Here is a 144,179-nt window from a genome sequence, read left to right on the forward strand (position 1 = left end):
AACCCTAGTTGAAAAAGTCAATATTCATTATCTTTAACCAAGTTCAAGATTACCATTTTGTTAGTCAAAAAAAGTACATAATTACATTATCCTAGATGTCAATCTTCACATTATACATCCACCAAAATGCACATTAAATAATTATAAAAAGATCATTTAAATACATTATCCATTTGTATAATTACATCATTATGATCATCTAAAGATGATTGTACAATCTATCAAGATACCTTTCATAGAACCTCATCAAGTGTCCTTATGTGTGACCTGGTCTCCAAAGCCATCAACGATTGTCCATCTATGAACTGAGACCAGAATGTGGCCCAGGCACCTTTACCACACCAACCAAAGAGTTTTTACTCCCTTAGGGTTCTTCCCGACATGAAGAACACCCTGACCCTGGCAGGAGAAGCCTAGCTTCCTAAAACAAGATGGATTGGATGGATCTGGTGCAGCTGTGAAACATACTACATCCACACATGTACCTAGTAGCAATATCATAGAATGTGGCAGGGAAAGAAAATATCACTACATATCTACTCATATGCAGTAATAACATAACTGAAACATATTACTCATATGTAATCATCTAAGCATATCTGCTCATGTGCAAAATAAAGTAAGCATAACCACGCATACGCATTACAATATAAAGATCATAAATCATTTTCTTCTGAAGACCAAACACTTATTTAGCATAGCCGATACCCAACCACCATAACACGCAGAGTAATTTGGTACATGAATCAATTAATCTAGAAAAAGCCATTTGTTTTCATATGGAGTTTCATCCAGAGATATGAAGATGAAGAAACAACATCTATAAATTAGAAATGCAAGACTTTTTAAGGACATGCACACAATTTAGACAATTGGAGGCAAAGATATCTCTATACAAACACACAAGATCACCACTTACATTTCATTAAGCTACATTTAGCCAAATTCATATAGGCTCATTCTCAAATTGAAACTATACTATTTACACACAAGTCTTAATGCTACAAGAATGCAGATTAGGAACCTATAAGTCTAGCTACAAAGTTGTCTCCTTGTTGTGACATTTCCCCCAAAAGTTCCTCCTTGCTCCAGCTTTCTTTCTCTAGTCGTCAATGCCCCAACTTGAATAATTAAATTGTTATAAAATCAATGAAATAATAAATGACCCAATTTTTTTCCTCCCCCCGTTCCTCCTTTTCATATCACATACACTTATATACTTCTCCTAAGGTAAGGTTAAATACATATTTTTCATTACTAATATTTCTCGGACCTTTATTAAAGAAGAACTTCAATAGATCAAACACTCAATGCATATAGAATTCTAACATTATTATTTCCTATTCCATGACATTTTACCAGTAGAGATTAAGGTAGAAAAAAAAGCATAACCCAATTTAATCAACATCTTTATTCTATCTTGAATGTAACATCATATAGAGATTAGAGAGAAAAAAAATAAAACAAGATAACAATTCATAATTAATCATAAATAACATCGATGTGGTGTGTGGGTTGCTCAGATATCTAACCATCCCCTTCTGCGAGGCTAATCATCTCTACCTCGACCACACTCTCATCTTCTCAAATCATGCAACCACTCAGACACTCATTTCAAACATCGAGTTAGGATCCATATGATAATCCAATCAAATAAACCAAAACACTAACATTATCATGAATATCATATTTGAAAACATAGCATAATTATGAAAGAATGAAATGTTACATCTATGCATCAAATTATTTTTTTTTATCATCACAATTAAGATAATCTACGTAAGTTGTCCTTAACCAAGGTTCAAAACAAAAGTTGACTGGTCAAAGTTTACTCGATTGGCACATCATCAAATGACTAGGAATGTCGACAAATGAGACAAGACATCCCTCCCCACTAGGAAGAGGCATCATCCCTATGTCAAATCACAACAACTAAAAAGCACACTCACATCAAAACTGAAGTATAACTAAAACAAAATAGTCTATACCAAAAGATGAGGAAAGGAATTTTGTAAATCATAATTTGCATCCTCCCAAGTGGTGTTATTGAACACAAATTCATTTCATTGGATTTGAGAACATCCCTATCTCATACATGGATGGTACATTTCTCAATGAGGTGTGTGGGTTGAACTGCCAACACCCCCAGATCTTCTATCTGCATTGCATGCCACTCAAACACATGAGACATGTTTCGGTAATAAGGCTTAAGTAATGAAACATGAAAAACATTATGAATGTGGGCTAGCACGGGTGGTAGAGAAATCCAATAAGCAACAGGGTTGATAACCTCTAACACCTCAAAGGGGCAACTAAATCTTAGTGCAAGATTGGATCTCTTCTGAAATGAGATTTGAACTCGTCTATGGTCTAACCCGTAAAAAAACCTTATCACCAGTCTAGAAGTGTATGAAAGTGTGCTTCTTGTCAGGGTAACTCTTCTGAAAGTCTATTTCTTCCTTCAGCTAACTGCAAATGAAAAACATATGTTTCTCCATTTCTTTCAACATTTTAGGACCTATAATAATTCAGTCCAATACCTTATCTCAACTAATAGGGGTACGGCACTTATGTTCATAAAGGGCCTCAAAAAGGAGGCATGCCCAATGAAGAGTGATAGGAGTTGTTATAAGACAAAATCACTATTGGAAGGTATTCCACCCATTTGTAATGTTGATCCATGTAGTACATGAGCAAAAAATACTCAAGAACCTAGTTGAATCTCTCATTTTTCCCATCAGTCTTAGGGTGATATGTAGTGCTAATGTCCAGGCATGTACCCAAAGCAAAGTTCAAGGTTGTCCAAAACCTTGAAGTCATTTGAGTATCCCTATTGGAGATGATTGTTTCTGGTATACCATGCAGTCAAAATATCTTCTAGATAGATTTCCTTGCCAAGAATAGAGATCCTTCTTTCAGACTACTATGAATAAAGTGGGAAACTTTTCTTAATTTTGTTGACTATAAAAAAGATAACATCATGCTTGCATCGAGTCATGGGTAAACCCTAAACAAAGTCCATGTTGATAACCTTTCATTTGTACTACAAAATCTCATGTGGGTACAAAAGGCATGTCAGATGGACATGCTTAGCCTTGACATGCTGAAATGGTAAACCGTGCAATCAAAATATCTCCTAGATAAATTTCATTGCCAACACTGAAGATCCATCTTTCAAACTACCGGGAATGAAGTGGAAAACTTTTGTTAATTTTGTCGAGTACGACCAAGATAAGATCATGCTTGCGTTGAGTCATGGGTAAACCCTACACAAAGTCCATGTTGATAATCTGTCATTTATGCTACAAAATCTCATGTGGGTACAAAAGTCCTTCCAAAGTGAGATGCTCAGCCTTGACATATTGGCATTCTGAAAACTGAGCAACATACTTTGTCACATCCCATTTGAGTGCTAGCCAAAAGTATAGTGGTCTTAAATCAGCCATTATCTTGTTTACCCCAAGATGCCCTAAAAATGGAATGCAATGCATCTCCTTAAGAACTAATTTCCACAACCCTTCACAGTTGGGAACATATATCTTGTTCAAGTACTTCAGTAACCCATCATCATCAAGTGAATATCCATCAAAATGTCGATCAGCTGATTAAAAATGCAATGTCAACTTTACACATTCATAATGAGCGTCTCTAAGAAGATATTGTAGGATGTACTCTGTTAGGCAAGTCCTAGAAGTAGTTATAGTAGTGATGTGCCTTCTACGACTGAGAGAATTTTCTACCCTTTTCTCTTTTCCCTTACTATACTCAATGCCAAAATCGTATTCGCTGAGGAATTCAAGCCACCACCTCTACTTAGAATTCAGGTTAGGTTGAGTGAAAATATATCTCAACCCCATTTGATCAATTTTCAGCTCAAATTGCTTCCCTAACAAGTAATTGTGAGACATCTGCAAGCCATATACTATCGTAGGTAGTTCAAGATCATGTTCGGAGCGTAGTTCACCTCATGTTGTTTGAGATTTATGAACTCATAGGAAACTACTTTAGCATCTTGCATTGGGACACCTCTCAATCCATCCCTTGATGCATTTTTTATGACCATGAGTGTCCATTTGGGTCTAGAATAATCAAAATAGGAGTAGATGTAAGCCTTTGCTTTAGCAACTAGAATGCCTTCTCACAAGCTTCAGTCCATTCAAATCTCTTACCCTTACACTGGAGGGAAGTAATAGGTGCTGCAATTTTTTAAAATCCATCCACATACTTCCTGTAATACCTAATAAGCCCCATGAAACTCCATACTTCAGTAACATTTTGAGGTGTTGGTCATTCAAGGATGGCTTTGATCTTTGTTGGATCAACTATTATTCCATCTGCTAATAAGATATGTCCCAAATAGTGGATCTCTCTCTGATAGAATGAGCACTTAGAGAGTTTTCAATATAATTTTCTCTCTCTGTTTGAAAACTATTAGTAAGTGCTCCTTGTGTTCCTCCAAATTCTTAAAGTATATCAAAATTTCATCAATGAATATCTTTACGAACTTTTTGAGACAATCTCGAAAAATAATGTTCATTAAGTACATGAAAGAAGTAGAGGCATTCATGAGTTCAAAGGGTAAGTCTAAAAATTCATAGTGCCCATATCTTGTTTTGAACATTTTCTTAGGTATGTCTTCATCCTGAATCCAAAGTTGGTGATATCCAGATCTAAAATTAATTTTGGAAAATACAATCACTCCCTTCATTTGATCAAACAATTCATCAATTCATGGAAGGGGATATCAGTTCTTAATGGTCACCTTATTTAGCATGCCATAATTGATGTACAACCTTAAGGTACCATCTTTCTTTGTGATGAAGATTACAAGAGCTCCCCACAGTGTTTCACTAGGGTGGATGAAACCCTTGTCTAGGAGTTCCTCTAGCTGAGTGTTCAACTCATATATTTCAGTAGAAGTCATGCAGTAAGGGACCTTTGATTGAGGCTCTTCTCCTGGCAGAAGATCTATAGAGAAATTGAACTCACTCTTAGGAGGTAGTTTAGATGATTCATCTATTAACACATCTCTAAGTTCCTACAAGATAGCGTGATACTCTAGTCGAGGTGGGATCTCTTCCATGTTCTTGACATGGGAAACATATAACTAACATCCCTTTCTCCTTGCTTTCTTCAATTACATAGTTGATATTTTCCTCTGCTCAAGTGGACATTTGACCCCATTTAGTACCATTGAGTGGCCTTAACATCAAGACATTCGATTACCTTATCTTAAGAGCTAATTAAGGCTTTATGTTCACTTAGCCAAATTGATGCCCCGGACGAAATTATATGAGCCCAAAGGTGCTACATATAAGTTGACCTCTATTTGGAAGCTAGGGACTTCCAACTCATTGTAAAATAAGCATTCCTCAACCCTATGCTCAGCCCTATTACCATATTCTACAATCCATGGTTCAGCCATGTAACTAGCTCTAATAGGTATTTTAGCTACTATATTAGGGTCTAAAAAGGATTCAGTAGCACCAGTATCTATAACAAAAGGTGTACCAATCATCTAAATAGGAGTGACCTGATAATTTTTTGGTCTATGATCAACTGTAGCACAAATGTGATTCTGAGGTGGAAAATCCCTTTTGTTAGATTGTTGCCGGCATTTAGTGGAAAAGTGGTTACCGCCACATACAAAATAACCCATCCTAGGACCTCTCCTATCATCATTCTTGTTCAACCCTGTTGTTTCTATTTTTTCCATTCTCATTCATGTTGTTCTTGTTATTTTGGTTCATGTTGTTGTTCTCGTTTTCTTTGTTCTTGTTACATCTCCATACTGGTAATTCATGCCTGTACATCTTCCCCAGAAGCTCTATAATGAAACATAAGTGGAGTAACTTTCTTGAGATATTTCCTCTATTCAGTCACAATCTACATCCTATCAATGTCAATTAGAGCAATGTGGAAGTCAACTTTTGCCTTCTACTCTTCCTTTGACCTCATAAATGCCTCGGCCAACTAATCATCCTCATGCTTCTTCCTCCATTCCTCCTTCTTATGTAGGGCTTCTAAGCATTAATCTTCATCATGCTTCCTTGCCTCCTCTTCAACATGTCTACCTCGAGCCTCATGCTCTATGGTATCCATCCTTTGGCCTTGTTGCTATAACAAAGCCCCCTACTAAGTCAATAGTGCCAATATTTGATTCAACCTCTCATTAGGTTCATCATCTTGTGCACCACTCCTGGATCCACCCCTATGGTTAGCTCTTATGGCCATGGTGATAACTCAAACACCTACACACATTGTCTCTTGTTAGCATAGTAGCCCAAGGGCCTAGGTTTTAAGAACAACTCTAATACCATATATGAGAACCATGTCCTAATCAACAAATGTGTGAAATACAAAAATATTAAAAGAACCCTAGTTGAAAAAGTCAATATTCATTATCTTTAACCAAGTTCAAGACTAACATTTTATTAGTCAAAAAAGTACATAATTACATTATCCTAGATGTCAATCTTCATATCATACTTCCACCAAAATGCACATTAAATAATTATAAAAAGATCATTTAAATACATTATCCATTTGTATCACTACATCATTATGATCATTGTGCAATCCATCAAGTTAGCTTTCATAGAACCTCATCAAGTAGAACCTCATCAAGTGTCAAGTGTCCTTCTGTGTGACCTAGTCTCCAAAGATATTGAAAGGCAAGAATAAGGTTTTCAAGTACGTTAATAGAAAATTCTGATATTTCTTCAAGTCAACGGCTGAATGGAAGGATTTGGTGTTTCCAAATACGGTTACTTTCCTATTAAAAATTGCATCAAATTCTTTACACAGATTTTTCTTTGGCATGATATCAATTCATAAATCATTTTCCTCTAAATACTAAACTCTTGTTCAGCACATCCAATACCCAAAAATTGTAACACACAAAGTAATTGAGTACAAGAATCGGATAATCCAAAAAAAACCTATGTTTTCATATGGGTTTTCATGCACAGATATGAAGATTAAGAAACGACATCTCTAAATTAGGAATGCAATACTTTTTAAGGACATGTACACAATTTATACATTTGAAGGAAAAGCTATCTCTATACAAATACACGAGGTCACTACTTGCATTTCATTAAGCTACATTTAGGAAAGACTGTATAGACTCATTCTCAAATTGAAACTATACTATTTACACACAAGCCTTAATGATACAATAATGTAGATTAGGAACGTGTAAATCCAGCTGGGAAGTTGTCTCCCTGCTGTGAGGTTTCCCCCAAAAGTTCCTCCGTTCTCCAGTCGTCGATTGCAGAACTTGCATAACTAAATTGTTATTTAATCAATGAAATCATAACTGACCCAATTCTTTGGCTCCCCTCGTCCCTCCTTTTCATATCGCATACAACTATATACTTTTCCAAATGTAAGGTTAAATACATGTTTTTCATTACTTATATTTATATTTATTGAACCTTTATTAAATAAAGAACTTGATTAGATCAAGCACGCCATGTATATAGAATACTATCATTATTATTTCCTAAATCATGACATTTTACTACTAGAGATTAAGTTAGAAAAAAACACTACTCAATTTAATCAACACCTTTATTCTATCTTAAATGTAACATCATTTAGAGATTAGAGAGAAAAATAAAAAATAAGATAACAATTCCTAATTAATCATATATAACATCTACATGCCTTGACCACACTCTCGTCTTGTCGAGTCCTACAACCATTCAGACACTCATTTCAAACATCGAGTCAATATCCACATAATATTCCAATCAGATAAACTAAAACATTAGCATAATCATGAATATCATATCTTGAAACATAGCATAATCATGAAAGCATGAAATGTGACATATATGTATCAAATTACTCTTTTTTAATCATTACAATTAAGATATTCCACTTAAGTTATCCTTAACCAAGGTTCAAAACAAAAGTTGACCGGTCAAAGTTTACTCGATCGCCACATCATCAAATGACTAGGAATGTCAACAAACGAGATGTGACTGAAAAGAATTAGAGTAGGAAAATTACAACAAGCTTTGTCAAGTTCTTGAGAGAAGATTGTAGCCATGTACTCAATTAAACTTCAAATGCTCTTGTTCAATGGGGGCCCTTTTTGGCTAGTTGTTTAATATGTTAATGTTTAAAATTGTATAATTGTTAGTTACTTGAGGGGTCTACTACTAAGATATTTTTCAGTTTTGGTATTATACTAGATTGTGAATGAAGTTCTAAGACTTTATATGCTTTTGATATTATATTGGACAATCGGTCTAGATATAAGACTTTACCAGCTTATAGATTCTATTTTTGGACTTCATTATGATTTTTTATGTCACTTTGATCTTAATATTGGTCTTGTAATTATTTATCCACCTTTGGGATGTTTGTTTAAAAGGGGCAACACCTTGGTTTCTACTATCAATATATAAAAACATAATTTTAAAAAAAAGAAATGTACAATTATTTTAGTTTTTAATTCTATAATTTATATTAATATTTATAAAATATACACTAATTTTGTGTAATGCATATAAAATTTGTTTAAAATCAAATATGTTAAAGGTCAAAAACATGCATATATGTGATCTAGAAAATTAGCATAAGTAAAAGTATTTTGTAGTGTCTCTTGTGCTTGCATTATGTACCTTGATCTATTTTGGTTCGATGACACTTTATGATATTCATGTTTATGTGCATTTGAGATATTTTGATTATTTGAGATTATTTTGATTCCTAGTATCATAGATGTTAGATACTACCGTATTCAATTTGATCATATATGCATGATGATACTAATGATGTGACATGATGTCTTATGATGATATATGGGTTATTTTGTATTCGGATATAAACTTTACTTATGGATATATTATGGACCTTACTAGATTATGGTTGATGTGTTTGTGCTATGGATATTTTTTATCATTCTTGTAGTATACCTTTACTATGATGCAAATAAGTTATTTAAATGGGTAGCTACGTGATTTCGCACATTGTTTGTTTGTCTATATTATTATGTGCATCTACACTTTATTGTGCATGACTTATATCCTTGGCAATGGCACGTAGAGTTAGTGGTTTGGTCATTCATACCCAGTCAATGTCAGCCCTATATGGGTGACATATACTACTTAATTAGAATAATAATTCATCTAGTTAATTAGTATATCTAGATTTATTATGCATTTGTGACTAGACCAGTGAAGTGTCTGTGCATTTAGGAATCTGCAATGGTTGTGAAAGTTATTAACTATTATGATTTAATTATTTTTTAGGGGATTTTATACTGATTTAAATTTATTTTATTTTATCGGCAATTTTTGTAGCTATTGAATTCCATTTAATTGGAATTACTAGATTTAACTAGGGTAAAAAGGGATTTAATTTATCTATGTTATTTCTTTTCCTTTTTATATTACTTTGTCTAAAAAGTGCTTATATGGCCTAATACTTCACTTCTCACTTTTGAATTAGGAATTTTGGAGCAAAATCCTCCAAACCCTTTGTGAGAATTTTAGAGGCTTGTTCATTGGGGGAGCTACACTCATAGGGTCGATGCATGAGTAGGCTCATTAGATTTAGAGTGGAAAACTCATCATTAGTTTATCATTTTAGTGCTAGTGGCATCTCCATTATTTTGTGGCCCTTGTTATCGTTTTAGCGCTAGTGGCATCTCCATTATTTTGTGGCTCTTGTTATCATTTTATCCCATTTGGCTGTGAGGTAGGGTCTTCCCGATTTAATAGTTTTTACTTATTTTTGTTTCTATTTTTTATTGCTTTATAGTTTAAGGATGAGAATTAGTGTTCCCCTCTATTTTCTTAAGTTAATTTGGCCTAGCTGGGTGAGAATGAGTAATAAGGGACTTTTGGATATTTTAATTTTGAAGTTCATACTGCTATGCTAGCCATTTTTTCCTACAAACTTGGAATTTAGTTTTTATTGGATTTTTGGAGGTTTTACCCTCATTTGGGAAAAAGGTTCTAATTTTGTTGATTTTTGATAACTTTTGTTTTTAAACGATTTTTATATCACCTTGTTTTGTGTGCCACTCAACTTTCTCAAATATTAATTGGAGTTGACATTGGTCATGGATTCAAAATGGATGCCAGGTTTCCAATCTAGTCATGGTTTTACTTTGTTTGCATTGGGATTCATGTTGAATCTATACTCCCAATCATATGGTCGATTGAGTGTGCTTTTGTACTTGGTGTTTCTTGTTTTCTCATCCAATCCTTGTTTAGAATTGATTTAGTGTGGATGATTGTGCCCATAAATGAGCACATATGCATACATATGACAGGATCTTGCGAGACCCGATCTTCTAGATTTAGGCTAGTTGAGAGTTGTTCATTTAAGGTTAGGTTAGGAATTACATTGCCTACGGACACTCATCATTGGAGGAGCATGGGTATGTAGGGTAGACATGTGGAATGGCTTCTCTTATGTACCCTAGCTCGGAAGTGAATGATAAAGTAAAGTGAATAGGTTTTAACAAGTGAAAACCAAATTAACTAATGGGTAAGAAAACTTAAAGATAAGATAGATGAACACCTTTACATCTCTAATGCATTGGTGTGAGGGTGTGGTTTATCTGTATTTACCGTCTTCTACAAAATCCATTGTGAGGGCATGGTGTGATGGCCTCCTAAGGGAGTTGAGTGTCACACCAGTGTGATAGCCTCTCGAGGGGGTTGAGTTCTACACCATATATAGTTTGTCTTTATGATGCCAAGTGACTACGCTTTAGTAGAGTCCCTGCATAGTTATCTCATAGAGTTTCTGACCAAAACTTGTTATAGTACATTGTCTCATGATCTTGATTTCAGTCCCTTTTCCTTCTTTGCATGAGTGTCAGCCTTGGATGATTATACTTGTGTTTGGGGCCAGACCACTATCTCCATCATCACAGTAGGAGTGATCCTACAAGTTCCCCATGGCTCGGAGGTGTAGCTACCTATACCACTTTTGGGGACTGGTATAGATAGTTTGCCTTCTTCTAGTTAGTTTTGAAGCTTAATACTTCACATGGGTTCTTTGTGGCTTGCAGAGTATGTATCTTGTGATTTATGTTCTTTGATTTAATGTTTAGAGATAGCACTTATGGTTCTGTATTACTTATCATTGTGATGTTTCTTATATTTATTTCATCTATTAATGATGTTGATTAGATTGATATATGTTATTGTGATATGTATTTTATCTTTATCTATGTTATTGGATTTACTTTTATGCTCTACAGTGATCTCTCCTCGAATTATGTGGATCTAGTACTCCCCAGTGTGGAGGTTTCATGTTTTTATACATTTTTCCTTCCTTTCCTTTTGTGTTATCAGTTGTTATGTTGCCTAAGGAAGGGAATTCTCTCATGGGACTAAACAAAGTCTCACATGAGAATATATCATCTCACACGGCTAATGTATTCTCTCGTGTGGCAAAGCAAAGTCTCACGTGAGATTGATGGGGCAACTTGCATGGTGCATGAGGAAATATTGCATGATGTAGATAGATTTTTCTCACGTGGAAAATAGAAGACATTTACACTTTCCTTGAAAAAGTTTGAATGTTGGTTTTGAGTACCTTATTGGGTCCCGCATCCTCCTATTTTAAAAAAGATAAGTTACGGGGTGTATAAACTAAATTGTTCAAGTTTTTGGCATTATTTCTTTTTCATACATATTTCTTCTTTTTTTGTACTTAAGATATATTTTATATATATGTGACAATTCATTTGAGATAGGTTCCAGCCCTCTAGGAGTTAAGATAAAGACTCTAGAAAATTTCAGAGCTTTAGAAATTCAGACTTGGCCAATTTCAAGGTTTTAGGATTTCAAACTTAGCCAAATTTTAGGATTCAACATTTTTATTTCAACATGGTATCCAGTAGGTGATCAGTTCTAACCTTGAGCCCTTGTCTTATGCATGATAGTTTGAGGGTCTCTGTTTATTATTCTTGATTATGTTATGGTTAGTTGGAAATGGACATGTATGTTTAACCTGTAATAACCCCAATAGGTTATAACTTCTTCAAACACCAAAAATCTTTATACTTCAGTTGTTTGACATTTCGTCAAACACTTTGCAAGCAAGCTCCAATACCACTGTAATGACCCCCCTCAAATCTGCTCTCAAAAATACTGATGAAAGCTCAAGGAATTTCATCAAACAATTCACATGCAAGGGACGTATGACTGATATAGTATTTTAGCTGGCTTTAAATGACTCTTTCTTCAATTTGCATCAATGAGAATCTTGTGCTAGAAGACTCCAAAAGGACTACACAATGACCTAACATGAGTGTGCTACTAATTTTGACAATATTCAGTGCATATATATGATCTAAGCATGAGAAATGAATACCTACAACCAACTGGGATTTTTACAATCAGTTGGTATGCAAACTAACTAGCTGATAAATAATGATATTGAATTGCTTAAATGACACTAGCAACTATTATCTTCTTAATTGCAATGAAATTTCAAATACAATGCTCATGAAATATGGCCAAGACTTTGGCATTTACATGGATTACAAAATGATAATGCTAGTATAATGCACACTTACAGCTGAAACTTATAATTCCCTAAAAACAATACTAACAAGGGAACCTGGTTGTAGATGGCTGTAATAATTTCTTTCAATGCTGCCCCTTTTGCTTTGCTTTTTCGATTTGCTTTTTCGAACTGCTTTTTTGGATTTGCTTTTTGAACTACTTTTACGGACTGCTTTTTCAGCCTGCTTTTTCAATTTCGTTTTTTCGGACTACTTTTACAGATTGCTTTTTCAGCCTACTTTTTCAGTTTCGCTTTTTCGAACTACTTTTTCGTATCTTCTTTTTCGGACTGCTACCATGTTAAATCTCAAGACCATATCTTTCAATGGCGTCAAGATTTTCAACTTGAAAGGATTTCGTCCTTCAAACTATTGAGACATAATCTCTAGAAAATTTTCCAATTTATTTGATATTTACCAAGCCTCCTAAAAAGAAGCTCTTCTATTTCTTTTATAGTGTTCTCACAAGAGCTCAATCCTTCGTTTTCTCCATGTGGGATAAAACATAACTCCCTTTATGTAACTTATGTCTCCAATGTGTTATAAAATAAAGGGGACTCTTTTAATTTAAATATTTCTCACAAACTATAGTCTATGCATTAATAAAGTTAAATATTAAATTTAACTTTATAAAAATAGCTTTATCAATGCATAAAAAATCTTATCAATGGTAAACAAGTCTTCTTGTCGATTTTAAACAATCACCATTGACATACCGTTGCCCCTGGATGTCCGACCATGTCCAAGATGACTTACTATAAATAGTAAGTATGCCCAAAGTTGCCTCAAAACCCCTTAGAAAGACCTACAACTGAAACTATCTAGGCCAAATGGCCTCTAAGTCCCTTTAATGTCTTGGTTAGCCTATGGGACCATGGGGAAATAGGCTAACGACAACATCATGCTATGAATGCTAAAAAGGGGACATTATAGTCTGCCCTTCCCAAAATTGCTTGTCCTTAAGCAATGGTTGAACAACAACCTAATCAATCCACCTGGATCCCAAATGTAGTCATGATTTATATTGATGTCAGTCAGCATAGGCTCTGGCAACAACCTCTGAAAATTAACCAAGAGGAATCCATAATCAAACTGGTGAATACAACTCACCCAAACTCCAAAGTCAGGAACCCATGACAAACAAGCTCTCGAAGTATCAGAACCCAAGTAGAGTAGATAACCCAAACTGCCAACATAGTAAATACCATCAATGCATCCCACTGGCCTATGCAGAATGTACAATACAACTCTGTGACAATGGTAAATACTCTCGCATGAAACTACACTAAATACCAAGAATCCACACACTGCACACCTACTACAATCAACACAACTCAGTAAATCACCGGTCATTGTCTCATAACCATAACTCTCATGCATCGTTGATGGCGAATAGTCATCACATGATAAATAGCAAGAACTAGAACCCAAACCAAATCTGACGGCCATCAAGTCCTCAACACCTGGATCCGATGCAAACTGATGAATATACCTTGTAGTATAATGCTGGTAAAAAGAACGAATCCCAGTCAAGGACTCATCCTATAGTCGTGATACGACCAACTTTGACTGATCATCAACTGAGTCAGAGGATGATATAGCCAAGGGTGCAGAATCAACAACAACATCACTAGTCTCTGTACCCTCCAAGTCGAACATACCACAATGCTCAGGTGCAGCGCCCAACTCAATTGAACCTATCTCTAGTGGAAACGAACCAAATATGCCAATACTAGTGTCGTGGACAGATATATCCTCATCTCCACTACCTCTATCAACCTCGATCATGGACATCCTTGGATCACTAGACATCACGGTCTGTGATTGTACAAAATCTAGTAAAGATTGAAGTTGTTCTAACTCCATGGTCACCTTAGCTAAATGAAATTGTGACTCCTCGAAAGCCAACTGTGTACTCTCAAGAAACTCAGAAGTCACCTCAAGCTGCTGAGTAAGCTCACTCACCTCATCTTCCTTGACCAATAATGTGTCATATGTTGTACTGCCCCACTCCATAAGATAATCTCTGTCAGCTTCCAACTGCATATAATTCTATTTCAGAATCCGGATAACCTCCCATAAAGAGTGGATCTCTGTCAAGGAAAGATAACTACCTCCCTGCTCATCACTAGTAGGAGAACCCCATCCATAAACTATTAACAACTACCGAGCAGCACCGAAATGCTTGCAACCGATAGAAATGTCTCGCTCACCAACTCTCAGCTGACTAGACACATGATTGTGCCCACTAGTCGCACTCCTATACTCTATCCCTAGTACACTGTCCAAAGGAGTAACCTTAGATTAGCTATCATCTGTAATACTCAGATCTTGGGACTCTTCTGTAAACTCTGTCATATCTGAGAGATCATTAACCCATTCCAACAAGAATGGTCAACTGGATATATGAACAATGCCCAACACAAGTGTGTAAAAACTAAATCCAGCATCAAACAAGTTGCTGGCATGGATGAGAACAAAACCTGGCAAACTACTAATCAAGTCCATGATGGTGCAATAGATACTACTACCAAGGAATGATAGATATCTCTAGTCAAAATGATCCAAGGTACTAAGATAAGGATCCCAACATCTAATCCATGAACAAAAACTAGCTGGCAATTCAAGCAAACTTCTCACCTGAGTAATGTGAACAATACCAACTGACTTCACACACTTGTCTACAATCTCTGAATCTGGAGTGTGAATGCTAGACATACTCATATCATCATCAACATGTGACCCGACTGTAAAAGAAAATTGAGTCCTTGGTATATGCGCTAACTCCCGAACTGAACTCACCTCAAGACAAAGCTCCTCCACGTGTCTCTTAGAATCTTGGAGAGCCAATTGAGTACACACCAAGGAATTCTGAGTATCCTCCAGCTCATGAAAAAATCGGTCAACATCCTTCTCCTCCTTCTTCACTGCATCTAAATAGATCCTTGCAAGATTAAGGATATGATCGCGATCTGAAAGTAGGTGTATGTAACTTAACTTCATTACCTCCATGCCTTCCTTGATCTGTTGTAAGTCGTCACAAGAAGAACTTGTTGTGACTCCTTTTTGTCTCTCCTACAGTTGAATCATCTAAATGTGATTCTCAATCAATCCATGTATCCTGTCATGATGAGATAAAGTCGTGACAATATTCTTGTCCCTTGTCTTCAGCTGGCTTGCCAAACCAAGTAAAGAGCTACTAGCCTCTATCTCATGTGAAGAACCATCCAACTATGCCTGATACTCATTTTCTGCAAAGTCTTGAATGCTCACTTTCTAATCAACTGTACTATCCTCAAACATGACAGTATCCTCAACTGTTGTAACTTCATCCAGCCCAACTGTACTAGAATCATTATCTGTCTCAATCGCACAATCCGATGTCCCTGTGATATCACCTTCTGGCTCATCCTGCACAATGTCTATAAACCCTTCTACTTGTGAAGATGATGCAGATAAACCATTACCCAAAGATGTGTTAATGTCTCCCTATATCGAATCAGCATGTCTGTTAAACTCCTCATACAAGTTTTTGCCTGTCATAGGGAAGGTATGATCCTTAGGCCTATCAAAACATTCAATCAGTCTCTCCTTAAACTCCACATATGAGGTAATGTGTGCATGACCCATAGTGACCATACCATGATGCCACCACTCGTGTGCTAACCCATCCAAGTGAATTGTTGCATACTTAATAGCTTCTTCCTCAGGCATAGGGTTCATTTGAAAGTATGTGTGAATCCTTTGAACCCAAGCTCTTGCTGTAGACTTCCCTGAGCCATCATAATATGGTAACTAAAGTTTCCCTACTTTCTTCCGTAGCTCATAGTTCTGGTTCCTGTCACGTCCACATGGCATATGCTTCATCCACACATCTATATACTCCCTAAAGGTAATTACAATAGTAAAATCTAGACCTCCGGCTTCCCAATCTCTCCTCAGCTGGTCATGTATATCAGTGATCTGGGGCTCTGGTACGGGCTGCTCTGGAGCTCTAGGAGGAAATGTGGGAATAATCGGCCTCGAACTCACTATCCTAGATTGCTGGGGTGCATGACCGAAATTGTTCCCCACTTGTTCACCTCCATTATTTGTCCCATCCTGATTATTACCACTCTGGTTATTACCATTCTGATTATTTCCTCCACCCACATTAGCATTCAACCCCATTTGACGAGCCATCATCTGCATCATAAGCTCCAATCTCTGACTCTGTTCCTGTGCTCTCTGCTCTGTTGATCATTGTCCTTGTGCTAAGGTGTCTAATAACTGTAAGAATCTTTCCTTTCCCTGATCTGGACTGGCATTCATTTTGTCAAACATTTTTCTTCTCTCTATCTGGCTATTCCAAATTCCCAATAAGACCTCCACAGGATGGCAAGAAACCGCTCTGATACCACTGTAATAGCCCCAGTAGGTTATAACTTCTTCAAACACCAAAAAATTTTATACTTCAGTTGTTTGACATTTCATCAAACACTTTGCAAGAAAGCTCTGATACCACTGTAATGACCCTCCTCAAATCTACTCTCAAAAATGTTGATTAAAGCTCAAGGAATTTAATCAAACAGTTCACATGCAAGGGACGTATGACTGATATAGTATTTTAGCTGGCTTTAAATGACTCTTTCTTCAATTTGCATCAATGAGAATCTTGTGCTAGAAGACTCCAAAAGGACTACACAATGACCTAACATGAGTGTGCTACTAATTTTCACAATATTTAGTGCATATATATGATCTAAGCATGAGAACTGAATACCTACAACCAACTAGCATTTTTACAATCAGTTGGTATGCAAACTAACTAGCTGATAAATAATGATATTGAATTGCTTAAATGACACCAGCAACTATTATCTTCTTGATTGCAATAAAATTTCAAATACAATGCTCATGAAATATGGCCAAGACTTTGGCATTTACATGGATTACAAAATGATAATGCTGGTATAATGCACACTTACAGCTGAAACTTATAATACCCTAAAAACAATACTAACAAGGGAACTTGGTTGTAGATGGTTGTAATAATTTCCTTCAATGTTTCCCCTTCTGCTTTGCTTTTCCGATTTGCTTTTTCAAACTGCTTTTTCGGATCTGCTTTTATGAACTGCTTTTCCAGCCTGTTTTTTCGGTTTCGCTTTTTCGGACTGCTTTTTCGGTTTCGCTTTTTAGGACTACTTTTTTGTATCTTCTTTTTCGGACTGCTACCATGTTAAATCTCAAGACCATATCTTTCAATGGCGTCAAGATTTTCAACTTGAAGGGATTTCGTCCTTCAAACTATTGAGACATAATCTCCAGAAAATTTTCCAATTTTTTTGATATTTCCCAAGCCTCCTAAAAAGAAGCTCTTCTATTTCTTTTATAGTGTTCTCACAAGAGCTCAATCCTTCGTTTTCTCCATGTGGGATAAAACATAACTCCCTTTATGTAACTTATGTCTCCAATGTGTTATAAAATAAAGGGGACTCTTTTAATTTAAATATTTTTTACAAACTATAGTCTATGCATTAATAAAGTTAAATATTAAATTTAACTTTATAAAATGGCTTTATCAATGCATAACAAATCTTATCAATGATAAACAAGTCTTCTTGTCGATTTTAAACAATTACCATTGACATACCTGTGCCCCTGGATGTTCGACCATGTCCAAGATGACTTACTATAAATAGTAAGTATGCCCAAAGTTGCCTCAAAACCCCTCAGAAAGACCTACAATTGAAACTATCTAGGCCAAATGGCCTCTAAGTCCCTTTAATCTCTTGGTTAGCCTACGAGACCATGGGGAAATAGGCTAACGACAACATCATGCTATGAATGCTAAAAAGGGTACATTACATAACCATGCTAATAACTTTTACCTTGGGCTTAAAAAGAACATATGGCTTGGGTATTCTCAGGTTTCATGATATCTTTGATTTTATGTTGGTAAGTATAGGACTAGAAAATAGGTTAGAACCTAGCATACTATGAGAAACCACAAAAAATCAATAAACATATGCTAAAACCCCTCTAATCTACCATGAAATCCAAATAAAACAAAAAAACAACACAAATTAAAACTTTATCTTTAGTTGTAGCTCTCTGTCCTTCTTTCTTCCCATTCAATGTAGCTCCAATTGCCTATAATGCCTATACAATTGAAAGCAAAATGCTATGATGAGATGATGCTATTGAGACTACTAGAAGTGTGGTTTTGAGCCTAATGGATTCTAAGAGATAAAGTTGTTGAAGACCAAAAAAGGGAGTGAGAAGGCTCAATTTATAGCCAACATGCAAGAGGAGAGAATTGAATGAAAGGGTGGACGCTTGTCATTTGAAATGCGCAGCTTGGCATGATTTTCCTTAGAAAATATATGACAACCATGACACAATAAGCCAAATATGATATTCCATGACACATGAAAGTCAACATGGCTAAAAGTGAAGGAGAAACTATGACGAGCATATGACACGTCCAAGCCACTTGTAGGATTCTATGATGCATGAGAGTCAACATGGCTAAAAGTGGAGGATAATCTATGGCGTGTACATGACACCTCAAAGCCACTTATAGCCAAGAATCTATAACAATGGAGGCTTATTATAGACATGTGTAACGAATAAAACATATCAAATATGACACATTTTAGCCAAGTGTGGGGATAATATCTATGACACATCATGTCCATGCATCAAGAATAGGTGGAATGTTTGAATTAGAAATTCATATATCCACACAAATGTAAATTAGTAAAATGGAAATTAAAAGTGGAAAATAGGACTTAGGAAATTGAGAATTCTCATAGTTTGCGAAGATGAATCAATTAATTAATTAATATCAATTAATTAAGAATGTTTAGTTAGCAAGAATAATTAGTGATGTGTGATGAAAATGATTGAACCCATATAGGATTAGATTATGGTTATCTAATCCTATAGGATAAGTTAGTAAATTATTGGCCAATTTGATGAAATAAATGATGATAATATCCTTTGATGAAATGTGACAATTGTGTAGATCGACAAGGACGATTATGGGTAGATCAAAGCTATGATCAAATTGAATGATTGATTAGGATTGGTGTGCCAAGGACACATGACATTGATTAAGAACACGTGACATTTAATAGATCTTGTAAGTGCCACAAGATTGAAATTGATTGATAAGGTTGATCATAATAGCATCGATAGACATTGTCAATGTTATCAAATTGATTGGATAATGCCATTATTCGACACTAACGGACTCGACAATGTCAATGATCGGATGACAAAAATAATAGATTTGACCTAGTGTTGAGGGACATGACAATAATAAGGTCAGATTTGATAGGTTTGATAAGATTTGATAGGTTTCCAAGGCACTAAGGGACACGACAATGTCTAGGGTTTGACAAATGATGATTGATTTGAGATATTTGATATGTTTTGGGTTGATTAGGGCTGATTTGGGATGATTTGGGGTTGACTAGGGATGACTTTAGGTTGATTTGGAATGATTCAAGGTGGATTTGGATGATTCTAGGTTGACTTGGATGATTCTAGGTTGATTGGATGTGATTTTGGTGATGTTGAAATGGGTTCGAGTTGATTCTAAAAATTCTAGATAGAATAGGAATCGACCTTGAAACGATCTGCAATTGATTTGAATGGGGACATGAATGATGAAGGATATTTTTGAACTATGCTCGAATTATAATCAAGTTGACCAAAAGATCAAAAATTAGTGAAATGAGAAAATGGGACAAGTTAGTATGAAAAAGTGATTAAATAATAGACAAGAACCATTTTCTAGCATCTACATTTTGCCCCTCTTTGATACAATGTGATTTAGAGAATTGTGTTAAAGAACACTAATGAAAAAGCCATAAAAGCATGCCCTAGTAGGGGTGGTATATATGGGTACCCCATCAATAAATTGACGAAATAATGAAAATGTTAGGTCAATTTGTTGACAACAAAGAGATGAATCCAAGGCAACTGATGAATCAAAAATCAGAGCTCAATCACAACAGTTATGGGGTTTGGAGTGCAAAACAAGGGTCAATGGAGGCCCCAGGAGTAGTTTAATGGGTGATACCTTAAGAAATTGACTGAAAAAAATGAAAATGCAGGTCAATTTTTTTACAACATGAAGATGAATCCAACACAACTGACAAATTGAAAATTGGAGCTCAAATGCAAAAGTTATGGGGTTGAGACTGCAAAATAGGGGTCAATCAGGGCCCCGAGAGAAGTTCTAGGCATCCAACTACCCCAAGTGCACCCAAAATACACCCAAGTGTGCAAAGAGCACACTTGGGAAGCCCAACTATACTCTGATAGTGCAGACTGCACTCTAGAAGGCTACGAGGGCCAAAATCAGTCCGATTGGACTCAGAATGGCCTAAAACTTTGTGTGCATGCCCAAAATGATAGAAAGAGGTCAAAACATGGGTGAAATAATTCAAAATGGTCAAATTTGGTCAAATTTGGTCAAACTTAGGTCATATTTAGGGAAACTTGGTAAAATGTTGATAAGGAGCGATGCAAATGGTCAAAAAGAGTGCAAATGAACTTGGAATGACCCAAAATTTGGTTTTCATGCTCAAAACCCTAGAAAGAGTTCAAAACATAGGTCAAACTAGTCAAGAATAGTTAAATATAGTCAAACTTGGTCAAACCTAAGTCAAATCGAGGCCAAACTTGGTGGAAAGCCACGAAAGGTTGATAGATAGTGAATGATTATGCAGGAATGTAGGAATGCAAGATGAAGATGATTTTGGTGTATCAGAATACAAGACCATGGTGGTGATGAACGAGATGGATGTTAGAAGATAGATGAGATGAGGCGAGGATCAGTTAGCATGAGGTGAGGAATTTTTCTTTTATAAAGTGCACTATATGTCTAAGGAGCTTTATTTTAATATGGCAGATGGAATGCGACACATCAAGGCCTAAAGTACCATAGTGCAAATGCACACCTTTTGTGTAAACAAGCATGATGTAGACAGAAAATGACCTTATCCTTCTTTAGACTCTCAAAGGTATACTTAACAAACAGAAAACAAAAGATGACCATAAACCATCTCGGCCATTCCCATAGATTAGCTTATATCATCGAGTCGCATAGGAACATGATCGAAGAAAGAAAACCACACACTAAACAGTGTGAGCCAACATCTATTCTTGTCCATTATTACTTTTTTTTTAGTGGTTTACATCTTCAAAGAGTGTTTGATAGAAGAATAATGTGATAGGTCAGATTTTTGGTTTGGTTGATAGTGACAAGTTGGATTGATTGTTGGTTCACATTGCTCAAATAGGGTGATTGTCATTCAAGTGCAGTGTGGTTGAGTTTTAGTCTGTGAAAGTGCAAGTGTTTAAGCAAAAGGGGTGATTATCCACAGTTACTATTTACAAGGTTTATTTCAAGTTTGTGGTGGGTTTTGTAATTTTTAGGGCTTTTGATGATATTTGATGTTTTTGCATTACTCATATCTTCAGGACATTTGATGATTTTTAGGGTTTATTTTAGGACATTTTACGATGTTTAGGGATTTTTTCAAGACATTGTATAATTTTATCAATTTGTTCAGGATATTGTATGATTTTTTTGGATTTTTTTAGGACATTTTTTTATTTTAATGGGTTTGTTTAGGATGCTTTTACCATTTTTATGGATTTGTTCAGGACATTTTATGATTTTTAGGTCTTTTTTCAAGATCATATCTGAATTTGTTCCATTTTTCAGGCTTGTATTTAAACTTTTAGGATTTTTTCAAGATTGTAAAGATTCATAAGTGTTAGCTCCAATTCAATATGTGATAATTCCAATGGATAAAATGTGTTCAGGGACATGCCTCTAGTTCAAATTCAAGCTCGTGCATTGTGTAGGTAATATGCCCATAAACAAGACACAAACTATGTACAAAGGCCAAAGATAGAGTATGTATAAACTAGTAATGCTTGGGTAAGATAACAATGGATAGTAACCATTTTGTGGGTCATGATCAAGGACTAGGAATGTCTTACAATATGAAGGATGTGATCAGGGAATGACAAAGAAGGGGAAGAAACCAGATGGAATCTCGATAGATGGAAGAGCAACAATTGAACCACATGGCACCTATTTGTCAGGATTTCATCATGGTACTTGACCAAAGTACCTATTTGCCAGGTTTTCACTATTGGACAAAAAATTTCTCTTGACTCAAATTTTTGTGCCAAGATGCCTATTTACCAGTTTTTCATCAAGGCATCTTATTTTTCATGACTTTTTCCATTTTTTTATTTCATTTTTCCCAGGACCTTTTGCCATTTTTTTGGTATTTTTTTAGGACATTTAGATGGAATCATGGATGTTGTTGATGAATGCTAGTAATGAATCTGTTGTCGATGCTACTAGCTGATAACCTCTAAACCCATAAGTGACTATAACTACGCAGGATTAGTTCCAATCTTGTAGCTAAAATCAAACCACTAGAATGACCTCGAGATATACCATCGTGTACCATATGTAAGACAGTGTCTGCTTCTCATGAATTAAGGCATCTGAGAATAGTTGGGTTAAAGGATATTTTGTATAGGATGTCACCAATGATGATGTACTCAAAATTCTATTGGATAGAGGTTGTATTTTGGGTGTTGAATAAGTTAGGTAGTAGGATTTGGGTATAAGTAGCTAGATGCAAGGAAGAGCTAAGAGGATTGAGACCAACGACTTCCCACATGAAGGTTGATCAAGAGAGCTCAAAAAGACTCTGTGGCATGTTGAACACTAGAACACTTATATTCATGACATCAACTTGTATATCTTGTATCCTTGGGAGCTGTTGCTTAGCTTTTTATTTTTCATGGTCTAATGGTGCCTTTCAGTTTTCACCAACAGACCTATTCTTGTCTTTTTTTTGTTTGTTTTCAATTTTGCAACTACAAGACGGAGTTGACTCCCCAAAATTATGCCAATGTGTTCACTTCAGGAGAAATTGCTTCTTTATGATTGTCAATCACAATGCCTTCACAAATTTCAAAGTCTATTACAAGAGCATCATCATTATCAAATTGATCAAAAATTGATGGTCCACACTAGTCCCAATCCAATAGTTTGGGATAACTTCAAGGGATATCATCATCAATGTTGAATGGGATCTAGTCAAATGTGTGTGTGTGTGTGTGTGTGTGTGTGTGTGTGTGTGTGTGTGTGTGTGTGTGTGTGTGTGTGTGTGTGTGTGTGTGTCTAATTTAGTGGTATCATTGGGATCATGTTCAGAAATCAGAGGACTTGGATCCCATAATGTATCAATCCAAGGTGTGTGATTGGTTTGAGCGATGGGTGGAGTTATATTCAGATATTTATTCTCTATGGGTAGGCTATAAGGGTCAACAAGATATGGTCAAGTGCATAAGGACTATCAATATTATCGGTTTTAGGTTGGGTGTCCTCAGATGCCTTTTCATCATTCAAAACTTTCATAGTCTTACATGAGGGTACCTTAGTACTAAGAGGACCTATTCGTAATGGTTTGAATCCAAGCCCCAAACTAAGAGGTTGTCCTTTTGCAGTGATAGGTTCAATCATTCCTTGTTTTTGAGATCCAAGACCACTACATCCATCATAGCCTTGTTTCTGCATGATAGTAAACCCAAGTTCATACTTCTTAGGAAATGTCAAAGTGGGTGTTCTGCTTTTTCTTTCTCAATACAGACAAATGTATCCTCATAGATATGTTATTCATGTAGGCTGCCTCCACTAATGAAATTGATAGAAGTGGAATTTTGTGTATTGATCTTGGAATTTTGTGCTTGCAATAGTTGTGATTTACCACAAGATTGGGGAGAAAGTGGTGACTCCCTAATGTGAAATACTTAAGACATAAAGTATTCTCCACACCCTTTGTCTTTGATCTTCAGCTTGTCCTTGGTCTTACTAAGTATATTAGGGTCCACATATTTAGAGGAATCTGTGGGTTGTGCTTCATTGTTTGTTGGGACTTGGCATGCAATAGCATCTCTCATATTAGCACAAAATTGGAAAGGATCTGGATCACCAAGAATGGTAACCTCCACATTATTGTAGGTGAATTTTAGGCACTAATGATATGTAGAAGGCACTGCTTTCATAGCATGAATCCAAGGGCATCCTAGTATCATGTTGCAATTCATTTCAATATCTAGGACCTGGAATAATGTATTCTTAGTAGTCGGACCAACTCTTATAGGTAATATGATAACACCCTTAGAGAAGCGTTCACCATCATCATAGGCCTTTATTTTTATTCTACAAGAGGGATCCACATCTTCTTCAGAGTAACCCAAACCCTTGACAACTTTAAGGGTAGAGATGTTTAGTCCCGCTCCTCCGTCTATCAAGACACATCTAACTTTGGCATTATGGATAAAGACTTCAAGATGAAGAGGGTCATTGTGGTTGGGTCTATCCTTAGGAATATCTCAAGGGGAAAAGTTGATTTGTTGTGATGTAGATAGGTTCCCAACCATGACCTAGAACTAGGAAACATCAATGTCATCTGGTACTATGGACTCTTTTAAAGCTTGGTCAAGCATCTTCTAATCCTAGGGTGATACACGCAAAAAATCCAAGGTGGATATTTGCCTCGAGATTTTTTCAAGTTGGTTGAAAAGGTTGTAATCTGAAGAAGTAGGATCAAAAGGTATATTAGGGGTCATAGGTCTAGTAGAGGTGGTAGGTCTAACTAGGGTCATAGGTATAGCTGGGGCTCCAAGAAAGGTAATCCAAGTGCGACGGGTGGCAAGAGCACAACAAGGATCTTCAATTTTTAAGGTGAATGTGGATTTGCGAGAATCGGACTCATTGAAATAGTTGACAATGTAGTCATATCCTGTGTGTGTGTAGTTAGCTTGCGAGTTAGAGTTTGAAATGGAGGATTTCCCTTTGTCATGATTACCCAAATGATCTTTAAAAATAATATGATCAGAATTGGATGCTAATAGTGACAGATCAACTGTGATCACACTGTCATTGATAAGATCTTGTATTTCATGTTTCAACTAAAAACATGATGAGGTCTTGTGTCCTTTGGTGCAGTGGTAATCACAAGATTTGTTGTCATCCCACCAAGAGGCCTTAGTTAATGGTTCATCTTTGATCGGGGGTAACTACAAGAAGTTATTATTGAGTAATTGTTGAAGTGCAGTCTCAAGAGGTATCTCCAAGGGTATGATTTTTGTGTATTTTTTTCTAGGACGTTTGTGAGGTTTGTCCTACGTGGAAGTCTCAATTTTTTATTGTTAAGGTGGTGTTTGATTGGAGTTTGTGAATTTGTAGGGTTTGCACCTTTTAGAGTCAGTTGGGGTTGTATTGTGTTGATCATTCAAGCATCCACAATACCATCATTGGTTGCATTCTTGTTCTTGGACAAAACTTTTGCATTGTCATTGGACGAGTTTGTATTGGTGTTTTCCTTGTTTTTTTTTATGATGCCCTTACGGATGAGGGCATCTCTGATAGTAGCTCCCTTTTTCATTATCTTAGCAATGGTGCTCATACTTTTGATCTTGAGTTCGTACATTAAATCAGGGACTAGCTTTTCAATGCACAAATTAACTTGTTGTTCTTTAAGAATATTCAGTGAGCATTGACTAACTAGGTTTATCCAATGTAATAAGAATGTGATGAATGGCCCTCCAATCTTTTGTTTAGTTGAGCACAAATCAGAAAGTGTCACCTCATTTGTAATGTTGAAGGCAAAGTGGGAGATGAATTTGTCTTCTTATTATGACCAAGATTTTATGTTACCAGGAAGTTCGGAGTATCATTCGAGTGTGGGCCCACCTAGAGAACAAGGGGATAGTCTCATGAGGTATGTGGGTTCATCATTGAGTTCAATACAAGAGGCATAGAATTTTGTGATGTGATCAACTGGGTTTCCTTTTCCTCAATATTTTTCAAATCTTGGTGCCTCGAAATGTTTTGGGAATGGAGGCATATATAGACTTTTGTCAAAAGGATTAGGACATAAGTCCCTTTCTGTGTATAGAGCTTGTTTCTTTTGGACACCCAATGCCTCGACTTGTTTGGATAGTTATTTGAACTGATGTAATAAGTCCTCATTAGGTTTTTGAATGATGGTCCTTTCTTCGAATATTTTATGTCTACGAGTAGATCTCTTTCTATTTTTGACATTTTTGTATTTGAAGACTCGGGTGATGTGTCACTGGGAGGTGGAGGTATGTTTGCACCTCGAAGACAAAATGGTCGTTGTGGTACTTCGTGTGGTACTTGTGGTATTGATTGTGATTGTTGTACTATGGGTTGTTGTTGTATCACTTGTTGTGGTTTTTGTGGTGCCATTTTTTGTGGTAGTTGTTGAGATACCTCTGTTGGTTGAATGTGAGGCCATGTATGTGACTGTCGTTGTGGACGTATCTGTTGATTTTGTTGGGGCATATGTTTTAGTTGCAACAACTATTGTTGATAGGCAATGTGTTGCTCTATGTGTCTTTCATATTCCAAATGTTGTTTTAGTTGTTCTTGTTGTTTACCAAACATAACTTCTTCTTGTTGGAATTGTTGCTGGCACATTGCATGTAAGTTGAGTGAATTTATATTGGATTGTGTGTTAGGGAAGTTGAGTCCTTGTACCACTTGAGATTGTTGTTGTTTTTGTTGTTGATATGTTGTATGCATGTTAAGTGGATTTTGACTTGGTTGTGCATTAGGGATGTTAAGTCCTTGTACCACTATAGGTTTTTGTTGTCTTGGAAGTTGGTTATGTCCTTTAGAGGTGAACATCATGGTTGGGTCTTTGTTCTGATACTTTTGTGTATTAGATGTTTCACTGTGGGACATCATATTGATTTGGCAATGGGACATATTCCTTTGGTGAATGGGTGAAATGTAAATAAGGTTCTTCCTTTGTGTGTCAATAAAGGGTTTTGCAATTGATGTCTTACATGGTATACTCATAGGGGGCTCCATAACATTTGATGTCATAACAGTTGGTAGAGTTAGGAACAAGGGTGTGCTTTTTTTTATTTTCTTCCAAAGGAGGTATGTTTGGCATCCCTAGAGTGCAAGTCCCCTTAGGCACTTCTTCTTGTTGCATTATTTGATCAAGGTCAATTCTTAACATCCTTTTGGGATATTTTGGAAGTCTTGTTGCCATTGATTGATGGAGGTTCATCAAACAAGGGATTGATATTGATGTGTTTGAAATTACTTTGGAGAATTTCGATGGTTGATTCTTAGTGAGATCTTATAGGTGTTATCTATGTGTTTGAAAATTCCAAAGGTTGGTTTCCCTTGTCCAATTCCAAATTAATCATGGGTTGTATGTTTTCGATTCTTAAGTTATTTTGATATTTGGACTTAGGTCCCTCCAAATTTGGATTAAATTTGACAATTTCTTGGGGAGCCAAAAGTTTAAAGTTTTTTCGAAAAGTCTAGTCTTGGCAAGCCCTAGCCATTTCTTCATCAACGATTCCATAATCTATGTCAAAATCATCACTTAGGTGCAAAGTACCTTGTATGTTTGGAGGATTAAAGGTACTTGTGTTATGTTTACTGAATTTGAAGAGTGAGTTTCTTCATCCTCGAGTTGTAGGTACACTTCCACATCTAGGTGGTATAGGTGTGAATATGGGTTTGAAATTGGGACTCCATTGAACCATTCCATGTGTAAGGGAAGTCTTTAAAGAAAACTTCATAGTAGACGTGTTGTTTAGGGTTGGTTGTGTCATTTCTCGATGGTTGGGGTTTTGGAAATACATGCTTAATGGGTCCACGACTAAAGGTTGTGAGGCTTCGATTTGGTCCTTGTCAAATGTTTGTTGAGTACTCTTCTTTGGTCTTGGACGAGGTTTAGCTTGTGTTTGTACCTTGGAAAACAAGGGTTGATATAGTTCTTCTAATCTCTGGGCTAATTGTGTCCTTATAAGTGTTGGCATGATACCTAACGATGTAGATGCAATGGAGAAAACCCTAAATGGACACTCTGCCTCCCAAGTGCGCACTTAAACTACCAACTATGCTCTGACAGTACCAAGTGCGCCCTTGGTGTACTTGGGGCCCTGAAGGTAAGCAATTGGTGACCACCAGGTATGCAGTTGGTAAAAAGATGTGCGAGGGTGACAAATATGCAGAGTGTGCATGATCTAAGTGTTTTTAGGTGTTTTCTAGGGTTTAAGGATGCAATGAAAGCTATGAGAATGTAGTTTAGGGTTCTAGAACCTAGGATGGAATACCCAATTACCAAGTGCACTCTGAAACTACCAACTATGCACCTGAAGTGTGCAGTTGGTAAAATAGGAAAAAACTTGATAATCTGAAAGTGGTTATGCAAGATATGGATAATTTTTGGATTTTTAAGAGATTAGGTATGTTATGCAATCAATGGAAGTGCAAAATGACCTAGGGTTTTTTTATGCAAGATGCAAGTGTCCTAAGGAAATGATGCACAAATGGAAATGGAAATGACATTTTGGATTTTGACTAATGGGTATGAAAATGACTCTATGGTATGCAAAATGAAGATTAGGGTTGGACTTTAGATTTGGGAATGACGTTAGAGATTGATGTATGCGAGTTGGATTATGCAAGGGGAGGTATGTTAAGGTTGATAATGACGTTTAGGACATGCAACATGGGGATATGAGATCAAGAAGACAAGTTGATGGTGTTTGATATTAGAAGAGATGTTAGGGTTTTGAACTATGCAAAATGAAGTGGTTATGCAACTAGGATTAATCAAAATGACATTTAGGGAGACTAGGAATATAATGATGTGACGACAAGGGTGTATGCAAGGTTTCAAACTTAGGATAAAATCTTTGGAAAGTATTAGTCTAAGAGTTTAACCTTGTGAAGATGGACTTTGGACCTTGACCAAAAAGAGACAACAATCAAAAAATATCAAGTTGAAAAAAATTAGAAGGTGAAATCCATCAAGACATAGATAGAGTTTGACCCAAGAAAATTTTTTTTAAAAGATGAGAAAAGGACTAGTCAAGATCCATCATCCATCAACATTAGGAGATACTCTAAGACTCATACTTTGTTCTAATTTTTTACTAAGTTCAAAGGGTTTTGAGGTTCAAAATGAGGTTTAGGGACAATCAAAATGAGGATTATGTTGATTGGATATGCAATATGTAAAGGTCATAGGATGCAAAATGATCTTTGGGGTGCAAGATGATGTTCTAGGTCATGTTCAAAATGAAGGCCTACACAGGCTTCTAGAGGTAGTTCTAGGGTCCCAAAATGGTCATGTTGGTCACCAAGTGCACTATGACAGTACCAAATGTGCCTATGGTGCACTTGGGGCCAATTTGAGCACAGTTGGTAATTTCATAGCGCAATTGGGAGACTGGGTTGAAAGTTGATTCTGGATGGGTGACTATCAAACTGGTATACCAAAGAGCTAGGTTGTTGGGGATGATGTTAGGATCAGATTGGAGATGCAAAATGAGGGTTATGACTTGTGCAATCAAGCCTAAGGCATGCTCAATGAAGGTTAAGACATGTAGAATGAAGTTCAAGACATGATCCAAAGAGGGAGCTATCTAGGCACCTAGTGACAACTTAAGGATCTCAAAATGTTATCTCGAAGTCTAAACTGGGTGTTCTGGCAACCAAGCGTGCTCAAACAAAGAAAACTATGCCCATGGTGCAGTTGGGGCCAGTTAGAGCGTAGTTGGTAGTTTCAGAGCATGGTCAATAAAGTAGTTTGAAACTAAGGGGATTTTGGGCTTGGTGACTTCCAGAGTGTTGTTCTAGAGAGCGAAATGGCAAATGATCATGATATGATCAGACTGAGGATGAAAAATGAAGGTTAGGACACACAAAATGAGGGTTAAGATGTGCAAAATGAAGGTTGGGTATGCAAGAATGCAAGTTAGGAGAAGCAAGATGCAAATTTAGGGTTGGAATGTAAAGTCTAGGAGATGTACAATGAATCCTAAGGAATGCAATATGAAAGGTGATGGATGCAAAATGAGGACTAATGAAATGCAAAATGAGGCTTAGAAATTGCAAGCATGAAGCTCAAAGAATGACAAGTGTAATGGTATGTTATGCAAGGGCAGAATCTAAGTCATGCCAAGCACTCCAACGGTTACAAGTGTGTTTTCGTGAGAGTTTTGTAGATTTAGTTTTATCTTGATTAATGTTATTCACACACACAAGACACAATAAACAAGAATAGTTGTTGAACTTAACAAACACATCACAACCTAAGCTTTAATACTATATCCATTGAATTCCCACTTAAACCGAAGTTCAGCGGCGCTTATCCAGAGCGGACAACTTAGAATTTTAGCACCACAAGCTCCCCTTACAGTACACCCACTTCTCAGGGCTACCAAGATCTACTTCCCAAGGGATTATTGTCTCTACTAAGGACCACGAGAATGTGGGATGTCATCTCGAGCATGGGTGACCCCCTAAGCCAATGGATATAAAGGTTTTTGGTATCTAAGACAAGGTGTTTATTTCGAGCATTCCATTTGGCAAGTGAATGATAAACTTCTGCAGAAGGTCTCCCAGCCCTAAGAACTGAGGTTTGACACACCACAAGGGTACTAGAGGAGAGCTATCACATAGCAATATCGTTGACATGACATTAACCATATCAAGTTTGCTATAGCGGTTGGAATGTTGACCTGGCTTTGGCCCATTACCACTTCGAGGTCAACCCCTGGGACTCGCCAAGTGGTGAGTCTTGGGTCCAAGGAAGGCCTCTCTAAAGAAGTTACACATATTTCTCTTGCATCCAAGATCCACGAATGGCGAGGGGAGATGATACGTCCATGTAACTCCTAGGGTTATAAACAATGCATGGACACCAGACAAAAAAGAAAATTATTTTTAGAGCACCAAATGAAGTGTTATCTGATCTAGGAAAGCCACATACAAATTTCGCACAAGTACATAGGGTCTTCAACAACGTCCTACAAACAAGTATTAGTAGTTTTCAATGAATATGTCTTCTCCCAACAATTGCCACATGCTGCAAACAAATCATCAGTAACACAAAAACATCTACTATAGGTCCTAGAATGAAATTAAAACCCTAGATGCATAGTTTGATTAAAATAGGTGCTTTCTCTTAACCAATTGCGCTCTGACTATGTAGATTGCACCCTAAAAGGCCAAAAAGACTTATGAGGCCCCCAAGTGCACTCAGATAGTGTTAATTGTGCCCCTGGTGCAGTTGGGGCCAGTTTGAGTGCAGTTGGTAGATTCTAAGCATTGTTGGAAGAGTGGGTGCGGACTATGGGGAATGAGGTCAAAACAATACCCAAAACTTGAAAATTTGAAAGCTACTCAACCAAGTGCACTAAGATAGTGCAGAGTGCGCCCTTGGTGCACTTGGGGCCCAAAAGGGCGCAAATGGTGGTTTTGGAGAGTAGTTGGTCAGGTATGAGCAACAGATAGGGATTATGGTGACTCATAGGCCCCTAAAACAGCATCCTAAGGGTCCCAAGTGCACCTTGATAGAGCAGAGTGCACACCTGAGACAGCAAGCTACAGAAATGCATAAATGAAAGCTGAAAACATGTTACTGGGCGCCCTAATTAAACTAGGTGTGATAAGAAAGAGCAGATAGACATTATACTCCTTCAAGCGAGCTCCTTCCTTGTGCGTACAAGCAAAAAACCAAGAAACCCAAGTTAGTTTGCATGATATTCACATCAAGTTCACCAATTGTAGGATGGGTTAGAACCTAGTATACTATGAGTACCTAGTATACTATGAGTAACCACAAAAACTCAATAAACATATGCTAAAACCCCTCTAATCTACCATGAAAGCCAAATAAAACAAAGAAAGCAACACAAAGTAAAACTCCCTATTTAGTTGTAGCTCCCATGTCCTTCTTTCTTCTCCATTTGATGTAGCTCCAATTACCTATAGTGCCTATACAAATGAAAGCAAAAGCCTATGATGAGATGATGCTATTGAGACTACTAGAAGTGTGGTTTTGAACCTAATGGATTCTAAGAGATAAGATGTTGAAGATCGAAAAAGGGAGCAAGAAGGCTCAATTTGTAGCCAACATGCAAGGGAGAATTGAGTGAGAGGGTGGACACTTGTCATTTGAAATGCGCAACTTGGCATGATATTTCTTAAAATATCTTTGACAACCATGACACAATAAGCCAAATATGAGATTCTATGATACATGAAAGTCAACATGGCTAAAAGTGGAGGAGAATCTACGACGTGCATATGACACCTCCAAGCCACTTGTAGGATTCTATGAGGCATAAGAGTCAATATGGCTAAAAGTGGAGGAGAATCTATGACGTGCACATGACACCTCAAAGCCACTTATAGCCAAGAATCTATAACAATGGAGGCTTATTATAGACGTGTAAGGAATAAAATATATCAAATATGACATATTTTAGCCAAGTGTGGGGATAATATCTATGACGCGTCAGGTCCATGTATTAAGAATAGGTCAAATATTTGAATTAAAAAGTCATATATCAACACAAATGGAAATTAGAAGTGGAAAATGGGACTCAGGAAATTGAGAATTCTCATAGTTTGCAAAGATAAATCAATTAATTAATTAATATCAACTAAGAGAACAATTGGTTAGCAAGAATAATTAGTGATGCATGATGAAAATGATTGAACCAACATAGGATTAGATTATGGGTTATCTAATCCTATAGGATAAATTAGTAAATGATTGACCAATTTGATGAAATAAATTATGATAATATCCTTTGATGAAATGTGACGATTATGCAGATCAACTAGGACGATGATGCGTAGATCAAAGCCATGATCAAATTGAATAACTGACTAGGATTGAAGGCGTGACATGGATTAAGAACATGTGACATTTAAGAGACCTTGTAAGTGCCACAAGATTGAAATTGATTGATAATGATCATAATAACATCGACCGACATTGTCAATGTTATTAAATTGATCGGATAATGCCACGATCCGACACTGGGAGACTTAACAATGTCAATGATCGCATGATAAGAATGATAGATTTGACCTAGCGTTGACGAACATGACAGTGCTAAGGTGATATTTGATAGGTTGTCAAGGCACTAAGGGACAGGACAATGCGTAGGGTTTGACAGATGATGATTGATTTGAGATATTTGATATGATTTGGGTTGATTAGGGCTGATTTTGGATAATTTTGGGTTGATTAGGGATGATGTCGAGTTGATTGGATGATTTCATATTGATTTGGATGATTATGGATTGATTGGATGTGATTTCAATGATGTTGAAATGGATTTGAGTTGATTCTAGAAAGTTTGGATAAAATAGAAATCAACCTTGAAACAATCTGCAATTGATTTGAACAAGGATATAAATGATGAAGGATATTGTCAAACTATGCCCAAATGATAATCAAGTTGGCCAAAAGATCAAAAATAGTAAAATGAGAAAATGGGATGAGTTAGTATGAAAAAGTGATTAAACAGTGGATGCAAACCATTTTTTAGCTTTTATAGTAAGTACTGACGCTTGGGGGGATCTTTCGCATTTGGATTATGTTAGTCTTTCGTTGCTTTTTGGTGTAAGTTGTTGCATCTTACCTCCAAAAAAAAATTAGCCTTTATTTATCCTTGTTCCAAAGATCTTCAAGCAGGGCATTACATATTTTCTAAAATCTTTTTTATGAAAAATGTACACATGATGCTCAACATTGAATAGATTATTTTTGACAACTTTTTATTATATGTATTTTTATTTTTATTTTTGAATTTTTTGTTTTTTTTTATTGTTATAGCTTTAGGATTTTTTTAATTAAAACTAACTTAGCCTAAATGGTTTGAACTGAAATAATTTTATCAAATTTTTAATTACATATATAATGCTTTCTAAATTGATTAGACATTTTTGTGGTACTTTAAACTTAAAATATTAAAATAGTAATATACATGTTTTAAATTTATTTATTTTTGTTTAAAACTATTTACTAAATAGACAAATATTAAATATTTGAAACTCAGTATTTTCATTTAAATTGTGAGATTTGGATGTGGAGAACCCAAGATCTAGAGACCTAATGAAAAGCACAATAACCAAAGAGAATGAATATGAGAAGAATAAACTATATTCTCACCAAAAATGCAACAAAATCAATGATAATACAAAAGCCCCTTGGTTAAGTAGAGTAGGGTGAAAATATAGTAAGACATAAGATTATGTTAAATGTCATAATCTTATGAAATGGTCATCTAAGAGACAACGTATCACCTACCTAAGGTAGAAAAGTGAAAGTGACACATTTCCATTGAATGTGGATCACCCTCTAAAGTGAAATAAAGCATATATAAAATTTCCAGTATAAAGCTTGAAAAGTGAAAGTGTGCTAAAAGTGAAGTCACCACAAAAAATGAAATGTAATAATATCATAACACCAACTAAAGTTGAGATTCACCTAAAATCTCTTATGTGTAACCTAGGTAAACTTAACCAATATGTGTGCGTAGATGTTCTAAAAGAATGACATAGTAGGTATAAAACTTAAACATGTCAATATCCCCCTAAAATGCAACTTAGTCAGAATGTATGTGCACAAAGTAATATGGGTCTCAACTACTAGGTCATGTTATGTACCCATGTACAAATACAATAGAATCTTTCACAAAAAGAGAAAAGGAGAAAAAAATACTACCAAAAAGGGAGATGAGAATGCAAAGAAAAAATTCAAAGACTAATGAGAAGGAAAAAACCCCATGAGACGAAAGTACACCCATAAGATATAATAGCGAATTCAAGCTACCCCCCTAAAGAAATATTGTGACCCCAAGAGAGTTGAAACACAATGATACTTTTTCTCAGTTCAATGTTTGGTGGAGATATATAAAACCTTTATTATAGGACTACATTGTAAATAAATAACTTGCTCATAAAACTAACTCCCTAATGTAGTGCATATGGATCTCAAATTTTTTTGTCCTTTGATGGTGAACCACACTCTTCAATATCATGGATGGAATCTAATTATTACAATGAAGAGTTGTAGATCGGTGAATGGTGAATGGTGAGGCCAAACTTAGTAAGAGTATTTTGAAGCTAAATAGAAACAACCCCTTGGGAGTCAACTTTAGCTTAGGAGAGATAAATATAACACTTCTTACTCTACTAATAAATGGGAGAAAAAGACATGAACTGCACGCAAGCCGCTAAGTGGTTGTCATTTCCCACTATATAGAACAAGACTCAATTACCATAGGAATTGAATCATAAAAGAATGAAATTACGTGCATGGAAGAAATATGCAAAGTGTTGAGTAAGCATTTGAGATCTTGGTGAAAAATATGAATAGTAAAGAAGGCCGAAATATTAAATGGAACATAAGAGGCCACTAGGCTATATGAGATCATTTTCAATTTATGAATAATACCCATTTTATGTAAGTGTACTTGTACATGTTGCTTATACACATGTACATGTGTTACGTTAAAGTATATGTACACATGTATGTAGATACGCATTAAAAGTATATGTATGCACGTTACTTCAAGGTACACGTATGTGTCTGTGTGTGTATAGTTTCGAGAATCACAACAATTTGGTGATTCGATTCAAGCGAAACGATTTTTTGTGAATCGATGAATCGAATCAGCAATAAAGGGTTTATGAAATAAGTTATTATGAATAATACTCATTTTATCTAAGTGTACTTGTACATGTTGATAATACACGTATACATATCGTTAGTGTATGTACACATGTATGTAGATACATATTAAACGTATACGTATGCACGTGTGTTACTTCAAAATACATGTATATATTTATACGTTCCGAGAATCATGACGATTCGATGATTTGATTCAAGCCAAACGATTTTTTGTAAATTGATGAATCAAATCAGCAATAAAGGGTTTATAAAATAAGTTACTAAATTTCAAGGGTTTTTTTAATTTGCCAATTCGTGGCCGATTCAATTCCAATTCATGATTCGATTTAGCCTTGCCAATTCTGATCTGATTCCGATTCTTGTTACTTTGATATATATTCACACACCTAGGTACCATGGATATTATTTATAACATAACACTTCGACATCACATGGTGCAAAATTCCCCAAATTATATTTAAAGGTAACGATTGCATTTCTCTTCTTGTTCATATGAAGAGAAATATATATATATATATATATATATATATCTTTTAATTGGGTGACCTTATCTTATGGTGGACACTTGGCATTATCCAAACTGTCCCAGCCTACTTTTCCCTGACAAAAGTGCTTTAGAAGAATACCTGATAACTCAGTGGCAGGTTGGTGCTCGTGCCCTATTCCTTGTCTACCAATGCTCTGTGCCCCTCGCCGCGCTCCTGCAAGGAGGAATAACCTGGTGAAAGCATATTTCCAAATCATTCAAAAATTAAGTTACCATGACAATCACTGTATTAACTATCCATTTCCAGTTAATATAAAATCATCACAATTAACCAATATTTTCTAATTCACATGAAACCATAACGAATAACTAGTATTTCTAATTCACATGAAACCATAATGAATAACCAATTTAACCAGCTATTTCCAATTCGTTTGAAGTCTCAACAGCTCTAAAAATATTTAAAATTAAACAAAATAAGGGATGTAACAGACTAATTTGGTGACTTTATAAGTGCTATACCTTATCCCTCTCAACAATTTGGTGAATAACTGCTGTATATCATCCCTGAGAGTTAGCTTTCACAAACATATCTGCATATTACCATCCATCATCAAAGATTCAAATGTTCAATGTAGAAACTCATAAAAAGTTCCTAAATCACTCGCGAAGGCTGAAGCAAATTGTTTAATTAATCCAAATGTCATGCTTGTTACTTTTGGAGGATAAACTGGGCAGACCAACTATTAGGGCTACACAATACTATTTGCACTAGGGTGACCAGTGTCTTTGCTCCTTGACAATAGGGCAAGAGGCCAGTGTCTCCGACCTGACAAATTAGCCTTCCATATAATATCACAGCATATATTGTATTATCTTAAACTAGATGATGTTTCTAAGTATTGCGACCTTGAATACAGAAGGCTATAAGGAACTATTGGAGTAGTCTTCACGAGAAGATGTCTAGGTGAATTTTTTTAAGTATTACTACCTCCGATACAAAAGCTATGAGGAATTGTTTTCACAAAATTCAAAGATGCTCCATTTATCAAAGGACCGCAAAGACTATTAGAATAGGAATCACATAGTATTATGATCTTTTCACTGCTCTTTGCGTACTCAGAAATAAGATGAAAATTTTCATGTATATGGTACAGTGTGGTCAACAAATCTAGACTGCCAGTGACACACATGTACAGAACTTAACATCCCCCTTGGGACTTATTCCACTTATTTACAGCAGCAGGAAATCACATTAATATACAGCTACAGCTTCAAAGTTAAGTTATACAGTTTCTACTTAAGAGCCCAGTATAAAGATAGCAATAGGCAGTTTGAAATATCCAAGGTATGAGCATTTAAAACAATAGTTAACAATGGCAAAAATAGCTCTATTTGATACCAAGTCACTTATAAAAAATGGCAAAAATAGCAAATAGAGAAGTTATTCACGTCACACCTTAGCCAGGGTAAAGAAAGGAGAACAAAGATTATGCTGCACAGATTGGTTGTCCAGGTTAGTGAATATACAATAGCATTCCATGAAAGGGAAAGGAAAAGCTTTTCAAAAGGCAAACAACCCAACCGATATTCTCCTCCCTCCCAGCAATGCTACTCACATGTTTATGTTACACAAATGGTACAAACCAAATTTCAGTCTTCACATAGCCTCTATATATTCACAAACAGGATTTTTAACCAATAAATGGGGTCGAATCTTCACGTCCCAACATTGGAGATTTCTTATTAATAAATTACTAAGCTGAATTTCTATGTACATTTCATATGAAATTTCCCGTTCACAATCTACAACGACGTATGAATCTAGTAGGATTAATCGAGCCTGATTTGGCACGAGTATTGACAGATCGATTGAATATATGTAGTGATGAACTAGAAGGTTTAATCTCCCAATCTTCAATATATTTTGGCATATCTATATCAAATGGAAGCTTTCCTGGCATATCCTCGGCATTTGAACTAGAAAAATTCACGATATCAATTAATTCCTCCTTCTGCCCATCTGCATAAGATCCAATATGTTTACGAATCTGAACTTGTGGACAACTTGTTAAGGTCGAAAGATCCATTTGCCTGGTCACAAGGGAGTCAGCTGTAACCTCATCTGCATCACACGCAACATTGGACATTTTGCAGTGTGATTGTCCACCTGTGGTTCCCTGCTGCAATAATTTTCCCATTCTCGCAGAGAAATGAGAAGTTGCTGAAGTGAGATGCATCACAACAGCATCCCTGTACTCCTCAGGATGATCTCTGTAATGGCCTGCCATTGTGTACACAAAATTTAGATTCATTGTGAAGGTTTTAAACTGTTCCTTTTTTAGAATAGAATAAAGTTATGGTAAAATTAAGATTATATTACTATTTCAATCTAACAAAATCTAAGATCTGAACATGAAGGATTATTGTATTAGTTTAAATATTGAAAATGAAAATATCGTGCAGCTTACCAACATGAGGGGAACTTTTCCATGCAACTATATTCACTTCCCCACCAAGTTCACGCATATGAGAAGCAAAATTGCAGATAGTCTCAAAAGGAGCAAGATCATCATCTTCTGAGCACAATAAGAGAACTGGACCCATGTTCTACGCATGGTAATTGAGCCAGTTAGAAATATACAAGTTTCCTAACTTAATGCAAATGCACTCAGCACTAAGTATTTCACAAAAGTTAGGATGGGTTCACTTACCACTGACGAATACAAAGTCTGCCAGTGTTCAGCGCGTTGCGCTTCAAACCTACTAAGAAAGAGAGCATCCAAGGCCCAAGCTGTAGCCTGAGCTCCCCATCTCAGCACTCTCGGTGGATGATTTAACTTGAGGACAGTAGGATGGACCACAAAGTTAGCACCCAATTCGCTAATGAAATCTATTGGACTCGAATCATATATCTGTCCGGCAACACACTCTCTGACCAAATTGAAACTCCCCTACACAAAAATAAGAGAATCAAAACAAGGCATTATAATAAAACCACTTAAAGTAAATACTTAGTTACAAGAATGTGAGAAAATGCACTTCATTTTCATAAGCATAATCTGCCCATTTTACTATTTTTAAAGGTAGGACAAAATGGTTGAAAGAAAAACAAGATAATCAAGCTTACTGAATCAACATTTGGTTCTTCACACCTCTCTTGCAGTATCTGAAATAATATACAATACAGCCACGTCAGTATGCTTTTCATCCTAAACATAGGAAATGATATGGCCAACTTGCTTCTGCAAAGGAAATACACTAGTACACCTAGCAATTTACCCCAAACAACATTTATTTCTGACCTAAAATATTTATCACTGACACAAAACCAGAAATAAAGCTACATGTAATCAATGGTTCCAAGACAAATTGCATTGAGGAATATTTTTCCCTTCACATTGTTCTTTTACAATGAGCATAAGCAGTGCATACACTCATGCAATTTTCCCTGACATAAGCCCCCTTATCAAAGAACCAGAAATCAAGGCCTTATTTACATCTCTTAAAACAAAGTTGTATCTTAATATAGGTCATACATGGTCATCTTGTTTACAATTAAGTTAATACAGTTGTACCCTTTAACTAATTTTAGAAATTCTTCATAACCGTGCCAATATTTAGCTCAAAATATCAATCAGATTTAACAAATTATAAAAAATATACAATTAACTTCAATTTTAGTGCTCCATCATGTGACACATAAATCAGCCTTCATAAGCATGAACAAAATTATGATTTGTCAGATTCAGAAAGCCTGTGAATTTGAGACTAGTAGTCAAACCTCTCCTTATCACAAGCCTTACAAGAATCGAGTGCATACCATAACCTTATATGGTTTACAGCATGCTCCCATGGATCCACACAAGTACAATAAACTAGCATTACGATGGAAAGGAATAGTGGAAACTGGAAAAACATTAGTGATTCTGCACAAATTGCTAGAATAATGATTCTATACTGTTTGCCCTTTAAAAGAAAAAAATAAATCCTATGAAATTATTTTTTGTTAATTGATAGGCTACAATCTAGGTACCAGATGCGACAGACCCTGCCAAAATCAACTGAGCAATGGTCCAAATCTAGATCGAGCTTGGGTCCAGACAATTTATGTCCCCATCCCTGGCCATTCAGCCCAGGTACATCTCAGGCCACGTAGGCAGGGCCACCAGGGTTGGCTCCTGGGAGTACCTATGACAATTTCTTTTTTTCCTAAATTATGGCGAAGACATTGACTGAAAAGAGGATTCAACAAGATATATTCCCCCTTTATCCGTCTTTCTGAGGACTTGTAGGCATCCCTCTATGTGCCTCGAGGTCCCCTAGCCTCACATTAAATGCATAAATATTTAAAAAATAGAAAAATAAATTTAATTCATTTTTAAACAAATAAATTTAATAAGAGCTCCCCCCCAACCCAAAAAAAAAGTTTTTAAACCCATTGCCCATTGTTGTTTACATTCACCAAAAGAGGTGGAAAAGACAAAAGCTGAAAAAGAGGAAGAAGAAACAAATTGAATAGTAGTTACCGATATATCAATCCCATGATGAATGTGATTTTTGAGCTTCCTGTCCAATGTACCTATGTTCCAGGCATGATTGATATTACAATATATACTATTTTAGCATCAATGGTTATCAATCCGTTTGATGGAATTTGGAATCAATGAATTCTTAGTGTACTTACTCTGGAGTTTCGGCTTCCTTTGGTTTGTTTATGTTAGTTTTAACAGACCTGTTCTTGTCCAATGTACCTATGTTCTATGCATGATTGATGATACATTATTTACTATTTTACCATCAATGATTATCAATCTGTTGATGGAATTCGGAATCAGTGAATTGTAATTGTACTTACTCTAGAATTTCAGCTTCTTTTGGGTTGTTTATGTTATTTTTAAAAGACCTACTTGTCCTCTAAAATTTCAAATATAAACTTTATATATCATTTTGATAACCATCCCCCTGCCAACCCCAAAAAAAAAAAAAAAAAAAAAACTTGCCATACCCAAAACCTATCTTCCCATACCCACATTTTTTATCCATGAAACTTGGTTAAACACCAGTGTACCCCGGTGAGGCCCCCGCCTCCCCCTACCCCCCACCCACCCCCCAATCCCAAGCATTCCAGAACGGGTGGGGATGGCATTCCCTAGTCCCCGGTGGCGCCACCAATTTTGGCACTTGCAACTGGGAATGCAGGGACATCCCAGTGTTCCCAAGATGCTGAGCGGGACCCTTGTACGTCAAGTGCCCCCGCCCGGCAGCAAATTAAAACACATGTTTAAGAGAAAAGCACATTTTTCCATTACTTCTTTGGTTCTACTTGAACCCTAACAGTATGTGGAGCACATCTATGGTCTTCTATTCTTTCAAAGGGCCTCCAAGCTTCACTTGTATTCACATTTAGTATTTGGCATTTGCAGTTTGGCTAGTTTACTTCTTAATAGTCTTATACATCTTTTCATAACTAGCATTTTGTGTACAATATGTATAGCATATAGTATATGGTTGAAAATGATGTTCAATCTTATGTTGGTACACTGAGGACTGATAATAATGGTGAATTCACATCAAAGGTTTTTGAAGATTACCATGAAACTAAATGGGATCAAATGTCATTTCACAGTCCCTCGCACTCTATAACAAAATGGAGTAAATGAAAGCATTATCAAATCTGTGATGAATATGGTCTAGGCAACTTAGCATTTCAAACGAGTTAAACCACATCTTTAGGGTGAAACGGTTAAAAAATGCAATATATCTTTGCAACAAGACACCTTCAAAAGTTCTTCAAATGAAGACTCCATTTGAAGTTTGGTGCGGTCACCCCGTATAGTGTGACATCTCAAAATATTGGGATTAACATGTTATGCTTCAACTGCTAGGGAGCACAAACAAATTGGAGTGTTGTCACAAATGCATATTTTTCACGGTGTTTGGAATCCTCAATAGCTTGCTGGTAAAACTGACAAATGAGAATCAAATAAATGATGCGTTTACTTAAAGAAAGCATCACCGTGATTTTTTTAGAAAGGTGAAAATAGAAAGTAGCTGCGGACTAAAAATAGACATTGCTTATGGAAGAACTAAAGATACGGCTTACAATAGCAATAACTAATATCATTTTAATATCCCCTTAATGACTAAACCAGAAAAAAAAACTTGGCCCAAAATTTGATAGGATAAAGAGGCTTACTTATTAAACTAGTAGAGTACAGAAAGACGTACAAAAGTGGATGGGAACATCCACATGGGCAACTTTCACAGCAGATAGCACATGAAGAACCCACACAGAAGAAAAAAATGAGCATGCTTATCTACTAAAGCACCAATTTGTTTTGCTATCCTCTGAGGTGTGCATTTGATTGTGCAAGTTCATCCTCATGTATGCCTTTGAAAGTGGAATAATCTTAGGCAAATGCTATGAAGGTAAGCTCTCAACTTGAATGGATACACCATAACACTCAATTAGTAACTTCACTAACCTCCTATGAATCAATGGAAAAAAATGGCTCTAAGTCTTTGTCATCATCATCCTAACCAACAATGGCTTTAAATACCTTATAGAGTTGACTATAGATAACAAAGAAATGCCTCGTACTTTTCAAATCTAGCTTATACCTTTTCTACCCAAGAACTAATATGTATCCAGCTGAATCAAAAACATGAAAAATACTACCATAGGTTTGTCACTACACCAAGCTTCCCCAAATGTGACATTCTGTGAGGCTCTCAAAATACTCGTGTTAAGGAGATACGCCACTGTGTCCATAGCTTCTCTTGATACTGATAGGCCATGTTCTTGTTATGCATCATGCATTGTGGCATCTCACCAATAAACCCATTACGCCTTTCGACCACTCTATTACTGCAGAAAGTATCGGCATAGTCAACTAACATTGAATGCCTTCTTTCTTGCAAAATTCTCTTAGTACAGTGGAGGTGAATTCCCCACATTATCAGAACATATAATCTTTATCTTATACCTTTTGAAAGTTTTCAACGATGCCTGAGCTTCTGGAATGCATAAAAGAAATCAAACTGCTTCTAACATCTTCCTTGAGAAATCATCCACCAACACCAAAAAATATTTCAAAATGAGGGCAGTGGGAGATTTCAGTTCACATGAATGGCATCTAAAATCCGCTAAACATGACATGCACCTTCGGTAGGAAACCACTTCCTTTTCTACTTACCAAAAAAACACCAGGCACAAAGATTATGTTTTCCTAAAATGGAGGTGGTCATTGAGCCATATGGGCTATTTTGAGTTTGGTCAAATATTGAAAGTTAAAATAACCATACCCTTCATGTCAAAGAATGTTGGCATTCCCTTCGATGGCTAAGACATACAAATCATTTGTAAGGAAGTTCAACAAATCCATACACCTTGCCCAATGAATAGGATAGCCATTATATTCTATTTCGCATCAGAAACAATGTGTTTCTTCCAACTAATCTTAACATGAATGTAAGGAATTTCTGTAAGTTACCTAATAGACAATTAAGAAAAATTCACCTCAAAAACATACCTCAAATTAATCACTAAAAATTCAATAGCATCAATCAGTGCAATTCTTACATCCTATATCCCTTCCACCACATGTAAGCTACCATCACCAAGTGAAACTGAATCTGCAACTAGAATCAGCAAAAAACCTTACATATCAGTCCTTTTGACATGATGTTTCTAGATGTCCTTGAATCCAAGAACTGGCAATTGTTGTCAATGTTGTCAAAAAGAAATTAAAAAAGTGAAACGCCACTATCTAAACCATGTTCTTCAATGGTTGCCATATTAGCTTCATCACATGGCTTGTGGGATAACTCGTACAATCTTTTCTCGCATTCTGTCCATCCATATTTATCATTGTATAAACACTTCTTTGACCATGAAATATGAGAATTTTGGCCCTTAAACCATTCAGAAAATGCACTTTCTAAAGTCCCTAATGTAGGATCTCCTAGCTGTGTTTATCTATGTTCCTAATATGTTTATCAGAAGTTAGAATTCAAGTTTCAGCCAATAAGTATAGAGACTCCACAAATGTCTCAAATGAGGGAGACAAGATATTGATTATCAACGCCACCATATCATTCTTATCATCTAATTTGTTTATAGCAGATAGCTAATGCCTCTTGATGTGTGTTTTGTGACTGCACCAACAGTAAAATAAAATACCAAAGTATCTTATACTCTCTTGATCAAAATCATGTGTATGCTAAGATTGCGAAAGATCATACAACTGACTCCAACATTCTTTCATGTCAGTTCTTGACTGTGGATAAGCTCAATGGTTGATGTTATATACTGGTATAATGAGGAGACTTACACTATTTTCTCAAGTCAACTTCAAATAATACTAGTTTATGAAACTTTCAGATGATATGGCAATGCAAGTACTTTTTCTGTAATGTTCTGCAGATTCTGATAACAAAATCAGAATCCAAGATCAAAGTCAGGTAAGACTCAGAAATAACCTTGATGCAAATCTTATATTCAGGTCTGAATATGCTGAAATATAAGATGACTGTAAATTCTGGGATAATCACAAACTGGAGTGTTGAAATTGTTGCTAAGAACCCGTGAGGTTATGTATGCTTGAAGATCAGACTGTAAGTGTGCTGTGTGCTCTCCAAACTGCATACAAAACCCGCCTATATATCCTCTTTAGAGGGTATGTCCCTTAAGGGACATAACCCTTGACATATACCAATTAGTTAAATATCTCTAAATCAGCAACCATAAGAAATTGTTAGCAAGATCTAACTAAAGTTAGTTAAGGCCAAACTAAACCAATTACTTCCTGATCGCCGCCACCCATAGAGAAAGTATAAATAATAAAAAATGTCATTCTTAGAGAATATGAAACAAGGAGAGTCAGGCATGATCTGCACCCATAGACCTGTAGATTATCCAGGTTAATTTCTTAACATTTTCTGGGGGGACTTTCACGATATATGCTGAAAATAAATGAGAGTAGGGTTGATAGATCTATTCCAATCTTTAGAACTTAGAAGATGAGTATTGCTACGATGAACTCTACCAAACTTTGCTTTGCCAAATTCAAGAACTACGCAAAGCTAGTGCAATCTTCAAGAGTTGTGCAGGAATTTTTATATCCCAATGAACACCATCATAATGAACAATGTATATCGAAGATAGATGTAAATTAACCACGTGAAGGCTCAAAACCAACCTTACATTGCATGCAAGGAAATTTCACCATAAACTATCAATCTCATTCATCTAAGCACTTGAAAACAAATCTACTCTAAATGAGGGAACAAAGAACATGCAAGTACCAAAATACATCAAGAAATCACCAAACTTTAATGAAGACTTTATTACTTTGGTGGCTCTTAAGCAACAATCTCTAAATTCTGCCTTTTTACTAGTGAGAAGTGAGCCTTTTATATAGGTCCCAAATTACAATGGGTGGCTAGGATCGAAGCAAAACAAATGGCCCATATTTTTCCCTGTAAACCCTGATTAGGGTTAGGGCAAAAAGAGAGAATCAACAATTAATGAGAGGGTCCACTTGGACCAATCAAAAGAGAGTCACTCCCTTAGTAGGGCAATAAATGCCAACTATTTAAGTCCACTCAATAGGAGTGGGGTGAAAAGAATGTCCACTATGCATTAAAAGTTGTCACCCCAAAATATCTAGTCAAGGATTCCCTTCATTGAATCCAATGAATCGGGACATGTTGACTTTGGAAGGCGACTAAGCATCATTCCTGTTGACTATTATGTTACTGCTGAAGTTTTCATACTTGTATTAGAGCTCAAGAACTTGAATGTCTTTCTTGAATGTCTAGAATTGGAATTCTTCCTCCTTGCTCTATCCTGACTCGGATCTTTGAATTTTCTAGTGGAACTTCAAGATGTTGCAATCTTCCTTCTTCGTTTATACTTCAGCTTTGATCTTGAGATCTTGAATCTTGAATGCCTTGATCTAGAATTTTTCCTCTGTAATGTCCCCACTCATTGGGACAACTTTACCTATAGAATTTATTTGCAACATAGGCTATTAAATTGAATTTTCATGATTGACAATCAAGAAAATTCCATAATTTCTAGTTTTCTACACATCCTTAGGGATTCCTTCAATCACTCTTCCTAACCCTCTAGGAGAATCCCCCGTGTTGCTAAGGAGTGATCCTCAATTATGTGAAAACCTTATGACTGTGTTGTTCTTGGTTGTTGGTTGTATCTCCTTGTGTCGGTTGTGTGCCGATGTGGCAAGTTCATGTACATGGCTCATTGTTAGGGTTCAATCCTTTGGAGACCATGTACTTGATCTGCTATGTAATTTCAGATTCTCCCCCCCATTTTGTCGTATGCTATCCCATTTTTATATACGATAAAACTATGGGTCACAACCCTAGGTTAGAATAATTTATCTTTTAATGTTGAGTAGACCGATACTCCTTATGAATGTTTTAATATGACTGTCATTTAATTAAGTAATATATTTAATTAGAGTTTTTTTTAATTCATTTGTAAACATATGTAATCATAATTGATTGGATTAAATGAATATCATTTGGATACTCAATAACCATAAGTGTATTCTTATTTGTACCTTCATAAATTGTGATCATTATTATATTCGAATATTAACAATCATTTTATTTGATATACTTATTACTTGATAAATGTTTTAATCGATTAATGAAATAATTTTTATCAATTTGGACTCATGACCGTCCGCCCTTTCCAAATTTGCTTGTCCTCAAGCAAATATTGTGAGTTTAGTACCTTAGAATAGCTTCCTCCTATTTCACATAGGGATAACCCTATATCTATTATCTCACAATGTTTCCATAAGTTGATCACATATTATGTTCTTGTTCATCAATCTTTGCTCCTTTTTCTTGGACTTTCATCACTGCAGATCTCTTCTATTTGTTTTAGTTTTCCTCTCTTACATTGATGGTCATGGTTCCAAGGACCCTTGCATTTGATGCATAGGTTTTTCTCCAGTAGTTCCTCTCTTTGCTGGCATCAATGTCCCCTAGTCCATGGTTCATGACATATATAACACGGTCTTCCTTGATTACTCTTTTTTGATTCTACAACTTGTTGGGATATTGTTGTTAGGAAACCATTGGGTCTTTCCTTTATCACATTTGACTGTACCTTTTTTGCTTTTTTGATGGCTTCTTCTAGATTTTGGGGCTCAAAGGCTTTCACTTGTGTTTTAATGGATTCTTTAAGTCCTTCTATGAGCAAATGAGTGAATTGACCCCGAGATAGATTTGGAACCATTACAAAAAGATCTTGAAATTGATTTGCATATTCTTCTAATAACCCAGATTGTTTTAAGTGAGTTGGTTGTTGGAAGTACCATTCAGGATCCCTTAGATCAAACCTACTCATCAATCTTTGAGTGAATTCACTATAGGAGGTAATTTTTTTGAGCCCCAGGGAAATTTGGCCATAGTGCCACTATTTGTGGACTGATCCTCTTAAATGAACTATGGCCAACTTGACAGCACCTTTTTCTGTCATAGGATTATAGGATAGATATGTATCTAACTTTTGGACCCATGATTGTGTATTTCTTCTCCTAAACCATTAAAACACAATAATTTTACCTTATTTACCTTCTTTTGAAGGTCTTCATCTACATGATGTTTCTTTCTATTTTCCATGAGTTTAGATTCATAGTATTTTTTAAAGGGAATAAGTTGTTGAAGATTGGGATCCAAGCTAGCAGACATTTGTGCAATTTTTTCCACGCTATTAGTGGTCGTTCCATTATCCGCAACAAGTCCTTCTCTTGGAATGAACGAAGGGAATGTTTCTCATGGGACAGAACTTTGTGACGAGGGTTTATTTTCCTCATGAGTGGAATGATGGTCCCTCTGTGAGTTAAGTCTTCCATTTTTGTATAGCTTACAATAGTACCTTATTGGAGTTTTCCATCCTTTCAAATCTCTCATTAGTTTGTTCTATAAAGTTCCTTAAATCTTGGGCTAGTTCCCTTGCCATCGTTCTTTAAGGTGTGACAATGTGTGGACTAACTAGTTCCACAGGATGACAGGATTATTCTCTAATACCACTGTAATGTCCCCACTCCTAGGGACAACTTTACCTATAGAATTTATTTGCCACATAGGCTATTAAATTAAATTTTAATGATTCACAATCAAGAAAATTCCATTATTTCTAGACATCCTTAAAGATTCCTTCAATCACGCTTCCTAACCCTCTGGGAGGGTCCCCTGTGTTGCTAAGGAATGATCCTCGATTATGTAAAAACCTTATTATTCTGTGTTGTGCTTGGTTGTTGGTCGTATCTCCTTGTGTCGAATGTGTGCTAATGTGGCATGTTCATGTATGTGGCTCCTTGTTAGAGTTCAATCCTTTGGAGACCACGTGCTTGATCTACTATGTAATTTCAGATTCTCCCCCCCCCCCCCCCCCTTTGTCATATGCTATCCCATTTTTATATGTGATAAAACCATGGGTCACCACCCTAGGTTGGAATAATTTATCTTTTAATGTTGAGTAGACCGATACTCCTTATGAATTTTTAAATATGACTTATGTTGGGTGGATATTTTGCAACCGACATTTTTGGGTAAAAATCCAATCGCAAAATAAGATGACCAGCCACAGCATGTGAGACAGAGTCTCTCCTACCTTAAAGGGAAGGCTCCCCCTTCTCACCATTCCTTGGATCAACTCAAGATAAGCAAGAAGTCAAGAGATTTTATAAAAAAGGTGTTACCAATATCCTTTCTTCTTAACTTTCAAGAAAGAATCCACTTACTCGTGGAGCAAGTAATGGGCAGGGTGAATCTCTAACTACACTTCTATCAAGAGCTAAAAACAGTAATACCGATAAACCTTCACTAACTCAAAGGCTAGCTAAAAAGGTTTGACTCTAAGTCCGGTCGTACTACTATATGGAAAAATTTTACAATTAGGGCACAAAGACTCCTAAAAGTAAAAATAGCTTAACTATTTTGCGAATTAAGAAAGAAATATAAGCTGCAGACAAAACTTCTAGCTATATATTTCCACAACCACTCCCAGTCAAAGCTTCGGCTTCGATTGCTTCTTAAATCACTATGCTCTATTATTGAACACAATAATAACATGAATCAAAGACAATAGGCACAAATTATAGTCAAAACTTCTAATTTGCTCTATCACAATTGCTTCCAGTCAAAGCTTTGAATTCAATTGCTTTTTTTATTCACTTTTCTCCCAAATTCATACTACACAATCAAAGTTATGCTTGCACAAATGTGGCAGAGCTTTCTTGCATACAACAAAAGATGATTTTTACAATGAGGGGGCACTCCTTTATATAGGCACAGGAGTTGAGAAAAAGATGGAAAAAAAAATGTGAGCAACTCAATCAACTTTGACCTACTCTAACCAGAGTAACGAGAATCGCCATAAAATCGCCTGAATCGGCGATTCGGCGATTAGATTCAGCAATGGCGATTTTTTTGGAGTCGAAAATCGCCATTGCCGATTTCTTCAAGTGAATCGCCTGAATTGCCGATTCAGGCGATTCAGGCAAAAAATCACATGAATCACCTAGAAAAATCGGCAGGAATCACCCGCGGCCAATAAAGTATAGAGTTGTAAAATTTTAAAAAATTGCTTTTTTATTTTACTTTGTTTTTGACCTATTCTCTTTGTTATAACCCTAAAGGGCCTTCTATTTGTTTAACATGAGTAGAAGAGAGGAAAAGTGAGAGAGAAGAAGAGAAAAGAAAAGCCATAGGTTTCTAACCGGCAAGAAGAAAGAGCACAAAAGAGATCAGCAATCCATTTGGGGAGGCCATCAATTGCATTGGGAGCATTAGGGAGCCAATCTCAACACTCCTCAACTCATTTGCAAGAGGTAAGTGCTCTTTTTTTTTTTGCATGTTAGTGTATTATGCATTTTTTGTTAAATTTTTATAGTTTTCAAGATTTTTAGTTTAGATCTTGAATGTTCTTTATTTTTACTAAGTTGCAAACTAGGGTTTGTTGTTTTGTAGCTTTTATTAGCTTCAAACTTTGATATTTTACATATAAATTTTTATTGCAGCAGCCTTTGCTTTCATTTTTTGCAAATTCGCAATGGGTAGAAAAGATGAATGTTGGAAATATAACGAAGAGTTTCCTGGAAGAACCAAATATCAAACAAAATGTATTTTTTGTAAAGAAAAAATAACTTCTGGGGGTATTTATAGATTGAAATACCACATTGCTGCTATACCTGGACACGATGTTACAATTTGCACTCACCAAACTCCTGAGGCAAAACGCACTTGCTTAATGGCATTAGAAAAAATTGAAAAAGACAAAGCCAATAGGAAAATGCAACTTGAAGGGCTAAGGGGTATTGGCTCCCATGTTCCCGCATCCGCATCTGCATCTGCATCAGCTTCTGCATCTGTAGGTTGTGTTGGAGAGGGTTCTTCTAGGCCTCCTTTTTATCCTAGTTCTTCTGCTCGTGCTAGTGCTAGTCGGTCACATACTGAGACAGAGTCCCACACCAACCTATTGCATCCTAGAGTGCGGAAAAACAGAATGGATAGTTACTTTGTGCCCCGCACTACTCCTAGTTCCCAACCCACGCTTGAGGGCATGGGTTTGAACAAGGAAATTCATGATGCTGCCAGAAAGGACATATGCAAATTTTGGTACTTTTGCAACATTCCATTTATTGCAGCCAGGTAATTGATTCTTTTTTCGTTGTTTTCTTTAAAGTTAAAATTAAAAGTAAAAGTAAAACTTTAATTATATTTACTTGTTTTATAATTTGAGTCTTTGACATCTAAATTTTTATTTGTGACAGGGCTCCTTATTGGCAGAACATGATAGACGCGGTTGCTATTTGTGGTCCGGGGTTTAAAGCCCCAACTGAGGCTGAGTTGAGCGGATACCTCTTGGATGAGATGGTAGAGGACATGAAGGCTGAGCTTGAGGAGAACCGAAAGGAGTGGATTGCAAAGGGTTGCACCATCATGACTGATGGTTGGACAGATAGGAGGAATAGAACACTCCTCAATTTTCTTGTATCCTGTGGAGGTAATTGATCATTCTACTTTCCTACATACATAATTGTAAATTTTGATTTGTTGAATGCTAATTTGTTGATGATCCATTTAATTTTAATATTCTAATTCGTTGTTTTGTTACTTGTAGGATATACCATGTTCATCAAATCCATTGATGCTTCCGCACATGTAAAAAATGTCACATACTTATGTGAGGCTATTGAGGAAGTCATAGCAAAGGTGGGAGAACAAAATGTCATCCAGGTGGTGACGGATAATGCAGCAAGTTATGTTGCTGCAGGTAAACTTTTAACTTTTCAAGTTTTGAAAATAAATTTATTTGAATTTTGAAATTTGAATTTCTAATTGACTTAAAATTGTTGTAGGTAAACTTTTGATGGAGAGGCACCCCACCATATTTTGGTCCCCTTGTGCGGCACATTGCATTGACCTCATGTTGGAGGAAATTGGCAAACTTGAGTTTGTCAAGTCATGTGTGGAAAGGGCAAAAAACATATGCAAATTCATTTATAATCATTCATTTGTCCTTAGCACAATGAGGAAGTACACAGAAGGCAAAGAGTTAGCTCGCCCAGGTATCACGAGGTTTGCCTCGAATTTCATCACCTTGCAGTCCTTGTTGACATCAAGGGATGAATTGAGGAGCATGTTTGTTGGGCGGGAGTGGATTTCCTCTTCCTATGCTACGACCACTGTAGGGATAGATGTGGCGGATTGCATATTTGATGAGGATGGTTTTTGGAAACCCGCTAGAGAAATCCTGCAGGTAAATTTATTGCAATTTAACATTTAGTATTTTACTTTTACTTTAAGTTATATTATTTTATATTTAAGTTTTGACTCAAGTTTTTTGTTTTACTTTATATGTAGGTCACTGAGCCCCTTGTAGCTTTCCTACGAACTGCTGATGGGGAGAAGCCCTCTATGGGCTACATTTATGAGGGCATGGATAGGGCCAAGGAGGCCATCAGAGCCCAATATGCAGGAGTGCAGGAGAGGTATGGCCCTATTTGGGACATCATCGATAGGAGATGGCAGAATCAGCTCCATCGACCCATCCATGCAGCAGCTTACTTTCTGAATCCGGCATATCGTTTCCGTCCTGAGTTCAAGGCGGATGCGGAGGTTCTCACTGGCTTATACACAGTGATTCAGAGGTTGAGTAGCGATGAAGATAGCGCTACTGCGATTGTTGAGCTAGACCAGTTCAACAATAAAGAGGGGCCACTTTTCTCTAGCAGGATGGCCATAAATGCTCAGACAACACTACAGCCAGGTAAAAATTAAATAATATATTCAATGTTCATTAATCTAGATTCTAATCTTAAAGTTGATTATGTAATTTTAGAGTTAACTTGTAATTTGTAAATGAGACTAATTGTTTCTATTTTCAATTTTTCCCTTATTGCAAATAGAAGGTGGCAAATGTTTGGGGCCACAACCCCAAAACTTCAAAAAATTGCCATTCGTATTCTGAGTCAGCCAAGCAGCGCTTCTGGATGTGAGCGCAGTTGGTCCATATTCGAGCACATCCATTCGAAGAGGAGAAACAGGTTGACAGTGCAGAAGTTGAATGATATTGTCTTTGTTCATTACAACCTCCGTCTTAGGATCAGACAGATTTTGGGCACTGACTCCTCTCCGATCATTCTAGAGGAGATTGATCCAGAATCAAAGTGGCTCACAGAGGTTGTGGATCCAGTCTTCACTGAGGAAGACCGTGTGTGGGTTGACCAGGTGGATATAGAGGCTGAGGCAGCTAGAGCACGTTCTTCAGGCATTGGTAGACGCACACATGCACGCACAGGCACAGGCTCTAGCGACGTTCATGAGCCCATCTTACATGCGAGAGATATGGCTCGGCAGTCCTCTAGGACCTACATTAGACGCCTTGCTACTAGGCAGACTGGATACTCAGAGGCTGAGGCTGAGGCTGCAGCCCAGCTTCAGGATGATGTTGAGGATGATGATGATGACTATGAGTCTGAGGCTTGAGCTGGAGCCTTGTTTTTATATTTTGTTTACAGATATTGATACTGAATCATTGATAGACATATGTTTCAAACTTTCATGGATCTTCATCTTAGATTCTTACATACATTTATGATTTGATGTCTTATGGATCATCTTACATACATTCTATGATTTAAATCATTGTGATCATTTGATTTCTATTTACTTCAGCTAGCCTACAATTTACATTTTAGATAACATAGTTACATATGTGATGGATTTTATGTTCCATGTTTATGTATGTTAAGTTTTAACTTCTATTTGATGATGTTATAGTGTGTTTAAGTTATATTCAATAAAGGGTGCATGAAATAAGTTTTAAATTGTTAAAATATTTAAATTTAAAAGGTTTTTTCAAATTTGCCGATTCATTGCCGATTCACGATTCGATTTGGCCTTGCCGATTCCGATCCGATTCCGATTCTTGTTACTTTGACTCTAACTAAAAGAAAAAATATAGGGTTACATGCAACTACACATGCAACTCGCATTACATGTAATTACACATCTTCATGTAATACATCCTCTTCAATTACAAACATGAAAGAAGAAGAGGAAAGACGGAAGAGAATTGAAACAATCTTAGAGATTGTTTTGAAGGGCCTTGTACTTGAATATGCAATCCCAGATGATCATAGGGTCGGAAGTTCCTGTACTTTGTACCGCTACATTCACCTTGATAACTATGGCATTGCGTCTTTTGATAACCTCTGACTTTGATGAATTCTTTGCTGTCATGTGAAAACTTGATGCGATCGAGCTTTTCTCACACAAGTTGTCGTGCAAATGGAGATTGCTGATTTTTAAAAAGTGACTTGGGCTTTCAAGATGTCATTGCACGGAAAATGGATTACATGTAAATGCAACATGTAACGGGAGATGAAAGGTGAGATGAGATGCGAATGCAGATGGAGGATGCACTTTACATGAAAATGCGAACGGAGGATGAGGCGCAAAGCATGGAAAGATTCGGAAACATGTATTTGCTCATGGAGGTGCAAATGCATATGGAGAGATAGAAATGGAAAATGGAGGAGGGATAATGAACTGTATAGTCATCTTGGGTGAAAAGATGAAGTCAAAGTACATGAAAGATGAAAATGACATCTTTTTTATTTTTCAAAAAGTGACTTTTAACCAAAATCGAACCTTTGAAATGCAATTACACATAAGGCATTTCCTGTAATCGTGTCGTGCGAATGGATGTGGTAAGTGAGATGAGTGAAAATGGAAGCAGAAAATGGAATTACATACATGTGTGGATGGTGAATAAAATGGAAAACATGTAATCACATTTGTCAGATGAGATGCGCAATGTTGTGGCATGGAAAGATGGAAATGAAATGTAACGATGCTCTCACATAAAATGGAAAGTGGAGTGAAGCAACAAATTCTTGGAAAAGCACTTGTACCTTCTCCAAAGTGGAAAAAACCGGCAAGCAAGCACAAAATACAAAAACTCAAAAGAAAAACGTACCTTTGGAAAGTGACTCAAACATGTCAAGATGCAATGCACTTCAACACAAATTTGAATTTGGAAATTGAAGAAAAACCAAAAACAAGAAAATGAATAAATTCTTCATTTTTAAAATAAAATGCACTTTGCATGGCATTGATTTCAAAAAGTGGCAATCATCAAGCAATAATGTGCATGGAAATAGCAAGATACGCATGAATTGATGAGCAAGTTTAAAAATATCCACTTACTTAGAAGTTAAAGAGCCAAAATAGCATGTTTTATAGACTTGAAGACCAATTCTCCCTCAAATCCGAATTTTCAAACAATTTTTTGACTTTTTCCGTACTTGCATGTAATGGACATTCGATGGTCGAATTTGACATGAGAAGGCCAAAAACGTGGTCTCCAAAGACAAGAGCACACATTAAAACTCCAAAACGACCCCTCTTGATCCAAATGTATGGGCTTAAATGTCATTTTTTGAGTGTTTTGAACAAAAACATGACTTTTTTATGCAAAATTCTGGGCCGTTTTTGCAAAAACGTAGCCAAAAAATACATGTTTTAGAGTCATTTTTTACTTGTGAATGCAAAAACGACTTTCCCATATGCCAATACATGGATCCAAAAGCAAAAAAGTGATTTCAAAATGCATAAAGGTGGATTAAAACCTCAATTTTCTGGGCATTTTAAGCGAAAACGTGATTCATAAAATGCATGAAACAAAAATGTTTTGGCTTTTAAACACCAAAACATGAGTCACAATATAATGTAAAACCGATTCCTCTTTGGGCCAAAAGTGATGTTTTTTGAAATTTTTTTCCTAAAACGTGCCCTTGGAAGGATTTTGAAAAAACATTTTTTAGCAAGATAAATCCATTTTTGACGTTAGAAAATCCATTGCCAAGCAAAAACAACCCTAATGGAAAAGATTTCATGCAAATTCACCAAGTAAATCTCTCACAATGAGCAAAATCGGGTTCTTGAAGAGCAAATGCATGTGTTCTTCCAAACTCGGACCTTTTGGGGTGATATGCATGTTTTAAAATATGCTTTTGGTTAAAATCAGACCTTTTGGAGTGACTTGCATATTTTAAAAACTTTCAACAAAGAAAATCGGACCTTTTGGAGTGCATAACACATTTTAAAATATGCATATGATCAAAATTGGACCTTTTGGGGTGCAATGCATATTTTAAGTTGTATCTCACTTTTTTGATGCAATGACACAAAAACTTACCTTTTGATGTAATGACATCAATAAGGTCCACTTTTGATAGCCTTTTGATGTAATGACATCAAAAAAGTCCACTTATGATTTCAAATTGAACTTTATATGAAGTCACATGTAAAATGTCCACTTTTGATGGATTTTACATGTAATTGCATATAAAAGGTCCACTTTTGATAACTTAAAGTCATTTAACAAACATATATCAATTTAATTTCATTAAAATGTTACTTTAATGGGACAAACAATATTTATATATCATATTAAAAATATAACATATAAATATCATTTAAAAAGTAACATTTAAAAGAGCATTTGATTTAAAATCAAAAGTCAAACTGAAACTATATAGTTTATATAGTGACTTTAAGTGAAAAATCAAAAAGTAACTCAACTTAAAATTATAACAAAGTGCACTAAAATGGCCATATCTCTTGACTGAAAACTCCGATTACACTCTAGGTTAGACCAAATCGAAGGGCAAACTGAAAGTCATGACATAAGCAAAACCAAAGGACTAAAAACTAACAAATACACACTCAAAAGCAAAGAAAAGGACAATGAAGGCCTCAAAAATCAAGCATAGGCTTTGACAGAAAGCAAAACAAAAAATACTTGACGAAACCTCCAGTAAAATAATTTGATATACGAATTGAAGTCGACTGATCGATCAACATTAGACAATTGAATATCAAACTCAACTTAGAGAGACGCGAAACTAGATTGAAAAAGTTCTGTGTTGTTACCAACATTTTGTGGTGACAAAATGCAAGACAACAACTTAGTCATTTAATTAATATATTTAGTTAGAGTATTTTTATAATTCATTTGTAAACATATGTGATCATAATCAATTGGATTAAATGAATATCATTTGGATACTCAATAACCATAAGTGTATTCTTATTTGTACCTTCATAAATTGTGATCATTATTATATTTGAATATTAAATATCATTTTATTTGATATACTTATTACTTGATACATGTTTTAAATGATTAATGAAATATTTTATCAATTTGGGCTCATGACATCCTCCTACAAAATAAAATAATTGACATAAGAATCATGCCAAGAATTTAAAATATAAAACATAAAAACTCTTCCATATTTTCTCTCTAAAAAATCTTTTATTTATAATTTCCAATCTGCTTCGAAATTCCTTTTCTTCAAAATTCCACAGCTCTTTACAAATTCTCTCCAAACTTTGCATGCGTCTTGCTCTTAGTTTTTCCAAAAACAAATCTTTTCAAGGCATTTTACTTCATCAACACACTTCCTACATGGGTGCATACTAGACCTTGTAGGATTTTCATGCTTTTCCATAGTTCCTTAACTACCATGAATTTGCGCCAAAGAAGCATTTAAGCATTGCAAGACAAATTTTTGCTTGCCTACCATGGATTTGCACATAAGGCGCATTTGAACACTACAAGAGGATTTTCAACATGTCGACAAATTTCTCCTTGCCTTCCATGGATTTGCGGCTTGCGCCCAAGGTGCATTTGAGCACTACAAGAGGATTTCAACACTTAGACAAATTTATGCTTACCTACCTTGGATTTGTGCCCATGGCACATTAGATCACTACGGGAAGATTTTCAACACTTCGACAAATTTCTGTGGGAGGATTTGCGCTCACGGCTCATTTATCACGCTTTCCCAACTCAACTTGTATGCAATGCTTTCCCAATTCAACTTTCTTGCTTTCCGAATTCAACTTGCTTGCTTTCCCAACCTAACTCACTTACATTGCTTTCAGCATTGGAGCTCACCCAACGACTGAATATGTTCTCCCTCGATAAGTTATTTGCCCCTTTCTCACACTCTCGTCAAACGAGCAATGCATTGTGCACCAACCCCATTTCAAACGTGTGAAGAGATGTACGTTTTTTCAATGCTTTTCTACATTTTGATGCTTTACACTTGGTTATTTTTCTCATTTATCTGGAGATGTGTGTTTACCTGATTTTTCGTCTTTTAGGTGCTTTTTCAGTTTATCAAACTACTTTTCCTGGAGGCTTCTTTTTCAGGGGATGCTCTTTCTGGAGGTTGCTTTCTCAAGGGTTGTTTTTTAAACTGCTTTTTTTGGAGGCTGTCTTCTAGGAAACTGTTTTTTTGAACTATGTTTTCTGAAAGTTGCTTTTTCAAAGAATGCATTTTTTTGAACTTCTTGTTTAGACTGCACTATCTAATCACATTTCTGGATACCTAATTTCTCCCTCTTCTATTTGCGCTCATTAGTTGCCCAAAATGACCTGCTAAATATAGACTTACTATAAATAGTAAGTTTGTTCAAATGTGAAACTAGGGTAATTCAATACTTACGAAAAATAGAAATCCCAAAGAAATAGGAACCACTTCAAAACTCAACAAAGCCAATCTGAGACTTACTAAAATTTAAAAATATAAATCCCTGAAATATAGGAACCCCAAAAGACTTGGACTACAAGCATTGAATGCCAATAGCAAATGCAATAAGTGCATACAAATGGTGTGACATCTCGTGAAGTTTTTCAACCTCAAAAAGCCCTCACTCAGACATCCGCAACTGACATCTACCCTCTCCAGACACATCCAAACAAATGATATGCCCTTATTTTTCAGATGGACATAATTTAAATTCTTCTTCAAACATGACTAGCTCCCTCTTCCAACCAAAGTCCTCATACAGCCTCCACACAACTAGTGCAACAATCTTCACCCTCAGGACTTCAGCAATGTCCAGAAGTCTTGCCCTTCCCATCTCATCCTTCAGAATCTTTGGAATCAGTGTTGCAATCAACCAACCAGGCTTCCTCAACATGATCCAGCTTTGATACAAATGTTGGTAAAACATGAAGAAATGAAAATGAGCAAAATAGCTTGCCTACTCAACAAGAGAACCAAAAATAATATTAAGTTACAAAGTTAAAAAAACAGTTACAAATGACTGCAGTTAAAATGAACAGTGTTTAAACACTACTAACAAAAGATAACGCTTATTATGGAAATATATTATTCTAATATTTGAATAAAGTTTATTGGCTGTATGATGAGGAAGCTAAGAAATCCTCCATGCGAGGGATGATCTATTTTGTGAAATCAAAAAATTCTTAAGTCACATTGACGAAGCTAATTGAAATTAAAATATTATCTTCCAAATGCAAGGTATGTCATGAATAAAGCCACTCAATGCAAAGGTGAATGTAAATAAATTCATAACCAATGCAAAGGCAACACAATCCCATGCCCAAAAGCTGCTTCAGCTACAAAAGACATAACAAGGAAGAAGATGGTATTTCAACAGGTTGTAGATTTACCGTATCCACAAATAAAGTTCACGAATATCCTAGAATCTGCTCACGCATTCCACGACACAGTGAAAAAGGTGGGACATATACAACAAGCAACAGGGCCGAAGAAAAACAATCAGGGAAGGAATATAAAACAACTGAAACTTACACAAACTGATGACAGGGGAACAAGCTGCAACATCTTTCCATTGTACTAAATATTTCCAGATTCTGGAATTGCAGATGTCAGAAAGTGACATAATAAGAGTATTTAACATTTTTTTTCTTTTTTAAAGTGCTTAATGATAAACTCTATGATCAATACAAGGAAAATAAGCACCAGCAAAATCAAGATAAACAATAGGTTGTTCATAATATTTTAAATGCCTGTAGCTTTTAATGGTAGTAACCCTGTCAAATTTCAAACGTGAGAACATACTGAAGCCATTATAGACTATGGAGAATTCTCAAGAAAACAACCAAAGCTGCCTGCCAAGACTCCAGACCAACTAAAACTTGTTACTTCAAACTAGGTATTTAGACTCTTAACTCATCCTTTTAACATGTTTAAAAAAATTGTTAAGATACTAATTATAGATTCAACACGCAGACTTGTGGTTGTGGTTGTGTCTGGCTACTATCTCATGAATGTGCAGAATTCTATTTCTTTCTCCAGTATATAAGAAAACGAATTGATAGTTCATAGCAGGAATATCCTTTTAAGTTGGCACATATGCCGTACTATTTTATGTGCTTGACCAGGACTCCATCTGTAATCACTCAAGTATGAAAAAAGGCAAATCAAACAGTATTCAAATGTACTTACATCACTGCAGGAACCTGACCCAAAAAATGACAAAATTCACAATCAAATCTCAGAGAGAAGTGTGATCTTTTACTTACATATAAAGTGCTAAATTATGAGGAGAAAGTTATTTTTTTGGTAGCCCGTCATTAAAAAATGAATATGGATTAAAAGCGGAAGTAGATTACAGAATCAAGCCCCAGTTTATAGTAGAAAAAGCCAATTCTAAGAACATATTTTCCGAAAATTTTACCGCACGGTGCTCATTTGATATAGATAAAATGTGAATAAAATTGAAACATTTGCTCCACTGGTACAACTGATTCTTTTTAAGCCTAACTCACATATATCACTTGTTGATTAGCACAGTTACTAAACAATGAAGTGGCAATGTTGCCCAGAATAATGTAAATTTAAATTCAAATGCATTTGTTATTGTCATTAGTTCTTTTTAGACCCAGCTCACACAGATCAATTGTTAATTAGCACAGATGTCATAAGATAAACAAGTGGCATTGTTGCTCAAAATAATGTAAGTTTCAAATTAATATTCATTTAATATGTAAATTTAATGCCTTAGTGCAAAAGGGTACCTGGAAAAGTTTGTACATACATGACTTTGACCCACCAGAAAAAGTAGCAAAGACAATGGGCCTTGGTCTTTTTGCGACTTCCTAACAATCACTCCAAAATAAAGGTAAAAGTTAGTTAAGATATAGTCAAACCTGTTAATACAAAAAAAATATATCATTCCATATGGATGCCTCAAAGCTTCAACATTTCCTTCAAAACTCTACTCCAGAACTAAATTCACTTGTAGCATAGAAAAATGCTAATTCTAGAGAGAAGTTAAGCTTAATTACCTTGGAAAGCTCGTCAAGGACAATCAAAGCCAAAGATGTTGCCTGGCTCGGAAAAAACCTGCATAAAATTCTTGTAGTAAGCATGCAGAATAAAGTATGAAATCTTATTCTGCATGAAAGGCACACCATTAAGACAAACATTGTGCATGCTACTGCGATTTTTAGATTTTTCTTGCCAAATTATTTATTATAAGTTTTTTTCCTTTTAATTTAGCTTTAGTTATTTCTTTCGATACAACTACTTTATTTTATATTAGCTAGTTAGAATAAACACCAATCCATTTCTCATAAACTTTTCCTCATTTCCCATGCCTTTTTATATATATTTAGGTAGCAAGAATAAATAACATTACGTTTCTCATTAACTTATGCTGACATACATTGATCGCTAAAGTAGGGTAAGCAAACTAAATATGAGATATACTAAAGTGTATCATTCATTTATCAGAAATCAACTGAGAAATTCCTCCTCATAAAGATGCCATACAAACATTAAGTTATCCCCATCACACCTTCCTTGAGCATCCTTGTTCCCAGAATTTTTGGCACACTATGCTTGACTTGAAAGAGAAAAATTATTTTTCTCCATTTTTACAACTAGTAAAAAGTTTTTCAGCATTTTGAGTTTTTGCTCAGATTTTCCCAATACTCGAACAGGGTAATATCCTTTGCTCTTTTACCCCTCTATGTCATTGCCATGTAAATGGAATAGTATTATACTCCTGCTCCAAGATCACATTGCCCCAGTCTAATTCTGAAAGCTCACTCTGGATCAGAATTTTTCAATTTTGTTACCTAAAACTTCTTTTAGACAAGAAATTTATAAGACTGGATGACTCATAAAGAAGAATGTAGCTCAACCTCGTAAGCCATGCTACCAATCTTTGAGTCACCTTATGCAGCCATAAAGTCATGTTCTGGCCTATTTCTTTTTTGTTGCTTGAGCGATAGCTAGTTGTATGGTTAAGTTCTTAGTTAAGGGTGTGTCTCACGCAGGCTCGCAGCGGATGCAGATGCAACTGGATGCAAATGTGTCTGTGGATGTCGGCTGGATGCTCACAGGATGTGTGCCGCCACCTGAAGCTGCGCAGGCGCATTTGGGCAAATCGGCAGGTTGCAATTTGTACCCATACCTCTGGTACATGTACCCATGTGCCCAAGTACCAGGTACATGTACCCAAGTACTCAATACTCAGTGGGTACTCAGTGGAGAGCGTCGTAGTTAAGGAACTTGATTAAGATTTCTGATTTTTGGTTGCATATCAGCTTGCTGTTTATCAAGCTTAATTGAATATGTACTCAATTTTGATACAATATTGATTAACAATAAACTTCATCACTGTTCATGTCAGAAGCTTATTGTTTGTAGTATGCAACTGTTATATAATGTTTTTTGATCTTCTTGTTCATGTTTAAAGTTAGTCTTCTCTGTTATGCGTCTAAACACTTAGCATCTGTTATTATTACAAACATATTGCAAATCTGAAACTGAAAACAATACAGTACATCTACAAACTTTATCACTGCTCTTGTTTTGAAAACTCATTGTCATGACTCAAATTTTCAAATTTTCTATAAAATATAAAACTATAGTAAAAAAATGACATACCCAAAATACCCCCGTCCCCTATTTTGAAAACTAACCATACATACACCCATACCCAAAGTACCCGTCGCTGTGCAACCTTTGTTTGAAAGTGTTCTTTTTTGTTTTTTTCCCTAAAAACCCTAAAATGGCTCTTTATGAGGCCATTCAAAAACATATCCGTCAATTGGCAATTAATATTTATCTTTGGCATTTTTGGCATTTGGCATTGATCAATGATGAAGTACCATTCTGTCAAATGATTTAGTTTTACAATTCTGTATATTTCTTTATATTTTTGTATTTATGCATGTACTCTATCAAATTGGCAGGTTGCAACTTGTACCCATACCTCTGGTACGTGTACCCAAGTACCAGGCACACATACCCAAGTACTCGATACTCAATGGGTACTCTGAAGAAAGCATCATAGCTAAGGAACTCGATTAAGATTTCTGATTTTTGTTTGCATATCAGCTTGCTGCTTATCAAGCTTAATTCAATATGTATTATGTAATCAATTTGAAACTTTGATCCAATATTGATTAACAATAAACTTTATCACTGTTCAAGTCAGAAGTTTATCATTTGCAATATGTCATTGTTATATAATGTTTTTTGATCATCTTGTTCATGTTTAAAGATAGTCTTATCTATTATGCATCTAAACATTTAGCATATGTTATTATTACAAACATATTGAAAAGCTGAAACTGAATACAATACATTACATCTGCAAACTTTATCACTGCTCTTGTTTTGAAAACTCATTGTCATGACTCATATTTTCAGATTTTCTGTAAAATATTAAATTATATTAAAAAAATGACATACCCAAATACCCCCATCCCCTACCCCGAAGTACCTGTCCCTGTGCAACCTTGTTTGAAAGTGTTCTTTTCTTTTTTTTCCTAAAAAAAAACCCTAAAATGGCCCTTTATGAGGCCATTCAACCTAAAAACGTATGAGTTAACTGGCATTTATTATTTATCTTTGGCATTTTTGGCATTTGGCATTGATCAATAATGAAGTATCATTCTATCAAATGATTTAGTTTTACAATTCTGTATATTTCTTTATCTTTTGTATGTATGTATGTATGTATATATGTGTGTGTCGTGAATATATATATATACACAAAGCATCCAAACGCCCCAAAAAAATTTCCAAATATGTTGATCTTTTCCTAAACCCAAAGCATTCAAAGCCCCAAGAAAAAATCCTGATTGCCATGGACTGTAATAGCATAGAATAGAATATTTTGATCTTTTCGTAATCTAATTAAATTCAACTCAATGAATTTCACCAATTATCTTGCAAATAAGAAATGAAGTCGGCATCAAATTTGATTGCATGTGTAGTATCTGCAGCAAGCAACACAATTATGCATATGAAAGCCAATTGATCTTTATGAAAAGATAGAACGGAATCTGTTATCAGTAAAACAAACTGCTTTACTGCTATACGAATAATTTCTAATTATCAACAATGTAAATACGCCACAGCCTGCACCAACAGTTATTTCTTTAGTTTAGTGAATATTTGCTGATCATCCAACTTAAATGATAATACAGCTCTGTAAAACAAAATAATAGAATTCTAAAGGACCTGTCCGACTGGGGGCAATAATTATGTCATGATCCTTGCCATCTACAGCCTATAAATATATGCAGATGATCTATCCTAGAAAAAACAGACTTATTACACAATGATTATTGCCAGCAATTTTAACCAATATCAACCCTTAAAGAGTGGCCAACGATCTAAATCCAGATCAATCCTATGTGAACAATTGACTCATAAACAACAGCAAGCATTGTCCCGCTTCCAAGTCAACTATCAATGGTATTGGCAAAATGGTCACTGCTATCCTTGGGGTTTGTGACAAGGGACTAACTGAGTCGTGTAGATTCTATAGGTCTAGTTGTTGTATCAGGCATTAATAGGTCGAACTTTTGGTGCAATAGCAACCATACTTATAACAAGGGGTATCAGAGCTTGGTCATGTGTTTGAATCCCCTCGAGTAACACTGAGTGGGAGATTGTTGGCAAAATACTCAGCACTCCCCTCGAGGTTCATGACAAGGGAGTAACCGCTTCCTATGGATTCTATAAGTCTAATGGTTATATTGGGCATTTACAGGTCAATCATTTTGGTGCAATAACCACACTTGTAACCAATGGTATTTGAACAACCACCTCATGGAGACTAAAAATTACTCAAATCTGCAACTGTGATTTGCCCATGAAATCACTTTGAAGGAATTGTGGGTTTTTGTCCCCCAATTCCAAACCTAGCTGTTTTCCATCCTCGAGTTAATAGAACCGAAGACCAATGCTCCAAGAAAGACTATAAATCAGCAAAGAAAAATGTCAATCAATATGCCTCCTAGCTTGACTTCTCTTAAAATAGAGTTTTTGATCCAAAAGTCATAACTCTTTAAATTTCCTTCATAACCCTTAGTTGATATTTGAGAGTAATTACTTAAAATAAAATTCAATTACAAGAGACTTTATTAAATATTTTATAGTTTCTCTTTACTTGAGGCCCTTCTTTATTATTATTAAATTTTATAATACCATTTAAGAGGACACTTTTATGACATTATGATCCTCTTGAGTTATCATACTCCCATTTTCCTAGAGCTGAATTATCAAGGCCATTGGAAATGAACGTTGGGTGCTTGGGCTTCAATTTGGCTTCAATTTGAATATACATTTAACATGAATGTCCTAGCTACCTTACTATTTACAGATAGATAAGCCAGACTAAACAAATATGTATTTATTTTGGATGTCTATCAACAATGACTATGATGACACTCAAACCATCAAACTTTGGCAACTTTGAAATGAAGCACACCTCATACTCATAATAATGAAGGATGCACCCCTTCAAAACACAAACACATGCTCTAATACCACTTGATGAAGAATACTCCCCTCACACATTCAACACATGCTTTTGATACCACTTGATGAAGAATCACACCACCCTTACAAACTCATATTCAAACACAAAACAACACAAAGACAAAGAGAGAACAAAAATACTTTATAAAGCATAGATTCATAATGCTCAAGAATTCTTTTTCCAAATGCTTCAAAATTTTGAAGCATGCTTTTTAATGCTCAAAAATACTTTCTTCCAAACACCTCCAAATGTTGAAGCATGCTTTTTAATGCTCTCAAATGCTTAAGGATGAGATCCTTACAATTTCTTACAAAATGAATCACTACAACCTCTACAAGATGATATCATTACAACCTCTAGAAGTTGATATCATTACAACTTCTTGAAAAAGAAAGAGCTTACAAATTCTTCAAGATGATAAAGCTTGCAAGTCTACAACTTTTCAAGGATGTAATCCTTCTTTGACCTCAAAAAACTCCAACCACATTCACAATTGATTCCCATGAGTATATATAATACTTCTCACCTAAGAGATAACAAACGCAAGCAATGTGCAATAAAAGGTAGATGCAACTACCTTGCTACAAATATTGAATGCATAATGTAATTTAATAAATGCCTAAAGCATTATACTAAAAAAGGAATTTCCACAAATTTCTAAAATGTCACCTATGCACCTTGATAAATTAAATATTACAAAAAGTAACTTTATGATTATTTTATTATTTTTTCCTCTCATTTTTTTCTCCTTTTTTTCTTTTCCTTCTTTTTATTTTCTTTTTCTTTTTTATATATCTGCTTTTATTTCCTTCTCTTTTTTTTCTCATTTTTTTGGATGGTGCAAGATTACTCTTACACCTTAGACCTGCATCAGACAGCCGAGTGAGGAAAAATTTTGTGAATATGGATTAACAAAATGGAGTTAAGTGATAGTACTACCCTTTCACATTGCAAAAATCCTCAGCAAACTCCATTGCTGAAATAAGTACCTCTAATTGTTTTTCCTCCTCTTCCAGCACCTAGTTGGAACAAGTATCCTTTGCTGGCAATACTGCTTTGTGCTAGACCTACTAAACGTGAAATTAATTTTACCATAAACTAAGTACCACTTCCAAGTGTCTCTCTTTCTCCACCAATCTTGTGGGATTCAACCCATTGTAATCAAACCACCTCCACCAAAATGCACCTACATTGAAATCTGCATCACCATACAAATCTTTCTCTGTAATAATCCTACCAGTTATAGTTTAAACAAACACTAATTTTTCTACCAATTAGTTCACTAATTAGTTGCTTGACTTTTTGTCAAACAATTTGAAAGCAAGCTCAATTACCACGGAAAGGAATCCAAAAGTTTGTTCATTTGCAATTTCCACAATTACCACACTTAAGCGTTTAATTAATTAAGACATAAATCTCTAAATATCCATGTTGATGGTCAACTAGTTCAGATTACAAGATAAGATCTGCAGATTAATTGCTATGTCACTGAGACTGCAATTTGAACAATCACCTATTCCAGAATTTATTGCAAATTTGTTTCTCCTTTCAAACTAATTAAGAAAACTCCAAATGCTATGAAAGAATTACAACACCAATTCTTATGAACCTGGAGATCACTACTTACAACTTACAGCAGAGATGAATATTGGCTTCACCCAGGGCCAGATAACAATAGCAGCTCGAATAATTTGGTAGTTGCTGCTAGATCTTTCACAGTGAAATTCTTTTGTGTGGGCTGCTACAGGCCCACCCATAGCAGAATTCACTGATGGCAACCATCCAAACTCACGACCTCCTGTGTGAATAATCTTCAGCAAGCAAAATGCCAGAGCTGGTGTTTACACAGCAGTAAATAATCAAGCTCAGCTTAGAATACTTCAGCAGCTTATAAGCCACCTCCAGGCGTCACAATAAATCAACAACAATCCAACTGTAAATTGCTTCCCACACCAATGATAAGATGAATGGATATTTTCCAATGCAGCAGAAACTCGCACTAAATCAAGGAAATGGGATGCCAAACCCCAGTAAAGATAAACACCCAGATGCAGATATGGATATTACCAATTCTCAGCACATTAATGGTCTTCCAAGTAACAGCAAGAACAGTAAAGGAAGACTCCTAAATTAATTCACAAGTCTCTAATTCCAAAACTACTATACCTCGGCAGTAGGTTGGAAAAATAATCAGCGTCAAGTACCCCAGATCAAACCCTTATACCTCAGCAAGGGCACAAAATCATCAGACTCGGGAATGTCACCAAGTCAACAAAGAAGATAACATTCAATCGGATGACTTTTCTCAACAAATGGGCTAATATTTATAATCTCCAAATGGCACAAGTTTCCCAAATGAACTCTACTTAAGAAGCTTCCTCAACACAATATTAAAATATAGTAAAGTGTCATTATAATATAATTTTTTAATTGCTTTTGGCTCCTGAAAATGACCTTTTCCACCATAACACAATATTTTGACACACAAGGCCAATTTAGAACTTTTCAAACCGGTTCCAATGAGCTATGATTTTGAGGTGACCAACATAATTCACCCATCTTGTAAAAACAACTGAAGAAGCATCAGAATCGAAATCTAACACCAAAGTGATCCTAATGAAGGAAAATGAATAAACCTGACGAAGTGACTTACTATAAATAGACGCTCCCTCCAATATTCTTGGAGCCCAAACCAAAAACTAAAAATAAAAACTACAACTCCTCTATCTTAACTGGGCTCATCAAAACCAACCTTGACTTATTATAAATATTAAGTCCCTCAAACAGAGCAAAAACACACCATAGGTTGTTGGAAAGCCTATAACCCCACAACTGAGACCCTCAAATCCCACTGCCATCTCACAAGGGTTGCGATGGTGAATTGACCAAGCCAACTACAGGAACTTTCTAAAAACGGGGAACATTACAGTCCTCCCTCCCTTAGATTGCTTGTCTCTAAGCAATCCTGGAGAAAAATAAACATCAGAGTCCACCTGGATCCCTAGAGTAGAATTGTGTATTATCCCTACTATGTACAAGTAACTCCTGTAGCACCAGCACCCAAATAACTGATATCAATGACAAAATCATCTGGGAACTGACTATAGGTGCTAATGGTGGTAACAACTCATTAGAACTCAACCCAACTGAAATACCAACTCTATCAATATCTAAGTCCCTATCAAACTGACACTCACACCCACCTGCATTGTGGAGATGATAACGAGAATAAGTACCTAAATCAATCTCACCAACTCCAACCTCTGATAAACTGTCCTAGGTGTGTGTGGATACTACAAGCGGTCTAACTTGCAATTGCCAAACCCATCTACAAAAGATAGTGATAAACTATCCCATAATGGATGGTATAAAACTAGAGCCAACCCAAACCAACATGAAACCAAATCCCCTACCTGTGGATCAAAAGCAAAATGATTAGCACACCCCACTACATAATGTCGATATAAGGACCCAATCTCTATCAATGGCTCTGATAGAGGGCCACACCACTCTAACAACTCACAACCAAGAATGCAACAATATAGAGACCAAGAAAAAAAATGCTTCACAAATAATTTTATTATACTTGAAAAATCCTTACAACACCCACAAGATGATATGACTTCTTCAACATAAGAGAAATCCTAAATAAGAGTCTTCACACCTTCTAGCTTCTACTTCTCAAACTTCTACTTCTCACGCTTCTACTCCTCAAGCTTCTCCTTGAGCTTGATTTAGAAATGCTCATATGCCTTGCTTAAATAGGCACTTACCACCCCATGCATGACTTATCCACAACCTTCTAGAATTCCTCCACAACCTTCTACAACTTCCATAACCTTCTAGAATTACAACTAAGCACCACCATGTGGCCCAATTAGAAAATTACATTTCCTTTATGGATCACAACAAATATTAAATGCAAGATTTAAGAAACTTTCCACAAGCTTCTAAGATGCCACCTACACACCTCGATTAATGTAATGACAACTATTTTTCTTATTTTTCTATTTATGCCACCTATGCACCTCGAAAATAAAAATCCTCTCTTTCTTTTCTCCTTTTTATTTTTTTAATTATTTCTCCTCAAATTTTCGTCACTTTCTCTCTCCAATTTTTTTTTTTTTTTTTTTTTTCATGCAAGATGCTCTTGCATCAGACTCCCCGGTAGATAGAAAAGTGTGTCCCACACTTTGACGCCAAAAGAAAGATCTACCACCATCTTCATCTTCACCAAAGGCTTCCACCTCAATGGGGACAACAAAACCACCATGCAAATCTTCCACATCTGCATTACTCTATCAAACACTCGAATCTCAACCATCCAATCAGCATGCTCACCCTCAGAAACAAACTGAACATAATGCTTCATTACCAAACTTCCATTCACATCAACAACTAGTGAATCCATACCAGCAATAACAAGCTCTACATCAGCATCAACATGTAGATCTCCATCAACACATTCCACACTCACAACATCAGCAACCTCATTGCTCACAACAAGATGCTCTGCAACATACAAGTCACCACCAACAACAACTGGTTCATCCACAACCGAGTGCTCCACAATCTCCATGTCAGACTCAACCAACTGATCATGAAAACCAACCTCTGTCCCAACATCAACAACATTAGGAATATCTTCAGCAACAACCTCTAGTTGCTCTGCAGGTTCTGCATCAGACTCCACAAACTGATCAGCAAAACCAACCTCTTCCACCTCAACCTTGCGATGCCATCTTCTCTCACGAACCTCCTTAACTTGATCAGCCAATCTATCATCCAACCGAGAAATCATCTTAGAAAAATTCCTCTCCACTATATCATGGATTTTCGCAATCATCTTAGGGTCCAATCCTCTTGGAGCCATCTCCCAAGATCTTCGTAAACCCTCTGCAACAAATCCTTCCCACGCTCCTTGTGACAACCAAATTGTTTGCAAGTCAGATCGCAACCTGCCACCTCGCACGAACAATCAGGAACCACATCACAAGTCTAGGACAACGGATTTGCAATCCACCAGCTCTAATAAACTTCACCCAACCAAGGTCCTGGTACAAACTGCCTCACACTTCGGCGATCTGCTTGTACACTCAGGAACTCCTGCTCTGATACCACTTGATAGAGGGCCACACCACTCTAACAACTCACAACCAAGAATGCAACAATATAGAGACCAAGAAAAAAAATGCTTCACAAATAATTTTATTATACTTGAAAAATCCTTACAACACCCACAAGATGATATGACTTCTTCAACATAAGAGAAATCCTAAATAAGAGTCTTCACACCTTCTAGCTTCTACTTCTCAAACTTCTACTTCTCACGCTTCTACTCCTCAAGCTTCTCCTTGAGCTTGATTTAGCAATGCTCATATGCCTTGCTTAAATAGGCACTTACCACCCCATGCATGACTTATCCACAACCTTCTAGAATTCCTCCACAACCTTCTACAACTTCCATAACCTTCTAGAATTACAACTAAGCACCACCATGTGGCCCAATTAGAAAATTACATTTCCTTTATGGATCACAACAAATATTAAATGCAAGATTTAAGAAACTTTCCACAAGCTTCTAAGATGCCACCTACACACCTCGATTAATGTAATGACAACTATTTTTCTTATTTTTCTATTTATGCCACCTATGCACCTCGAAAATAAAAATCCTCTCTTTCTTTTCTCCTTTTTATTTTTTTAATTATTTCTCCTCAAATTTTCATCACTTTCTCTCTCCAATTTTTATTTTTTTATTTTTTTTTTCATGCAAGATGCTCCTGCATCAGGCTCATCAGTAGCAAACTGGGAATCAAGAGACAACTCCAATCTCTGACTCCGAACTATTAATCAAGCGTAGGATCTTGGGAAACTCTCTCAGCAAACCCAACCACAAGATCCCTGTGGGGAAGCATCATATACAAAGTCTCTACAATCGTTTCCACCAACCTCTAAATAGCACAAGAGCCTTGGATGAGAGTACCCTCAGATATTTTCTATGAATCCTCTGCAAATTGGAGCTCTCAAGCAAATACTCCATGAATGACGCGGTACGTTAGAAATTGTAGGTGGAAACATCAACCTACTCCCCCACAATCCACAACTGATCCCTCTGAAAACATGGCACAACAAGAATCACAGTGTAGTCCTCAACTAATGCTCTCACCTTTTCTATACCTAATGCACCCATATCCTAGGCGGATGTGAGTGCCACATCACCGTACCCCTCATCCCCAGCCGTGGAAATAAACTCACCACCAACCACAATATGCAACTGAACAGGGTTTGGGGTTGGTGTCGACTGTACCCACTCCAACTTCACAGTAACCTCATCCAACCGTGACCATGACTCCTAAAGAGTCAATTGAGTACACTGAAGAGAGTCCGTAGTCGCCTCAAGCTCCTGGGTGAGCTTAGCCACCTCCTCCTCTTTTCCTAACAATGCCTCATAAAGGTGCTACCCCACTCTATAAGGTAATCCTTGTCAGTAACTAAATGTGAGTAATTATGCTTCAAGATCCTAACAGCCTCTCGAAGTGCATGAACCTCTGCTTGGGAAAGACTACTATCACCGTGCTCATTTGACACAGGAGCACCCCAACCAAATGTAGCTAGCATATGACAAATAGCATCATAATGCTTAAGAGTTGAAGAAATGTCACTCTCACTCGCCTTCAACTGACTAGACACATGAAGCCTCTATAACCCCTGCCTCTTATGCAAGCACTCTAACTCACTAACTACACTACTATAGGAAATTGAATCAGTGCTACTCACCACATGTGTGCTATCGTCCTCACACACCTCTGCAACTAAGATACAACTACTCGGTATCTCAACCAACACTTCCTCTGGAGAAGTGGAAGCTCTCGTTGTATTAAACTCCTCACATGACTTTGCTTCCCCCTCAACAGAAAGTCCCTGTAAATCCTAACCCTGTGACCCATCCAAAACCTCCTCGTACTCATCACCCAATAACTAGCAAGGGGTATCATACCTACTACAGCTCATAGCATCATCAAATGGATCATCAGATGTGTCCATACTCTCTATATCCACATCTCCTAACAAATGCTCAACTGTCATCACTTGACTCCACACGACTCAATGTTAGGCTATGAATCAATAATGCTAGAGCATGATCCAACATCGACTGACTCCGTTGTAACACCCAAATCACCAATATCACAACTAGGTGACTCCATATATGGTATCGGTTCCCACCTGAGGGAGCAGCTGCCTCCCGCAATGGAGCAACACTATAACAACTTACATACAAATCTCCAATAATAATCCCCTCATTGAGAGAGCTTAAAGAATCAGTGTTAACAACTCCATCCATTGTCTCTATACTAGCTGCAACAACAACTCTGCGAGCCCAAACCTGTTGGAGCTCAATGTTACGGTCCACCAAAGGAACTGACACATCCACATGTCTTTTTATGTAGCGTCCATCATTGGTACTATAGATAGGACTAGTAGGTGATGAACTAAATACAAGTACATCTGCATCATGGACACCTGTCGAGAAAAACTCAAGCTTCCTTCCCTACAACCTTGATGTCGGTCTTCTAAAGGCAAAAACCATATACCTCGTTGCTCTATCAACCACTACTGAATCTGACAGTCTCTTCGCCAACCTCTGTTGATGAAGCTTAAGTTTCTCCACACTGTCTCTCAAGGCATTTATTTTCCTGCTACCTTCTTCACTACTTGTTCAACTCCCGAAACTACTAGGCCTCATGTCTTTGTCCATAGCTGAAAAAATACAAAGTGTTGGTCACTCCCCAAACAACAACAGATCTGAAATAAAAATAACTTTCCTACCCCACAGGATAGCAGGAAACTACTCTAATACCACTGTAATAACCCTACCAGTTATAGCATAAACAAACACTAATTTTTCTTCCAATTAGTCCACTGGTCAGTTGCTTGATTTTTTGTCAAACAATTTGCAAGCAAGCTCAATTACCATGGAAAGGAATCCAAATGTCTGTTCATTTGCAATTTCCACAATTAACACACTTAAGCGTTTAATTAATTAAGACATAAATCTTTAAATATCCATGTTGATGGTCAACCAATTCAAATTACAAGATAAGATCTGCAGATTAATTGCTATGCCATTGAGACTGCAATTTGAACAATCACCTATTCCAGAATGTATTGCAAATATGTTTCTCCTTTCAAACTAATTATGAAAACTTCAAATGCTAAGAAAGAATTACAACATCAATTCTTTTGAACCTGTAGATCACTACTTACAACTTACAGCAGTGGTGAATATTGGCTTCACCTAGGGCCAAAAAAAATAGCAGCTCGAACAATTTGGTAGTTGCTGCCAGGTCTTTCACAGTGAAATTCTTTTGTGCAGGCTGCTACAGGTCCATCCAAAACAGAATTCACTGATGGCAACCATCCAAACTCACGTCCTCCTGTGTGAAAACTTCAGCAAACAAAACGCCGGTGTTGGTGTTTACAAAGCAGTAAAGATCACGCTCAGATTATTAGATTGCTTCAACAGCTCATAAGCCACCTCCAGGCATCACAATAAATCAACACCAATCCAACTGTAAATTGCTCCTCAAAAATAAGCCTTTCCCCACACCAATGATAAGATGACTGGATGTTTTCCAATGCAGCAAAAACTCACACTAAATCAAGGAAATGGGATGCCAAACCCCGGTAAAGATAAATGCCCAGATGCAGATATGGATATTACCAATTCCCAGCACAGTAATGATCTTCCAAGTAACAGAAAGAACAGTAAAGGAAGACTCCTAAATTAATTCACAAGTCTCTAATTCCAAAACTAATATACCTCAGCAGTAGGTTGGAAAAATAAACAGCTTCAGGTACCTCAGATCAAACCCTTATACCTCAGCAAGGGCACAAAATTATCAGACTCGGAAATGTCACCAAGACAACAAAGAAGATAATATTCAATTGGATGTCTATTCTCATCAAATGGGCTCATATTTACAATCTCCAAATGGCACAAGTTTCCCAAATGAACTCCGCTAAAGAAGCTCCCTCAACACAACATTAAAATATAATAAAGTGTTATTATAATATAATTTATTAATTGCTTTTGGCTCTCAAAAATGACCTTTTCCACCGTGACACAATATTCTAACATACAAGGCCACGGTTTCTTGTGCCAACGATTTAAAAGCTTTCAACCCGGTTCCAACGAGCTATGATACTGAGATGACTAACATACAACACCAACAAAAATAGCAACCTTAGCATATTTAGATGAATAATTATAATAATTCACTCGTCTTGCAAAAACAACTGAAGAAGCATCAGAATCGAAATCTAACAACACCAAAGTGATCCTGATGAACAAGAATGATGAATGAACCTGACGAGGTGACTTACTATAAATAGACGCTCCCTCCAAGATTCCTGGAGCCCAAACCAGAAGCTCAAAATAAACATTGAGGGCATCATTCAACTCCTTTGACTCAACTGAGCTCATCAAAACCAACATCTTGACTTACCATAAATAGTAAGTCCCTCGAACAGAGCCAAAACACACCATAGGCTATTGGAAAGCCTATAACCCCACAACTGAGACCCTCAAATCTCACTGTCAACTCACGAGGGTCACGATGGTGAACTAACCAAGCCAACTACAAGAACTTTCTAAAAATGTATACATTACATTCTTTGGATACCACACATCACTGGAAAAATCCTCTTGAACTAACTCTTCCATAAAATGCAAATCATCATCACTCTCTTTCACTTCAAAATACAAATTAATTCCAAATTAATCATCACGTGATTCATAAAAAAAATCTTCTTTTGTTGCAGCATCTTCTTCACCAACTCTCCTCGTGACTACCACTTCCTCAAGTAACTCGTTTGCTTTCTCATTATCTTCACTTCATGTAATATCTTCTCAAAGCATGAGGTCATCTTCACTAGGTCTTGGATTAACCCCTACCACACATTCTACTTTATTTGCTTCCTTCATGGCTTCAACAAGATCTGTAACTATTTCACTTGTTTGAACTCCAACCAAGGCATTCCCCACTCTGCCTCTACTGCTGCAATCTTCATTAACAAACCATCTTATTCACTTTCTTTTATTTCCTCTACATAAATCTCTTTTTCTTCAACCTCATTATGCTCATATCCGTCTTCATAACGATGTTAACTAAAATTAAATTTTGCCTCGACTTCATCCACTATTATAACTCTTTCTTCCATTAGTTTTAAGCCTTTAGAAAGACTTGTCTAATCTGCAATCATTTCAATATCATCCTATGCATCTTTCAATAAGCATTCCTTAATTTCAGGTTCATCAATCTCTTTGTATTCATCCTCTTCCTTTTCTTTTGTGCCACTTGCATGACACTCCATTGCATCCTCTTATTTTCTTACATTCAAAATATCATTAGAAAGATAAAAGCAATTACCATCATCTCCTTAATGATGGACTCTTCTATTTGCAACTCTACTTCTACTTGTTCCACTTGTTTCCTCAATTATATCATTCCAACTCTTATTTCTTCTTGTGTTCTCTCTCTAATTTTCTCAAGCCTAGGAATCCTAACAATCCATCGAATGACAAATGTCATTTTCTTCTTCCTTTTTTCCATATTCAAGGCCTCACAAAGCCTCAACACAAATCCCCTTATCAACTCTTTCAGGCTTTGTTGCAAACTCTCACATTTGACAGTTTGTTTACAAACTTAAGAACCTCTTCGCAACAATCCTCTAAGTAGACCTTCTTGCATGTTGCACATACATATGCAAGTTGCGACAAGCTCACATTCATCTATCCTCTACCCAACAAAGATTTCTAAAAGACACCTCACTTCCTCTACCCACTCTCTCTTAATGGATGAACTATGTGTACCTTCTACCTAGCTTCAATCTCTATTGGCGGACTGCTCTCATAAAATTCCACCCAGCCCAAGGTCTTGGGGTAGATTGTCTCACATTCAGCAATATATCTACACACTTGAGATCTCTATCTCTGATACCACCAATGTAAGATACTCCCCTTTCAAACACAAACATATGCTATGATACCACTTGATGAAGAGCACTCCCCTCACAAACTCAACACGTGCTCTTGAAACCACTTGATGAAGGGCACACCAGCCTTAAAAACTCATATCCAAACATAAAACAACATAGAGTCAAAGAGAAAACAAGAATGCTTTTTAAAGCATGCTTAAAAATGCTTCCAAATGTTGAAGCATGTTTTTAATGCGATCACTACAACCTCTACAAGTTGATATCATTAGAACTTCTTGAAAAAAGGAAGAGCTTACAAATTTTTCAAATGAGAGCACAAAAGCTTATAACTTCTTAAGGATGTGATCCTTCTTTCTTGGGGACTTTACAAAGTCCAGCCACATTTGCAATTAATTTCCATGAGTATTTATAGTACTCCCACCTAAGAGATTATAAACACAAGCGATGTGGTATAAAAGGTAGACGCAACTACCTTCCTACAAATATTGATGCATGATGTAATTCAATAAATGCCTAAAGCATTTTATTAAATAAGGAACTTTCACAAACTTCTAAAATGCCTCTTATGCACCTTTACAAAAAGTAACTTTATGACTATACTTTTTTTCCCTCTCATTTTTTCTCCTTTTTCTTCTTTTTTCTTTTTCTTTTTTTTTTTCTTCTCTATTTTTGTTCTGGATGATGCAAGATTGCAATAACACTCTAGATGCTCCTACATCAGATGATTAGGTATGAATACCAGTTGCAATACTCCCAAAGGCTCAATTGCTTCCCCTTGTTCCATTCTCATGGCAAGGTTTTGACACATTGCCCAAAACAATCATTCTGAGCCTATTATAAGTCTTTGAAATTCAAAGTCATAACAAAATGAAGATGCATGTTGGTTTTCCATATGAATTAGTCAAAGCATGCCACAAGTCAGCTGCTCTGTAATCCAACAAAACATTATGACAAATAGAAGCTTAATGCAAAAGAAACTGCTGCTCTTTGTAGCATAGAAAACACTATTAAATAAACATTCTACAAAAGGGTATGTAAGAATCTTCAGAATTGTAATCCAATAACAATGATTGGTTTGAAATTTAAGAATGTGCGGGAGGCACCATCTGCTTACTTTGGTTTCTCAATCTTCTCTACCAACATCTTCAATAAGTCCCCTATCTTTTAATTCTCAGTGTCCATCTTGCTTGATTTGCTCTTTTCCATGAAAGCTTTCACTTGATTTATAATAACTGTCAGCCTCACACTCTTGCTTTATTCCCTCAAAAATAATCCCACATTAATGCAGTCATCACAACAGTGAAAGGCAACAAGTTCATATGTTGCAATGCACAAAAAAGAGAGACAATAGTGAAGAGAGAGGACAATAAAACATATTATTATTAAAAATGAGAACATGCTTTCTTGGATTCAACAATTTTATCCTTAAAGACAACAACGGTTAGATTATTGATCTCAAGTTAGACTCATAATTAACAATTACAAATATGGTTGTATGCCTATAACATCACCACAACCTGTCCTGCTTGAGAAAGAAAGAAGCCTACGATTGCATGAAAATCCTGCGAAGAATTGCATATAGTAGACTCCTCATTCTTAAAATACCATAGCCTAAAACTGATTAATCAAAAGAAATTATAAGATTCCATTAAAGTTGTTTGACTATCACTATTCATGATTATCCATCAATCCATATATAATCTTCATAAGGATCAATTTAAAACTTTCAAAACTTTGGTTCCATGAATGTTAATGGCTTTAGCACTTCTTATTCATCTTTAGTGTGTTGTAACATAGCTGTTCATATGCAGCCTTCGTGTTGTTGTCTTTAAAGTGTGCTAACATTTTCTCAAGTTTCCTGATTGTTATATTCCTGATAAAGAGGTTCTCCATAGACTTTCTACCATTGTAATAGTTTGTTTCTTTTATGGAAAGGCTATTATAATGTGCCCTTTCTGAAATATAATTTGATAATAAATACTAATAAAATTAAAACATGAAACAGTTAAATAAAATGTGATATAATTAGAATTTAATTAAGTTAATAAATGGTCAAAAGGCATGAGATAAAGAGTTGTGATTCTCAAAAATAGGGGATATAAAATGCCGAAACGTTCATTTGGACGGGGATAGAGAGAGAGGAAGAAAAAATAGAGCTTGGGAATCAAGAAAAAGTTAATTTAATGGAAGAGAAAAAAGAAATGAGAAGAAAATAACAAAGTGACTACTTCAAAAGGCAAAAATTATGAAGGTTGTACACCTTCAAAGGGTGACAATCGTGAAAGATTGTGACTCTTTCAAGGGCCAGAATTATGAAGGGTTGAACTCTTTCAAAGGGTGCTATTGTGCAAGATCATGACTCTTTCAAGGGCAGAAATTATGAAGGATTGTACTCTTTCAAAGTGTGCTTATTGTAAAAGGTTGCGACTCTTCAAGGGCACAAGTTATGAAGGGTTCTACTCTTACAAAGGGTGGTATAAAAGGTTGTGACTCCTTCAAGGGCAGAAAATGTGAAGGATTATTTACTCTTTCAAAGGGTGGTTAACTGTGAATTGTTATAACTCTTGCCAACAGGCAGACATGATGAAGAGGTGTACCTCATCCCTCACATTGGAAGATAAAAAGGAAAGTTTCATTTGAGAAAGACACCAAGAGAGATCAGCTTGGAAAATAATTGTTTAATCTCAAAGGCAGAAATGGAGGATGGTGAACGGAAACAAGAGAATTAGATTGCTTCACCTGCTATTATATGCAGAGGTTGCTGGGAAAAAACAAGCAATGAAAGATGGTGGAATACATTTGGTAGTGTAAAAACTTAAACACTGCTGTGTGAATGTAAAAGCTGTGGTTGGGCATGTTTAGCAAAATTCGACTTACTGTTGAAAGTGATAAATCGTATCCAAGTTTAAAACTGTGAAGCAATAAAAAATTAGTGACAAGGAGATAAGTACATGTGGGTAAACCAAAAAGCCAACACATAGAAAAGGCATATATTAAGAAATTATAAGGGGAGTTAACTGTGTCATGAGGAGTTAAGATGATACATAAAGAAAATTGATGTGTTCTCTTTTCTGCCCTTTGAATTTTTCCTACCAGCCTATATGCTACATACAATCCTCTCCCTCCTACAGAAAATTGTCTTCCTCTAAATTGTGAGGTACTTCAACTGAGTTCTCAAAGCCAGATCACATGGAAAGGGTTTGATCGTCACAAAACCAAAAAATCAGTCAAACTCTATAAAAAAAAATTGATCAAGGAATCAAATATGAATGTCCCTTTCCAGATTGTAAGCATTCTCCTAAATCTTGTATGCATCACTCAATTCAAATTTCCTAGTTTATTTGTACTCATGGATAAGGGAAATTTGTTTGAAACTCATTTCATTCGGGTGCTTATTTTCTTCTTGCCTTGCCCTCAAGTGTAGTATGTCACAAGATGTGCAAACACATCACATATAACAAGCTCCCTGTATGCCATAGGCATATATTGTACAGCACTCAAGCACATTAAAAAAAGTGCACTTCAGATAATCCATATGCTTAAGCATATCGAATTGTCCAATTTCAAGAATCTTACGCGTTAACTCTTCACAAAAAATTGTCACTAGTGTCAATTAATTTATTGATTATTCACTTCAGGCTAGAACATCCATGAAATGCCACCCATGAAAGCATATACAGCCACAATTGCATTTAGGCCTGAAAATGTGCATACCATAAGGGCATAAGGGGAAAGGCCAAGGCAAGATCTGGATGGATTTTGTTTTAAGTGTTCCCCTTCGTAGCATAACCAAATGATGTACCTCTCTACAACTTCTGATTTCCTACCTCCAACAATCAAGAATAAATATTTTTTTTAAACAGACCTAAAATTTTAATGAGAGGCATCAAACCTCCAATCCAAATAAGTCAAATTATAGTTCACAAACTCCAAGTCACTTAGACTTGGACCTGGCAAACTAAAAAAAGTTACCAACTTCAAGAACTTGGCAACTTGAAAGTACTTAAGCTTAAAAAAATACATATTGTTTATGAAAAATCCAACTACAAAAAATGCATTGCATGAGTCTATAAAACATAGGGAAAGTGTTTTCCATTAGATTTGATACAAATAGAGTGTGAAAATTCATCATTATGTGAACACAACTAGCTAATAACTGATATGGTCTTATCTGATTGTCTTTAAAAATCATCATTATAAATTGCATATATGGACAAGTTACAAATTACAAGAATTTACAATTTTGTCTACCCTAGTTTAGTGGACAATTAGGGAGAGGGTCTAGTTCTTGCACTCAACTACAACTCTTCACTCAACCTTAAAAGTTTGTACTTGCAATCACCCTCGAACTAGATAGCAATGACTACCACATGTTGGACATCATCTACAATAAAGTTATTCGATCCATTTTTTGCTGCTTCTACTATACCTACACTCTTCATGGTTTGCCTCTTGAAATCTACAATCTCGTTTTCCGTGACCAAGTAGGTCTCCTTTTCCTACATACTCCAATCGCTATAGGGATCAACCATCCGATTCTATAAGCTCTCATGATGTTTTTCTTTTCTTTTCATATGAAAGGTCAAATCTCATGATGTTTTTCTTTTCGTTTCATATGAAAGGTCGAAGGTTATAACTGATATTTCCCAGAAATTGCCATTTTAAGTGTTATTGAGTCAACTTATTGTGGTTATCCATAAAGGAGCTTGAACAAACTCCAATTTCACTCACGTCAAGGAGTGTTACACAATTGAAACAAAATTTAAAGGTCTATCTTTTGGAGATTTTGGTTAGTTCCACCTCAATCTTCTCACAAAGAACCTACAAATAAGATATTTAAATATTTGTCAGTAGGCAATATTAATAATTGTATTTTGAAACTTGTAAAATATAAAGTAAGACTCCGATTTTAGTTAGTGTCTGGATTTATCTCCCACAAATAGCTAGCACCAAAGAAAAAGGACTCCTCTTAAATTCCTTATAATTCTACTACTCTAAAATACTAAAACCCCATATCTAAAACACTCGTGTCATTCTCCCCATTCATATTGAAAGGCCCTCCATAACACCCCCCCGTCAATTAACATATGTCAAGCTATTGAAGAAGAAAAACTTGAGGTCAAGGTAGTGTTCAGTGGAGTTGATTGTTCCACCTCTAACCAATGATCCCAAAATGGATCAAATTTCTCTCTATCATCCTATTATAGTTTTGAATGACCTCTTTGACCCTATCAATGGCTCCATATCTATCCCATTCTTTTTTCTCCCCAAAATTGCAAAACTCTCACCAACAACTCCAATAGTTACAAGTACAAACAAGTTATAGTTACAAACTTGCAATTAAAGTAAACTTTCAAAAAATTGAAAACAGAAGAGTCTTTTCAAAATTTAAATTACATATTTTAGTTACCTTGATAATCGCTACAACTTTCTTCATAAAGGCATCATCCTTTTTTAATATGTTGATGCTAACCAAGTTAACTGAAAAACACATACTTCACCAATGTTATCCACCTACAAATGCTTTGCAATGTTAATTATTAAGCTTATGCTCCCAAATGCACAATCTCTTTTCATTTGGTGTGAAATAACATCAAGTTCACCCAAGGGTAATCATAAATTTATTTTAAGATGTTTCAAACATCGTCTGCAACCTATCTCACTCAATTAATTTTGCCTATGTCCTCCAAAAAAAGGTTAAAGCAATGAGTTGTGTGTGAGATCTAAAAGAGTGGTGAACGTCTCTCTTGAAGCAATCTCTCAATGAACATGTATGTTGCTACATTGACAATCCACCGCATTCTATGTGCCTGCATGTAATACAACCTCTTCCAACATCAAGTTCAAAGTTTCCAAATTCATTACTTCATTAGAGGCATCAATTGATTTCAAAAAAACATCTCACCATTCCAGACCACCAAAAAATTGATGAGTGTGTTTCTTTCATTTCATCCACCCATCTGAGAGAATGGTGTATCCAAACTTTTGCCAATGTTTCTTTGTTAATCTAGAACTCCCCTGGCATCTATGATACATCCTAAAGGAGCTTCCACTTGAATCTGTTGGAGAAGATACCTTGTACAATTTCCCTACAAATATCTAGTGAATATGTTGTCACTGATGTCAAAGGTTGATGATCAAGGTCGTATAAATTGTAGATAATTACTCTAAATAATAGAAATTGGTTTGAGCTGCCTGTCTGTCTGCTTGAGCTGTTTGACTCGTGTAACCTGCTTGATGTGCTTCAGCTGGTAGTGTGTCTACTTCAGCAGCTTGTCAGCTGCTTGCTTGCCCGCTTCCTTGCCATGTCAAATTAATGTGCCATGTCATCCTTTGAATTCAAAGAAGAATCGGTTTTATTCATGCTGCAATAGTTTTGGCTATTGGTGGCCGAATTTATCATGCAGTCACTATTTATGCTCTAAATTAATGAACGGCATCAGAAATTAAACATTGGTGTTATTTACTCCTATTTGGTCCAACAGAATTGTAACGCCTCTAATTAAAGAATTTGTAGCATCAAATTGTTAGAAGTCATGGAATTGAATATAATAAAAATCTATGTGGCCGTCTTCAAAAGACTCATGCATATTTTTCAGGAAGAGATGGCATGTGAGACAGAAAAATTGGCTACAATTACTTTTGGCTGGGTGGGATGGAGAAAAGTGGGAGTTATTTTTTTAATTCAAGCTGGGTGTTTGATAAAACAGACAGCATGATGAACTGAAAAAATTGTGCATATTAATCTGTGTAAAGATAAGGGCTTGCATTTTAACAGCATGAGAAAGTTTTGATAAAAAATAAAGCCGTCTATGGTATTTTCAGGTGGCAATGATTATTTGTGTCAATTACAGGACAGTGGAACTTTTGGGAAAAATATTAGTATTGAAAGCCTTTCTGCGAGAGTACTTCTTTTCACATAGTCAAACAAGATGGAATCTTTTCTGCAAATAGTTCTTAAATCAGCTGAGGGTTTTGATGAGCATGTGTTTGGTGTCGCATGATATCCTTTTGAAAAGACAGCATAAAGGACAGAAGGTGTAGTGTTAATACGGCATGCAAAGTGATTCATTATTTATCGAAGTTACCATATTCATCCCTGCAACCCCAAGGTCAATAGTCAGTTCATCCCAAATTTGATCTGCAGTCTACAAAATTCGGTCAAAATTTGTTTGAAATGAGTCTGGACAACTTCGTGGTGGTTTTCGACAAATGGGGACAAAAAAAAAGCCCATACGGAACCTGTAGTGAATGACCAGCGACATTGATCACTGTTGACTTTTCAAACGATTTTTTTAATTGCCCAACCCTAAACGACATTGTTTTGTGCCTTTGGCTTGTTTTAGGGTTTTAGAAAACATTTTACCTTTTGCTGATGGGAACTAAAATCGTGCATCCAAAAACGTTTTACTGTTGTTTTTCCTTCTTCCTAAAAGAATGACAATCAGAGCATAGCTTAGTCAGCAAATTTTACTTGAAACGCAGAGTCTGGTTAAAAAAGACATTCATCCAAACATTCAGCGCCTGGAGTTGGTAGAAACGCCATTTGATTGTAACAACTCACAGCTCACAGCATTCAGGCATTCAGCTCACAGCTCCCAACTCACAGTACAGAGGCATGTTTCTATTTCTTTACACCTACAGAACAGACCATTCACAGTACAGAGGTACATTCGATTCAAGGGCACACACAGGTATACTTTCAAATTTTGAACATAATCTTTAAATCTTATTGTATAACTTTTAACCTTATGCACAATGATTGTCTCTGAATCTTTTATTACTTATACGGTGATTATCTTTATTGTAAGTATTTTAGTTTTTTATGCAAGATTAAAAGATTTCAACTCGATATCATACTGATAGACAGAATTCAGAAAGAAATAATAATATGAATCTACAGTAATTTTGTTTCCATCTTAGTAATTTAATGGCGTTTTATTGTTTTCATATTTATTTCTTTGTTGTGTGTTGTTTGTATATTCTATCATTCTAAGAATGGCTGTAAGTGGTTTTGGTGCCGGAAGCCCCCGCTTCAAAATAGAAAAATACTCCCCATTTTGGAAATATGTGGAAATGGATCGACCAATGCCTGGTGGAGGAGGTTATGAGTGGATTTGTGGCCATTGCAAAGAGGAATTAGTAGCTCTTATAGTAGAGCGAAAGCACATTTTTCCTTTATTCCTCTAAAAGGCACTAAATTTTGTACAAGGAAGCCAAGTGTTGACTGAGTGCTACCTAAAACCCTCCTTCCAAACCACATTGTAAACAAATAAGTTGTCGGTAAATTCTATATTGTAGCCAACGGATAGAATAGTATCCAAACGGGCCGTGACAGTTGAATCACCCCTTCGGGAAAGTATATGTACACCGTCCGAAAAGGACTTTGGAGGATCATCAACATCATTGGAATAATTGTAGTGTGTATATTGCGTATATGAATAAAGTATCTGTTTTGTGTTATATCTTGCTATACTACATGCGATAAGTATCATTTTACCCTGTACAGTAAACATTTGGTGCCGTTGCCAGTCGAACCTGAAACGAAGGAAGTATGATGAAGATTAATGCCTAATTTGCTTAACAAGGATAGAAATTAGATAAAAGATTAGAATGAAATACGCACAGCACAAGAAGTTTTAATTTTAGCACAACAGGCAGCGCGCAAACAGAAGCTTCAGCAGATTGCCGATAGACACCAAGGGGGTGAAGGGCACAAACGGCGGGAGTGCATTCACCTAGCAGACTGAGGAGTGCCAAGGAATTGCTAGAAGAGACTCGACAGCGATTAAATTTGGTGGAAGAGACAAGGGAGGAGTTCCTTACTTTGTATACGCCGAGGGTAGAGAATCTGAATGGAAGGGAAGTAACTCGCACAGCTCGAAGTGTCGAAGGAGCACAAGTGTGGAGTGAACTCTTCGTTCCCTATACACCCGACGAACGGATACAAGCATAGAATCGAACAACTTCACTTGAGAAAGATTTTTTATCACCAGGTAATGCGGTTGTTGGAAGTAGGACGGTTGTCTGAAGCAGCACAAGTGTGCAGAACAATGGAGGTACACAGCAAGTACCACAGAATCAAAAGAAAGTAGTAATGGCAAGACCAAAGGAGAAACTACTGAGGTTTAATGGTGACGGAACGGCAGATCCAATCAGACACTGCAAGACGTGTGAAACGATATGGACAACAAATGGTATAATGAACGAGGATGATTGGGTCCAATAGTTTCCAACAACCCTGCAAGGTGTGGCAATTGATTGGTTTGCAGATGTGGATCCTTAGAAATTGACTACATGGGCAGAAATCAGAAAGGAGTTCATAGCAGAGTTCTGATTGTTGCGGGACAATAATGAAATTGTAGCAGAAATATACAGCACAAAGCAAGGAAAGAATGAAACGATTCGTGCCTATGCAAGACAGCTAAAAGAGCTGGTGGGGAAGATGGAGAGTCAACCGGCTGACGAGTTGAAAAAACAATGGTTTGTGGAGGGGCTACGGCCGGCTATGAAGAAGAAAATGAAGATTGTGCCTCCAGCATCGTACATAGATGCATATAATAAGGCGATGGATCTGGAAAGCAAACAGAAAACAAGTAAGAAGAAGAAGCACAAACCATCGGATTCAAACGATTCATCGTCCGAAAGTAGCAACAGTGATGAAGAATCAAGCAAGAAAGTTCGAGCGTTACAGAAGGATATGCTACGAATGATGAAAGAATTTGAAAATTTGAAAAAGAATCTGGACTCGGTGAAGGGAGAATTGTAGTGTACGAACTGTAAGGAGGAAGGCCAAACAAAGGGTTCATGTCCGAAGAAACAGTTCTGTGATATCTGCCAAGTGGCGAGACATTCCATAAAGGAGTGCCCGTTTAATATGAAGTCAAAAGGACACCAACAAGTATTACTGATGCAAGAAGTATCCGCCGGAACAAACACAAACAACAATGCAACCTTAGGCCATTATCGCAACAAAAACCGGCATGGAAGGGGTGGAAATAATAATAACAATAATAATAATGAAGGCCGGAGTCGGATTCAATACGACGCGAGTGGACGACCAACGATGCAGTGTCGTGCTTGCAACCTCTGGGGCCACTTCACCAAAGATTGTACCACGAAAGAGATGCCACAACTCTTATGCAGATGGTGTGGTCCTGGAAATCACGATGATTCAAAATGCCCGAAGCAGGGGTAAATTTGTTAAGCATCGAAACATGCGATGAGGAAACACTAGCCATTACACATAAGCAAGCTAAGAAGGCAAAGTACCCTGATGCGGATGAAGAAAAGAAGAGGTTGCAGCTAGCACGAACAAAGTTGGAGAAACAAATGGAAACAGGAAAGTTGCAAGCAAAAGACATTGTCGATACCTTGAAGAGGAACCTGGCTGAACAAAACATGATAAGGCAGGTAATGCAAACAGAAGTTCATATAAAATTAAACAACCTTCTTACAATGCCACAGTTACGAACGGCCATTCTGAATATGACACCGCTTCCGAAAGCGACGGAGGAAACAAGAAGGGATGGTAGTGGAATGACGACAGCAGACCCGATGCTACTAGCACTCAGGACAGGAAGGCATCCGACAGTAGTTGAGATGAGCATTCTAGGAACAGTACTTACAAACAATTGTAGACAAAGGGTCAGGTGTGAATGTGTAACCAAAAGATATATGGAAAAAGTTAGGAAAACCTACATTGTGGCCACCAACATTCCAATTGCTCACGGCGGATCAACATGGAATCAAACCGTTGGGAACCTTGATGGCGCAGCAGATAACTATTGGAACGCAACCATTTTTATTAGATTTTGTGGTCATTCCACTGAAAAGAAGAGGGTATGATGCTATCCTTGGACGAGGTTGGTTGGTACAAGCAAAAGTGAAACATGACTGGAAACGAAATACCCTATCTATGGAACGCAGAGGCTAAAGATTCGTAATCGACTTACACACACAGATGGTAGGTGAGGAGGCAGCACCATCAGATTCCGAAGGTGAAGGGGACAACGAAAGGAAGATGAGAATGGAACCTAATGAAGAGGGAGTATTGAGACTGGAAGGAGGGTCTAACGATGACGATCTAGACTCAGTGAATGGCCTACTCCATTGGTAGATGGAGGACTACGAGCTCTTTCCAAGCTGTAATATGTTAAGGGTCGACGAAGGTGAGAAAGGAAAGGAAAATGAATGTCCAAAGAAATACAGAGAAGCGGAAGAAGGAAAAGCGGTTAAGGCTGAAGTTGAAGGGAAGAACATACTGTACAAACCCAACAAAAGGAAATATTCCACCATACGATACATGGTGAACAGACCGCGTGGAAAGAAAAGGTTACAACGCATCACAAATTTAGTAGAAAGGTACCAACGACAAGGAAAACACATCATATGGTCTACACAGGAAACAAAGAGGACGGGCTTAATAAAAACTGCAGTAGTACAGAGTGAAGGTTCTAGAATCAAGAAAACAGTTATTAATGACAAGGAGTGGCAGCCGACGGAATTCATGGTACCAAGTTTGAGAATTGCAATTAAAAATAAGCTAGGAGATATGGAAAGCCTGAGAGAAAGATTGTATAACTTGAATAAATTGGATGAGCGACAATTGCAGGCACAATGGGCCACCAAGGTAACACAGAATAGGCATAAACCATGGCACGACAAGCACTTGAAGTTGAACAGATTTCAATCGGGACAATTAGTTTTGAAGTATAAGGGGTGCAACGAGATCAGACCAGGTAGATTCAAAATAAAGTGGGTCAGGCCATACAAGATATGCGAAGTTGGCAATAATGGGGCAATCAAACTATGGACGCTAGACGGAAAGGAAGTGGACGACGCAATGAATGGGTCAAGTTTAAAATCTATCACAAAAGAAATAATGCGCCCTCACGGACGAACAATTGAGAATAAATAATGAATATTAATGTATATATGTAAATTAAGTGTAAATTGAAATCTTTTTATTTTAAGTTGATAGACGTAATAAGGAAAAATAAAAAATAAACAGGAGAACAGTAGTCAAAAGAATTATCCCAGAACTGTACGGCCATCAGAAAAGGAAGAGATTATAATAGATATCACAGAGAAGGATAACATTCACATTTAAACAGTAAACAGAGAGTATTACGGAGAGTAGCAAACATCTGGAAGACACTGTATGTTCTTGTTTGTATTATTTGGGGAGAAGACACCGTATGAACAGTACGAACATAGAAGGCAAACACCGTACGGCCCGAAGGAAAGTCATTTGGCGGGAGTCAATGCGTACGGACATAAAAGACAAAGACAAAGGAGTTGTGAAACCACCATACGGCCGTACGAGCAGAGGGAGAGAGGCACCGTACGTCAATGACAGAAGGGAAACAGTTAGAATACCGTACGGCGAAGGAGAAGGTACCGTAGAGGCAAAACATGCGGATACAAAGATATGGGAACTCAGCAAATGTTCCAATAAACCGTATGGCAAGTAGGAAGGCAGAGACCGTATGGACACAAATGCACTATCTGTGAAGGAGAAAGCATCATACGGCCTTCTATACGGCAGAGGATAAACCATAGGGCCATGTAGATATACAAGAGCATTATTGGGAGGAAGAAAGTACTAGAGGAGCAATTAAAACAATAGAAAGACATGGAAGCGGCCATATGAAGATATTTTGTACGGTCATACGACTCAAGGAAAGAAACATCAAGCACCGTACATCATCAACGTACATGAAAGTGAAAAGTGCCAACGTCGTACGGCCGAGAAAGAGAAGACTAGAAGAGCAAAGTTAGACCATACACCCAGGAGTTGAAAGAAGTGGTTGTACGGCCCTTGCAGGATCGGTGGGAGAATGAGGGAAGCATTTTTGTATGATCAATCAAAGGTTTGGAAAAGACAGGACGGTCATTATTAAAACGGGAATAGAGGTGACTGATAGAAGGGGACAAGAAGTGTTTTAAAAATAAAATAAAATAAACGACGACAAATCAAAACAATTGAGAATAGAAAACATATGATACCGAAGGGAAAGACATAAACAGGTAACGAAGAAAACATAAGCGGTGGGCAGAAAGAGTATGATATCACAAAAATGGTGTGTTCCATGGACTTCTATGTGAGTTTGAGGATGTTAATTTGGTCTTGGCGGCAGGGGCGCTACCCCTCAACCCCACCCTGTATCAGCGCGCCTAGGGCTCTGCCCCAAGACCCCATGGGGGTGATGCCTCCTAGACCCCCAGTTAATTCAATTATCAGCACTAGAGCAAGCCTTTCGAGAGGGATGCTACGCTTTGAGGCACTCAAAGTAGGTGCTGATTTGACTTGAGGTTGTATTGGTGGATGCATAGAGAGCTCGGGAGGAGTTAATCATCCAGTTGAAGGCAGTAGAGCGACACTTGGCACAGTGTACCCAGGCGTTGGAAGCAAAGAAGGCGACACGGATGGCTATCAAGGTCCGCTTGGCTAAGGATGCAGTAATCTATCAGCAAAGGCTACAGATGCAACGTGTTTTGGAGACCAATTTGGTGCAGGCACAGGACGAATGTGAAAGTGGTGTGACAGAAGAAGATCTATCCTGCTATAGTTAGTCACAATTAGTGTATTCTATTTTGTTAATCTATCTCGGATATTTTATAATCGTCGTTCAGAGACGACTTTACTTTTTGGGGGGATAATGTTGTTGGTAAATTCTATATTGGAGCCGACGAGTAGAATAGTATCCGAACGAGCGCGTGACGGTTGAGTCACCCCTTCGGGAAAGTACATGTACACCGTTCGGAAGGGACTTTGGAGGATCAACATCATTGGAATAATTGTAATGTGCATATTGCATATATGAATAAAGTATTTGTTCTGTGTTATATCTTGCTATACAACATGAGATAAGTATCCTTTTACCTTGTACGGTAAACAAAATACACTCAAGAACAAAAACAAGTAGACAAAGCCACTGAGAGGGCAAATTCTTGTCATCCAGTGCAAAATCCTAGGCTTCAATAAAAGAAAAAACATTTATGGCTTCAGCTACCACTCCAATGTACCCTCTGCAAAGGGCCATCCATTCATGCATTCTCCTCAACAATTGGTTGTAAGTAAGAGAGCAATGGGGCCCTTGGAAACATCATTTCAAACTGAAGCTAGAGACATTGTCGAGCAAGCGATAGCAAGATGCACCTATGCAAATGGATTGCCATTTAATGTTGTTCACTCACCATATTGGCAACAAATGGTGAGAGCAATTAATGAGGCTCCAAAGGTTTCACGGGCCCTAGTTATGAGAAGGTGTGCACACTTCATTGGATAGAGAGGTGTCCAATGTAGAGGCTTCCATGTAGCCCATCAAGGATGCATGGATCAAAACAAGTGTAACAATAGTATCTATTGGAGAGGAAAATGTGAGAACTTGTCCTTTGGTCAATGTTATTGTAATGTCCACAAGAGGTGCAATGTTTTTGAAAGTTGTGGATTGTGAAGGAGAGGTGAAGGACAGTCCTTTCATTGCAAACATTCTCATCCAAGCCATTGAGCAACCCTTAGAATGTTGTTCAAGTAGTAACCAACAATGCCAATAATTGTATGGTTGTAGGCTTATTGGTTAAGGAGCACTTCAAACACATTTTTTGGACACCTTGTGTTGTGTACACACTCAACCTAATGCTAGAAAAAATTGGCACTAAGATTGAGTGGATTAAAAAAAATGTCTGAAGAGGCACACGAGATTCAAATGTTTGTTACGAACCAACATATGATACAAACCATATTTAGATAATTATCGAAATTGGAGCTCTTGAAGGTAAATTAAATTATTTAAAATTTAAAAATGTTTTAGAAATCTAGTCACTTTAGTAAACTTTCTATGGTTCTAAAATTTTAAGTTTAATCTTGATCTTACTTTATTATTGTTTTGATCTGAAAATAGGTTGTTGAGACCCGCTTTGCCAACACTATTGTTTTGAGACCGCTTGTCAAGGTTAAAGAAGCACTGTCTACAATGGTAATCAATGTTAATTGGAGCATATGGAGGCAATTTAATAGTACCAATGTGGTTTCCATTAAGGCATTTATTACTAGATGACTCTCTGTGGGATCGTGTTGAGTACCTTTTCAAGTTCACCGAGCTTATATTGAGCATGATCCAATACACTGCCATGGATAGGCTTTTGCTTGGGTGTGGTATATAATGGCATTGAATTGAGGATATTAAAAATATCATAAATGAGAGAGGAATATCCAGGTGAAAAGTTCTTCAAAGAGCTACAAGTAATCGTGACAGAGAGATGGAAAAAAATGACTACCCTTTTGCATCTACTTGCCTTTGCATTGAGCCCCAAGTTCTATAGCCCATCGGTCCTCAGGGGGAGTACCATTAGACTTGCCCAAAGAGATGGAAAAAAATGACTACCCCTTTGCATCTACTTGCCTTTGCATTGAGCCCTAGGTTCTATAGCCCATCGATCCTCAGGGGGAGTACCATTAGACTTGCCCCATGCAGAGATCCTATAGATGCTCAAGAGTACAAGGAAGTCCTTTGAAGACTCTTTCCCAAGCACCTACGACCTGCAGTGAGATCTGTATTTATGAGTTTCGCGAGCACCAATGATTGTGGTCTTCAAGCTCTTGAAGACAAGAACAATGTTGATGCTCATAATGGTGGTACTTCCATGGACAAGTGTACCAGCATTTCAAACCCATTGCCATCAAAGTTTTATCACAAGTTCTTTAATCTTAAGATTCTAATTTCTGAATTCTTGTCGATGAATATTTCGAACTCTTAACTCTCTAATTTCAAAATTGTAAATCTCGATAGGTTGTTAGTTCATCATCATTTGAGAGGAACTAAAGCACATATTTCTTCATCCACTCAATAAAATGCAATTGACTAAACTCCAAGAAGGCAAATAACTTGGTCTTTGTGCATTCAACCTTGAGGCTCACAACACACAAAGAGAATACATACAAAAAATGGGAAGCAAAACATTGGGATGTTGAACCGGAGTTTGCGAAGTTGGAAACCCACTTTGATGCACATGCAATTGATGATGGTGATCACGAGATACTTAGTGATTTTGAAGTTGATCCTGAGGTTGGGCGTAAGGCTGCTAGTACTGATGCTAGTGGCACTATTTGTGCTTCTAATCTGCAACAGCATAATGATGATGATTTGTTTGATGATATTTGGTCACATAAGATTAATTAGAAATGTTGGCATTATTGTTTTTTAGCTGAAACATTGATATGGTGGTATATTTTGACATTTTGTTGTCTTTCAAACTAAATCATTAATATATGTAATGGTGTATGAACTTATTTGTGCAACATATTAAAAAAAACTTGCATGGACGAACCCAAAAAAAGCCCAAACCCAGCCCGAACCCAGCCCAAAGATATTTTGAGCAAATGTTGAACCCATATCTCAAACCTGCATCTGAACCAGAATCCAAACCAACAACTTAGTTACTTATTGAATTGTGTGCATTTTTGGATTGACAATTTTAAAGGTGGTGGAGTGGTTTTCAAAAACCAAATCCATCATTATTCTTACACTGTTGAGTCAAGCTTCTCTCATACTGGATTTTCTCAGTTTTTTTTGCAATAGCTGCAGTGGATGTAGCACAAATAGGATGTTGTGATATGGCTTTCGAGAAGAAATGTCTTACGCAAGGAAACATATGGATTAAAACAAGGATCGATTCTTCTTCGCTGACAACTGGTTTTTGCCTTTATAAATTGGAATGTGTTCCCCGCAAACTTTGGGTGTTAATGAAATCATGCAAGTTAGAAGGGGAGATGTTCTTTGTAGGTAGGTGGGATTAAAGTGAAGTATGAAACATGTGTTAGTTTCAATGTATTTATCAAGCTAGTGTTCAAATTGAGGTTCGTGTCTCAATTGTTTGGAGTTGGTTAGAATTGGTGTTATCTTAGAGTTCTCTACAAGTTCGTGCTCACTTTTGTGAGGTAAAAATTTGGTGTTTGCATCTTGATGGTTGCTCTCTTTATGTTTTTTGTGGTTTCATGTTTTTCAAAATTTGATCATTTAAAATAGTGATTCAACCCCCCCACCCCCTCCCCAATATTTCCTATGCGCTCTTCAATATCAATGTTGTCACCAAATTCTCCCACCAAGAACTCTTTGTTGCATTGAAAGGAAGCAGGTTGTAATAAAAGAAAGTTGTACACACCTTGTGTACTTCTTAATGCACCTCCTTGTTCGACCTATATTGTGCAACAAATATTGGGCTCCAAATATGTTTTTGAATACAAAAAGCCCTATGAGTAAGTTTTGCTCTAACTATATAAGGTAGTACCCACAACATTTCCATATCAACCTTTGTGTTTACCTACAAGTCAAGGCCAAAGGCTACTACTATGGTGTCTATGTCCTTAGCCTCTCTAGTTTCTTCTCATCCAACAATCCAGAAATGCACCACGTCTTTCATTTCATCTATTCAAGAATTTTTGCACATGGCTTAATGTAATGGCAAGAAATGCATGCAATATGGTCTTGAAGCAGTTAACGCCTCCAATGAGCTTCAAAAGAAAAAAAAGGTAGATCACTCCCCAATACCAATCCCATTGCGGCAATATTTCTAAGCAGAGTTGCAAGTTCTGAGAGAATGACTTTCACTGGTTGATGCTAAGCTTGACATGAGATTGAATACCATTGTATGCTAACTTGGACATATTAAAACTAAAATAAGAATAGTATTTTTAAAAAATTGAATACAAAAAACCTAAATACATTTTTCAAACACAATACAGTAATTGAATAGCAATTACGTTAATTAATTTAGCCAAAATACATTTTTTACCAAGCAAGAGTCTACAACACAACGATAAATTGTGAGCCTCTCATGTGGGAGGTCTTCGGTTCGAATCTACTTGAGATTAGCATATAATAATAATTAATCTCAACAAATAGTAATAAATAATCTAGGCTTCAGCCCATTACCTATCCCAAAAAAAACATGTTTTTACCCTCCAGCATGAACCCTATGTTCAAAACAGAAAAAAGAACTATCAATTTCTTTCACAAAAAGTAGCATAAATAAGAAATAAAAACCATACAAATCAAAACCAATACATATCAAATTGTAAATTTGTTTATAAACCTAATAATAATGTGCTAAAAAGAATTAACATGCTTGGAAAGACAGAAACAGAAAAATGAACCAACTTAAAAGCCTGAATCAAATCCACTATAAGCTCATTTCAATTTGCTCAAGTGTTGAGTGAGGAAGTTGTGCGGACATATGGTTTCAAAAAGAAAGTAAAAGCAATGTTTTTTCAATGTAAAATTTACATACAAAATACATTTCAGTATACAAACACATCCACCAAGGTTTGGGCACCGGAATTTGCTCAAAAATGGTCAAGTGTTGAGTGAGGAAGTTGTGTGGACATATGGTTTCAAAAAGAAAGTAAAAGAAATGTTTTTTCAATGTAAAATTTACATACAAAATACATTTCAGTATACAAACACATCCACCAAGGTTTGGGCACCAGAATCGTCAAGTACTTGCATCAGTTGGGCACTAGAACTTACCAAAAACCCACAAGTAAACATGGGAAAAGCTGAATGAGCAAACTTTTCTACAAAATCTCACAACCCGCAAAGTACTCTATGAGTTTTCCATTTATGCATCAAATGATGTTCCTTTAAACAAATGATGGGTTGGTTTCCCACCTTAAATAAGAATAAAAACAAAAAAGTGGAAGTACTCTTGAAAGGCTCCATACCTCCATGATGCATATAAGGGCAACATCTATGGTGCAAGATATATGCATCATTATTCAATGGAAGTATAAAAGAATTCCACTATTTAACACTAGCTAGGGGTGCATATATGTTGCCCTGTAGCCACTCGCACATATAAGACCTCTAGATGAAAATTGTGCTAAAAAAAAATTAAATTAGTTAGGCCATCCAATTTTCAATACTTTAGAAAGCATAAAATAATAATTGTCACGGAATTTATCAAAAGCAATGAAGAAAAGGATTGCTTGAAGCTTCTTTGCTTAATCCAAATGTCAAGTTACAAAAAAATTTAGGTGTTAGCATAACGATATACCCAAACAAAGAATGGGTGCCCTTTCCCATGCCTCCCATTGTATTATTCTGTTCAATCGGTCTAAAGATTTGTTTGGTTTTCTTGCGAAGCAATACAGCTTTCAATCAATTATATAATAGATTTATTGAATTGAGAAGGTTCAATTTCCTCTAAAATTCATCATGACATCAAAGGCCACACATACAAAATTAAGCTGTGTTTATACAAAGTTTCCAAATGTAGTCGTCATTTTTTCAGGGTAGACCGGTACAGCAACATAAATAGCTCAAACAAACCGAAAGTAGCTTAAGTTTCCAAAAATTTAAATAAATATAATGTGCTGAATTTGCAATAACCATACTTCCGTTTTAAATCAGATTTTTAACATGTTTTCCTTTTATTTTTATTTGTATGCGCCAAACGAAGTACTCTGTCCCTCAAAAGGATCACATAAATTCCAAATACCCGAGATCCAGACGCCTGGGGATGCATGCCCAGCTAAAAACTCCTCGTCTTTCCTCATTTTCTCATGTTATGTGAGTTCGAGGCCCGCGACAACAATAACTTTTCAAACTACATAAAGGTTCCTTCTATAAAAATCCAATGATTAATTTTTAATTTTATTAAGGCCCTCGAGACAGGAACAGTTTATGGGGTCGCTGATCATAACTAGGATGTAGTGCAAACAGGATAACTACCTGACCCACATCGATTTCATTTCCCCAAAATAAGGGTTAAATTACATGGCAAAATTGGCATACCCTCGACCATATTTACTCTGACCTAGAACGAAAATTAAAAAGGAGAAACTCACAAATTCAACAAATGCGAATGGGTAACCAAAGAATCCCATCCCAGAGAGTAGAAAAGATTCACATAAGGGTCCAAATTCCGCCGTTTACTGAGCATCCAAGCAAATACAACAACAATTCCTTCACTGTGGCCTTCATCTTCGCTGATTTTCTTTCCCCAGTAAAAATCCCCCGCACGCCACATTCCTCTGCCCTCGCGGCACAAATCTGGTACTCCTCGGCTTTGAACCCCCACCCTACCCGCCGGATCAGTAATTGCAATTCCTTGTGGAAAACTACAAAATCAACCTTCTAATCGTGAGCAATCCATACTGATCGCTTGGATAAGGTCCTCCTTTGACACACGTAATTCAAACTTCATTTTCTTGTCTAAATCCTACGCCATAAATATGCCCCCTACGCTTTCAAAACCCCTGAAAATTTACGCTACTCCTGTGATCCAGACAGTCTGAAAGCGACGATCAAATTGATCCCTCTCAGCTTCGATTTTTTTTGGTATTTTTCGGACACCCTTGCTTAGCTGACAGTTGGCATTGTTAAACAAGAAAAATATGCATATTTTGAGCAACCTTTATCCACCATTTTATTTTATTTTTCAAAAAACGTTTATCCAGGCATTCTTGGTGCATATTTATGGTATTTATTTTTTCGTATATAATTGAAATTATTGTTCAATGAAAAAAAAGCTTTAATATATATAGATTTAATATATATAGATTTTTGTATGTGGATATATAAATAAAACATATGCAAACAAAAAAAATTGACCAAAGCATTTTAGATCATAATGGTAATGGCTTATATTGTGAAAAGTACAATAGTTTCAATAACAATAACAATGTCTATTATTTGTCTCTTTCAAAGTGCATTTAGCTTAATTAACTATTTAATGAAATGAAAATGAAATGAAAGTTATAATTTATTTGTATTTAATGAGATGGTATCTATTGTCTACCACTTTGTATGTATGTATGATCTCATTTATTGTTTGATGAAATAAAGGTTGTGAAGATATCTTGGTATGTGTATGTGATCTTGTTCAATGAATTTGAAGTTTAATGATATCCACCAACGATTTCTTTGAATGTACATTTGATTTTATTTATTCTTTAATTAAATTAAAGCTATAATGACATATACCAAACAAGAAAGATTATAAGGCCAAATAGTTAAGTTGCTCAACAATAAATGAAACTAATACCCAACAACTCCTGACTCATATCTTTATTTGTCTTGTACTTTGTGGGTCTTCGACTATGAGTTTTAAACAACATCTGCCTAGCACTCTAGGTGCATATTTGACCTTATTTTCTAATCAAGTTTGATGATTCAGTTATCCCTTAAGACAATATAGGTTGAAGTGGCCCAATTCATGTTAATGGCTCATGCTACTATTATGGATTTGAAATAACCTAGAGTGTTTACAACACATATACTAATTATTAGTTACCATCCTTGATTTGAGGTGACATCTACTAGTAGTATGTGTGCACATTTGATTATGCTTATTAATTAATAAAATGAGATTAAAAGATTAAAAAATGATGGCATCCGTAAGACTATATGAGATTTGACAATTGAGTTGTATGGTAAGAAAAAAAAATGGCATCCAACAACCCTCAACTCCTACTTTTGTGCTAATCATGGATTTTCTACTATTAATTTTCAACAACTAAAATTTTAGTTTGTTATTTGCTTCCTTTCTTAAAAAGTCATTAAAGTTTAGATATGTAGATTATCTTCACATTTGATTTTAATGTCCTCGCATGCCATATACTCCATGATGTAATTTTATTTTGTTTTCACTAATCTTGAGATTTGAAATATGGAAAACCATGCTTTCTCATTCATGTTTGGGTTTTTTTTGTCATTTTCCACATAAGATGGTGTATGCTAATTATTAGCTTGGACTATAGTCTTTTAGCTTTTGATTATATTTTTGCACCTATATAGTACTTTTTGTACTTTATATGTGATATTGAATTGCTTGACAAGTTCTCTTTTTTGTCTTTAGTGTTTAAGAAATGTAAACTCGTAACTCGTATTTTTGGCCATGAAAGAATGGCAAAACAAAATTAAATATAGAGTTTAACTAAGAAAAATTACTCATAAGCCTATTTCTATTATGTTGACATGGATTTCTATCCATTACTATATCGATTATATTTAAATTTAAACTAGAATCTTTCCCTATAATGAAGAAAAGTGAATTGTAGTTCCATTGTTTTAACTAGAGTGCCCATGTCTTTTACCAACACTTCGAACTGTATACCCAAAATGCATGGATTTAACCACCCTTTTGAATATTGACTAGCAATGAACATCTTGATCTAACAAAACCACCCGTAACATACATCAAGTTCCTTAGAAAAAGGTGATTTTTCACAAAAATTATGACAAAATATATGTTCACGAATTTTGGGGTCGATGGAAACTTCAAAAAAATGGCTAAGTCTGGAAAATTTGGTAACCTATAATTTTAGGTTGTGGTTCTCTAAAAAACTCACCATTGAAAATTTGGCTAAGTGTGAAGATTTCTTGAACCTAAAAATGGTTTTGTCAAAATTCTTGAACTTCTCAAACTTGAAAGTTTAGTACTCTTGTACGATGTCAGGTTTCCCTTATGAAACCTTTCCATTATTTCTTGAGCTTCATTTAAGTTACGAAACTCCATAGAGTTTAGCTTCTTTTTTTGCTTCTTTCTAATCTTTATAAGGTTTACATCGAAGTCCTTTATTTCCTTTCTACCATCCAAGATTTGTGTCATATTCTCCTTGAATTTGAACATGTGCACATCATCCTTCATGTTCACTATGGTGACTATTCCCTTAAACTATTTTATAGTAAACTTTGTGGAATAGAGCCAAGTCCTATCTTCATCCTAGTACACTTGCAAGTTGATGTTATCAAAGAATTTCTCTATTTCTGCAACTCATAACTGTGATAATTCAAAAATGGTTTAGTAAATTATAAGCCCCCTTTCTAGCATTTTTAATCTCTATGCTAGACTACATCTTACGCTTAATCAATTCTACATATTTATTTAACCATTACCCTTTATCAAATCATCACTTAATCATTTATTCAATTTTATCCTATGGTTTGACCACCTTATTCTAAGTCTTTATTTAATTAGAAGAAGTTTCTCCTTTTTAATTAAATAAATACCCTTTATCATGTGTGTGCACATGATAAATGACTTTTCTAATTTAAAAATAAAAGAAAATGGCATTTTTGTCTACACATTGAATGTACACTTTCCAAGGCAATGAAATCTCTTTTGTCTCTTATTCTCCTCCACAAAACTTTTGTCTCTTAACCACATCCATTGATTTTGCCTCTTTAGAATATTGTGCACCAAATTCAACATGAGAATATTTCTCCATCGCAAATTTTGCATCTTAATCTCTAACCATGCATTGTTCTTTAAATGGGAGCTTTTTCCTCACTCTCTCATATCTTTGGAGTTCATGCTATTTTTTTATGCAGGTTTCTTTCTAGCACTATTTGAGCACTTGAGCACTCCTGTTTTATTCTCATTTAGTTCATACTTTCATGTTAGTTTAATTTCATTGTAGCTTAAATCTTGCATGGTAGCTTAGTTTTATTTTTTGCATATGCTTACATCACCTATTCTAAATAGGAGGAAAGTAATCATCCTCATCTTGTTGGCTTAGATTTCTTTCTTGCACTTGCATTTCATCCTAGATTAACTTGCACTCTCATTTGGTTTTATTTACATTTGCATACTCACTTGATTCTTGGATATGAGTATCCTTACTCTTATCTTTAAATATTCCATTCTATGGTGCACCTTTCAAGATTCTCCTTTTGAGGTTCATTTGAGAGCCACATTCATACTACTATTGCTTATTTTCCCTTGCACGTCATAGATAGGAGTCTCCAAGTCACCATTCAAGGTTCTTAATCAGTTGGATCCATTGGATAGAATGTCGTAGAGAAGTGTGCCACATTTTTGGCATACATGTTTTCCCCCATCGTGGAGATTAGCCATGAATTTTGCATATTCACTTTGGTTTCTAAGGCTAACCCTTGTGTAGATTGACTTGAAGGCAAAAATCGTAGGGTTTTGGAAGATTCGATCACATCTTCCAAACAACTCAGTATTTTCCTCTAAACGCTTTTTTTGCAAGTTAGAAATGGATCAAAGATGACTCGGTCCAATAATCATATTTTTGGATCATTTTTCTATGAGTTAAAAATGTTTCTTGATTTTTCATGAAAAAAATTTCTAGTTGCAAGTTAGCAAACGTTTTGGAGAAATTTATAGTTTTGGAAAGGCCTAAGAATTCTATAGGGGGTTACTTCTTTGTGTTTTTTATTTAGATGAAATAAAATGGCTCAATGAGTTAATTTATGAAAACTGGGATGTTTTGGAAAAATGGCTCCCTATGGCACAAATTAAGATATATTTCTAAAATTCTTTCATTTTAGAAAACTCTTTGGTTTTTAGAAGGTGTCTCTTCTTTACATTTCTACTTTTGAGGCCTAAACAATAGCATACAAATCCATTCTTGTTGACTAGGTCAAAAGCAAAAAATGAAAAAAGAGAATTTTGTGATTAGCTTGCACTTTATTTACACAAAGTTCAATGCATGATATGAGTTGTCTTGTTTGTATGGAATCAACTATTTCAATGCATTATGCATTTCATATAAGTCATCATATTTCTTCATGATTTCATGCACTTGATTGAAGATTGTGAAGGCAACTTGGAGGTCGAAGGAGCAAAGAAATGGAATAGTATGGAAAGCATGAAATCAAGGTGCATATGCTACAAACCTTTATATTTTCATTGTAAATATTGATCATTGTCTTCATCTTCCTCATCAAATCATTTCTTTCTTTTGTCAACTTGTTTGGTGTATCCTCCCAACATTGAAAAAAGGGTTTAAAATTAATCATTCACACTTGGATTTGGGCTTAAAATGAACCCCTTTGTGTTTTAATCCCCAAGATTTTTATTTTTTATTTTTTTTCTTACATCCTTACTAAGGAGTTTGAGGGGAACATAAATAAGGGATCTTGCTTTTTTATTTTTAGTGGGCCTGCTTAGAGAATTTAACACTCTAGGGGATGACCTCAACTTTTGTGTGTCAGTGGAGTATAAAAAATGGGGCTTGAATCTAAAGACAAACCTCTTGGAAGTAGCAATATTTCCAATGGACTAGCTAAACCCCAAAGAACTTTATACCTTTGGGAAGTGAAGGTGGAGATTGGGTTACCATTTCCTCCTAGATGTATGGCAGTATTCTCTTTTATCTACAGATTTGTGCCTCATGTACCTTGTGTATATCAAGGACATCCCCTAATTGAGCTTATACATCCTAGTAGAAACTTGAATAGGTTGTTGGTGTGTTTTATGTACTTGAATGTTTAAAACCCTACTCACTTGGGATGAAAAGAGGACAGGTCCATCAAATTGACCCTTAGGAATTTTACCCTCTTTCATGATTTTATTGTGTAATTTTATTTTTTATTTTTAAAATAAAATAATAAAACACAAAAGAAAAATGGTGTCCAAAATTATTAACCATCACAACAGCAAGTTAAATGAGTCTTTGGGATCAAACTTTCCAAATTGGGCTTAAACATTGTCAACATAGCTTTTTCACTATCATTCTTAGATCTTTTCGTCCTTTGGTTTTGTCTCAACATGTTAGGATTATCTTTTTCTAAAAAGTTAACTTGAGCTACTTGACTACAACATTGGTTAGTGAATTGTTGACATGTTCATCTTTATTTATTATCTGTTTTATTGATCTTTTATCTTATCTTTGCTTGTTCACAATTGTCATACTGATGCAATACAAGGCAGGAGAATCCCTAAAGGAGATGTCCTAGCCCTCGACATACAACCACAAACCAACAATAAAGCAAGATCTGATACCAAATCACAACTCTTTATTCATAGATAACTTATTACATGCAATATGCTTGGTTGTAAGGCCTTTCGGATTAGGGCCAAATACAACAACAATTACAATGATAGTTTGCAAGATTCCTCAAGATCCAACTCCACACACCAATCCCAACTAGTCTAGATCCACAATTGGATAAGAACACCAAGAAGAATCTATACTTGTACCCTCAGGTCCACCAAGCTATTATATGGTTCTCAAGCCTCAGCTACTAGGCCGTCAATTTTCACATCCTCTTCTCCAAGCTGAATGACTATAATATTGCCTAAAGACTCCACAACAACCCCTACTTATACCAAACTAAGCCACAAGTTGGCCTGATTCATTACAAATTAAATTAAATCCCTTACATTAAATATATGTTGAGCCATAAGTCGGCTAGTAACACAAATTAAATACACAAAATTGGCTCACAAACAACTTGGCACCAATAGGAACCAAGACCAACTTAAGTGTTAGAAAGACCAAGCCATCAACAAACTCCCAAGCATTGTCGAGCTCCCAATGCATGTCAAGCTCCCAATACATGTCAAGTACATATAAAGTGTTGAGCAACAAACATATGTCAAGCACGTAGAGAGTACCGAGCAACCAACACATGTCGAGCACACAAAGAGTATCAAGCAACCAGCTGCTTAGCCACAACTACACCCTTCAGTGATGAAGCACCATTGTTTGGTGATCAAGTCCACAACACTTAGCCAAAATACATCCAACATGTACCCCAAGATGCTCGTGCATCATAATTATCCATCTTTACTTATTATCTTTTTTATTGATCTTTTATCTCATCTATGCTTGTTCACAAGTGTCATACACAGGGTATTTACCCACAGCTTGGGTATCTTGTGACAAGTTTTCTTTTCTTTTACAATATCACTTTGGACAAGTGTACTCTTTACTCACCTTTTTTGGAAATTAAGGATGCTCTAGTTTTCCTATCAACTTCTTCTATTCTCCTTCATGCTTGAGTTTTCATCCAAAACTATGGGATTTAAATCTTTTACTACCAAACCTCAACCAAGTCAAGATGATCATGAGTTACTCTATGTTGCTAATGAGTTTTAAGACTTGTACGCTAAATACAAAGAACTAGTAGAGACATATGATCTTTCTTAAATTAGTCTCACTAAGAACATCATGGTTATGCAGTCTAACCTTGTAAAACAAATGAGAGAGAGAGAGAGAGAGAGAGAGAGAGAGAGAGAGAGAGAGAGAGAGAGAGAGAGAGAGAGAGAGAGAGAGAGAGAGAGAGAGAGAGAGAGAGAGAGAGAGAGAGAGATCGTCACATTAGTTTTTCTCAAGTCCTTTATATGCACAAAAGTCATCTTCTTCAAGATCACATTCATCCTCTTCTTCTAGGTCTACCCTCTCTAAACTTAAGTGTAACTTTACACCTTTAAGAGACTCGTATGATGTGGTTCTCAAGACCTTAGTTACAAACAAGATTGTCACTTTACCAAACAACTATAGACCTTATGAACCCATGGTAAAACCTAAGTGGTAGAAAAATTATCACTATTGTGGCTACCTTAGAAACAAGGGTCATAAAACTAAAAATTGCATAAAATTAAAACATAAAGTCCAAGGCCTTATTGACGATGGGATAGTTGATATTGTAACCTCTAAAGGCTTATGTGATGAAGATGATACTCTGAGAAACCACATATTGTTGAACCTATGTCTAGTGATGGTAACCTTGTATCCTCTAGTTTTCCAACACTCACAAATCTCCTAAAAAATAAAATTTGTCCAACATTGCTCCATCAAACAAATAACCTAATCCTTTTCATACTAACTATGCATACCCTGAAGAGCTACCTCTAAAAGAAACCCAAAGTAATCTACATTTGGCTGCAAACCTTTTCAATGATTATAAAACCAAATATCTCAAACCTTCATGTGTTGCCATGCCTACTCCAAGTAGTCCTTCATTATCTCTTCAAGAGCCTACCATGAAAACCCAAAATTCTCCCTTGTCCTAATAACTAGCTCCATGTCAAGAGGAATATAAAAATCTAAAGAAAATAATATAAAAAGAGATCAAAATCAATATCCCCACATACCCTTTCATCTCCCCAATATGTTATCCCTCCATCTCAAGAATAACATATATTTCCATGTCATATGTATTCTCCATCTCCCAAGATAGATAAAGATACCACTTCCACCACTTCTATTGAGCTTATTGAAGATAAAGAGAAAACTTCTCTTCCCATGCTATCTAAATATCATTGTCAAGATCAAAGTATCCCCTTGTCTTCTTGTGGTACTTCTCTATATACACCTCATAAATCCTCCATTCTTCATAAGCCTTTGCAATGAATAAATACCCTCGAGCTTCAAGTGCTCATATCAAATATATTGCTCATATTAAAGCTATTTATGATCCTATTGGTATAAATATGTGTTGTAAATGTGAGAGCCTTAGCCATGTCTCTCACTCTAAAGATGTTGATATTCATGTCTATTATTCATTTTTGTCCTATGAATCTATCCTTGGTCCTTACCCATCAAAGTTAAATCCTTCAAACCTTTCATCCATCTTTAGACCTTATATTCCTCCATCTCCCATACCTTTCACTCCTATCTCATTATCCACTTCTCTCATCATACCTCAAGACCAACAAAGACACTCATCCCTGACAAATTTTTATCCACCCATCCATCCAAACCCACCATATCAACCTTTTTCATCCACAAATCTCAAGTCTCTTGGAAGCAATTTGGATGTCCAACACAAGAATAAATACAAGAATCCATTGAAAAATGAAGATTACCATGTCCTATAAAATAGACATGTGAATACAAAGAAAGAAAAAATATTAAAGAGACCACAAAGGTCCACTAACCAAAGAGGAAAATCAAAGAAAATATGGGTTCCTAAATCTATCATTGAAGAAATGTGTTCTAAAGAATCCAAAGGAAAATTCAAAAGATATATGGATTCTCAAGTCCTTTTTGAGAGACTTGGACCTTGAAAACAAATCAAAGTTGACATGCAACCTTCCAAAGACTTCCGCTCCCTTTTCTTCCAAAAATATTCCTCAAATACTTCCAAAGCCTTCAACTCCATCTTCTTCCAAAAGTGTCTCATTATTTCAAATATCAAAACCTCAAGTTATTTCATTCATGATTCCTCCATCATTCCATGATGCAAGGGAGGATGATAACTAGGGCAAATGGCTCACCCAATTACCATGCAACCTCATTGAGTTTAACACAATGAAATAAAATAACCAAGAGACAACACTAGAAGGAAAGAACTACAATAGATCTTCATTTGATTCAATAATTGCTTCATACATGCCAAGTTGTAAGGCCTTCCCTGTTGTAGCCAAATACAAAGATTCAACTACAAAATAATTTCCTCATTTATCTTACATGATTTACAGTCCTTTACACTCCAATGTTAGGATTAATGAGACAGAAATAATAATTACATGCAAATATAACCAATATTAGAAAATAATAAATCACACATAAGAGAACACAAGACAGAAAGAGTTAATGTGGTTCATAATCCATGGGCTATGTCCACCAAAAAGTGAGTCCAATATTCTTATTATCTAGTGATTACAACCTGGTTACAATTTTTCATCTCTTATAGCTCAATACCATCGCAAGAAGGTACAATATCATCATACATCATAAAATCCCTAACCCTAAGCCTTTTTTATACAAGTTTTTGCCACTTATAAAATTAGGGCTATAATAAATTGACCAATAGAAAAATATAACTCCCAACACCTTTTACAATATTAAATTCATTTTTTTATTCACTAGCATTACCCCTTGACCTTGCCTTGTGGGTTGCTGACTCCACGTGCCTACAAAGGGCGTTGCCCCTTGACCTTGCTTAGGGCACTGCCCTAGGAACCTGCAAGGGGTGTTTCCCCTTGACCCATAGAGCTTGGGGGTGCCACCCCCAAACTCCCATAGTGAACTATAGGGCGAAATTGTGTAGAATGAAGTGGGAAAAAAATTAACCTCCAAATTTGATTAGATTCCACATCACAACATCAAACTCTTCCCTCTACGCCACATCTACCTACCTAAAGATCTTCTAAACCTAAGACTTGACTTCATATGTATATTTTCCAAAACAACTTGCATAAGATTCTAGATCTACATTAGAGAAAGGAACGACCCAAAATAGGTCCACATGCTTCCCAATGATCGATCTCATATACTAAATCCAGCTCAAGAATTAAATACACAAGTCAGCTCTTAAAGAAGAACCAAATAAACAACTCGATGAACAAAGGGACCAAGAATCAACAAACATACTCAAAAAAGCATCACCAAACACGTTTGGTGAACAAAGCTCAAAGAGCATCTCGGTGAACAAAGGAACCAAGCATCACCAAACAGACTCAAATAAGCATCACTGAACACATTCAATGACTAAATCTCAAAGGAAAACTCAATGAACGAAACAAAGAATGTCTAGACAAACATATACACGAAGCAAAGTCAAGTCAACTTGGTAGAAGAAGATAGAACAACTCCATCTAGTCAGTGGCAACAATAGTTACCGAGCAGGTCCAAAGAAGTAACCAAGTACCTCCATTCCAAATGAGTAGGGTAACCAAATAATCCAAGATGTTCCTACATCAAACACATAGGGTTGAAACAAATGATTCTCTGAATCATGAAAGTATCACAACCTGAGCTAAATCCAACTCAAATTGAGAAATCTATGTAGCATCTTCAATAGGTCTATTTTTCCACTTAACCAAATACTCCATGTAATCCTTTCCTCTTGTACTTCTACCAACTCTCTGGTTCAAAATATATTCAATCTCTTTCATATATTTCTTAGGATAATCACTCGGTACAAAAAATTCTTCATCAGATTCATGAAACTCATACAAATTGATAACATTAAATATAGGCGATTTATCCATGTCATCAGGTAGCTCAACTTCATAAGTATTACCACTATCAAATCTTCTCAAAATCTTACGAGGGCCAAACTTCTTCATCTTCAACTTACTATATGTGCCAATACGAATTCTAACTTTCTTCAAATGAACCATAAATTCATCGCCAACTTTAAAAATCTTATGTCTCCTTAATCTATTTTCACTATCCTTGTGCTTTTGATTGCTTTTTTCCAACTTATGATTCACTTTCTCATGCAAAGGCTTCATAACTTTAGCAAATTCTTCTCCTTTAACACTCCTCTTTTCTTCTCCAAAAATATCCCTCAAATCTGATATAACTCTAGGTTGCATTCATGTAGTAATCTCAAAAGGTGTCTTCCCACTACTCCTATTCACAAAATCATTATATGCAAACCTAGTTTGTGCCAATACTAAATCCCAATTACTCAGTTTATCTCCAACTAAGCATCTTAACAAATTACCCAAACTTTTGTTTAGAACTTGTGTCTACCCATCAGTTTATTGATGGAATGTAGAACTAAAATTCAACTCATTATCCAACTTCTTCCATAAATTCTTCCAGAAATAACCAACAATCTTACTATATCTATCAAGTGTAATGCTCCTCAACAATCCATGCAATTTGAAAATCTTCTTAAAGAAAATATTTGTAATGTGCATAACATTTGATGTCTTCTTACAAGGTATGAAATGTGTCATCTTGGAAAATCTATTCGTAACAACAAATGTAGAATCATTCCCTCTTGCTATCCTTGGTAAGCCAAGAACAAAAGTCATGTTGACATCACTCCAAGGTTTCTCAGGTACTGAAATAGGTGTATACAATCTAGTTTTTTGACTTACTCCTTTTGCAACTTGATAAACTCCACAACTCCTTACAAACTTATGAACATCCTTATACAACTTAGGCCAATAATAATTCTCCTTGAGTAAACTAAATGTCTTATCAATACCAAAATGTCCATCCAAGCCACTGCCATGATTTTTCTTTATCAAATTAGTTCTCATTGATCCCCTTGGTATACATAGTTGAATTCCTTTAAGCAACATATCTTCTTGAGTGAAATAATCTTCATATTTACATGGTTGATCTGGTAAAGTTGGTGTTCTGCACACTCTCCTCTACTTAGAAAAATTAGGGTTAGTTCCATACAAAGATTTCATTTCATCAAAACAAATAACTATAATATGGATCCTAATCAACAAAGATATCCTTCTACTCAATGCATCTACGACTCAATCGGTGACTCCACATTTATGCTTGATCACAAATGTGAAATTTTGCAAATACTCAACCCACTTCATATGCCTCTTTATGTTGACTTCCCAAATATTGTAACACATACAACGCAAACTCCTTCAGTACCATATAATGTCTCCACTTGTTCAAACCTTGAAAAATAGCATAGAACTCTTGATCATATACAAAATACTTGGTTTTAGCATCATCCAACTTCTCACTAAAGAAAGCAATAAGTTTACCTTACTGAATCAACATAGCTCCAATTGCACTACCACTTGCATCACATTCCACTTTCAATACTTTATTGAAATTAGGTAAAGCCAACACAGGTAATTCACCAACCTCATATTTCAAAGTCTCAAAACTCTTATTACCACCATGTGTCCACTTGAATTCCTTTTTATCTCCTCTCATTGTCTCATTCATAGCATTATAAATTGAATTGAAATTTCTGATGAACTTCCTATAGAAACTTGGCAATGATCTCACTTCCCTAACATTATCAGGTGTAGGCCAATCAAGAATTGTTTTTACTTCTCAAGATCCATTTTCAAACCATCAGCAAAAAGCACAAAATCGCACAATCTCCTCTTTCATGAATGAACACCTCTTCAAATTAATCAACAACTTATATTCTTTCAATCTCTCTAATAATTTCCTAATATGCAACAAAGGTTCTTCTCTAGACTTATTGAATATTAAAATATTATCAAGGTATATAATCACAAACTTACCCATGAATTTCTTGAAAACCTCATTCATCAACCTCATAAAAGTACTCGATGCATTAGTCAAACCAAAAGGCATAACCAACCACTCATACAAACCTTATTTTGTCTTGAAAGAAGTTTTCCATTCATCACCTCCTTTGATTATAATCTAATGATAATCACTCTTCAAATAATTCTTGGCAAAATATCATGCTCCACTCAAATAAGCCCTTATATTATCTATCCTTGACATAGGAAATCTATAATTTACTATGATCTTATTGATTGCCCTGGAATCAATATTGTGTGTATAAAATGTGGACACACTTCTCTAAGTCCTTCTATCCAAGGGATCTCATGAATTGAGAGACTTGAATGATGACCAGAGCTCCCTAGTCATGTTAAGCAAAGGGTGTAAAAGGAATGTTGTGGCTGTCAAATAAGCTTAGATATGCAACCCCTTGCAAGGTGCACCATGAAATGTGAGATTCAAGAACAAGAGCAAGAGCAAAAATGTCCAAGAACCAAAGATGATATGCAATGAAAGTATAACTAATATAAGAGAATGAGAAATGCAAAGTTAAACTAGCAATAATGAAGTGTCACAATCCCCTATTTAAGATAGATGTACTATTATAATGCATGAGAAAAGAAGCTACAATGCAAAAATATGCTACTATGATACTATGATATTGGTGCAAGAACACTTCCAATACCTACCATTGCAAACACATCAGGATGATCAAACACAAAGAGTTAGGATAGTATTTGGATCTAGAATCCAATGCTACAAATAATGTCCAAATTGTAAGGCAAGGAGACATTAAGTGCGTTATAAACCTAATTATCTACCTTAGTCATTTAATGGGAAATTTCTAGGTAGAATAAGGATAAGATAGTCTAGAAGGTTAAATAATAATTATTTATTGATTAAAACCTTCTTAGAATCCTAGGTAGGGTCTAGGATTAAAGTTTAGTAAAGATTGGAGACATTTGACAACTTTTGTGAAAAGTTGCCAATGTTGCATAATGCAACTTTTGTGCAAAAATTAAACTTTTGAATCCCAATGTTCACAACCACCTTTATCATTTGGAACTATTTGGGAATGGCATAAACAAGGTTGAGTAACATTTCTCAACACGAAAGAGAAGAATCTATTGTAATCATTATTTGAAATCAATAAAATTCTATTGTTTTCCTATTAAAACTCCTTGAGAAACTACTTGTATAAAATTGTCTGGATTCACATGAAACTATGAATAACCTTTCTCAACATAGAAGAGAAGAATCTATTGTAATCATTGTTTCAAATCAATAAAATTATGTTCTTTTCCTAATAAAACTCCATGAGAAACTACTTGTATGAAATTGCACAGATTCACATGCAATTATGAAGGATTGGAAAAGTTGAAGAATTTTCTTATGAAGGATTTGTAAGTGGTTTGAGGTTTTGAAGTCATAGTGGTTAAGAGGAATCGATATTTTTTTACTTGCTGGTCATACAGAGGCCCTAATTAGGGTTTCGAGAGAGAAATTCTCTTTCCTAGAGATTCCACCATGGAAAAAAGATAAGAATCGGTTGAAAGAAGGGGGAGAAGATGTAAACTAAGATTATTTGGGTCTCAGAATAGGAAGCAAGAGATGTTGGGAGAAAACACTAAACCCTCTGGATAGGCATCTAAATGTAACTATCCAGGTTTTGGTTTTTGAGGCACAACTTGGCCCAGATGTGGAATAGAACCATAGGAACTTGGAATTAGATGTTTTGACATGTAACTAAAGTATTACAATAGGATTGGTTGGAATATGTTTCTAATTTCTTGTACTTACTTTGGAAAAGAGACCTAATTAGCCTTATTAGGCCTAGGAGAGTTTTGCAAACAACTTGAGTTGGGAGATTGGTCAAGAGTCTAAACTTGGCAGGGGTTGTTGATTTAATGATTAGAGTGTTTGAAGGTGTTTAAGACTTTATATGGTGGAATTCCAAGAAGGTTTCCTTCAAAAATCCTTAGTTTCTCCTTGTAGCCCTATTTAGAGTTTTAGGTGAGTAAGTTGACTTTAGAAGTACATATTGGGGAGACTTATGTATGAAAACATTTGGAAACTACATCTAAGGTTGGAAGAAACCCTATTTCATCCCTAAAATCTTTGGCTTAAAGTTTGTGTCTTGTTAGGCCTCAAGGAGGTGACTTAGACTTTAAATTTGATCTAGTCTAAGGAGAGTGGGTATTGGGAATCACATAGTGGAGTCTTGTATTATATGGTTGTGAAACATTTGTGCACCTATAAGGGACACACCTTGGGTATATAGAAGGGGAATTTTCTCTAAGTGGTATCAAAGCAACTTAGTAGATCTTTGGAGAAAGACAAGTTGCAACCATGTCAGATGGGGGAGAACAAAATGAAAATGAATTTCCTAACAAACTAACAAATGTTGAACTACTGAGGGTGGTGAAAGAGCATGATGCTGAGAGGAAGAAAATGAAGAGAGAGATGGAAAAATTAAAGGAATAAGTCAAGAAAGGATTTAGTGGTAACTCTAAGAATTAGAAGGAGGGGAGTGATGAAGAAACCCCTTGGCAGGAGGAAGAAGAAGAGATCCCTATAGAACAGAGGTTGTTCCTTAAGACTTTGAAATCCATGGAGAGAGGGACCATGAATAGTAAACTTGATCTTCCTATCTATAGTGGGAAGATGGATCTAGAAGAAGTGATGGATTGAATTGATGCACTCACTAGTTTCTTTGACTGTAAGGAAATAACAGAGCACCAAAAGGATAAAATAGAAAAATCCAAGTTGAAGGGGTCTACCTTAATTTGGTGGAGCTTCACTCAAGTAGAAAGGGTGAAGATGGACAAAAACCATATCAACACATGGAAGAAGATGGTGACCTTGATAAAGGAAGCCTATGTGCCTGAGGACTATGAGATTCTACTTCACAAAAAGAGGTAGAGTCTGAGACAAAAGGAGATGGATGTCTCTAGTTACATTGAAGAGCTTTGCAAACTCACTATGAAGTTCAAATTGGTGGAACCAGAATGTGTCAGACTTGCTAGGTACATGCAAGGGTTGAGGATAAATATCCAAGATGAAATGAGTTTGTGTTCTCCTAACATAGTCCAAAAATGCTTTCAAATTGCATTAAAGGTGGAGGAAAATTTTGAGAGGAAACAAGATCAAGGAGGGAGAGGAAGAAACCTGAGATATTTTGGCAACATAGGAAGAGGAACAAGTGGTGGCAGAGGAAAAAGTCCTAGAGACTATGGGGAGACCAGTCAGGTTAATTCCTTTAGTGAGAACAATGCTAGAGGATTTAGTAGGGGAAGAAGAGGAGACTCAAGGGAAATTTTTGGAGGAAGATCAACAAGACCTCTAAGATGTTACAAATGTAACCAACCAGGGCACTTGTCATCTAAGTGTCCTAAAAAAGGCAAGGAATCAAACTAATAGGAGAGAAAACCTAGTCAAGAAAGAAGATAGTCAAGAAGAGGAAAACCAAGGATCTTATGTAGCACCTAATAAGGGAGAAGCCCTTATGATGAGAAGGATACTTTTGAATGCACCAAGCACCCATGAACCACCTCAGAGGACAAATTTGTTCAAAACCACAAGCAAGTGTGAGGGCAAAGTTTGTAGGATGCTTATTGATGGTGGATCTACTAATAATTTAGTATCTAAGGAGGTAGTAAAGAAGTTAAAATTGAGGAGGGTACCACATCCAAACCATTATAAGGTGTATTGGCTAACAAAGAAGCAACAAAGGAGTTGGCTTGGGTAGAATTATAGATTGGAAAGTACAAGGACAAGGTTCTCTATGATATTGTACCAATGGATGCTTGTCATTTTCTATTAGGGAGACCATGGCAATATGTTGTGGAGGCACACCATGATAGAAAGTTGAACACATACACCATCAACCATAGAGGTGAAAAGGTAAATCTCTTGCCCTTGCCAATTTCTACAGAAAAGCAGAAGGATCCAAAAAAAATATTTTTAGATGGAAAAGAATTTCTAAAAGTTGTGAAACAGGAAAAGGCTCCATCCTATGCTCTAGTAATTTTGCCTAGGAATGACAGACCTAAGAAGGTTGTGAAGGAAGTGAGGCCCTTAAGACATGTGGGTCCTAAGGAGGTTGCAGACCTATTGGATCAGTATAAGGACATTGTCACCAAAGAGTTGCCAAGTGAGTTGTCCCCAATCAGAGATATAAGTCATAACATAGATTTGATCCCAGGAGCAAAATTGCCTAATAAAGAAGCATATAAGTTAATCCCAAAGCAAAATCAGGAGATGACAAGATAGATACAAGAACTCTTAGATAAAGGATTGATCTCAAAAATCCTCAATCATTGTGCATTACCTACCCTATTGGCACCCAAGAAAGAAGTAACGTGGAGATTGTGCATTGATTCTAGAGCAATAAATAGAATCACTATTAGGTATAGATTCCCTATGCCCAAAATAGAAGGCCTATTGGACCAACTAGGGGGAGCAAGGTATTATTCCAAGATAGACCTAAAAATTGGTTATTGCCAAACAAGGATTAGGGATGCTGATGAATGGAAGACTACCTTTAAAACCAATGAAGGCTTGTATGAATGGAGAGTGATGCCTTTTGGCCTATCTAATGCTCTAAGCACATTCATGAGATTAATGAATGAGGTGCTAAAGCCATTCCTTGGAAAGTTTGTCATAGTATACCTTGATGACATCCTTATTTTCAGTAGGAGCAAGGAGGAACATATAGAACATCTTAACTTGGTGTTGAAGAGATTGCATAAAGAAAACCTTTTTATAAACTTAGACAAGTGGATTTTTATGCAGGGAGAACTTGTTTATTTGAGATTTGTGTCTCTGAAGGTAACATAAAAATGGATCATCAAGTGGGCCTTCCCCTAGGACCATGACCGACGTTAGAAGCTTTCATGGGCTTGCTTCTTTCTATAAAAGGTTCATCAGAGGTTTAGTTAGTTGTGTGCTCCTATTCTTGAGACAATCAAGGGTGAGAAAAAGTGAAAGTTTGTGTGGAACAAGGATGCAAAGGAGGCCTTCCAAATGCTAAAGAAGAAGGTAATGAAAAAACCTATCCTAGTGTTCCCTGATTTTCATATCTTTACTATTGAATGTGATGCTTCTAAATTGGCTATAGGGGTTGTCTTGAGTCAAGAAGGGAGGCCAATAGCCTTTCTTAGTGAGAAACTAAATGAAGCCAAGAGGAAATACTCCTCTTATGAGTTGTAACTAAGTGCCTTAGTCCAATCATTGAAGAAATGGAGGCACTACCTCCTTCCAAAAGAATTTGTTGTTTTCACAGATAACCAAGCCTTAAGTTTCTTGAATAGCCAAGAGAAACTAAGCCACAAACACATGAAATGGGTAGAATCCATTCAAGCCTACATATTTTCAACAAAACACAAGAAGGGACTTGCCAATAAGACGGTAGATGCACTAAGCAGGAGGAATTTAGTTGTGCAAGAAATCCAACTCCAAAGTGTAGGGATCAATGCCTTGAAAGGCATGTATAAATATGATAATGACTTTAAAGACATCTATAAAGTGTGCTCTAACTTATCTAAGGCTTATCACACTGAATATGTTGACTACTTGATTCAAAATGGGCTACTATTCAAGGGGCATCAACTTTGTATTCCACAATGTTCAATGAGGGAGAACATCATTAGAGAAAAGCATGTAGGCAACATGGAGGGACATTTTGGATTGGACAAGACTTTGGAATAGGTGAGAAGGTTCTACTATTGGCCAAAACTTCAAACTAAAGTGAGGAAGATTGTGGAAAAATGTACAATTTGTCAAAGGGCCAAGGGTACATCCACTAATGCAGGACTATACCAACCTTTGCATATTCCTACAAGGCCTTTGGAGAGTTGCAGAATGGACTTTGTAATGAGATTACCTAAATCACAGAAGGGAAATGATAGCATATATGTTGTAGTGGACAGATTTAGTAAAATGGCCCACTTCATCCCTTGTAAAAGCACCAATGATGCATTAGCAATTGCAATTTTGTTCTTCAAGGAGATTGTCAGAATTCATGGTTTACCTTTAACCATAATATTAGACAGAGATGTAAAGTTTATTGGTCATTTTTGGAGGACCTTGTGGAAAAAATTGGGAACTAATCTTTTTTTTAGCTCTGCCTATCATCCACAAATAGATTTGCAGACAAAAGTGGTTAACAAGTCTCTTGGAAACCTACTTAGATTCTTGACAAAGCAATATGGAGACAAGTGGGAGTTAGTCCTAACACAAGTAGAGTTTTCATTTAATGACTCTGTCAATAGAAGCACATGGAAGATCCCTTTTTGAATAATGTATGGGAAGAATCCAAGAGGTATCCTAGAACTCGGGGAACTACCTTCCAACGCTTCAGTCAATTCTCATGGAGAGGAGTTTGTAGAAAGCATTAAGGAGATTCATGACTCGGTAAGGTTGGTACTTGAGAAGAGTGCAAAGAAGTATAAGAAGGCTAAGGACAAACATAGAAGAGATGTTCAATTGTAGGTTGGAGACTTGGTCTAGGCATACTTGAAGAAGGAGAGGTTACCAAAGGGCAAGCTAACTAAACTACTCGTGAAGAAAGTAGGACATTGTCAAATATTGAAGAGGCATGGAATGAAAGCTTATGAGATAAAATTGCCCTCACACCTTGGTATCTCTATCATATTTAATACATCTGATCTCACCCCGTGATGTGAGTGCGGGTTCAGAAGTGCAACTTGAAGAATTGGAAGAAGATGTTACAGGAATACCAACCCATGAACCAAGAAAAATTGACACAATCTTAGACACCAAGGTCATCAAACAAACCAGGAAAAATGCATATAAGAAGTAATTGGTTCAATGACAAGGAAGTCCTAAGGAGGATTTTGTATGGATGGATGAACAAGAGATCCAAAAGCATAGCCTAAGTTTGCAAGAGCTTATCTCAAGAGGACTTGAGATCAATGTGCCCCAGGAGTATTGTGTAGGAGCACTTCCAATACCTACCATTGCAAGCACATCAGGCATCAAGAGGATCAAACACAAAGGGTTAAGATAGGATTTGGATCTAGAATCAAATGCTATAAATAATGTACAAATTGTAAGGCAATGAGACATTAGGTGTGTTATAAACCTAATTGTCTATCTTAGTCATTTAATGGGCAATTTCTAGGTAGAATGAGGATAAGATAGTATAAAAGGTTAAATAATGATTATTTATTAATTCAAAACCTTTTTAGAATCCTAGGTAAGGTCTAGAATTAAAGTTTAGTAAAGTTTGGAGAAATTTGATTATTTTTGTAAAAAGTTGTCAATGTTGCATAATTCAACTTTTGTGCAAAATGCAACTTTTGAATCCCAACATTCAAAACCACCTTATCAATTGGAAATATTTTGGAATGATGTAAATAAGGTTGATAAACCTTTCTCAACATAAAAGAGAAGAATCTGTGATGTGAATATCAGGATTTAACTGTGTGATTTTGAGTCAAACTCGATGACCCATGTTTCATGAGTAGTGATTCAACATGAATCCATCTCTCATGAGAATAAATGGAAGACTTATCACTCATTGGATCTAGGTGATGCTCACAGGGGTGAAGCACCAGGACTTCCCGGGAGGTCACCCATCCCAGTACTACTCCAGCCTGAGCGCGCTTAACTGCGGAGTTTCCTCCACAGTTAAACCCAAAGCTTGCAACCCCATTTGCAAAACCTTCACCAAGTGTTGTGCCTTATGAACCATTCATTAGAAAGCCCCTTAAGCTCATCAATTGATAAGTAGGACATGATTTCCACAGCTAGTCACCCCTGTGAGCATCACCTAGATCCAATGAGTGATAAGTGTTCCATTTATTCTCATGAGAGATGGGTTCATGTTGAATCACTACTCATGAAACATGGGTCATCGAGTTTGACTCAAAATCACACAGTTAAATCCTGATATTCACATCACAATTTGACTAGCTGTGGAAATCATGTCCTACTTATCAAGAGAAGAATCTATTGTAATCATTGTTTCAAATCAATAAAATTATGTTATTTTTCTATTAAAACTGCCTAAGAAACTACTTGTACAGAATTGTACGAATTCACATGAAACTATGAAGGATTGGAAAAGTTGAAGAATGTTCTTATTAATTATTTTCAATTGGTTGGAGGTTTTTAAGTCGTGCTAGTTAAGAGGAATCAATTTTTTTATTACCTGTTGGTCGCAGGGAGGCCCTAACTAGGGTTTTGAGAGAAAATTTCTCTTTCTTGGAGATTCCACCATGGGAAAAAGATAAACCTCAGTGGAAAGAAGGGGGAGATTATGTTAATTAATATTATTTGGGTCTCATATTAGGAAGCATAAGATGTTGGGAGAAAACACTAAACCCTCTAGACATGCATCTAAATGTGATTGTCCAAATTTGGGTTTGTGAGGCACAACTTGGCCCAAGGGTGGAATAAAACCATAAGAACTTGGAATTATATGTTTTGACATGTCCCTAAAGTATTCCAATAGGATTGGTTGGAAGATGTTTTTAATTTCTTGTACTTGCTTTGGAAAAGAGACCTAATTAGCCCTATTAGGCCTAGGAGAGTTTTGCAAACACCTTGAGTTGCGAGATTGGTCAAGAGTCTGAACTTGGTAGGGGTTGTTGATTTAAGGATTTGAGTGTTTAAAGATGTTTAATACTTTTTTTGGTGTAATTAAAAGAAGTTTTCCTTCACAAATCCTTAGTTTCTCCTTATAGCCCTATTTGGAGTTTTAGGTGAGTAAGTTGATTTTTGAAGTACATATTGGGGAGACTTGTGTATGAAAACATTTGGAACTACATCTAAGGTTGGAAGAAGCCCTATTTGATCCCTTAAATATTTGGCTTAAATTATGTGTCTTGTCAGGCCTGTCTTAGACTTTGAATTTGATCTAGTCTAAGGAGAGTAGGTATTGGGAATCACATAGTGGAGTCCTGTATTGTATGGTTGTGAAACATTTGAGCACCTATAAGGGACACACCTTTGGTATATGGAAGGGGACTCTTCTCTAGATATGCAAGATTTGAGATTATGCAACAAGTCTCCAAAAGCTCCAAAAAGTACCTAGGATTCTTGCAACATGACGTTAGTATAAAGCATGCATGTTATGAGATGAGGAGTGAGCTCTCCCTTTTAAATAAAAATGGATGATGGAGATCATGAGGCAAGAGGTTTTTAATCAAGGATGGAGAATGAAAGTTGAGTGATCCATCTGCACAAGCATTCCCACTGATCACAATAGAGAGTTGACTTCTATGACCCATGTGAGACAAAAAAGCTTTTCTTTTATTTTAAAGTGGGAATAATGCTTTATATGTGCACACCTTAGGATAAGTGGGTGGTGGGGCCTTTTATTTAATTAAAGGGGGACAAGTTCATTTTAATTAAATAAGAACTTAGGATATAGTGTTCAAACTCTAGGATAAAATCGAATAAATTATTTTTTGAAGATTTGATAAAAAAGAGTGATTAAAATATTATGCAAAATTGCTAGAAAGGGGGCTAATAGTCTAGGTGACTACATTTTCCCCTCTTTGACTAATGTATGATTGATTTGGGAACACATTACGTCAAAGAATAAAGAATCCAAGCAAGTGACAGAGAGATCTAACTCTAAAGAATGAAGTGCAGAGAGATAGCAGATCTTGAATGCACAGTTTGTTAGTGGCAGTATTGAACACTACGAGAGAGAGAGAGAGAGAGAGAGAGAGAGAGAGAGAGAGAGAGAGAGAGAGAGAGAGAGAGAGAGAGAGAGAGAGAGAGAGAGAGAGAGAGAGAGAGAGAGAGAGAACCTAAGACAAGTACTAATATGTTGAGCAAAGCAAGCAGATAGATTGAGAGCAAATGGAAAGGTCAAGCATATGCTCCTATAAAGGGTGCAACAATGATAGAATATTCCTTCCCCCTCGGGATCAAAATCAAAATGGGAGAGAGGAGATAAAAAATGAGATAAATATGATCAAATCAAGATAAAGTAAGTCCATGATGAGAGATAAGCAATTAAGACCAAAGAGTGACCACTAAATAATGAATATATGCCCTAGTTTGACTAAGTTTGACCAAGAAAGGTAAAACTCAAGAATTAGGTCAAAGCAAGAAGGAAGATAAAATGAAATGAAATGAATAGTGGAAGAGAGTATAAATGATGAAGACAAGAAGGAATGGTGATTTCCCCAACAAGATTCAAAGATTAAGCCTCAAAAGTTCATCCAACTACATAAAAGAAGAAATAATTTTAAAACACGATTTTGACCATCAAGATGAAGTTAGATTTTGATTTCAATCCTGAAAATGGATATAGGACATCAAAATTAGCTAGGGGTGCAATTTTTCATAGAATCCAAGGCTTTAAAAAATTAGGTCAAAATGTTATATAAAGGATCCAAGCAGGTAGATAGATGTGATGAAAGGATAGCAAAGAGGCAAGTGAAAGATAATGGAAGATGACAAGATATGATCAAGAAGAAGTAAGAGAAGATGAATGCAGTTAGTTGTAACATTCATAAAAGATAGAGAGAGAGCTATCTCAACATGCAAAATGTAAAAGCTAAACTAGAATGATCTCTAGAATGCAAGCTAATATGAAAAGGTACATTTGTGTAAGCTCTAGTTTTCATCATCGAGCCTTATTAGGGACATCGAAAGATCATACAATCATCGCTAGTATATACTACGAGGATATGAATATGCTCTATATCAGATAGGTATGTGGGAACCCAACCTATGCATCAAAGACATATAGGTCAACATGACTAGTGCAATTAGATTCCCTAAGTTTAATACAACAAGATTATACTTGTATCAAGGTATAACTACCAGGATAATCCTTGAGTGTGGTCTTGCAAAGGATGATACGTTGTAGATTCAAAATGTCAAGTAGGATAAGCATGAATGCTCATGACACCTAAGATCAACAAAGTATGCCCACAAATAGAAAATAACAGAAAACATGCCCCATGCCCGTAGTCCTCTAGTTCATGACATCCTCGAGAGACTATTAGGGAAGAGACACTCAGAAAAGAAATCATCATAGACAACACACAAAGAGAAATAAAGTCAATAAGTCTCAATCAGTTTAATGTTCAAGTGCATGTGTGTAAGTCACATTACTATCTTCTTAGAACTCAAGTTTGCTAGCAAGAAATATTGCAACATCCTAGACTATAGCTAAAGTGTCTGATAAATGTTAAAGAACACTCGATGTCAAGGGGAAGTGTTAAGAAACAATGTTTGAGAGTTGGGAAAGAAACACCTATGCATAAAGAGACCCTTATAAGCTAAGCAATATGTGCCCCCTAAACCTAGACATGAGTTAATTCCAAGATAGGTAAGGCAATGCAAAGTCAAGTGAATAGGTTCAAAGAACAATGTGAAATGTTGACAGACATAGGTGCAAGGGTCTCGAGTAGTGCTTGTTTCCAGGTTTTCACCACTTAGTAGGATTGACTAGATCTTTAAGCAAGATCAAATCATTTTGTCTTAATGCCAAACAAGGGGAAGGGTATGATGGAGTAGAAAGCTGGTGGATAAGCATAAATGGATGAAGCAAGATGAATGTGACAAGTGAAAGTGATCCTCAAGGACTGACTCCTCAAGAGTACCCAGGCTAGGGAAAGATAGTCACATGAAGCATATTTGGGATAAGAAATGAAAGTCAATAAGAAATACATCATATAGGATAAGAAGTGGAGTCTAATAAGCGAGATAGCATATGGGATAAGTGGTGGAAGCCAATAAAAGAGATATCATATAAGATAAGTAGTGGAAGCCAATAAGTAAGATAATATATAGGATAATGACATGATGCAATGAAAGAATATAGCTCAACAGAGTGGACATGTCAAGAACCCTATGAGAACCATGTCTTTTTTTGTGTAATCAAGACCAAGGGGTCAACTGGATAAGAGAGCGATGGGATAGAGCAATAAGAAAAAAGCTCAAGATGGAGAGTACGAGTGGATAGTTTAGGATAAGCATGAACATGATAGGTTATGTTGATGGATAAGATAGTCAATGCTTATGAATAGCTCAACAATGTTAAGATCAAAGAGAGAAGAAGGAATAGATGGATGATGGAAGAATTACACATGATGCCTCTTTGCAAGGTTTTCATCATGGTACTTATCCAAGATTCCACGAGAAGTGGTTTTCATCATAGGACAAATTTATTTTTCTTTACTTTTGCAACCAATTTTCTTGTTACCAAGTTTTCATCAAAGAACTTTTTCTTTTTTAAGATTTCTTTTCTTTTCTTTTTCTATTTTTAGATTTTTTAGATATAATGAACAGTGCTTCTATTGGAAGAACTAGTCATGATACATCAAGACCATATAAAGGTATGCTCAAAGATGTTGACAGGGTGATGGAAGTGAGATAATTTTAGGAAGAGTATGTGGAGGATATGAGTTCATGCCTTGGAAAACTAGGAGTATGGATAGCACGTAAGTGTAGGCTCGAATGGATTGCATAAGGGTAGGTGAAAAAGTGGGAAAGATAAACACTGACACACACCTTGAAGGGTGGTGGAATAATGGAGGAAATATGGATGAAATAGCTTGAGGTTTTGATATATGAAGTGGTAAATTAGTATTAGAGGAAGATGGAGTGGAAGGCATCAAAATCTCTTGAGAAATATGTTTAGAAGAAGATGGAGTGGAAGCCTGTAGAAGCTTGAATGTCATCTTGGATTTATTTTCAATATTCAAGTCTTTCAAAAGAGACTTGGGAATCCATATAGCTTTTTTTTTCCATTTCCTTTGAATGTTTTAGATGCATTTATTCAATGATGGATTTAGGAACCCATATTTGCTTTGATTTCACTTTTTGAATAATGGACCTTTGTGGTCTCTTGAATATTTTTTCTTTCTATCCACTCACGTTTTCATTAGATGAGACATAGTGATGTTTATTTGTAAATGGATTCTTGTTTTTAGTTCTTAATTTGATCATCCAAATTCCTTTCAAAAGACTTGGGACTTATGGATAAATAAGGTTGATATGATTGGTTTAGATGAAAAGGTGAATGCGAAGGGTTTAAGGATGAGTGCCTTTGTTGATCTTTAGGTATGATAGTAAATCTAAGTGATGACCTAGGACTGGAAAATGGAGAAATGTAAGGTCATAAAATAGAAGGAAGGTTTGAAGATTTAAGTTTTTGTTGGTGTAAATAATTATTCATTGTTTACACTTACTTAAGTTTACTTAGGTCAATGCATTATTTTATTATTTCTTAGGTAAGACACTTAGGAGTTTGTGTACTCTTATGAGTTGTTATGTTGACAACACTGGAGTTTGCATAATTAACCAAGTTGTCATGTAGACAACACAGTTATTCTCACTCCTATTATAGCACATGGTGTCTACAACATTATTTTGTGTGCTACACCTTTATAGGCTTATCCTCTCATCATCACACTTACTCCTGTGCTTAATGGAGGATAATCCACTTCTAGTAGACATATGTCTAGTTGTATGACTTATCAGTATGCTGATTTCTAGGCATTTTGGAAGCATTCCAGAGGCCTTTTTATACAGGCACTCCTAGTGTACTTTTACATTGAATTAAATACGTATCAATATTATGATCATACTCTTTTGGTCTACTATTGTGCTTGTGCTTGAGTTCATTGATCTTGGGTGAATTTTTCCCTAAGGAAAATTCTTACATGGTATCAAAGATTGGATAATTTCTCTTCACATAGCCATTCGAGACCATTGTTGCTTCAACACCTCAACCCAGATCCAGAGTATCATAGTCATTGGGAGTGTCTAGAGCCAAAGCACACCTTGCCATTGTGTTTGGAACGTCAATTTGGTGAAAATTGACTATAAATTCGCCTATGCTGGGCCAAAGTCGATTTTGAGGCAATTTTTTTTTGCAAACTAGCACCCGAAGGTCCAATTTGCAACTCCGGCATGATCGTTCTTTAGATCTGCAATTTTACTTTTAGATTGAATTTATTTTCTCCACAATTTTGAAACAAATTTCAGCCTATCAGCGCTACAAGGATTTTTTTTGTAGGAACTAGGCAATGACACCTCAACCCCTGCAAGTATTCCTTCAATATTTTAGGCAAGTGAATCATATTATTCTGGCAACATTCACATTGCAACCAACCTTCAACAAATTTGGCATATTTCATTTTACTTGTATCAGCTCAAAAATCAGTGGTCACTATTCAAAGTCCAGCCGACAACTCTGCACATCCGACGACTGCACTGACACCAACTAACATCCACCCCCATAGCTTGATGACTTGTTTATTTTCATTGTGCATGATATTTCTTTTAAATCACTATGTGCTTTAATCTCTGCTCAATGTGGGACTAATTCCCAAAATTTCCTAGCAATCGTGTTTCAAATTCTGACTTGGCAAAAGGAATTTTGATGTGATTCCTGTCAAAGTCCTTCCAACTACACCCCGACCACTGTGCACAAACTCCGATGTGTTTGCCACTCCCCCAATGGAAATAATTTCCTTGTTCACCAACAACGCTTACCTCCTGATGATGTGTGATATTTTGTTCAGGTTGACTTGTCTCAGCCCACCACATGGCACAATACACTTTTGGCACGTGGTTTCCTCTCAGGAAACATCAAACTCCACTTCCAGCCATGTCCCTCTAACATGCAGTGAAACATTGTGTAGCCACATCAGACACACATGTACCTACCATGCATACACTATACTAACACCTAGACATGTTAGCAAATCCATACGATACCACATGTGCAGATCATATCATTTTTGTATAGTATCGTACAACTGATGTCATCGTCTGTAGAGGACACATTAGTCATGACATCATCTAGGGGGTCGAGTATGATGACATCATCATTTTATTAGCCTAACTTTGATAGTCATCTGACCATCATTCTCAGGCACTTTTGAAATGCTACAATAGCCATTTGACCAACAAATTTAACCTCACAGTTTGCTACCTAGACCCCTCTCCAGATGTAGTTTTGATTTGATAGTCTAACTTTGGGAGGCCATAACTCAGTCATCTGGACTCCAAATTAGGTGTAATTTTTTTCGATTTTGGGTAGAATTTCCTAAACTTTTCAGTGGTGCTATTATTTTTTGGTTTTGGTGCACAAATTTGTCAAAAATTGTTTATGTTGGTGACCGTACCTATCTAATCCTGCATTTTGCAACTTGAAACGCTCCATACAGGCTCATCTTGACTCGAAAATAGGTTCCATTTTTTTTAAAAGTGCTAAATTTTTCATCTACTTTCTAGATCTATAACCAGATTATAGGGTTGTGTGGACAAAACTATCACTTTTAGACTTAGGGCCTTTTTTCGTCATTGTATTGCTTTGATTAATTTTCAAAATTATTGTACATCTGAGCTATAGTGCTTACTATTAGATTTGAGCCTCAAAAGGAAGTTGTAAACAACAAAATCAAAAGTCCACTTTGTACATTTTGACAAGTGATCTATTGTACTCGCACTACATATAAAGTGCCAAAAGCATCTTTTTTGTGGGGATCCTTTGATTGAGTGAATAAGGAGGTGTGTATTGTGTTTTTTGTGTGTCTCTCTTGTGCTCTTTTCATTTTCTGCATCATGGGTTCACCTAAAGGTCCACTTCTAACTTCACACAATTATTCTACATGGAAAGATATTGTATGGAGTAGATTAATGGAAAAAGGTCTAAATCTTTATATTGATGGTACAATCCCCAAACCCACCAATGCTACAACACTCTTTGATTGGCAAATTAAAGACCAACAGGCTTTAGGAATTATTAGGAGTTGTGTACATAGAGATTTCTTCTTCCACATTTCCAGTTTCAAGGAAGCCAAACCTGCTCGGGACAAACTTGAATCATTGTATGGTAAGGTGGATGAGGAAATAGAATTCCAGATTGAGGATGATCTAGTTCTATTGGATCCAAATAATTTTGACACAATTCAAGATTATATCAACAGAGCCAATGAGTTTAGAGCACTACTTAAAGATTGTGGTAATCCCATGAAGCATGATAAGTTGATTCATCACATCCTGAAGAGACTACCTTCAGAGTATGCTTCCTTTGTTTCAAGTTATAACACTCATAGGTTGACCATGGGAAGTGCTTTCCAAAAGCCTACATTTGATGCATTTGCAAAATGTTGATTTTTGAATAAACCAAGTTGATAGATATGGGACTTCTCACGTCATCAAAGACCAAAGCATTGGTGGCTAGTGATGAGAACCAATCAAGTCAAAGTGGAAAAAGTTCTAACAACAACAAGAAAAAATAGTGGAAGCAAAAATCACAATCTGAGACACAAAAAACTTCCTCCTCACAGCAAGGCAATAAATATTCCACCAAGAAGGGAAACAATGATAAGAACAAACTATTTTGTGTGTACTACAAGAAACCAAATCATAATGGGCATCATTGCAAGACTAAAAGAATTGATGAGTTAGAAAACTCACTTAAGAAGAACAAAATCAATGTGCCAAATGCTTCCAATGATTCAACTCCAACCACTTCAAAGGGAAAAAGCCAAGCACTTATGGCTAGTTCAAGTTCTTCATCAGAATGGATTCTTGACTCAGGTGCCTCATATCACACAGGTTCTTCAAAATGAGATTTTTCTTCATTGAAGCAGTCATAGGTATGACATATCTTTATAGGAGATGATACAAAAATGGAAGTTGAAGGGAAAGGACATGTGGAGATGGAAAATGGGGAATTCAAAGACATTCTCTATGTTCCAAACCTTAACTCTAATCTCCTATCAATTTACCAAATCACTCACCTCAGAGATGGCAATAAAGTTGAGTTCCTTCTAGATTTAGTAATGGTGCACAGTCTCAAAGATGATTCATTGTTTGCAGTGGGAAAAGTCAATCATGACAAGAGGCTTTATTCCTTCTCCCACGTTGTGCCTAAGTCTCCTTCACATGCCTTGTTGACTCAATCTCATTCACAAATCAACTTATGGCATGAGCCGTATGGTCATCTTGCCTTCTACTATCTTCATTAACTTTGCTCCAAAAACATGGTCAAAGGTCTACCTACAATCAACTTTTCTAAGGGTGAATGTTCAACATGTTTAGTGGATATGGATCTAGAAGAGAAGTTTGATAAAGGGAAGTTTTCAAGAGCACTAGTTGTTCTTCAGTTGGTTCACATAGTACTCGCAAGTCCTTTTGTAGTGACATTAGTTAGCCAGGGTCGCTACATACTCACTTTCATTGATGAATTTTCATGCTACACATGGATCTACTTTCTTTATCACAAGAATGAAGTGTTGGATAAGTTTCTAGCCTTCAAAACTCATGTTGAATAACAATCAAGGAAAGCCATCAAGGTTCTTCGAATGGACAATGAAAGTAGATATGTGAAAACAAGACTTAAAGACTTCTGTAAACTTAAGGGTATTGGTCTTCAGAATCCACCAACATTCAGTCTGCATAAGAAATATGTTGTATTATTGAGGATACAAACTCTTAAGTCAATGGCTAGTTGCATGATACAAGCCAAGTCTCTTGATCCTACACTTCAAGTTGAAGCTATCAACAGTGCCAATCACATACTTAACAGGTCTCCTCATCATGTCCTAGATGGAAAGACTCCTTTTGAGGCATGGTGTGGCAAAAAACTAGTTGTGAAACACTTCAAAGTCTTTGGTTGTCCAGCATGGGCAAACATATCTTCTAGTGAATGCAAGGCACCACCACCACAACCTTGTACTTTCATCGGATATGAAGATGGTGTTAAGGCATGTAGACTTATGGATCCTTAGACACATGAGATTTTTGTCAAGAGGAATGTTCACTTTGAGGAAAGTTCACCTAGCTTATCCTCTAATCCTCTCCACACTTCATACATTATGGAAACTGATAGTGACAGCAACAATAGTGATTCAATAGATTCAGATACATGGGGTCCTATTGACAGTTGCAGTCTAACATCACAGCATCAACACATTCCACATGCATACATTGCCATAGTGATAGGTCCAACATGACAGGGTACAACTTGTCTTCCAGCTCTAGCAATAGGGGATGACTACATAGCAGATATTTCAAGTTTGTTTGTGGAGTCATACATAGCAAATTTGAGTGACATCATTGATGATATACATCTTCTCTTTGATGATGAAGATCCTTCTTTAGTTGTTGTGAGGGCTCACTTTGACCCTCTTGTCCATTCTCTACATGATCAATCTTCACAGGTTGATATGATTGTGGATCCTTCTGTACAACAGTTGTAGGAGGTCTCTTTATCATTCGAGGAGACAATTGGTTCTTTAGGATAGGTTCTACATCCATCCTTGCCAAATCTACACTAGTTCTTTTCAGTAGTCTTGGAAGGGGCGACCATCAACATCGACACAAGGATAGTTGAGCAGGTTTCAGTGGCATCATTGATCTTCAGGATTCTTTCTATACAATGGGGAAGCATCTCATTTGTACCTATGATATTTTTTCTTCCAAAGGGGAGGAGAATTATTCAATACTCATGGACCAGCTTCTTCCTTGAAGCAGCTATCACTTATCAACACTTTATATTTTGTTCTTCTCATACTTCTCTTTTGTAAATACTTGATGTATGTTGTAATGGGGGTGTCTTGATTACTCCATCCATCCATGCATCTTGTCTTTTCATTTCTCTTTTTGGGGGAGGGTTTTTCCTATGAGGTTTTCCCTCTTTCTTCACTTTATGAGAGATTACATTTCATTATGTACATGGGTACCTAACATGGCCTAGTAGTTGGGACCCATTATGCATTTCATCCTAGTTTTTGTGAGCTTAAGTGCATTCCCCTAAGTCACACTTAAGGGGGGGTGTTGGTGTAAATAATTATTCACTATTTATACTTACTTAAGTTTACTCAGGTCAATGCATTATTTAATTATTTCTTAGGTGAGACACTTAGGAGTTTGCGTACTCTTATTAGTTGTCATGTTGACAACGCTGAAGTTTGCATAATTATCTAAGTTGTCATGTAGACAACACAGTTGTTCACACTCCTATTATAGCACATGGTGTCTACAACATTATTTTGTGCGCTACACCTTTGTAGGCTTATCCTCTCATCATCGCACTTACTCCTGTGCTTAATGGAGGATAATCCACTTCTGGTGGACATGTGTCTGGTTGTATGACTTATTAGTATGCTAATTTCTAGGCATTCTAGAAGCATTCCAGAGGACTTTATATATAGGCACTCCTAATCTACTTTTACATTGAATTGAATACATATCGATATACTGATCATACTCTTTTGGTCTACTGTTGTGCTTGTGCTTGAGTTCCTTGATCTTGGGTTAATTTTGCCCTAAGGCAGATTCTTACAACTTTGATGGATAAGGACCAAGGATAGACTTAGGAAATGAAAATGGATAGTAAGTAGGGATATAAACATATTTAAAGTGAGCAATGTGACCAAGGCCATTAATAGACTCATGAGTAGCTTTAATGGGAGCAAAAACTTTGATAGGATCATTTGAAGCTTGAGCATAGTTTTCAAGTGGATGTGGAGAAGTAGACTACAAGGGGATACTTTGATCTTGATAATTTTCTTTAGATAGCATAGGCATAGTGATTTTTTCATGATTTTCAATAATCTCAATGGAAATAGTGGAAGTGATGTCTTCATCATACTTAGGAGGTGGCTAAGATATAGGATATGGAAGAGTGACATCTTGAAGGAGATGAAAGGGTGTTTGATCTTGATCTTTCTTAAAATTTATATCTTTAGATTTTTTAGAGTCCTTTGGACATGGAGCCACTTCTAAAGAAAAGGGAGAATGAAGAGGGAATGGGGTAATGCTTGAAGTAGGCATAGTAGCATATGAAGGTTGAGGATCTTTATTTGTAGTAAGACATAAAATATTTGCAACCAAGTGAAGATTAGCTTGAGTTTCTTTCAAAGGTAGCCCTTGAGGGTACACATAGTCAATGCGGAAAGAATTAGGTTCTTTGTTTGATGGAAGAATTTTGGAAATATATGAAGTCTGAAGAGGTTTATGAGTGTTGGAAGAAGTAGGGGTGTTATGGAGACCATCACTAAACATAGGTTCATCAATATGATCTTGCTCAAGAGAAATGGTCTCATCACATGAGTCATTAGAGTTCTTAGTTCCAACTACCTTATCATTGATAAGATCTTGGACTTTATGCTTCAAATCTATGTAATTCTTGGTTTTATGACCTGAATGAGGTCATTGGTTAAGCTAGTTCTGGACAATGAACCTATAGAATGATAGGGGATTGCCTACTATTCTAATGGGTGACAACCTAACATTCTTTGTCCTCATAGCCGACAAGAAACAATAGGTAGGGGTTTGAGAATTCAAATAGTTGTTCTAATGGTCAACTGGTTCTACCCTCGAGGCCACCCGATGATTAGTCTTCCTAAACATCTAACACAAGGAGGATGAGGGATAACCTCAGATAGAATGGGAGGTCCTACGCTAGCCCCGTTAGGCACCCCTACCTTATATTTGAGTGGAGATAGGGATAGGTAGCGGACCCTACTATTCTAAGGTAGCGGCCCCATCAATAATTCTATTTGGCCCCTACTATTCTGGGCAGTAAGCAACAGTGGCCTAGTGTTGGCAAGGAATCCCATTCCCAGTGCCTGGGGGTTTAATATTGGTCCATCCAAGGAATATTGCATCTTTAATTTATCTCTACAATTGGCCCAATAGGCAAATAAAATGCCATAATTCTTTAGGCCTATAGATAGTAGGGCCTCCCTATAGAATGATAAGGCACCCTAGAATTTTGAGGCAGATGAGTGGATCTGATATGGCTATGGCTATGGTCGCCCCCAAACATATTATTCCACCTGCCTAGACCCCTATAATTTTATGGTGGGCAGATCCATAACATAAAATTATAGGGGCCTATTATTTGTATTGTGCCCCCTTCTATATTATTGTAAGGGCCTATTCTTCTATTATTGCTGCAGATAGAGATATATGGGAAATTCCCACCCAGGTTGTATCGGTGGGATGGGCCCCTATGACGAATTAATCGACAACATTTTTTGGGTTAGGTGGCCCCTACTATTCTATGGTGAGGAGCAGAGGGTGGTGGACAACTGACTCGACCATCCGGTAGTAGGAGACCATCATTTGACATCTATTCCCATTCTGACACCAACTCGTCGGCGAGTGGATTGGATCTAAGGGTGGGCGCTAAGAAGTAAACTCATTCGCATGGAACATATTACGTATTCCCGAACAATGGCCGATCCTCAACTCAACAAGTTCAAAACACTATCCGATCAATCACTGCTGCCCAACTGAATATACTTGGTGGGAGGCCACCCCCATAGATTATTGAGGTATATTATTATAGGGCCTTTTCCCATAGTAGGGTCATTGCCCTCCCAATTCCACGGCTAGCTCTCGCCCACCTACAACCTTTCCACCGAAACTATGATTCCCACCAGGTGGGAGGGACTATAGGGGGGTGGGTAGCAGATTATGCCTCTACATGTAGGGTGGGGATCTAATCGTTGGGCCCTATCATTCTATAGGCCCCTACCTAAAATTTTATGGGCTATGGAAGGTATAAACATTTGTGGCTGGATAACCATTGGTGGGTGGTTATATTGCCTCTATGCAGGGTGCCCTATGTCCCTTCCCTCAGAGCATTCTACACACACACCCATTAGTGTAGTAGGGCCTACCTACCTTAGTGACACATTCTCTCTGGTCCATCCAAATAGTTCATCAATTATATAAGGGGGGGGGGGGGGGAGGGGGGTTCTATGATAATTACAAAAGTGATCACCTCTCCACCATGGAGGTTTGATTTTAGGTTCATAAGGTTTAGAATTGTCTGGTAATGTGATGAACTCATTTCAAGAAGTGTTTGCAAGATGACATCATAAGAATCTTCCAAGGGAGTAAAATTTATTTCAAGAGTATGTTTAAGATCTTCTTGTTTTTCATTAAGTGTATAGGATACATCAATATATTAATCAAAGATATGTTTATCATGAAAGCTTGGCATAGGCTCAAAGGAGGTATCACTTGCTTGCTCTCTAAGGAGGTCTTTATATCCAATCAATGAAGTCAATTGATATCTTTAAGAATATGACTCCTGTGCATATTTAGAGCTTAAGGGAAGATCATGTGATGATTCCATTCTTTCCTCTAACCTTTTCTCAATTTTAGACTTCATTCTATAATGCACATAGTGAGATGAAGGTAAGAAAGATTTTTCATTTCTTCTAGTTCTTTGTATCAATCATATAGATCTTGAAGCTCTTTAACAACATAGAAGAGCTCATGATCATCTAGACTTGGTTGAGGTTTGGTAGCACAAGGTTTGAATGCCATAGTGGTAGATAGAACATCAAGCATGAAGGAGACTAGAGGAAGCTAATAAGGTGACACAAGATAACTTGATGTCCAAACTAGAGAGGCAGAGTGTTCACTTGTCAAAGAGAGGTAGCAATGAATGAGTGACTTGTCAAGAAAAATTTCAAAGAATCTTGTAACACTAGCAACTCAAGTTAAGAGCTAGGCAAGAAGCCCAAATATCAAAGTAGATAAATCAAGAGAGATGACAAGTGAATGACTTTCCCAATCAAAGAGTGTAGTCAATAGATCAAGGTAACCTTTCAGCAAAAGTGAGTCCTAGTCAGTGGACATAGATCGAGAAGGTGGAAAAGACCAAGAGTGGTTAGACCAGAGAGCCACTTTGAGAAAGTTCAAGCACTAGAGACATAACAAAACAAAGTCAAATGATGGAACTCCTTCTAATAAGAAACACGAGCAAAATGTTTGGACTTGGTTGAAAAAGTTTGACGATAGGGATAACATGGGAAGTTTGATGTTCAAAGGCAAGTTTTTACCAAACAAGATAGTGATACATAGAGTAGTCTTCAAGAAATCAAATAAGGGAAAAAACAACCTTGAATGATACAAGCATATGTGAGGTCTCATAAGAAAGCCCTAGAACTACCATATGTGTATGTTAAAATAATTTCCATAGGTCTAGCACAAATGAAGACACATCAAGCACATTCTATCTAAAGGGCATGGCTCATTACTCAACAACTTGGCCCATGCTTGGTGCCCCCTCATCTCACACAAAGTGGATTCCCACAATAGATGTTGGCTTTGTCATGGAAGTACTACGAACACAACTAAAGGGACATAAATGGTGAGTGTAAATTCTTGGGGTGATTTGGGTAGTCCACTAGGATCGATCCTTGCACCAAGATGTTGAGCAAATAATAAAGGTAGCTTCTAAATCCCAAACTATTTAGAAAGGGTCTCATTCACAACATCCCACTTGCACATGATAACATAACACCTTATCTTGTGATAAGTAATGGACCTCGTGGCCACAAGAGTACCTTAACCATTCTCACTTAGTGATTTCCTCATGGTCCTAATCTCACAAAGTACTCTCCCTAGGTGAAGACAAGTGTTACACCCCCCAAGTCTTTGGCCTTTGTCAAGGGGTTTGTAATTATAGTGGGTCAGGTTAGCTGGGTTTTGCTTGTTCCCACTTTGGGTCATTCCTATTGTTATCTTTCCACCAATAGTAGGCCCACTAAAGGTAAAATATCACTAATGAGATCAACAAAATGGATCCATGCCAAAGAGGTCAAGATTTTTTATTCACCTTAAAAGGTGGAGAACATACTTTCCTATTCCTTAGTACTTCCCCCAAACACACCAAGAAGATTAATTAAAACTACTAAAAAGTGGAGTATCCTACTGAATTTCGAGATCTAATGAAGGGTTAAGATTTATGATTCACTTATAAGGTGGAGAGCATACTCTCCTACCAAAAATGAACTCTATTTGAAAATTTTATGTTCCTATGAAATTAAATGACTAATCTAATGCCGCATTTGAAAATGAAATAAAATACAAGAAAGACTTGGTTTGTTTGCTTGCTTGGGCAGCCCTACAAACACATTAGTAACCCTTTTTATCTTTGACAAGTGTTCCTTTTTTTAGCAAGCAAGTGAGCAACCCCTACAAAACCACAAGGTTAGGGCATCAAAAGGTTAGAAAATTTGAAATAAACCCTATAAGACCAATGTTACACTACTACATTTGGGCCCGAATTATGATAGTAACTCGTCACCCAACCGACATTAGTCAGAATTGGCTCCCATCAAATGGGCGTCAAACTTTTGCTACTACAAGTTGTGATATCAAACGTTACCATCATAATCGTGATGACTGCAGATGTTGTAAATTGGGCTATTATTTTGGCAAACCATTCATGTTCACCATAAGAATTGGGATGGAAATTTGTCAAAGACACTGTCACAATTGCTGTGTTTGTATGACAAAAATTCTATGGGTCCCACAACAAGCCATTGGAAACCTCCATCGTAATTAGGATAGGCATGTGGTAGGAATGTTGTGGGATCAATAGCCAGCTGTCGCAATTGCGATGTCGTGTTGTATAAATTAAAAAAATGGGCAAAAAACATTGAATAGCTATGATACAATCATAGATTAATATTGATCTTCACTTAGTTTCGAGAATAGTTTAATATTCTATAATAATTAGGGCCAACCATGTGAAGGTGGAAGATCATTTGCCCCCCCACAACATCTAAAATTCCGCATTAACATCTAAAGTCTTTAAGAAATGATAAATGTTTAAAGTACAAAAAAAGGTTCTAGACCTACAAAAGTGACATCATTTTCCCATCTTTTGGTGCATGTCATTTTTCCATCATATCCAAAATAAGATTCTACCACTTTGAATTGAGAATGCACATGCAACTGTGTTCTTTATGCATGGACAATAGGCGGAGCTAAAAAATGCAACATGATTATATTAATTTAATAGGTCTATTAAGTTTTTTAAATTATAGACCATCATCATGAACAATGCTTGTGATGGTCTATAACTTAAAATACCTAATTAAAGACCTCTAATGAAAATGCAACATTTTTTAGCCATGATGTTGTATGCATATGAATTGACATTGCATATTGAACTATGGCGTCCTTCTACATTGCCTGAAACCAAGAGATTCACACAATTAGTTGTCATACAATCATAGGTTATTTTTCAGCTTCACTTGGTTTGAAGAATAGTTTAATATTCTCTACTAATTAGGGCTAACCATGTGAATGTGGAAGCTTATTCCCCCCCCCCCCCCCACCCACATCTAAATTTTCCATTAACATCTAAAATCTTTAAGAAAGGATTAGTCTTTAAAGTACATAGAATGTCCTCATTGCCTCCTGCTACTCTCAAGGGAATTCCATCTTCATTGCTCATGGGCAATTCATCACACAAGTACATCTAGGAATGTCCTCATCACCTCATGCATAAAATGAATCCAATATTAGAAAATGCCTCCTAAGCAATAATAGTTAAAGTGGAATAAACACATGAAAAATGAGAGAGAGAGAGAGAAAGAGGAATCCACTTACCAATAGGCACTGTCATTGCATATGTGGTCATGTTGCCCGTTGAGTGAATTCTGTTGTTTTTCTGTTGTACCAAGATCTCTTTGTTTACATACATACACACACACATATACACGCATGTGTACGCGCGCGCACGCACACACACACACACACACACACACACACACACACACACACACACACACACACATAGAGATCATAAGGGCACAACAATGAGATGCAAAGATTACAAGGGCACGAAAACAAAATGCAGTGATTACAAGGGTACATACATACATACATACCTACATGTATGTATGGATAAATACACACACACACACACACACACACACACACACACACACACACACACACACACACACACACACACACACACACACACACACACATAGGGAGATCTTTTTTAAGGTGCTAAGTGATGTACCTCAAGATCCTCCACTAAAATAATGCAGACTAGGAAAAATTGGTAGATTTCACAAGAAATTTTACAAAAACATATCATAGCAAATATTTTTAGAAAGAAATAAGCTATAACCCAGTTAAATGGGTCTAGTTGTTGATTAGTTGGGTTGATATATATGTATATTTAACTGGGTTATGGCTTCTACAAGGGAATGAGCCTCGTGATTATGGCATTTACATAGAAGAAAAAATTGCTTCTTCAACTCCTTACACTCAACTCTTCATTGAAGTTATTCTTCCAACAGTGAGAATAGCTGCTAAAAAATCCTAGGAACCAAGGGACCTAGAACCTATGCTACATTTTTCAGAGACATGGGAGAAGTTACTACTGGTTTCAATACTTCATTACATTCTAGAGTCAAGAATAGTTTAATATTCTCTACTAATTAGGGTCAACCATGCGAAGGTGGAAGCTTATTTTCCCACACACACCCCCCCCCAAAAAAAAAAAATTCCCCATTAACATCTAAAATTGATGCAGGGCAAGGAAGGAGTATCCCCAAAGGAGATGTCCTAGCCCCTAGCAAATAACCATGTAGTAGAAACACTACAACAAAAAGCAATAACACAAGATCTTATACCAAATTACAATACTTAATTTATAAATATAAGTGATTACATGCAATATGCCCAGTTGTAAGGCCTTCTAGGTTAGGGCCAAATACAAAAGCAATTACAATATCAGTTCATCAAGATCCCTCAAGATCCAACTCACAACACTAATCCTAGCTAGTCCAGATATGTAACATAACATCAATCTGGAAGAAACCACCAAGGAAATCTAAACTTGTGCTCACAAGCCCACCAAGTAATCTCCTTGTTTTCTAGCCTTAGCCCTAGATTTGCTCCAACTTTATCCAAGATCCAAGTGTAAAATACCTCACATTTGGTGCTCTATCCACACATTCACAACTTTATCACAATCCTATTGTAAACTACCTCACATTTAGTGCTTTGTCCACACACTCAGGAAAACTCACCTTTTAGCTACTCCCACATTCACTCCTCCTCCAAATAAATGACTAAAAGACTCCACAAGACCCCTACTTATACCAATCCAAGCCACAAGTCAGCCCAAAAAACAAATTAAATCAAATACATAAATTAAATGCCACAAGTCGGCCTGCAACAACAATTAAATGTCTACAAATCGATATTTGAGTACAATCGTGATATCTTCTAGCTCTGATTGAATTAGAACTCACACTTCAAATTTTAGGTACAAATTTAGGTCCTCTACAACCCCATAAATGTGCAAAGGTTGATTCCCTAAGGAAAAGTGCACATTCATCCTGAAAGTCTCGCACAATAGACTATCGCTCAAAACTACCAAAAATCGATACTCCAAGAGAATTGTCATATCTCCCAACCTATAATGAATTAGGACTTGCACTCTTGAAATAAGGAAGTACTCTAGGCCCTCTTTAATCCTTGAAGTGTGAAGATTCTCATTCATTAAGGAAAATTAGTTACATGCTTTACAATAGACACCCAGAAACCAAAAAAATGCAGTTCCAACTGCAAGGTACAAACAACTCAAGCTTCAACTCAATCCATCCAATCTCTATGAAATCATGAGGAAAGGTTATCCAATGTGTCTCCAACACATCCCTAGAAATGAAAATCATAACTCCACCAAAATATAATCTCGATGCTCCTGCATCAGACTTCCCAAGTAAATAGAAAAGTATGTCCCATACTTTGATGCCCAAAGAAAGATCTGCAACCAACTTCATCTTTACCAAAGGCTTCCACTTCAATAGGGACAAGAAAACTAAACTACACATCATCCACATCCTCATCATTCTATCAAGCACCAAAATCTCAACCACCCAATCAATATGCTCACTCCCAAGAACAAACTAAACATAATGCTCCATCAACAAACCCTCATCAACATCAACAACTAGTGAATCCATACTAGCAACAACAATCTCAATATTAGCAACAGCATGTGGATCTCCATCAACACATGCCAAACTCTCAACACCAACAGTCTCATTGCTCACAACAAGATGCTCTACAACATACAAATCATCACCAATAACAACTAGATCATCCACGACCGATTGCTCCACAATCTCCATGTCAGACTCAACTAACTAATCATGAAAACAAATCTCCATCCAAACATCAACAAGGTAAGGAATATCTTCAGCAACAACCTCTAGTTGCTCTGCAATTTTTGTATTAGACTCCACAATTTGATCAACAAAACCAACCTCTTCCACCTTGACCTTGGTATGCCATATTCTTTCATGAACACGTCTCTTAACTGACCAAACAACTCTCTTCCAGGTCAATAGACTCCAACTCCAAAAACATCTACGGAATGCCTTTCTCATCCTATCCTTATCTAGATTAGCTGAACTAGCTCCAAACCAAGTAGACATCTTAGAAAAATTCCTCTCCACCACATCACAAAGATTCATAATCATCTGAGGGTCCAATCCTCTTGGAGCCATCCCCCAAGATCTTTGTAAAACCTCTGCAACAAATCCTTCCCACACTCCTTATGAAAAAAATAATTGTTTGTAAGTCAGATCGCAAACTGCCACCTCACATGAACAATCAATAACCACATCACAAGTCCAAGACCACATATCTGCAATCCAAAAATTCTCTATGATCATGCCTCAACAAGATTAAACTTCCATCTTTGCATCCATCGATCCATCTGTAAGCCCTCTACAATTGGAAGTTAGAACCATGATCTGAACACCTCGCAATTAAGAGATTTATGACTCCAAAAAGAAAATCTACCACCAGATCAAGATCAAATTAGATCTACTTCTTTAACCCAAGTACTGATGCAAACTACCTCAACTTTGGCGATATGTCTACACACTCAGGAACAACCTTTGCTCTAATACCAGCTAATGTAGTGCAAGGTAGGAGTATCCCCAAAGGAGATGTCATAGCCCCCAACAAATAACCATGCAGTGGAAACACCACAACAAGAAGTAATAACACAGGATCTAATACCAAATTACAATACTTGATTTATAAATATTACTGACTACATGAAATATGCCTGGTTGTAAGGCCTTCTAGGTTAGATCCAAATACAAAAGCAATTACAATATTAGTTTAGCAAGATCCCTCAAGATCCAACTCACAACACTAATCCTAGCTACTCTAGATATGTAATATAACAACAATCTAGAAGAAACCACCAAGGAATCTAAACTTGTGCTCACAAGCCCACCAAGAAATCTCCTTGTTTTATAGCCTCAACCCTAGCTCTACTCAAACTTTATACAAGATCCAAGTGTAAACTTCATCACATTTTTTGCTCTGTCCACACATTCACAACTTCGTCACAATCCTATTGTAAACTACCTCACATTCGATGCTCTATCCACAGACTCGGAAAAACTCGCCCTTTCGTTGCTCCCACATTCACTCCTCCTCTGAATGACTAAAAGAGACCAAAAGACCCCTACTTATACCAATCTAAGCCAAAAGTCATCCCAAAACACAAATTAAATATACAAATACTTAAATTAAATGCCACAAGTCGGCCTGCAACAACAATTAAATGTCTACAAATTGATATCCGAGTAAAATCATGATATCTCCTAGCTCCGATTGAATTAGAACTCACACTTTGAAACTTAGGTAAAAATTTAAGTCCTCTAAAACCCCATAAATTCACAAAGGCTTATTCCAAAAGTAAATGTGCACATCCATCCTGAAAGTCTCACACAGTAGACTGTCGCGCAAAATTGCTAGAAATCGATACTTTGGGAGAATTGCTATATCTCCCAACCTATAATGAATTAGGACTTGTGCTCTTGATACAAGAAAATAATCTAGGTCCTCTTCAATCTATAAAGTGAATATATTCTCATTAATTAAGAAAAATTAGTTACACGCTCTACAAAATGCACCTAGAAACTAGAAAAATGCAGTTCCAGCGGCAAGGTACAAATAGCTCAAGCTTCAACTCAATCCATCCAATCTCTATGCAATCATCAGGAAAGGTTCTCTAATGTGTCTCCAACACATCCCTAACCATAAAAACCATAACTCCACCAAAATTCAATCTCAATGCTTCTGCATAAAAAATCTTTAAGAAAGGATCAATCTTTAAAGTACCTAGAATGTCTTCATTGCCTCCTGCTACTCTCAGGGGAAATCCATCTTCATTTCTCATGGGAAATTCATCACATAGGTGCATATAGGAATGTACTCATCACCTCATTCATTAAATTAATCCAATATTAGAAAATTCCCCCTAAGAAATAATAGTTAAAGTGAAATAAACACATGAAAAATGAGAGAGAGAGAGAGAGAGAGAGAGAGAGAGAGAGAGAGAGAGAGAGAGAGAGAGAGAGAGAGAGAGAGAGAGAGAGAGGAATCTACTTACTAATAGGCGTTGCCATTGCATCTGTTGTCATGTTGCCTGTTGAGTGATTTTTTGGTTTTTTTGTTGTGCCAATATCTCTCTATTTATATACATACATATATACATATACAAAGATCACAAGGGCACAACAATGAGATGCAAAGATCACAAGGGCACGACAACAAAATGCAGCAATCAAAAGGGTACATACATACATACATACATAAAAATTTATAGAGAAAGATCTTTTTTAAGGTGTTAAGTGATGTACCTCAAGATCCTCCACTAAAATAATGCAGACCAGGAAAAATTGGTAGAGTTCGCAAGAAATTTTACAAAAACATATCATAGCAGATATTTCTAGAAAGAAACAAGCCATAACCCAGTTAAATGGTGTAAGAATTTGCCTTAGGGAAAAATTCACCCAAGAACTAAGAACTTAAACACAATTACAACTATAGACCATGAAGGAGTATGATCAGAATAACAATGTATTTGATTCAATATGCATTAAAGTACACTAGGAGTGTCTGTATATAAAGGCCTCTAAGATGCATCTAGAATGCCTAAGAATTAGCTACATGATAAGTCATACAATTAGGCACATGTCCACCAGACATGGGTTATCCTCCATTAAGCACAGAAGTAAGTGCAATGATGAGAGGATAAGCCTACAAGAGTGTAACACACAAATTTATGTTGTAGACAACATGTGCTAAAAAAAGGAGTGTGAATAATTGTGTTGTTTATATGACAACTTAGTGAATGATGCAAACTCTAGTGTTGTAGACACCATATGTTGAATTAGAGTTGCGTACTTCTGTATTGTCAACATGAAAACTCAAAAAGGTGTGCAAATTCCTAAGTGTCTCACAAAATAAAATAATAAAATAATTCATTAACCTAAGTAAACTTAAGTAAAGTGTAAATAAGAAATACATATTTGCACCAACAAATGGGTCTAGTTGTTGATTAGTTGGGTTGATATATATGTATATATAACTGGGTTATGGCTTCTGCAAGGGAATGAGCCTCGTGATTATGGCATTTACACAAAAGAAAAACTTGCTTCTTCAACTCCTTACACTCAACTCTTCACTAAAGTTATTCTTCAAGCAGTGAGAACAAATTCCTAAGAACCAAGGGACCCATAATCTATGCTACATTTTCTAGAGACATGGGAGAAGTTACTGCTGATTTCAGTACTTCATTACATTCTAGATCATATAGTGATGCCCAAATTAACAATGACATTAGATACTTGGGATCCTCATAGGGAGAGTGTGTCATTACATACATGGTTACATCCTTGGCTTCCATTGTTGGGCTAGTGTATGGAGGCTTTATATCCAACCATTTGTTATAAATTGGAGAATGTGCTTCATGCCTGACATTCAAGTGATGCATCTGCATATGCAATTTTATCACCTTGGAAAACTATATTTGATCCTGCTAGCTAGGAACAATTGATTGTTCATTTTATTGTACCTAATTTGATGACAGTTCTATAGGAGTTTGTAATCAACCTAGCTAATCAGCAATTGGACCAATTTAATAGTAGTAATAAGTACTGAGGGTCCTCATAGGGAGAGCATGCCAATACAATTCAAAACCCATAAATCAAGTTATTTATCTACAATTCTTTTAAACCTTTAATAAGATAGGCACAAAATACCAAGTCTACTAGATCCTAACATTCTAGTTAAATTTACTGGCAAACATAGAACAAATAATAACATAGTCCACTAAGTTTTCCAACATGTTCCTACATTGTTAATACCCCATCTTAGCTAATTTTCTTGAATCTAATTGAAGTCAAATTGGCATTTCAAAAACTCGCATTTCTTGAGCACATAGAAAACATAGTTATAATTAAGAGGTGTAGACAAGTAAACATATTTCAAACCCCATTTCAAAAGAAATCAATCATTAAATATAGATACTCTTTAAAAAGCTGAACAAATTTTCCCTTAACTAAATTATATATATATATTCTAGGATTTCTATATGATATTTCAGCTAGATTTTCTCCTTAGAAATATTAGCCAAAACCAAATAAAAATAAACTCAATTAGATATATTCTAGGATTTCTATTAAATAAAGAAACATGTCTTATCATAAGACACAGGTCTTATCACCTACTTGATTAGTTTGGAATTTTGTTCTCACCAAAAATCATAAAATGTAAGAACAACTGTGCCAAAAAGAACATAAAAAGATGATTATCATGCACAATCATCTTTTTTTAGCTCTTTGGCACAATTGTTCTTACAATTTTTTGGCTTAATCTCCAATTGGTTAGTATGTGTTTTGAAAAATTATTCTTGGACTATGAGTTAGGAAAAAGAGAAACATAAAACTTGAAAAAAATGTATATAAATGCAATTATTATTTAAACTTCAATTTTATAAACTTACAAAAAGAACCATAGAATTATAAGAAACTATTGTGGTTTGTACTATTTAAAAATTATAGTTACAAGTGATAAAGTTATATACCTTTGATTCAGAGAGCGCAAATAATGGACATGAAGTATTTTCAAAGGTGCAAACTCAACTTGATCCCCCCCCCTCCCACCCTCATGTGGATGAAACTATTAAGTAGAGAATAGCTACATGCATACATACATATGTACATGGTTAAGTGCTACCTAACTACGTCCAAGGAATCTGTACACTGGAGACATACTCTACCTACCAGGCTACCTACATACTCGTATCCATGGGATCAAGACCCTTAAACTACTCACTCTAACAAATATGTAGTTATGGTTTCTAATTATTTTGATGTAGTTGTATTCTTATAACCACTAGTGAACTTTCTCACCTAATACAACGCTTTGCCATCATAAACCCACTCTAGCGAATCAGACGATTTTCTATAATTAAAATATTGTAATACCCTGGTGCAACCTTTGTGTTGTAGTTTACAATTAATGTAAGGTTAACCTATATACATCCTAACTCACTCCTTATATAGTTATGTTTAAAATCTTGTGACAATACCTGTGGCCAATCTACCTGTTGAGCGACTTTTATTGTTTTTCTGTTGTGCCAAGATCTCTCTATTTATATGCACACACACACACACACACACACACACACACACACACACACACACACACACACACACACACACACATTTATGTATATGCATAGATACATATATAGAGATCACAAGGGCATGACAATGATATGCAAAGATCACAAGGGCATGACAACAAAATGCAGTGATCATAAAGGCACAACAGCAAAATCCTAGATCTCCACTAATCTCCACAATCCACAAGATCTCTCTCTATATACATGCATACATATATATACATACATAAATATATACATACATACATGTATACATACATACATATATACACATGAATACATACATCTGCATATGCAATTTATCACCTTGGAAAATTATATTTGACCTTGCTACCTGGGAACAATTGATTGTTCATTTTATTGTACCTAATTTGATGATAGTTCTACAGGAAGTTGTAATCAACCCAACTAATAAGCAACTAGACCAATTTAACTAGGTTATGGCTTGCTTATTTCTAAAAATATCTGCTATGATATGTTTTTCTAAAATTTCTTGCCCATTTATCATGGTCTGCATTATGTTTGTGTAGGATCTTGAGCTAAGTTAGTTAGCACGGGTTGGGTGAGTTTTATTGTTTTATTATTTGAATTCTAGAATATGGGCTTTGTTTTATCATTGGCTTTGTTCAAGTCTTGATTTTAATGAAGTAACAAAGTGGTTTTTTAGGGTGGAAAGGACTATATAATGAAGAGAAAACTTGAATGTTGAAATGTTGAAATGAAAGCTATTCACGATCAAACACCTATGGTACAGTTATAACACAATGTGAAGTTGATTTTAGATATAAACAAGAAACAAAAAAACATGACATAATTCATTCCCCATTTGTTTTGATTGTGGAGAGTTGTGTGTGAAAGAGGGTGGAGAGCTCTGAACGAGGGTGGAGAGATCCAAACATTGGTGGAGATTTAATTGCCATGCCCTTGTGACTGCTGCATTTTGTTGTCGTGCCCTTATGATCTCTGCATTTCGTTGACGTGCCCTTGGTGGAGATTAGTGGAGATCTAGGATTTTTTCATCGTGCCCTTGCGATCTCTGCATTATGTTGTCATGCCCTTGTGATCTCTGTTTCCTTGCTCTGCGATTTCATTGTCATGTCATGCCCTTGTGATCTTTGTGCCCTTTGAAACACTACAACATTTGGTGTCAAATTGCGATGATAGTTTGCGACGACGATGTAATTTGTGGTGTTCAAGCCCAAACGTAGTAGTGCTTGCTCTGCGACTTTATTCAAGGGGAGAAGAGGTACCTATGTAAATATTCTTTTCTTTTCCTTCTAAACATGTATCTCTTTATATTTTCCCCAGCAGGTGATTAGAAAAACTTCTCTTTATGTATATGTATGTGTATATATACATACAACACACACACACATGTGTGTGTGTGTGTATGT

At 36.3% G+C, this 144,179-nt stretch overlaps 1 protein-coding gene across 1 annotated transcript; it reads right to left on the reverse strand.

Annotated features, from left to right (window-relative positions):
- Positions 1-38,089: 38,089 nt before the first annotated feature.
- On the reverse strand, positions 38,090-97,261 carry LOC149543816 (peptidase, S9A/B/C family, catalytic domain protein (Protein of unknown function DUF829, transmembrane 53)). Its single transcript, XM_089798495.1, has 7 exons — positions 96,660-97,261; positions 61,308-61,365; positions 61,038-61,118; positions 39,750-39,788; positions 39,334-39,573; positions 39,091-39,229; positions 38,090-38,903 (listed from the first exon to the last, which is right to left on the reverse strand). The coding sequence occupies exons 1-7, from the start codon at positions 96,839-96,841 to the stop codon at positions 38,419-38,421; spliced, it is 1,224 nt and encodes a 407-aa protein (XP_089654621.1). The 5' UTR covers positions 96,842-97,261; the 3' UTR covers positions 38,090-38,418.
- Positions 97,262-144,179: the final 46,918 nt, after the last annotated feature.

The sequence above is a fragment of the Cupressus sempervirens genome, chromosome 8 (genome assembly GCF_028749045.1).
Source record: "Cupressus sempervirens isolate cs-2001-9-10 chromosome 8, ASM2874904v1, whole genome shotgun sequence".
Lineage (NCBI taxonomy): Eukaryota > Viridiplantae > Streptophyta > Pinopsida > Cupressales > Cupressaceae > Cupressus > Cupressus sempervirens.

Bases quoted from the DNA above. Each gene is read 5' to 3' on its own strand.
- LOC149543816 (XM_089798495.1), bottom strand. From the start codon at position 96,841: ATGTGGCGTGCGGGGGATTTTTACTGGGGAAAGAAAATCAGCGAAGAT. The intron at 39,789-61,037 runs GTACCCTTTTGC...ATATTATTTCAG, and splicing joins GTATGTACAAACTTTTCCAG to ATACTGCAAGAGAGGTGTGA. The intron at 38,904-39,090 runs GTAAGCTGCACG...ACACAATGGCAG, and splicing joins GAAAAGTTCCCCTCATGTTG to GCCATTACAGAGATCATCCT.